The sequence below is a fragment of the Sinohyriopsis cumingii genome, chromosome 7, assembly GCF_028554795.1.
Source record: "Sinohyriopsis cumingii isolate HCF-2022 chromosome 7, ASM2855479v2, whole genome shotgun sequence".
Classification (NCBI taxonomy): Eukaryota; Metazoa; Mollusca; class Bivalvia; order Unionida; family Unionidae; genus Sinohyriopsis; species Sinohyriopsis cumingii.
Window position 1 is genome coordinate 51,390,553 of NC_142967.1, and position 144,179 is coordinate 51,534,731.

Here is a 144,179-nt window from a genome sequence, read left to right on the forward strand (position 1 = left end):
AATTAAAGTACATTTAATTAGAGCCAAACATTTTGATATGTGCATGTATGGTCTTTTAATTTACAGAAAATAACACTCCCACTACTCTAAATAAGAGCACACAGTCTCATTTGTCAAACTAAAACTAAGCTGAAGTCCACTACATAAACCATGTGACATAAGCAAATTTGTCACGTTTATTGCTCGTCCTTCAATGAGTTCCCATTGGATTTATAAGTGCCACAAAACGTGACATCAAAATTGGAGCATATTAATGTTTTCATGAAGACCACATTCCGCGAGGCCGGACGTGTATAAATGTATTCAATAACAATTTTTATTTTGTTTTGTGCGGTTCTAAATGATCATTACAGAAAATGTTCTTGGAATAATTCGCATACATAGAAATAGCTTCTTACTCGGAATCTGATATTGGCGTGTATTAGATACACGAAATTTCCAACAAATTATAGTTATTTGTAGAAAACAAATCTAATAATAAAAACATTCTGAACGTAGATACAAATTATTTTGATAATATGATGTGGAAATAATAATAATAATAATAATAATAATAATAATAATAATAATAATAATGAGGACTTTGTATAGCGCCTACTCTTTAGAAGCTCTAAGCGCTTTTACAACATACGCAACATCTATAAATAAAAAGAACATATATAATGATATTATTACAACAACAGAAGAAGAAAAAAACACCATAACATTAAAAAACCTACAAAACATGCTGAAAATATTTAAGGTTGGGAACATTATTAGGTCTTTATATTTGTTCTTGCAGTCGAAATAAGTGCGTTTTAAGAGCACTCTTGAATGGGATCACTGTGTCTTTGTGTCTAAGTTCAGTGGGAAATTCATTCCACGTTGCTGAGTCCTGGTATGCAAAAGAACGTTGTTCATATGACTTCGTTTTCGCAGTGGGAATAATGAATATACGATTGTTAGTAGACGAGCGTAAGTATCTTGCTGGTGTGTGCACATGGGTCAGGTCGGATAGGTATGTTGGACTGGAGTTCGTCAGTCAAACGTAGCACAGAGAACAAATTTTGTGTTTGATTCTGGATCGAATAGATAGCCAGTGTAGGATACAGAGCAGCGGGGAGGTGTGCTCTGATTGTGGTAGTCTAAGTATGATCCGAGCAGCTGTGTTTTGAACTTTTTGAAGTTTCTGAAGTAGATGTTGATGTGAACAAGAGATAATTGAGTTACAATCGTCCAGTTTTGAAAGTACTAATGAACATACAAGTGTTTAAGTGGCATCAACTGAAAGATATTTGCGAATTGAGCTGATGCGTCTCAGCTCAAGATATCCAGCTTACATATGTTCATGACATGTTGGTGCAGTCTGAGAGTACTGTCCAGAGTGACACCTAGGTTTCGTACTGACTATGTGAATTTAATGTTTGTGTTGCAGATATGTATTGTTTGAGGTAAAGGATTGAATGAGAAAGTCTTTGTGTTGTAATCAGAATGGCCTCAGTTTTATAATCATTCATCTACAGCTTGTTACATGTCATCCATGATTTCACATCAGAAATGCACCTCTCTACACCTTCAGTGGTAGAATCAACTTCAGATGGGTGGCTAGATTTGTATATGTGGTTGTCGTCAGCGTACAACTGGTGAGACACTGGATGATGATCTATGACACTTGAGAGCGGCTGAGTGAATAGAATGAAGAGAACAGGTCCAAGAACAGGCTGCTGTGGAACGCCACAACATAGATTAACTGGGCTGGAGTGTATTCCATTTGCAGACACAAGATGTGTACTGTTGACCAAGTAGGACTTGAACCACAGTAGGGCTGTATCATGAATGCCAAATACATGCTGGAGACGGTGAAGTAGTGTATCATGGTCTATTGTGTCAAATGCTGCAGACAAATCAAGGAGGGTGAGGACTGTAATCTTTCCGCTATCCAATGCAGAGAGAATGTCATTAACTACTTTTAGAAGAATAGTTTCAGGATTGTGGCAAGGGCGATATGCAGATTGTACATTGCTAAAAGACTTGGAATTCAGATGAGATACAAGCTGGGGTATAAGAACCTTTTCTAAGATTTTGATATGAATGGGAGATTATAAACTGGGCGGTAGTTCTTTAAATGATTATGGTCTAGTGTTGGTTTCTTCAGCAGAGGTTTTACAATTGCGGGTTTGAAAAATGATGGGAATTCCCCAGATGAGAGAGAGTTATTAATAACATCAGTTAGTGAAGGCAATACTTGATCTAAACACTCAAGCAGCAGTGATGTTGGAATTGGATCAAGTTCGCATGGCTTTAGTGCACTCTTCATCAGGATTAAATGCTGCTAATGGATGCCGCTCAAATTCCGTATACCAACTGTATGGTGACGACGAGTCAGTTGAAATTGTGGTGTCAAACTTATCTCTAATGGTTTGTACTTTGTCACGGAAGATATTTGCAAACATGTCTGGAAGGTCGACTGGAGAGAAGGTTGTTGGAAGTGGTGTTGATTTGTTCCTTGACATTAGCTTGTTAGTAATCTCGAAGAGCTCTTTGCTGCCGGAACTTTCCATGATCTTAGTAGTGTATGTATATTGCAGGTAAATTGAACTCTTTCACACGTATTTGTGCTTGCATTCCTAACAAAATAAGTTCATTATTAAAATGATTTGCTCAAAATAAATTTAGTACGTATGACATTGGCTTGTTAGTCTTCAGACCATGTAGAAAATAAAACAGTTTGGCTCTCATCAAGGAACAACACGGTTGCATTATACTGGAATAACAAATATCCAACAATCTGTATGTTCGAACAATGCAGATATATTGACACTCCGAAAGGATAACATGTCATTTTGTCTATTGTCCTGTTTTTCTCAGAAATAAATTGAGTTCAATGTAAGTGCGATCCATGTATACTTTGAAGAGAACTGGAAGTGTGCTACAGAACTGGAATTGGCGCACTCTAATTATTCATCATTGTTACAACTCACTGGTATAAAACGAAGTAACAGAAAAGAGCACAAAAATCTACAATTTTTTCATATGCAGCAAATAATGTTTTTTTCCTAGACGTAAAAATGACAATTAAAAACTACTTTCAGAAATGTGAATATGAAATCACATAACTGTCCAAAAGGTTTTATTACCAGTCCTGATGAATAAAATTCTAATTAAACTACATTGGTATTCCAAATAAAATCCAGCACTAACTGTGTTGATGTATCTGTAGTCTCGAATGTACTAATGAATGAATGGCCTGAAGTGTGATGATGTACCAATACTATTTTGATGAATCATAAAATATAATCAAAATTATTTTGTTTGAATTCACTAAAATTCGAAGTTAAGCGTCACTGTCGAAGAATATTTCTGATGGGCACGTTGTATGTCCAGTTAATAAATAATTGAAATATATAAATTCCAGCCCCAGACAAATTATTGGATAGAATATAAAGACGTATTTTTGTTTAGAAGTCATTGCAGAAATGAGTAAAGTCTCAGGCAAACAAGATTAGAAAGCCCTGTATTTGACCTAGGTCACAATTTGCATTTTCTCCAAATACAAGGATTTAATAAAACGTTCCATTTTAGAAGATTTTGAGGTTTGCATCAAGATAACATCTGTTACTATATTTAAAATAAGGATGCGGTAAACACCAGTTAGATTATATATATATATATATATATATATATATATATATATATATATATATATATATATATATATATATATATATATATGGAGGATTCCAATAACCATACCTCTGATAATTATGACCTAACTATTAAATGAACACTCCTATAAATATATATTTGCTATGTATTATTTCTTTACAACATAAGAACAACATCAGAGTATATAATTAGGGATGACATGAACTTAATTTTGCACAAGGCGAACTTCGAAATACAATTGTTCAAAGCATATAATGAATTAAAAATTACACCTCACAAAAGAAACGTTAGTTAAATACACATAAAAATAATCAGCAGGATAATATGTCATATGCAAATCAGTCTGGCTTGGAGCAAATAAGTTTCATAAACATAAATGGATCTACCAAAGAGACCAATATTGGAACTTCATTGTACCTGACAGGTAAAAGTGATCACGAAAAGATTAGAATTTTATACTTTTGGTGTTCAATCAACATGTGGTTTAAATTCCCTTAACGAGTACTAGTCTACGAATAGCTGGGAGTCAAATACACACTACATACCTTTAATTTTGATCATTAAAATATGGGGATTAACATGTAAATATCACAGTTTATGCATAATATAATAATTTTATAGACAAGAAAACAGTACATCCGCTCAATTAACCAACGGACACCACTTTCTCCAGCTGATTATGCAAATTTTAAATGCCACTTTTATCCTAGTTTTGGTAATTGTTCCCACTGAATAAGTGTGTTTCAAACGGCTTGATAGTTTTTAAATCGTTGGTCCCTCAGTTTAATGTTTGGTAACGAATTCAGCCGGGCGCCACCTAGAGGTAAATAAGTGGTGCAGGACAACACGTTTATGCGCAGGTTCGTTGTCATGGTGTAGATGATTAGCTCGGACACCGGTTGTCAGACATGTCGTTCAGCAATGTTCCATAACTTCTGGAAATCTCCATATTCGAATCGCGTCTACAAGCAGAATAGAGAACGATACCCTGAAGATTTCATTCAACACTAAGGACTTCATGAGTAGACTGTTTTTATCTCTACGGACTGTTGATATCACTCGATGGAATGGAGAATGATATTAACAGATTGTCCCAGAATGTGCGGCAGGTTGTAATGGTTCCCGTCCCTGCTCAGCGTTGCTTTGTCGTCCCTGATGTAGATCGATTCTTTAACTCCACGCTTAATCCAGGCTTCTTCTCAATCTAATATTTTTTCAAAGGTTCCAAGTTACAGTATGACCTGCCGCTTGAACTGATTAATAATAATATTAAAGGCAATTGACGAATCAGTGACCTTTGAAATATAACTTTCCTCCACTGAGCATCGATCATCTTCAATTGTCCATTTTGAAACAGCTGATTCCTGCTCACATCTCACAGACAATGATCTAAGAAAAACCACGATCATTTTCCATGGATTCGCATTAGTCTCTTAAAAGATTTAATAGCCACACAATTGTATGTCAGAGATTTGCACCCGTACACTTTATCCCAATCGGCCTCCCATATCAATCAGACTCTTCTAAGAGACCGTGATGTTACAGTTTCCTGTTTGCTCTTTAGAAAACTAAAAACCGTCTCAACAGCATAATTGATGGACCGCGAGCAAAAGATATTGCGGAAATATAAATTAGTACATTTACGATAAATGAATCTACAGATCCAGGATAAACAAAGTGGTGTCTGATAAACCTGTGCTGAAACAGATGTCGATGAAGCAATTCTAAATTATCCAGGAGAGTTTTATAATTGTTGGAAGCAAGTAATGTTCACTTAGATCATGAATTAAAACGACTAGGAAAATCTTTGAAAAGGGAATATGTTAATAACTGTCAGTCCACGTTAAAGAAAAGATACTATTATGTGAAATGTTAAAGCAAATATTTAAAGATAAAGTTTATAGCAATTTATATTATTTTCACCACTATTGATATGATAAAAACAAAATTTATTTGAAAATTAGAACCCTTTGAAAAGTATTCAATAAGGCTTGCTATAGGTGCTAAAGGTAGTGCAGTGGGAGGTAATTGTTTCAATAAAGAAACAGGAAGAAGCAGTTTTATATGGTATGATTCGTGGTGTATGCATGTTAATTAATCTAACAATTAGTTACTTCTTTCCAATTGTATTACAATATTTTACTTTTTGTGACGTAAGAATAGAAACGGCATAATCTTAAATGAAAAGAACGAACAAACTAATGGCTTACTTAGAAAAGTAATTTCAGTCAGATCCTGAAACCATAAACTTAATTAAAATAGTGTCGGTTTAAATGGTTCATAGACTGTCTTTTATATCATGATGAATATTAGCAAATTTAAGAGACAATTAAAATATTGTGAATTAAATTCAAATAATCCTAAAGGCTTTTCACAAGTTCAAAAGTATGCAACTTTATGAATGAATTCAAATAGTTTTCATTTATCTGACGTACCACCATGCTGTAATCCAGAATGGTTTGAAGGTGGTGAGGATAATAAAAATTGATGTGTTAATCAAACGTCCATGAGCATCTAGAAATTCCAATGTATATTCAAATAAATAATTAATCTATGTTTATCTTAACTGTTAACTAATGACAAATAAATTCAAGTCATTGATCTAACATATAAATAAATTATTTGTCGAAGATTCAGAGCTTGACTCCAAAGTTGAAGCCTTTTATACAGATGGTTTCTTCTGAACATGTTTCATGGGGACTGGATCACATTGAAGGTAGTCAAAGGGCAAAAGCATATTACGATGCAATATGCGCGTGGATTTCGAACCCTCGACCCTTCATACCTTGAACACGGGTATATGTAAATTGGGGATTGATATTACCAGATATACATCCCTGGACCACTTGTTGGTTAATTTCTTTCTCTCTTTCAATCCAACGTTGCGCACTAAGACTCTGTCCCCTACTTCATGGTTGGACTCTCGGACCTTTTTATCTTACTGTGCCTTGTTCTTAGCACGGTTATTGCTCGACTTCCCCGTAGCGGCAGCGTAATCAAATTGGAGCCGGTCTTTCAGTTTTTCAGCGTACGCGTCAGGCTCTGCAGCAGCCTCGCCACGATCTGGTGTAGTGCCCAGATAGGAGTCGACAGAAAGCCGAGAGTGCCACCGAAACATAAGAAAATGGTGGAATCATTTTTAGTAGCATTATATGCATGGACAATTTGAGTAATGCAAGATTTCCAATCTTGATTTTACGCTTCCTACAATGCTCCTAGCATTTGTAAGAGCGTTCCATTGAAGCGTTCGCAGGCAACATTCACCTGTGGGTGAAACGGGGAGGAGCGAGACTTATGTATGTTTTCTAATTTGCGTAGCTCCTTTATAACTCAACTCTCGAAATTACGTCCTTGATCGCTGTGAAGTCTTTCTGGGAAACTAATATCGAAAGAAGTGCTCATAAAGGGCTTTAGTGGTAGTCCGAGCCGTCTGGTTGCGTAATGGAACGGCCTGAGCATACCTGGTGAAATGACCAGTTATCACCAAGATATTCTCAAACCCTCCCTTAGATCGCGCAAGAGACAAAAAGTCTATGCAGACGTGCCCCATGGGGCGGGTGGTGTGACTTGGGGTTAATTTGGCCATTGCCCTAACTAAGAGTCTTTCTGCGTATGCACCGTTCGCAAGACTCCATCTTCACGTCCTTGTCCAGACCCAGCCAATAAAACCTTTGCCTAGCTAACCAGAGTGTCTTCTTTATGCCTTGATGGCCCATTTCAAAGCTCCGGTATGACTCTGGGATCAAGAGCTGTCTGACCGATTGGCCATAAAGAGAAGTGGTCCTGAAGAAGATGCCGTTTTCAATTACAAGGTGGTTCCATTCACGGAGAAATTTCTACACAGACACATTTTCTCTCCGGAAATCCTCATCCTTGGGCCGAAAACCCTTACTCTTGAGGTCAATAATTTTCGTTTGCGTCCCTGTCCCACTTGATGTTATTATAATGTTTAGACGGACACAGCTTCTCATAGACCGAATTAGCAGCTGCATCATCCGAAATACTCTTAATCAGAGTTCAGAAACGGTGGCTGCATGGCGAAATGTTTCCACCACGTCTGGGAACATTTGTGATAAACACGAAAGACCGAAGTGGTTGGGGTGGGGTAGCTTTGGCTGCGGACGAAGTACCCTGGGAACCACCAAATAGTGCTGAAGCACCTACTTGAATTTGGGCTTACTGTCCACACTCAGTATACCAAACCGCATGAGCGAGCTCCCAATTCCTGCAATTGGAGTGCTTTGCGACAAACGGGTAGACGGGGGTATATCAGATTTTGGCTGAGGTTACACTGGGTTTAAGTGGGGCTCCCGCAGACATCACCACGTACCTACTGGCATTTCATGCCTGTGTCATTTCCTTATCTGTTATAGGGTTCTTACTTGTAGCCATCATGAAGAGATCCCTAAAAAATTCACGCGTATATCTAAGCACTCCAAATAAATCGTACAACTGCGATCGGTTGTAAAAACACGCTTCAGGAATATATATATATATATATATATATATATATATATATATATATATATATATATATATATATATATATATATATATATATATATATATATATATATGTATATATATATATATATATGTATATATATATATATGTATATATATATATGTATATATATATGTATATGTATATATATATGTATATATATATACATATATATATATATATATATGTATATGTATATATATATATATGTATATATATATATCTATATATATATATGTATATATATATCTATATATATATATATATATATATATATATATATATATATATATATATATATATATATATATATATATATATATATATATATATATATACGACTATCAACTGCTACGACATAGATATGACACCACTAATCACGATTAACTCCTGCATTTACATGAATTTCGCCTGACCGTTAAAGTTACATCTTGAAAGCAAATATTTTAGATAACTGAAAACTCCCAAACCAATTCATTTTTAAAAAAATAATAAATGAAGTTGGTTCTAAAACAATTATTAACGAGATTTAATTTAATAATGTGACATACAATTCTAGTCCCAATAATTTAAATCGTTTCAAAACATTCTGTATCTCGAACAACAAAGCGGGCTTCTTAACTAGTAACAACATTTTTCATTTTACCTAATCAGATCACAATGCAGACATTGTGTCAATAATGGGCAACTCTTAATAATCACATGGTATTGATTACTGGAATTGTACTAACTTACATTTAAACTATACGATCTTATAAATTCTGATAACAGATCTTATCAATAGAGAATAAAAAGACCATGATTAGTCCTTAGAAGTTTGCGATATTTTAAAATGTAAACTTATAGATCAATATATTAATTAAACTAGGCAACTTTACAAACTTTTATTTTCGGACATCAGATTTGAGATATATATATATATATATATATATATATATATATATATATATATATATATATATATATATATATATATATATATATTTATATATATATATATATATATATATATATATATATATATATATATATATATATATATATATATATATATATCTGCACCCATGAGAGATGTCTCGGTTGGTGGTTGTGCAGCGTCTGCTGTGGCTATGTAGTCCAATGCGGGAGTGGCAGTCCCTGCTGCACTTGCTGCACTTGAAGGTTGCGTTTGGTGTTGGTTGGAGCTGCTTCTTCTTCCTCTGCGATCTTCTTTAATCAGCTAACAAGCGTAGCTTGTCCTGTCCGGCTTTCAGACCAGTGATCAGAGCATGTCGCTAGCTTGATCTGTCTAGAGCGAGCTCTTCCCAGGTGTTGACGCCGATATCAAGGGCTTTCATGTCGTGCTTGCAGACATCCTTGAAGCGGAGATGTGGCCGTCCGATCGACCTTTAGCCAGAGGCGAGTTCCGAATATAGAATGTCTTTGGGGATCCGTCCGTCATCCATCCGACATACATGGCCCAGCCATCTGTGGCGACGTTGGCGGAGGAGTGTGATCATGCTGAGAATCTTGGCACGCTCGAGCACCTCGTTGTTTGTTACTCGATCGCTCCATGTGATCCCGAGTATGCGTCGGAGGCATCGCATGTGAAAGGTGCTCAGTCTTTTCTCTTGTGAGGCGTACAGAGTCCAGGTTTCGCTGGAATACATGACAGTGCTTAGCACGCATGCACTGTACACGGTGATCTTAGTGTTCATGGTCAGCATGCTGTTGTTCCACACTCTCTGCGACAACCTGGAGAGCGTTGTTGATGCCTTTCCGATCCGCTTGTCGAGCAAGAGGTTGTTGGTGATGGTAGAGCCGAGATACATGAACTGACTCACCACTTCAAGTTCATAGATGTTGATGATGATGCTTATGGGGTCCGCGTCCTGAACCATCACGTTTGTTTTCGTTAGGCTTATGGTTAACCCAAACTCATCGCATGCTTTAGCAAAGCCGGCCATCAGGCGCTGATGTTCAGCTTCTGTGTTGGTGGCTAGAGTAGCATCGTCTGCGAAGAGCATGTCCCTGATGTTTACTTCACGCACTTTGCTCTTTCTTTTCAGTCGTGCCAGGTTTTACAGTCTGCCGTCTGATCGAGTGTGCAGGTAAATCCCTTCTGTGGACGTCCCAAAGGCGTGCTTGAGCAGGACTGCGAAGAAGATGCCGAAGAGCGTGGGGGCAAGGACGCAGCCCTGTTTAACTCCACTGCGGATTCAAAGGGGTCGGATGTTGAGCCATCGTACTGCACTGTGCTTTTCATGTCAACTTGGAAGGACTGGATCATGCTTAGCAGCTTTGGAGGGCAACCAATTTTCGCCAGGATTGTGAAGAGTCCGTCTCTGTTGACCAGATCGAATGCCTTGGTGAGGTCTATAAAGGCCAGGAATAGGGGTCTGTGTTGTTCTCTGCATTTTTCCTGCAGTTGCCTGACAGAGAAGATCATGTCGATTGTGGACCTCTCTGCGCGGAACCCGCACTGCGACTCTGGGTAAACTCTGTCAGCAAACGTCTGCAGTCTGTTCAGGATGACGCGTGCGAAAACTTTACCCACGATGCTGAGAAGTGATATGCCCCTGTACTTGTTGCAGTCGCTTCTGTCGCCCTTGTTCTTGTACAGGGTTATGATGTTAGCGTCTCTCGTGTCCTGAGGCACTGCACCCTCGCCGCAGCACTGGCAGAGGAGGTCGTGCAGGTGTGTGATCAGCACGCTACATCCGTACTTGATGAGTTCAGCTGTGATGCCATCCTTCCCTGGGGCTTTACCTAGGGACAGTTTCTCTAAGGCCTTCTTTAGTTCGTCTAAAGTAGGTTTCTCGTCCAGTTCGGCCATGAGAGGGAGGTTTTCAATGGCGTTGAGGGCATCATTGGTCACGTGGTTCTCTTTGGAGTACAGTTCGGAGTAGTATTCCACCCAACGCTACATCTGCTTGCCCTTGTTGTGGATGGTATCGCCTGTGGCAGACTTCAGTGGTGCTGTCAATTTCTTCGTGGGACCCATTGCTTTCTTTATGCCTTTGTACATGCCTCTGATATTTCCAATATCTGCTGCTGAGTGGATGATCTGACAGAGCTGAAGCCAATATTCATTGGCACCCTGCCGTGCTAATCTCTGCACTTTGCTTCTGGTAGACCTGTATACATGTAGTGTCTTCTGGCAGGGCGATCGCTTGTATTGCAGGTGAGCACTGCGACTCTTTTCTATGAGTGGCATGAGTGTGGCAGAGTTAGCATCAAACCAGTCATTGTTCTTTGATTGCTTCTTACCAAAGATCCGTGTGGCTGTGCTGTACACAGTCTCTCTGATGTGATCCCATCTTTCGTTGGTACTGCCGTTGGGGTGTTCTGAATCAAACGTCTTTGAAAGAGCATAGGTGAATTCCCCAGCCTTTGTCTGGATATGATGTTTTGCTCACATCAATGCATGGTTTACCCTCTTGCCTAGAGCGGTGGATCTTCTTCAGCTGAAGCTTCATTTTGCAGTATACCAGCGAGTGGTGGGTGTCGCAGTCAGCACTGTGGAAGGTACGGGTATGAAGCACACCCTTCATGGCTGACCGTCTTGTAATGATCAAGTCCAGCTGGTGCCAGTGTTTAGACCGGGGATATCTCCAAGACACTTTGTGCTGTGGCTTTGTCTGAAAGAATGAGTTGGTGATGCTGAGGTCGTGGTACGAGCACATCTCTAGAAGGCGCTGCCCATTCTCATTCATCTTCCCAACGCCAAACTTGCCAAGACAGGAGGGCCAAGAGTCATGGTCGGCACCCACCCTAGCATTGAAGTCGCCCAGCAAAATCAAGTTCTCTTCCTTGGGAATTTTGTCGATGAGCGAGTTTAACTCATTGTAAAACTCATCCTTGGTATCTGTGGAGGATCTTAGTGTGGGAGCGTAAACGCTATTCAGGTTGACAGGCCCGTTTGTGGTGTGGAGGCGGAGGGATAGCAGTCTTCCATTTCATTGTTGGCAGGGTTGTATCATCCCCAGCAGAGTGTTTCTGACAGCGAATCCAACACCAAACTCTCCGGCTTCGTCGGCGCTCTTTCCTTGGCAGAATAATGTGTAGTTCTTTTCTCTGAGGGACCCGGGATCTGGTAGTCGTGTCTCCTGTAGTGAGGCGATGTCGACCTGGAGCCTTGCAAGTTCGTCGTTGATGACTGAAGTCTTTCGAACATCACTGATTGTCTGGAGATCATCTGAACGCCCAGTCAGAATGGTCCGGACATTCCAGGTACTTAGCTTGAGGACTGAAGTCTTCTTTTTATATGATATTTTGGATGGGGAGTCGTAGGACTTTCGTGTAACCTGCCAGCAGCCATCTTTTGATTAGTTCCAGACAGGAACAATATTATTTCCATATCAGATATTTAACTCCTTGCGCATTATTTTGTTAAATTGATTCATTGTATTCGCAAGAGTTTAGTGTCATATTAATTAAATTTTAACCATATTATAAGTAGCCATCGCAATCACAATTGTTTTCTGTGTCGCTATTATCTAATTCCTACTTGAATCATCATCTAAAAGACGTGATAGTATAGAATAATCAAACGTTTCAATCTGACTCATATTCCTCTTCGCCTAAAAATTAATTCTTAAAAAATCTCGTTTACGGTGTCATCGACAGCATTATAGAACCGCTCCTGTCACCTAGTGGTTAGAGTGTCCGCCTCGGAAGCGGGATGTCGTGGGTTCGATCCCCTGCCGAGTCATACCAAAGACGTACAAAAATGGTACTAACAGTTTTGCCTCGCTAGGCGCTCAGCATTAAGAGGTATGTGTTAGGACAGGTCGGCTTGGTGTCAGGATAATGTGACTCGGTGGAACATCATGCTACATGTCTGTGGCATGATGCCCCAGTGCTAGACATCACTATAAACTGCCACATTGCAGACATGTTAGCGATATGACTGAAAAATTGTTAAAGTTGCGGTAAAAATCCTAATCACACATAGCATTATAGTTTTCTATTCTATTGTATTTTCCTTTAAGCTCCTTCAATACAGATGGATTGCAATCTTGCCAGAGAAAATCCAATTCGACCATATAAATCCTTCTAATCAATTTGCCTCATTTATGTGGCAAGTTGGCGATACAGCAAAATAATTGTCTGAGATAATAATGCCTTCGTACCTGAAAAAGATCACAAAAACTTAAAAAATGAAACGTTATCCTCTGATGGTTACATTTTTCGGACTCTTATGTACGCTGAGTATACACATTTACCATGTAGTGAATAGGACAGTTATGAAACGCTAGGAATTATGCAGCTTAAACAGTGTGGCAATATGGACTGCCTAGAGATAAGAAACTGGTCTACTTCGATAAAACAGTGTGTGGTGTTGGCATCGAAGGACATTTTTTTAAAGACAACATAAAACTATAATTGAAACAAACGAACGGCAATATTAACTCCAGTTGAGCTTTTGGAATGTGTATGTGTGTTAAGTATACAATGTCTTTGTTAATATAGCTATATGCTTAATTCCTGTTTGGAAGGATTGTTGCTTATGTAATTTAGTTTCGTTATTGAGGGACAGAAATTTGTTCCGATACCTTATTGTCCATGCTGTCATTACACGCACCGATGAAAAAAGCATTTGTTCCCTGTTACTGTTTGGCACAGCACACTCGAGTATTTGTATATTTTCACTTTTTTAAAGACCAAAAATTGCTCTTTCATAAACAAAATCGCGGGTTACATTCTACAAACTGTTATGTATAGCGATATTTTCTGTAACTTATAGCATATCATTTAATTTAATTTTAGTAGCTTGTATTCATGGTAATAATCAGTATAGAATATTGGTTGTTATAAATGCGTAATATGGCTCTGTTGAAAACACATCTTACATAGGATCTACAAATAGTTCTTACCTACGTGTTGACAATTAGTCATAATAATCGTAATAATAAAAGTTACAATGGCGCCTATGGTGTGGTTTCACAGTGATTGATGAGATATGGAGGTTTCGGGAGGAATTATGTGGCTTTCCATTTATATTTACTAGTAGGAAAAATAGGGACAGCGAAATATGTATTAGCAAAAGTGATGTTGATGGTAACTTTGTATGGATATAAAACAATTAAAGTATTGACTGTACAAGTGTAAGCTTAGCTTTCGTCCGTAAGTGTGACTGGATGAATTCCTCTTAATTATTTCAAAAATGTATAAGTCATAGAAAATGTGAAAATTATGTAATGCATTTATTGTGCATTTATTTCCATTGATTAGGTCAAGGATTGAGAAGAAAAAGGGAGTTTCCCAGGTAATAAAATCGTCATAACTCTCCAAGTAATGAAAATGCATTGATTTATGTACTGAGTTGTTTAGGCAGAAGCAATACGATTTCGTGAGGAGGGAATATGGCGCTCTGCTTCATAAAACGTTACATTATAATTAACGATCTCTGACTGTTACTTTTATGAGGTAAAATAAATCAAATATGCTCATCTTAATACAATATATGTTGAAAAAATAACGTATCAGCATATAAAGCAGATGCAAACATAAGATTCATTCCATTCAAACTTTGAATATATATATATATATATATATATATATATATATATATATATATATATATATATATATATATATATATATATATATATATATATATATAGATTAGATAGATAGATAGATAGGTGAGAGAGACAGACATAAAGCATAAAGACAGAGACGGAGAGAGACGGAGAGAGATTAAATTAAAATGAGATCAGTATCTATGGAGGCAAATATGTTTATTGCAATCTGCGTCTAGATCATCAGCTCTTAACTTGGAAATTACATTAGACATCTGTTACCAGCATTTAATGTTTTATAATGTAAACTACCCTTAATCCTTGCTCTAATATTGTGTCATCTCCTTTAGATAATGTTGCTTACTAGAAACATTAACCATTCTTGTTTTAACATCAGAAAGGGAATCATTATTTTGCAAAAATTAGTTTTTAATATTGGCGGATTAATTTATTCAAATACTTATTGACTTGACTTATAAAGTGCTCACTATTATCATTGGACTTAGGAGGAAATTTAGTGAATTCAGCCAAGTACATTTTGGATTATGCACTGATGAAAACTCAAAAGACTGTTAGCATATCACCACACTCCAGGCCATTGACACTTTAGCATGTTGGAGCCCACATGCATATCAATACAGTGAATATTGAAATTATTTGTAATAAATCTAGAATTCAATTGTAACTTCATACAATTGGAATTGTGATAAAACTTTTAGAACCATTTAGAATTTAATTAATACTACTTTATCTCCTTTCTAAGTCTTCATCTGGTAATGTAGCTAAATCAATTATATGTTGTACATTAGAAAAGTTGATGTATTTCGCCCTTTTCTATTTACTTACCTTAAGACCTCACAGTCGTAGCAATACATCTGATGTTACCAATAACTGCAGAGTTGAATTTGTCAAACGAAATGGTTTACTATCTTCTCTGATTCCAAGCCGATGAGTGATCTGTCAGAATTGTTAAATATCACCTTTACGTCTGTAATATTGTAAACATTTTATACGTATTTTTTATCGTATATAGATCTAACACAATTTACAAACGCCCATATGTGAATTGTTAGAATTCATAGTCTAATGTCAATTATTCCTTAGTGTCACCTGTTAAGTTTTTAGAAACAAAAGAGCTTCACGTTATTTTGATATGAATACTATCTCAGGAGGTGTTAATTTTACGAACCAAAGAGCTTCACGTTTTTTTTATATGAATACTGTCTCAGGAGGCGAAAATTTTACAAACCCAAGAGCTTCACGTTATTTTGATATGAATACTATCTCAGGAGGCATTTTAAATATATGAGGTATAATGCTCATTTTAGAAAGCGTTCTAAAAATAGAGAGTGAGGGAACTATCCTAAGCATACTTTGTGAGTAAAACATTTATTTTATGCATTTAATTTACGTTTTGTACACTTTATGTGTTATATGTTATTTCCATGCAACATTGTTCAAATATAGTCAGAATGGGCCACATTTTATATAACCTTTGTATATCAAGCCATGTTGAATATTGACCTTTATATATAACGTGGGATTTTATATTACTGCAAAAGAAATTGATCAAATTTGTGAGATCATATCCTATTTTGTATCATCATAAAGCCCACTAATAAAGATTCATGAAATATCGACAACGTTTACAATATTTATTAGAAGAACGGGTTACATAAACTTCTTTGTAGAGAACACAAGTTAGTAAATATTATTAATATTTCCACCTTTAGATCTCTTGATAAAACCTAATTGGCAAATCTTGAGCGTGTATGACCGGTATATATTGTTTCAGATTTTAAAGTTGTCAAGCATTGCATGGTAAAACATAATATATATAGAATGACATATAGCATGGAGTCACAATGGGCAAAAGATAACCCAACTGAACCCCTAGACAACCTGACATATGCATATGAATTACGTATATTATACGTCCCTCAATATAAATAAAACATTGGTATCACAAAGGCATGGTATTAAACATGAAAAGATTAACGTTGGTCACTTGAACAGGTGCAAATAAAAACAAGAGAAAATTATAAACATTAGATGAATAGCACTGAAATATTATCTGAAAATGGTAAACCTTAAAAGCATATAAACTATATTAAAAATCAACTAATGTTGTATTTGAGCACGTGTATTAACGTCAGACATTATAAGAAAGTCAATATGCCGTTTTGTAGATCACTTTCTGTCAGGCCGCAAGATCCTAAATGCATTCAATAACATGAAAACGGTTATTCTGGTGTAGAGCTGTTTTAAACGCACCAGTACCAAAGTTTCATGTGAAATACTACATATATATATAAATAGCTTTTACTCAGAATTTGATTACTTTTTACTGGATAAACGAATTTTCGTATTAATTGCAGTTATTCTATGAGATTAAATCTAATTAAATATGCACAATTTGGGGAGAAATTCTTTAGATAAAAGTATGTGGAAGGCAAGCAGCACCATTTTAGTCCGTAATATTCCTCTCAAGTAATTACGAACTATCTTTTGAAGAAGCAGTTTTTCGTCTTATCTTCCATAACGGCTACACGGAGAATATTGATTTCTTTGTATTTGTTAAGTAAATTAATATACATAAATGACTGCAAATCATTCAGGACTATATACTATTTGCAAAACTGACAAGAATGGGTTTCAAAAAGAAAACAACATATTAAAGCCAATCTTAGTAAAACAGTATTCCTTATTTGCACAGCTCCTTTTGAGAGAGGTCATACGTATTGAACGTCTTTCTGTCTATCTCTGAAAGATATTCATATTCTAAAAAGGTCTTTAGAAGCAGTGCAGGCCAGTGTGAAACTAGCTGGTTTGGTTCTAATGTTTGCATACACTCGTGGTGCTAGCCTCGTATTTATTTCGACAATTACGGTAATGTGGTATGGATGTTCGAGTCAGAGCATAGCAACACGTAGCAGTGCTTAAATTCCACTTATTCTACAAAAGTCTCGTTTTCTTGTAAACAATGACATCACATGTTTTGATCAATGTTATGATAAAAATCCTGTTTAGTGAGATCCTCAACCACCAAATAACAACTACCAGCTGAATAGCATGTATATGCAACAATCAGCCATGCTTCTCATATTAGACAAGAAAAGGCAGGAATGTTTATGCGTCCCGAATCCACCCTACTGACTTTGAAAATCCCACACTTAACATGGTCACAATGGCATAAACACGTTGTCGAAGTCTTATTTTCAGCTTTGCTCTTCCAGACGACACTGTTGAAAGCGAAGTAGCGAAATGTATTTAGCTAGATAGATCGATATATATACATATATATATATATATATATATATATATATATATATATAGAGAGAGAGAGAGAGAGAGAGAGAGAGAGAGAGAGAGAAAGAGAGAGAGAGAGAGATAGATAAGAATGGTGAGAAAGTGATGGATAGATACTGAGTGTACGAAACGTGTTAGCGTAGGTAAATGGCAGAGCTGTAAAAATGTCATAGAAGTAATTCTGCAGCTGTGCAAACATCATATTTTAAAAAATCCGTTTCTCTTAGCGCACTCAGTGTCTGATATGAAAGGAAAATGTTTGCGGTTCTCTGCCGCATCCCTCAAGTTTGATTTGGTTTCATCGTTTTACCAAGGTCGCAAATACAAGGAAAATGACCATTGTTCTGAAAGACGTTGAATTTCATTGATGAGCGTCACGTGACTGAGGCAATTTGACGAATATGATCGATGTCCGGTGCATGACAAAGCTAGGTTGAAAGAATTGAATGGGAACAATATATTTACAAACAATTACAATATTTATATTAGCTGCGAAAGAATGTGCATTATTATAACACTTATTTGTATAACTGGATCAGAAAAATGCATGCGTTTCTAATGAAAACTAAATCAGTTAAATCACAATATAGAGACAATCAATCACGCAGACACCTATATATTTATATTTTATTTATGTGTATATAATTTACCAATACCTTACATTAGACGTTATTCATATTTATATTATATCTTAATGGTATGGACATCGTGACACAAAGTATCTAACCGATGAATCCATTAACTTTCTTTCATCAGTCCATTCATCTGTCCATCCACAATGTAGAATGACATTAAAGAACCATCACCTTACCAATAATTATTTGTACTTAAATGTATTGAAATATTACAGAGCTGAATATATATGCACTTTTTTAAATGAAAAATATGATTATTAATTATCCCATAAACTTCTAGAAGTGTGTGTCCAAATTATTGCGTGTTACTGTTTTAACAGGATATCAAATAAATTGCATCAGTTTATATGCCGCCAGTTTTATAACGTAGAGAAAGTAATCATTGTGTATTGACACCACTAAAATAGTTACATTCTGTAACGCTTGGTCACTGATGTCTGTCACATTTGTACCTTGATAATCGTCTTTGTATATTTTATGATATTTAGTTCTGATCAAAAGATCTCGAAAAGTCATAAGTAATGAATCATTATATTGTATTATGAAACAAAATTCCTCTTTCGTACATTCTACTGTGTTTTTAAAGAATCCTTCTGAGTAAGAATGCTGTCTTGATTGAAAGAAGGATTAAATACATTCACATGATAATTCCTCTCTTTGGAAAAATGTTTTTGATTCAACAGCTGAAATGATATGTCGGTACATTTTCAACTGGTTTTATGTTATCCCCGCATCTACATGCCCTGAGATGCAAGAAAAACATTCCGAATACTGGTGGATATGACATATAGAGATGTTAAAACATTCCGAATACTGGTGGATATGATATATAGAGATGTTAAAACATTCCGAATACTGGTGGATATGACATATAGAGATGTTAAAACATTCCGAATACTAGTGGATATGACATATAGAGATATTAAAACATTCCGAATACTGGTGGATATGACATATAGAGATGTTAAAACATTCCGAATACTGGTGGATATGACATATAGAGATGTTAAAACATTCCGAATACTGGTGGATATGATATATAGAGATGTTAAAACATTCAGAATACTGGTGGATATGATATAGAGAGATGTTAAAACATTCCGAATACTGGTGGATATGACATATAGAGATGTTAAAATCAGAATGTTTCATGATCTATTTACATTTAAATGAGACGAATTCATGTTGGATGCATTATACATAAATTGCATTGTGGAGTCAAAATTATTTAGTCGATCAATCAAGTCTTGTAATTCTTCTTTAGAATTGTTCCAGATCATGAATAAATCCTTTAAATATCTTAAGCACAACTTGTGAATAAAAATCTGATTTTCAAGGAACTTAATTGTTCCATGAAGAGAGAAACGTATGAAGGGTATAGATAGCAATCACTAAAGTGAAAGTAATGTGCATGTTACGACATGAGAAAATGTAAACATTTCAATGCTTCCGCATGCAGCGTCGTATTCGATTTTCTTTAGAACATATGGGAAAATAGGCATACACAACACACAATATCAAGAATAGGAAGCATATTTCTATATGACACATATTTTACTTCCTTTCTAATCAGTCTCTGCACATGCAGACATTTATGGATCAAGCCTATTTATCATGCCCAACGTATCAAAGATATATTATTTGGCTCTCCATACAGTAAGCGTTCCGCGGACATGAGATATCTTTCAAAGCCAAGGGTTGAATATAGAACACAATTTCTTGCAATCGTTAAGATCACGACATTTCTCTGACGAAATTGGTACCCTATGATTCATTATCGTGTCATTGGCTTGAGAATGTACATGTACCTATTTGGATATCCGAAACATTTACACATATATACCGCTAATCTACTGCATGAAAATGAATATTATAGAATACTTCAAATCACGGCAGATGATTGAAGTCAAACCCGTATAACAAGAATCTCGTATGAGAGATCATAGTCATCTACAAGACCAGTAAACCTCCACACAACTGGTGCTATGGGTATATTTAGCACATACATTTTAGTTCATATTACTTTCGTTCCAACTATGAGATACACAGAGATAATCGAAATTAGAAACAAAACAAATCCGTAAAACGCGTTTCACATTCACTGTATGCTTCTACTGGAACAGATTATATTGAAAGCATTTGTTCGGGACAATATATTTACAAACAATTGCAATGTTAATATCAGCTGCGAAACAATGTGCACTACCATAATATTCATTTGTCTAACTGTATCAGAAAGATGCATGCGTCTTGAATGAATATTAAATCAGTTAAATCACAATACAGAGACAATCAATCTCTTAGAGGGAGAGAGATATGAGGAGAGAGTGAAGGATAGAGAGTGAGTGTACGAGATGTGTTAGCGTATATAAATGGCAGAGCTGTAAAAATGTCACAGAAGGCGAAACAGTTATGCTACTGGCCAAACTGCATATTTTAAAATCCCGTTCTCATAGCGCACTCTGTGCCTGATATAAAATGATAATGTTTGCAGATGCAGTACATGCGCATCCCCCATTTTTGATTTGGTTTCATCGTTTCAACAAGCTCGCAAATGCATGAAAAATGACCATTGTTTTGAAAGACGTTGTCAGTGATTGGTGAACGTCAAGTGACTGTTGTGACTGAGGCAATTTGAAGAAGATGGTCGATGTAGCGTGCATGACAAATCAATCTTAGCAGGAAAGAGGATTTGACAAAGCTTTTTCATGAATTGCTTCAAGATGTATAGCTCTACAGCGGGATCAAGCACCTGTTGGATGTCACGGACTAGATAAATAGCTCGAGTACCGGTACGTGGAGGAATGGTTATAGTATTCCATAACACCTGACAACACCGTGAGGCTTAACAATAGCCGCTCAGACCTGAATCAGGCACATATACCTGGATTATCGGGCATTCTGCATTGAAACTTCAAATGAAAAAAACTCTTTATAGAATCCGAATCTGTCTAGCGATGTTTGGTCTATGCTTGTTTTTTCGAATCGAGACTGTTTTTTTTTTAAGATTCAGGTTAAAATAGATATTCCAAGCTTATCGAATATGCAAATTCGTTTAAACGTTTCTGGTGACTTTCTGGCGACGAATTTCTGTTTTAAATCAGCCGACAAGAAAGGAAGCATCAATTAAGCATAACTCTTTCTGCTACAATTGATATAATAATACATTAAAAAGAGCTAACAAAGTAATTATCGCTAAGATAAATTTGTCATGCACCGTGCGTCGATCATCTTAGTCAAAATGTCTCAGCCAAAACAGTATTTGAGGCCCCGATGGGCGGGGTGGTTTAAAGCGCTCACCATTACGGCTCACTGCCATCTGACCTCTGTATGCGTGTTTTCGATTCTCGGGTTCAGCCTATGTGGTTATGTGAGAAAGCTTGCCAGTAGCTTCTCGTGGGTCGGCGGTTCTTTCTGGTGTTTTTCCCGAGTTCTTCCTCCACCATTAATACTGGCCACCATGTAGAGCCTCTCTTGTGCTTAACAATGGCGTTAAGCTACAAAACAACAATCACAATGTCTTACAGAACAATTGTCATTTTCCATGAATCAGTGGCCTTGTCAAAACGATGAAACCACATAAAAATTGTAAATAAGGCAGAGAACTTCATCTGCAAAACTTTGCCCTTTCATGTGCTAAAAGAGCGGGATTTTACAATACGCTGTTTGTTCAGTAGCAGAATTGTTTCTTCCTGTGTCATGTTTATAGCTCTGCGATTTACCTATGTTAGGTCTAGTCGCACAAATATCTAAGTGTTATATATATATATATATATATATATATATATATATATATATATATATATATATATATATATATATATATATATTTACAGACAGACATAGACAGTAAATCTCCCTTTGTAAGCACCCAAGTATAAACCTCTTCTAAATATACCATTCACGTTTGAGTTTCTTTTTTGATTGTCAAGTTTCACTTTTCTCAATAATTTTGATTGGGAGTTTGATTCCACCTTCTCTTCTAATACAGTATTCAAGTTTCATGATTGCTATCATCCTTTTGCATAAAAGCTCTTTGGAGCTGTTATAAATCGCTGTGCTTATTTCCATGTTTTGTAGAGGTGTGGCAGAATATTTTTGTTACTGAGACGAATGAAACATACTTCAAATGCTATTACAGAAAGCATCCATCACTGTTTTGAGACAATACTTTTACTTTGCAATTAATGTACCCTTGAAGTCTCTGAAATAGATGACTTGGAAAGGAGACATGGTTTCTAGAAGAAGAAAAAAATCAAATATTGATGAGACAAATTGTAGCAATATCTTTTAAGTTTTTGTTTCTTTGATGTGATTAATTTATCCCCTTTGTTTGTGATTATTCAAACGTGTTTTTCTTGTCTTGGTTTGGTGCGCTTTGTGATTGTTTAGACGATTTGCGGAGAAAACAGATGTTCAAGCAGACATAACATTTTATGACCTAACATCAAGGATCACGACGTAGCACATAACGGAACACGTGTCATGGAAACGACGATCATTTAATTAATCATTTTCTTAAACATGCACTGAGTGATAGCTTTGCATATAAACCGATTACGGCACATTTGCCTTTCATACAGAATCACTATCCATGCACTAACTACTAAGTAAATGCGTTCGTATAGATGGTAGAACTTGCCTAACCCATGAATCTGCTTTTAAGCACACACATATATATCCACTGACCAATCCATCCAGCCCTCAACTCATCTATCTGTACTTATAAGCTGGCATTTGTTATTGTTCAGACTGGTGTTGTGTAATTAAATCTGTTTTTACAACAAATAGCTAACATTTATATAAAGCCAAAGGACTCTATTATCACCGACATTTTAAGGGCACAAACGACATTTTATTTCGACTTGACTGATGGCAGCATTGCCATTGTTGAAGCAGTAATATGAACAGAAATAAATAGTTCGAGTATTTCTTAGGAAATAATGTCGAGGTATGTATCTTTTACTCCAACCCTATTGAAATCACTTGTGAAGTAAAGTTACCAAATATTAAGACACTTAAAGTGTAATGCAGATTATTTTTTGAAATCTTTCACTTATGTGCGCTCGAAAGTATATTAAAAAGTCATGCTGATGGATAAGAATCATTACTATAGTCTGAATATACCTCCCCATTTTGTTTGTACCTTCAATCAATTTAAAAAACGAAAAGCACAAGTGAGATAAAAGATGTTTAGAACTTAATCAGTTTTCAGTGTAAACGACCACCATGCTCGCTGTTAATTTCCAGTTCCAGGACAAGTCCTTTTTTAGCAAAGGGGTGTAAGTAGGACTTCACATGATAGAAATTAGAAATCGATAAATGAATTGACTATGTTTTGTGCACTTTGTCAGACCCTAAACCGTTCCATTATTGAAATCGGTAGAGAGCTACAAATAAACAGGGAGGTATATTCAGACTATAAGTTTACACACGGACATAAATGTTTTCTATTATTTCTTCTTTCATGCAGGTAGTTGAAAATAAAATAATGCGTACTTATACAGGTCTCAAAAATTCACCTCTTCTGTCGTAAAGTGCGCCGGCAGATCTAGTTCTGTGGAGTTTAGAAGGTAAATTCAATAACAACACATATTTGTTTCATCATTACATGTGTATGCATCTTCATATATTTACATTTTAATGTTATTTGACTAGGTTAAGACTTAAAAAGGATAACAACTACATAATCATGCATTTCATTATACGCTTTCTTTCATAGATTGTCTGACTGTGAAGTTTTTTGAGCTTTCATTTAATAGAAATGATGAGTATTCTCCACTAATGCAATGATTGTAGCTTTATTTTACTTTCTCTTAGAGATGCTTTTGTTAACTAAAGAATGTATTGAGAACACTCTAACAGCGAAATGGTTTACATTCTACAGATAAAAATACATAGAGTTATGACATTATTTAAAATGACAAGAAAATGAAAGAGCAGTGGAAAGATGATTCAGTTAAAAGTAACACAGTGTTGTGTATGCATTTTGTTCGCTACCTAAGTACAGACATTACTGGTTATAGTATACACGCTTCGATAATATACAGATGGATTTGCCAATAATCTGTAAGCATTCTGTCAACACAATTGACGAGGGATGTCAACATATATGTTTTTGTCATCATCTGTTTTGTCAGGGAAACCACACCTAATAGTTTGAGAATGTTATATCTAGAGTAAATCTATTATCTAGTCTAGACTGGTAATATTCATAATTAGAAAGGTCCAGTACTTGTGAACTTTGTGCCTTTTTAGTTACGAACATTTCGAATATTCGTGACTGCATGACAATTATAGTTTTGAACTGCTCTGGTGATGATTTATTAATTAATGATACAATGAAATTGCAAGCACATAGAGAATAGACATATTGAAAAATGTATGCTTTGAAATATTGAGTAATAGAAGAATTCGTAAGTTATGTGTTATTGTATGGTATACAACATTTGAAAACATTTGTGTTACTCACCCTTTAGTCGACCGCTCCGGTGGCCTAGTGGTTAAACGTTCGCCTCGGATTCCGGCGGTCGTGGGTTCGATGCCCGGCCGAGTCGTACCAAAGATTTACAAAAATGGTTCTAACAGCTGCCTCGCTAGGCGCTCAGCATTAGGTCTAGTCGTGTTTAATAGTATAGAAGGCCCCAATAAAGCATGGCTCTCCGTAATGTGTGGAATCACTATTCTCGATCCACTCCATGACAATGAATTGTGATATCCCCATTCAGTCTTGAAGAGGTCAGTATCATGCGGAACAGCAAGTATCAGAGTCAACAACATTTCAGCAACGTAACCAAATACATAGTTCATCAGTTTTAATTATAATGCAGCTTTAACACGCCACACTGTACAAGGAATATTTAATTATTACACGATGGCGATTGTATCGCTATTTGTTGGCATTTCTATGTTTTCCACTCGTTTATCACGTACTCACTTTATTTGTTTCGCTGTCAGGAAAAAAGAGTAGATCAATATTTTCTTCAGTTTGAGAAAATCGCTGAAATTTTGAAGTGGCTAAGACAGCAATGGACTATTTTATTACAATATGTACTTACTGGCCAAGCTCGTAATATTTACATTTCACTGTCACGACTGTAGAGTGCTGATTATGATTTGGTCAAGAAATATATCATGAAGGGTTATAAGATGATACCCGAGGTTCATCTACAAGGTTTTAGGAATTCTAGAACATCAACTGGTGAGACCTGTGTTGAATTGGAATGTGAGAAAATGTGAATTTGATAGGTGGTGCTCTTCTAAAAAGGTTAATAAAGACTACGAAAGTCTCAGATAATTCATATTAGTTGAAGACTTCAAGAACAGTGTCAATAATGAGATTAAAATTATCTTGATGAGAGTACGGTCGAAACTTTGGAAAATGATGCTTGTAGTATTCCTTGGCTCATAAACTTCTTTTTGTCTGTAAGTTTTCTACTCAGCTGTCGTCTGGTGAAAAAGACTTTCAGCCTAATACAGGCCCTTCTAAATCACAATCTGGCGCCATTTTTAAAAGTCATGTGTTTGATAAGGTTGATCAGAGGTCCTTATCTCTTGCTACGTGTACCGATTGCAAGCGAAAATGACGAATTATTGGTGATTGCTACAAATTGAAAACTAACCATCAGAATAAAAATAGGCGTATTCCAAATGTTATAATATACATGACGCCAATCTGAACGATCTCATCATACCAGCTTCTATCTACAGAGGGACAAACGAGTTGATTGTTGAATGGAATGGTATGTGGATTCTGTAAAACAGACACCAAATTAGGTCATGGCCAGTCCTAGAAAAATCTGAACAAAATTATTGACAACGGGGATATAAACAATTTTGTACTGATTTGATGAATTGATGCACAAAGTATATATGGCAGGTCTAGTACTACTGCCATTTGTGAATACGCCTAAATAGATCGTATAGCCACTTTCTATGCATGAGAGGTAACTATAAAACATGAATATCTGCAGGGGTTACCTCCCTTCAGCAATACCCCAATATTTTATTATAGAGATTGGATAATATTTGCTTGTTGAATCTTTTCATGTACTGATTGTGGTATTTACAGTCCTTATAGATAATTTTTAAGGTTCCCCATTTTTAATGATGTAATGTGTTCATAAGGATAGGTCAAACACATCTCGTACACTCTGTATCTATCCCTCACTCTTTCACCATCTCTCTATCTCTATAAATCAATCAATCAATTAATCAATCAGTCAGTCGATCTATCTATCTAAACCTATCTATCTATCTAGCGAACTACAGATTGCTAATTCGCTTTCAGCAGTATCTTTTGAAAGTGCAAAACTAGCAAAAATAAAATCGACAACGTGTTAATGTCATTCTAAATATTTTAAGTGTGGAGTTATGATGAATCTTATACGTCATTTGAATAATTCTGACTCGGCTATTATATTAAAAATAACAAATCTGATTACCGTGGAGAAGACAAGGAGTGCTAAATTTCTCGTCTACAGAAATCAATCAAGTTTTATTGTTTATTGCCTCCACTAACAGGACAACATCAACATAGAAGAGCAATTTTCTAACATTATTGGACGGGTTTTGGTGCATGAGGTTAGTGGAATAAAAAGTTATGACGAAAATGCGTACACATGAAAGTTTATAAATACATACATCACATTTATTGGATACCAGAACCCGGCCAGTGAATTGTGGCTTTGTCCATATATAACGTACGTTAGATCGAACATATTTCCCGGATCGGAAATAATTCAACTGAACATTAGGAAAGAAGAGTAAGACTCAATACACGAACTTGCAGTGAGACTTGAAAGCTGTGGATACGTTAGAGAGAAATGAACGTTTTGAAGAATTAATCAAATGTGAAATCTGACCGCGTACCACACGTTGGACACATTTCTGCAGTACTGCCAAATTTACATGACCTAAAAGAACATCTAAACTCTCTCGACCACTCAAAAAAGTTAAACACACACAAGAAGGCACACGTAGACACACATTATCTCTCTCCAAACGAATACAATTCTCAATGGGGGATATCCAGATATTTTCTGAATGAAGTTTGTATTCTCGAACCCTTGTATTAAAATACGCAAGTTTATAGTGCAATGAATGCCAGACTGACAATGATAACATTTTTCTTCTTGTAAGCATGAAACAAAATTAAAACGTTAAAATAAGCAGAAAGAGGCAATATTGCTGGATTTAAAAATATCCAAAATGCTTTATATATGCATTACGTGGAGTTCTAGTCCAAAATGTATATTAACGCTTCCCATTACATTTGACATAGTTTAGTCAACACACCCCAACATAAATATCCAGCTTTCAATAATTGTGTTGGAAGGGTGACAGGAAACTCCGACTATATTAAATTCATGCATAACTGTTATATACATTAAAGCGTACATGCACACACGTTCGAACAGACAATGAATTCAGATGTATGGATACGTTGTCAACGAGCTGCTTACTCATGAATAAGGAAAACATTAAACCAGTCGATTCACTAGCAATTGCTTCTCTCTCTCTCTCTCTCTCTCTCTCTGAGATTGATTGTTTCTCTATTGTGATTTAACTGATTTAATTGTCATTCAAAACGCATTCATCTTTCTGTTACAGTTAGACAAATGAATATTATGGTAGTGCACATTGTTTCTCAGCTGATATTAATATTGCAATTGTTTGTAAATATATTGATCCGAACAAATGCTTTCAATATAATCTGTTCCAGTAGAATTATACAGTGAATGTGAAACGATTTTTACGGATTTGTCGGCGTCTGTTTTGTTTCTAATTTCGATTATCTCTCTCTCTCTCTCTCTCTCTCTCTCTCTCTCTCTCTCTCTCTCTCTATATATATATATATATATATATATATATATATATATATATATATATATATATATATATATATATATATATATATACATACATGGTGGTAGATCTATACAAACCATTAATGCCCACGATCAGTTTTCACATTCTATTAATTCTTCAAAACGTTCATTTCTCTCTAACGTATCTACAGCTTTCAAGTCTCACTCCAGAGTTAGTGTATTGAGTCTTACTCTTCTTTCCTAATGTTCAGTTGGATTGTTTCCGATCCGGGAAATATGCTAGATCTAACGTATGTTATACATGGAAAAAAACCACAATTCAATGGCCAGCTTCTGGTGTCCAATAATTGGGATTTTTGTATTTATAAACGTTCATGGTCCATATGTACTCATTTTCGTCATAACATTATTCTCTTAACTAATGCACCAAAACAGTTCAATAATGTTAGAAAATTCCTCTTCTATGTTGACTTATTCCTGATAGTGGATATCGTAGACGAGAAATTGAACACTACCTCTCTTCTCAACGGCTGTCAGATTTGTTATTTCATATGTAGCAGCAGAGTCAGATGGCGTATATGATTCAAATAATGTATAAGATTCAAACGACATATAATATTCCTAATAATCCCACACTTGACATAGAATGACATTGCTGAAGCGAATCATCTAAATGTGTTTACCTATATCGATAGATCGATATACGGATATATATATATATATATATATATATATATATATATATATATAGAGAGAGAGAGAGAGAGAGAGAGAGAGAGAGAGAGAGAGACAGAGAGAGAGAGAGGGAAAGAGAGAGATGGTGAGACAGTGAAGGACAGATAGTGAGTGTAAGAGATGTGTTAGCGTAGATAAATGGCAGTGCTGTAAAAATGTTACAGAAGGCGGAACAATTCTGCTACTGGCCAAACTCCGAATTTTAAAATCCCGTTCTCTTAGCGCATTCAGTGCCTGATATAAATTAATAATGTTTGCAGATGCAGTACTCTGCCTCATCCCACACTTTTGATTTGGTTTCATCGTTTCAACAAGCTCGCAAATGCATGGAAAATGATCATTGTTTTCAAAGACGTCTGTGATTGGTGAACGTCAAGTGACTGTTGTGACTGGGGCAATTTGACGAAGATGATCGATGTAGCGTGCATGACAAATCAATCTTAACAGGAAAGAGGATTTGACAATGCTTTTTCATGAATTGCTTCAAGATGTATATCTCTACAGCGGGTTCACGCGCCTGTTAGACCTGGAGTATCGGGCATTCTGCATTGAAACTTTAAATGAATAAAACCCTTTATAGAATCCGAATGTGTCTAGCGATTTTTGGTTTATGCTCGTTTTTTCGATTCCAAACATAGTTTTTATATCTTCAGGTTAAATAGATAATCTATGCTTATCGAATATGTAAATTCGTTTAAACGTTTCTGGTGATTCCTGACGACTAATTTTTGTTTTAAATCAGCCGACAAGAAACGAATCATCAACTGAGCATAACTCATTCTCTTTAGATTTGTCATGCAGCGTGCGTCCATCAGTTTAGTCAAATTATCTCAGCCAAAACAGTCATTTGGGGCCCCGAGTGGCCGAGTAGTTTAAAGCGCTCACCGTTACGTCTCACTGCCATGTGACATCTGTCTGCGTGTTTTCAGTTCTCGGGTTCGGCCTATGTGGTTATTTGAGAAAGTTTGCCAGTAGCTTCTCGTGGGTCGTCGGTTCTTTCTCGGGTTTTCCCGAGTTCTTCTTCCACCATTTATACTGGCTGCCATGTAGAGCCTCTCTTGTGCTGAACAATGGCGTTAAACCCCAAAACAACAATCACAAAGTTTTTATAGGACAATTGTCATTGTCCATGTATCTGTGACCTTGTCACAACAATGAAACCAAATAAAAATTGTGAATAAGGCAGAGAACTGCATTTGCAAAACTTTACCCTCTCATATCGGACACTGATTGTGCTAAAAGAGCGGGATTTTACAATACGCTGTTTGTTCAGTAGGATAATTACTTCTCCGTGTCATATTTACAGATCTGCGATTTATCTATGTTAGGTCTAGTCGCACAAACATGTCCGTATATATATATATATATATATATATATATATATATATATATATATATATATATATATATATATATATATATATATATATATATATATATATAGACAGACATAGGAGTACATCTCCCTATGTAAGCACCCAAGTATAAACAACTTCTAAATATGCCATTCACATTTGAGTTTCTTTTTTGATTGTCAAGTTTCACTTTTCTCAATATTTTTGATTGGGAGTTTGATTCCACCTTCTCTTCTAATACAGTATTCAAGTTTCATGATTGTTTTCATTCTTTTGTATAAAAACTCTATGCGGCTAATATAAATCGCTATGCTTGTTTCCACGTTTTGTAGAGGTGTGGCAGAATATTTTTGTCACTGAGACGAATGAAACATACTTCAAATGCTATTACAGAAAGCATCCATCACTGTTTTGAGACAATACTTTTACTTCGCAATTAATGTACCTTTGAATTTTCTGAAATAGATGACTTGGAAAGGAGACATGGTTTCTAGAAGAAAAAAATAACAAATATTGATGAGACAAATTGTAGCAATATCTTTTAAGTTTTTGTGTTTCTTTGATGTGATTAATTTATCCCCTTTTGTTGTGATTATTCAAACGTGGCTTTCTTGTCTTGGTTTGGTGCGCTTTGTGATTGTTTAGATGATTTGCGGAGACAAGATATGTTCAAGCAGACATAACATTTTATGACCTAACATCAAGTATCACGAGGTACCACATAACGGAACACGTGTCAAGGAAACGACGATCATTTATTTGCTGAATGCGTCTTAAACATGCATTTAGTGATCGCTTTGCATATAAAACGATTACGGCACATTTGCCTTTTATACAGAATCACTATCCATGCACTAACAACTATGTAAATGCGTTCGTATAGATGGTAGAACTTGCCTAACCCATGAATCTGCTTCTAAGTACACAAATATATATCCACTGACCAATCCATCCAGCCCTCAACTCATCTATCTGTACTTATAAGCTGGCATTTGTTATTGTTCAGACTGGTGTTGTGTAAGTAAATCCGTTTTTGCAACAAATAGCTAACATTTATATAAAGCCAGAGGACTCTATTATCACCGACATTTTAAGGGCACACACGACATTTTATTTCGACTCGATTGATGGCAGCATTGCCATTGTTGAAGCAGTAATATGAACAGAAATAAATAGTTCGAGTATTCCTTAAGAAATAATGTCGAGGTATGTATCCTATACTCCAACCCTATTGAAATCACTTGTGAAGTAAAGTTACTAAATATTAAGACACTTAAAGTGTCATGAAGTTTATTTTTTGAAATCTTTCACTTATGTGAGCTCGAAAGTATATAGAAAGTCATGCTGATGGATAAGAATCATTACTATAGTCTGAATATACCTCCCCATTTTTCCGTATAAAAAAAAGATTTAAAAAACGGAAAGCACAAGTCAGATAAAAGATGTTAAGTACTTAATCAGTTTTCAGTGTAAAAGACGAAAATCTTTCTTTCATAGATTGTCTGACTGTGAAGTTTTTTGAGCTTTCATTTAATAGAAATGATGAGTATTCTCCACTAATGCAATGATTGTAGCTTTATTTTACCTTCTCTTAGAGATGCTTTTGTTAACTAAGGAATGTATTGAGGACACTCTAACAGCGAAATGGTTTACATTCTACAGATAAAAATACATACTGTGTTAGTATTACCGTAAGTCTAGAGTTATGACATTATTTAAAATGACAAGAAAATGAAAGAGCAGTGGAAAGATGATTCAGTTAAAAGTAACACAGTGTGGTTTATGCATTTTGCTTGCTACCTCAGTACAGACATTACTGGTTATAGTATACACGCTTCGATAATATACAGATAGATTTGCCAATAACCTGTCAGCATTCTGTCAACACAATTGACGAGGGATGTCAACATATATGTTTTTGTCATCATCTGTTTTGTCAGGGAAACCACACCTAATAGTTTGAGAATGTTATATCTAGAGTAAATCTATTATCTAGACAGGTAACATTCATAATTAGAAAGGTCCAGTACTTGTGAACTTTGTGCCTTTTTAGTTACGAACATTTCTAATATTCGTGACTGCATGACAATTATAATTTTGAACTGCTCTGGTGATGATTTATTAATTAATGATACAACGAAATTGCAAGCACATAGAGAATAGACATATTGAAAAATGTATGCTTTGAAATATTGAGTAATAGAAGAATTCGTAAGTTATGTGTTATTGTATGGTATACATCATTTGAAAACATTTGCGTTACTCACCCTTTAGTCGACCGCTTGGTGGCCTCGGATTCCAGAAGTCGTGGGTTCGATCCCCGCCCGAGTCATACCAAAGACTTACAAGATTGGTACTAACATTTGCCTCGCTAGGCGATCAGCATTAGGTCTAGTCGTATTTAAAAGTATGAAAGCCCCAGTAAAGCATGGCTCTCCGTAATGAGTTGAATCACTATTCTCGATCCACTCCATGACAATGAATTGTGATATCCCCATTTAGTCTTGAAGAGGTCAGTATCCTGCAGAACAACAAGTATCAGAGTCAACAAGATTTCAGCAACGTAACCAAATGCATAGTTCATCAGTTTTAATGATACTGCAACTTTAACACACCACACTAAACAAGGAATATTCCATTATAACACGATGCCGATTGTATCGCTATTTGGTGACATCTCTTATGTTTTCCATTGGCGTATCACGTAATTGTTTTATTTGTTTCACTCTCAGGAAAAATGAATAGATCAATATTTTCTTTAGTTTGAGAGTTTGAGAAAATTGCTGAAAGTTTGAAGTGGCCAAGTCAGCAATGGACTATTATATTACAATATGTACGTATTGGCCAAGCTCGTAGTATTTACATTTCACTGTCACTACTGCAGAGTGCTGATTATGATTTGGGTAAGGAATATATCATGAAGGGTTATGATTTGGTACCCGAGGTTTATCTACAAGGTTTTAGGAATTCTAGAAAATCAACTGACCAGACTAATGTTGAATTTGAATGGGATAAATCGTGTTAATTTCATAGGTGGTGCTCTTCTAAAAAGCTTAATAAAGACTACGAAACTCTCTGATCATTCATACTAGTTGAAGACTTCAAGAACAGTGTCAATAATAAGATTCAAATTTATCTTGATCAGAATACGGTCGAAACTTTAGAAAATGATGTTCGTAGTGTTCACGAGTATTCCTTAGCTCATAAACTTCTTTTTGTCTGCAAGTTTTCCACTCAGCTGTCGTCTGGTGAAAAAGACTTTGAGCCTAATACATGCCCTTCTAAATCTCAATCTGGCGCCACCTTTAGAAATCATGTGTCTGATAAGATTGATCAGAGGTCCTTATCTCTTGCTACGTGTACCGATTGCAAGGGAAAATGACGAGTTATTGGTGATTGCTACAAACTGAAAACTAACCATCAGAATAAAAATAGGCGTATTCCAAATGTTATAATGTACATGACGCCAATCTGAAAGATCCTATCATACCAGCTTTCATTTACAAATGGACAAATGAGTTGATTGTTGGATGGAATAGTATGTGGATTCTGCAAAACAACCACCAAATAGCGTCATGGCCAGGCCTAGAAAACAAATTTATTGCCAACGGGGATATAAAGATAAGCAATTTTATAGTGATTTGATGAATTGATGCACAAAGCATATATAGCAAGCCTAGTATTGCTGCCATTTGTGAATACGCCTAAATAGATCGTATAACCATTTCTTATTAATGAGAGATAACTGGAAAATATAAACATCTGCAGGCGTTACCTCCCTTCAGCAATACCACAATAATTTATTATAGATATTGGATACAGTTTGCTCGTTGAAGCTTTCCATGTACTGATTTTTATGTTGACAGACTTTGTAGAGAATTGTTTAATGTTCCCCATTATTAGTAATATAATGTATTTATAAGGATACGTTAAACGCATCTCGTACATTCGTTATCTATCCCTCACTCTCCCACCGTCTCTCTATCTCAATCAATCAATCAATCAATCAATCTATCTATATCTATCTATCTATCTATATCTATCTATCTAGCGAAATACAGACTGCTAATTCGCATTCAGCAGTGTCTTCTGAAAGTGCAAAACTATAACAAATGATATCGACAACGCGTTAATGTCATTATAACTATTTTAAGTGTGGAGCTATGATGAATCTTATACGTCATTTGAATGATTCTGACTACTATTATTTTAAAAATAACAAATCTGACAACCACGGAGAAGTCAGGGAGTGTTAAAGTTCACGTATACAATATCGTTTACAAATCAAACATGTGTTTTATGAAGATGTTTATTATCTCCACTAACAGGACAATATCAGCATAGAAGAGCAATTTTCTAACATTATTGAACGGGTTTGGTGCATGAGGTTAGGGGAATAATGTTATGCCGAAAATGCGTACACATGGAGCATGACAGTTTATAAATATATAAATCACAATTATTGTAGACAAGAAGCCGGTCAGTGATTTGTGGTTTTGTCTACACATAACGTACGTTAGATCGAACATATTTCCCGGATCGGAATTAATTCAACTGCACATTAGGAAAGAAGAGTGAGACTCAAGACACGAACTCTGCAGTGAGACTTGAAATGAACGTTTTGAAGAATTAATCAAATGTGAAATCCGACCGTGTGCCACACGTTGGAAACATTTCTCCAGCACCTCCAAATTTACATGACTTAAATGAACACTTAAACTGTCTCAACCACTCAGAGAGGTTAAACACACACACGTACGCACGCGTAAACACACATTCTCCCTCTCCAAACGAATACAATTATCAATGTGGGATATCCAGATATGCACCATTGCAATTATTCTGAATGAAGTTAGTATTCTCGAACCCTTGTACTTCAAATAAACAAGTTTATATGGCATTAAATGCCAGACTAGACAATGGTAAGATTTGTCGTCTTGTAAGCATGCAAATGAAACTTAAACGTGAAAATAAACAGAAAATTAGGCAATGGTTCCTGTGTTCAAAATGTCCAAAATGTTTTATATATTCATTAGGTTGAGTTCTAGTCCGAATTTATATTTTCCCTTCCCATCCCATTTGACATAGTTTAGTCAACACACCCCAACATAAATATCCATCTATCGAAAATAGGGTTGGAAGGATTGGAAGGGCGACAGGAAACTCCGACTATATTTAATTCATGCATAACAAGAGTTGATATACATAAACGCGTACATACACACACGTTTGAAAAGACAAAGAATCCAGATATATGTATACATTGTCAACGAGCTGTTTACTTATGGATAAGAAAACATTCTTCCAATGGATTGGCCAGCAACTGCTCATTTATTATTTGAATATAAGAATACTGGAGCAACTATAGTAGATCCTCTCAACGGTGTTTGATGACCCACAAGCACACATTCATCTCGCATATACCTTTATCTTCATACAATTAAGGACGACATTTATATAACATCTAAATCCAGCAAAGGAACGCAGGCAATAATGCGAAAGATTAAGTCGAAAAAGATCCACCTTGCCATGTAATTGGATACGGCCATTTTTATTGATTTTCTCTCTCTCTCGCACACACACACATCAACAATATATACTAATCAACATCATGTAACAGTGGATTGATATAAATACTGATCTTGATAATAGAAAATGTAAGCTACCATTCGAAATAGGAGTATTTAAAACTAACATGCTTTCATTGGTTATTTTAAGCTAATTCACAATTTTTGCATAGTTTGTACACGAATGAATGAAACAAAATAAGTATTTCAAACAAACAGAAATCACTGAAGGACAAACTTGTTTAAAAATAAACTGATATATATATATATATATATATATATATATATATATATATATATATATATATATATCGAGCTACCGTAGTATACTCGAGCTCCTGCTTTGCGATTTAGCTGCAGTTGGCAATAGTCATGATAGTTACTTATGCACCGAGTCCTTTATAGTGAAATTCTAATGACAGCTTGTTGCAGTGTTAGCTTATTTCGGGTAAATAAAATTACCCTTTCTAAACAAAAATCACTGTACAGGCATATTTGCATTACATGCACATTAAAAGTCATAACACCGCAATATAATCCCTTTCTTCAATAAATAAGTATTCAATAATTAGTACATGCATGCATGTTTCCGTTTTGTCGTCAGTTGATGGGCAAGCTCTTGTATTCAACAAAAGAAATTGTGAAGATGTTTACTAAAGTAATTCATCTAATGGCAAACAATGACCAATAATAGTAACGCAAATCGGATTTAAAATATTGAAATAATGATGTTAGTAATTTCATTGCTTGGATGTCTATGAATGCGTTCATTTCATACTCTAAAGACGTTTGTCAGAGTCAAGATTTTGAATTTATACAAGGGTGGAATAAAGTCTACAAAATGAATTAAAACAAAAAATGTTATTAAAATGATCGTTGTCAGCAACAAAAATATAATGTATTATTATTTATGTCTTCATCCATTATCTTTCAGACCCCGTTAGTAAAACAATACTTGAATCTGCTTTGTTGCTATTGTGGGTCGAATTCCTTCACGTGCTTCTTCTATACTTTTATAACTTTATCCAATATTTAGAATGTCCGTAAACGCGCACATAAAAAGGCAAATTGTATTTAAATGCATGGCGACATCGAATGTCAATTATGTTTCTTTTTGTCTTTTAAAAAGGAGAAAAACGCAATATTTATTTCAGTTGTGTTGTCCGTTTGACGAGTAACATAATGAGTAAACTAAAAGTTAACTACGAATACGATTGCCTTATTTGGCTTTTCGTTAAGGAGGAACGCAAAAGGGAACACATTTGAAATGTGCGTATGTGTTAGATGGTTCTAAAAACTTGTTTTGTTTCAAAAGGTTAACTCATTCTCCACAGCGCTGGTAGTTTGCAAGGTCTGTTGAATGTGCATAAATATAAGGTGAAAATTTCCGTTTTTTTATGGACATGCGCATATTTACTTATAACATTAAATGTTTATGTCACTGTTTCACTATATATATATATATATATATATATATATATATATATATATATATATATATATATATATATATATATATATATATATATATATATATATATTACAGTGGAGATATAATCACCGTGGCATGAATCAGATTTATTTTATGCGTTCACTGTAGCAGAAACGTCAAATTATATGCACGTTAATTTAGATGTCTGTTTTAATCGTTATAGACATGTAGTGAAGCAAGGAACGTAGAAGGACTGAAATGCTATCGTTTGCTAAATAGTCCATATGCGGAACTCAAAGCGGTTTTCTAATAAATGTTTCTTAAGTATCGACAGAGTTTTCTTGACATGATATTATCAGATCATTCTCATGGTTTTTTTTTTATTTGCAATATTTAGGGCCACAAAGCTTCAGCAAGTACCTATCCCTTTCTAAAGAACGTGACATATTCTTCATATTTATGTGTTGGTGTTATACTGTCCACGTGACGTCAGCTTACTGCTGTTTACATCCAGAATCCACTGAAAAAGACGAAATAGACAAAAGGTGTGAAAATCTGGAACGTTTTGGTATTGTAAATTCAACATACAAGCTCTGTACATCTATCTATCTATCTATCTATCTATCTATCTATCTATCTATCTATATATCTATCCATGCATAGATCTATGCATATATACATATAGATAATTAGTAATAGTATATACAAATTCAAATTTACCTTAATTTATACAAATAAAGAGAGCATACTTATATATATAGATCTGGGTTACTCTACCAAACTCATTGCATGCAGGAGGAATCCTCACCCACTCTCTACTAAGTGCACATCCTGTTCACCAAGATATAACATAAGCATAACCTTTTGCCCGGTTACACCATTTTAATTCGTATTCTACATCAACCTATCAGCACCAAACGATTTCAATAACGCGTTTTGCACTAAAATCTGATGCTGCAATTTGTACACACACACACACACACACACACACACACATATATATATATATATATATATATATATATATATATATATATATATATATATATATATATATATATATATATATATATATATATATATATATATATATATATATATATATACCTTACTTTTTAAAATCTATATATATGTATGTATGTATGTATGTATGGATGTATGTATGTATGTATCTATGTATGTGTACGTGCGTGCGTGCGTGCGTGTGTACGTATATATGTATGTATGTAGGTATGTATGTAGTTTACACATAATAAAAGGAAATTTTGAGTGCTAAAATTTTATTATGATCTCGTTATTATGATTTGCAATTATTGTCTTTCAATATTAGTTTTGACATAAATGTTTTGCATGCATTTGTCATGAACTTTGAGCTACTGAGCTACTGAGTTTGCGTTTTATATCAGGCTTGAAATGTTAAGACAAAATTTGAAGCTCATACTGAGTTAGAGCTTTATTGTGTTTGGTTTTACCCCTTTCAATTTCATAATCGTATGACCTTCAGTGCTTAGCCATTTTTTATTTAAAGCAGCCAAGATGTGCGTCTTTTAAAATAAAAAAAATAGTAAATAATATGTCGTATTTACGTTTGCACGTGTTCAATTATATGAAACATCATACTCCTTCATCATCGATCTTAATAACTTATGTCTTTAGGAACAACATTTGTCTCCGTACATTACCTTAAAGATCTTTCAAGCGAACATGAGACGGTCACGCTTGTACAATCACAGCGGGGAATAAATTATTCACAGCAAAGGAAATGTAAAATGCATTACCACAATTTTTCTTATCAATATTTGTTGGTTTCTTCTTGAATCTGTGCCCTCTCTCCACGTCATGCAGTTCATGAAAACTATAGTGTACATTAATCGCATGGTCAAAGAAAACTATGATGGATGTATTCTCACACCGGTTTTGATGTACCCTTCTTTAAGATCAATAACAAAGCGCGCCTATCTAACCTCTGCCAATATTAAATTATTAGTTTTTATTTCTTGTGAGGTCGGAAATGAAAGCAAATGCTTAAATGAAAATATCCATAATTTAATTTTATAAAGAAAATTAGTAACTTGCTTTAAAGTGTTCTTCTACAAAGACAACATGTTTTTGATTGTACATTTAGCGTTCGCAAGATATATATATATATAGTTGGAGAGAGAAAGAGAGTTTATCGAAATGAGAAATAAAGCTAACGCCGACAAAACTGTGCAACAAGATTCATATTCACTGTATACCTACCTCTACAAGAACAAACTATTTTGAAAGATTCCGATGGGTTCAGTATATTTAGAACAAATGACAACAATAATATCAGCTGAGAAATAATGTGCATTATCATAATATTCATTTCTATAAATGGATCAGACAGATGCAAACTTTTCGAATGAAAACTAAATCAGTTAAATTACAACATAAACACAATCAGTCTCAGAGAGAGAGAGAGAGAGAGAGAGAGAGAGAGAGAGAGAGAGAGAGAAAAGCAATAAAAATGGTCGTTTCTTTGCGTTCCTTTGCTGATTTAGATGTTATATACATGTCGTCCTTAATCGTATGAAATAAAAGGTATATGCGAGTTGAATATGTGCCTGCGGATCATCACACATCGTTGATACGATCTACTATAGCTGCTCCAGTATTCTTATATTCAAATTATGAACGAGCAGGTGCTGGTTAATCGACTTGTAGAATGTTTATCCTTATCCATAAGTAAACAGCTCGTTGACAATGTATCCATATCTCTGGATTCTTTGTCTGTTTAAACGTGTGTGTATGTAGGCGATACTGTGCGTTAAGTCTTGACATATATGATTTTAATATAGTCGGATTTTCCTATCAGTCTTATACTATTTTTGAGAGTTAGATATTTATGTTGACTAAACAATGTCAAATGGGATGGTAAGCGTCAAAATAAAGTCGGACTAGATCTCCCTGTAATGAATATATAAAACATATTGGACATTTTGAACACCAAAAATACTGTTCTGCTTATTTTAACGTTTTAGTTCTTTTATGCTTGCAAGACGTCAAATGTTACCATTGCCAGTCTGAGTCTGACATTCATTGCCCTATAAACGCATGTAGTTGAGGTTCAAGGGTTCGGGAATACAAACATCATTCAGAAAAATTACAATGGTACATATGTGGATATTTAACATTGATAATTTCATTCTTTTGGAGAGAGGCTGTGTGTTTATGCATACGTATTTGTGTGTTTAACTTTTTGTGAGGTCGAGACAGTTTAAGTGTTCCTTTACGTCATGTGAATTTGGCAGTCCTGGAGAAACGTTTCCAATATATGGGACAGGGTCAGTTTTCACATTGGAATAGTTCTTCAAAACGTTCATTTTTCTCTATAGTATCCGTACTTTTCCGATCTCACTGAATAGATTGTACTTTGAGTCTTACTCTTCTTTCCTAATGTTCAGTTGCATTGTTGCGTATCTGGAAAATATGCTCGATCTAACGTTCGCTATATATGGAGAAAACCACTATTCACTGGCCGGGTTCTGGTCTACAATAATTGTGATTTATCGATTTATAAACTTTCATGCACCATGTGTACACATTTTCGTCATAACATTATTCACTTAACCTCATTCACCAAACCAGTTCAATAACGTTAGAAAATTACTCTTCTATATTGATATTTTCCTGTTAGTGGAGACAATAAACATCTTCATAAAAAACTTGTTTGATTCTAAACGATATCGTATACGGGAAATTGAACACTTTCGTGCTTCTCCACGGTTGTCAGATTTGTTATTTCTTATATTCTAGCAGAGTCATAACCATTCAAATGATGTATAACGTTCCTAAACGTCCTACACTTAACATAGTCAGAATGACATAAACACGTTGTCGAAGTCTTCTATTCAGTTTTAAATTTTCAGAAGACACTGCTGAAAGGGAATTAGCGAAATGTACTTCTCTAGATCGATTTTTGGTTTCATCATTTGAACAAGATTGCAAATGCATGGGAAATGACCATTGTTCTGAGAAAGGTTGTCTGTTGTCTGTTTCTGGTGAGCGTCAAGCGACTGTTGTGATTGAGGAAAATGGAAAACAATGATCGATGTACGTATATGATAAATCTATCTTAGCGGAAAAGAGGATCTGGCAAAGCTTTTACATGATTTCCTTCAAGAATGTTATCTATCTTCAAAAACTGCATTTGCGAAGTTTTATCCGTTCATGTCAGACACTGAGTGTACTAAAAGAACGAGATTTTACACAACGCCGTTGAGTCAGTAGCAGAATAGCGTCGCAATCTGTGACATATTTACAGCTCTGCGATTTAACTATGTTAGGTCTAGTCGCACAAACATCTCCGTGTTATATATATATATATATATATATATATATATATATATATATATATATATATATATATATATATATATATATACATACATACATAAACCGTAATAAAGAGTAAACCTCCCTTTGTAATCACCCAAGTATAAACCACTTCTAAATATACCATTCACGTTTGAGTTTCTTATCTGGTTTGTCAAGTTTCACTGCTCTCAACATTTTTGATTGGGAGTTGGCAATTGGTTCAACCTTCTCCTCTAGTTAGGTTTTCAAGTTTCATGATTTTATCTTGCTTCTGTATAACAAAACTATGCAGCTGCTATAAATCTTTATGCATGTTTCCACGTTTTGTAGTGGTGTGGCAGAATGCTTGTGTTACTGAGACGAATGCAGCATACTTCAAATGCCATAACAGAAAGCATCCTTCACTGTTTTGAGACAATATTTTTACTTTGCAATTATTGTACCCTCTGAACTCTCTGAAATAGATGACGCGGCAAGGAGACTTGTTTTATAGAGGAAAAAATGTTGATGATATAATTGTGGTAAAACCTTTTACTTTTTTCTTTTCCTTTGCTTTGATTAATTTATCCAACTTTGTGATTATTCAAACGTGGTTTTCGTATCCTAGTTGTGAGCGCTTTGTGGTTTTTGGACATTTTGTGGAAATACATTTGTTCAAGCAGACATAAAATTTAACACCTAGCATCAAGGATCATGAGGTACCATGTAACGGAACACGTCTCAAGGAAACGACGATGATTTATTTACTGAATGGGTCTTAAACATGCACTGAGTGATCGGTTTGCATATAAAACGATTACAACACATTTGCTTTGTATGCAGGATTACCCTCCATGCCCTCTCTACTAAGTAAATGACTTCATAACCTGTGAACTCAACGGAGAATATCAACAGGTGGTGAACTGACAAAATCTGCTTCGTACACACACACACACACACACACACACACACACACACACATATATATATATATATATATATATATATATATATATATATATATATATATATATATATATATATATATATATATATATATATATATATATTACCATATAGGTTAGAAAGGTCTAATTCAGACTCTGCTGAGATTGAAACTCGTGTCTGCGTGTTGCCCCACCCATCGTGCAGCTTGTAAGCACACACACATATATCCACTCAAAAATCCGTCCAGCCATCAACTCATCTATCCGTATTTATATGCTGGTAAGCGTTATTGTACAGCGTGGTGTCGTGTACATAAAGATGTTTTTTTTAAACAAATATCTAGCATTTTATAAAGACAGAGGAATCAAATCACTGACATTTTACGTGCACGCACGACATTTTATTTCGACTTGATTGATGGTAGCATTGCCATTGTTGAAGCAGTAACATGAACAGAAAGAAATAGTTCGAGTATTTCTTAAGAGCTAATGTCGAAATATTTATCTTTTACGCCAACCCTATTGAGATCACTTGTAAGTTAAACTTCACACATTGAAGACACTTAAAATGTAATTCGGTTCAATTTTTGTAAAAGTCTTTCATTTATATGAGCTTAAATGATGGATAAGAGTCATGAATACAGTCTGAATATACCCCCACCCCAGTTGTTTTAAAAAACGAAAACCACACACGAGATTAAACATGCTCAGAAATTAAGCGGTTTTCGGTATAAAAGACGACCATGCTTGCCAGTCATTTCCAGTTCCTGGACAAGTCCGTTATCATTGAATGGGTGTACGAAGGACTGCACATGAATGTACAAGGAAAATTCTGTGTCGTCTGCTTCTTATATTTACAATGCCCAAATGAAGCAACTACAACTACAAATTTGCCTTTCCCGTGGATTTAACAAACGGTGTAATGTCTTTGCTCATGCTTTGCAAAGTGATATAATTCTAAACTCTCACTATTAAGGTAATTTACGGAATTATCCGGTGGTCAGCGAATAGGATGAATTACGTCACAATGTTGTGTGAGGAAAAGAGACTCGCCCATAGTGTACGCATCATAGCGACGTATCGGAATGGAAAGTTCGTTAAGCATGAAAGATGCGGAAGATGCTAGTTTTAGGACTAATCAGGTCACATTCGGTTTAAAAATTGTAAATCAATGAATGAATTGACTAAATCTTGTGCACTTGGTATCACCATAAGTTTTCCATTTTTGAAATCGGTAGAGGGCTACAAAAAACCGGGGAGGTATAGTCTATAGTCAGCCTATAATTTTACACACGGAAACAAAAGATTCGTCTTACCTGCAGAGAGTTGATACATAAAATATTGCATATTTATATAGGTCAGAAAAAACTGAACTCATCTTATGGTTAGAAAGTGAGTCCTAGATATGCTCGCGCATAAATCAGATCTACTGAAAACTACATATACCCAGACTTTCTCTCGTAAAGTCCGCCGGATGTTCTGGTGTTGTGGAGTTTAGAAAGTGAAATCAGTAACAACGCAGATTTGTTTCATTGTGACGTTTATGTATCTAAAATGTTTACATTTTTGTGTTATTGGTCAAAGTTAAGACTTAATCAAAGACTTAATCAAGGAGCACAACTACATTACCAACCGTTGCATTATACACTTTCTTTCATGGTTTGCCAGACTAAGAAGTTTGCGTGAATTTTTAATTTAGTAGAAATGATGAGTATTATCCACTAAAGCAATTATTGTAGTTTTACTTTACCTTCTCTTATATAAGCTTTCCTTTACTAAATCATGTTTTCAGAACAAACAAACAAGTAAATGGTATGCATTAAACAGATTAAAAATATATACTGAGTAACTTTTACCGTAAGTCTAAAGATCTGATATCATTTAAAACGACAAGAATATAAAACGGCGGGGAGACGATTTATCAATTTAAAGTAACACGGTGTGGATTATGCCTTTTCCTTTCTACTTGACTAGAGACATTACTGATTATAGTTAACACGCTTCGATAATATACAGATTGATGCGCCAATAACCTGTCAGCATTCTGTCACTACAAATGTTGATAGATGTAGATTTATATGTTTTAGTCATTAGTCATTGTCACGGAAACCAGATTTAATAGTTTGATATTATATCTAGAGAAATCTCTTATCTAAACTGGTGACATTCGTAGTTAAAAAGGTCAAGTTGCCCTTTTAGCTACAAACATTTCGAATATTCGTGTTTGCTTGAAAATTGTAAATTCAAACTGATCTGATGATGATTAACGAGTTAATGATTTAATGCAATTGCAAGTACATAGATGAAAACCATCTTAAAATATGTTTTGAAACATTGTGTAAAAGGTGAGGATGATTGCTTGTGATAAATTCGATAGTTATGCGCTATTGTACGAAATAAAATATTTGAAGACATTTGCGTCATTCACCCTTTAATCACAAAATGAAATCATGTAATTCGCATAATATATTCATGCGCATAATTAATTAAATTAAAAATTGAAATGTGAAAAAAATAGCATATATTTCTTTGAAACATTACCAATTTCTTTTTCCTTACGCTTTTTATTAAGAGGTCTGATTACTGACAGTAATTTAAACTCAAATTAATTACAAAATAATTTGATTTTAATGCGACCTGTCTTAATTCTAGCGTGGATGCACTGTTTCTGGCATTCTGGCAGGGTTTCGACGCCCAACGACTACATACCGAATCAATTCAGTTCACTCGATATATCAGACGTCGTTAAGAAAATAACTCATAATTGCCTAAACATTAGCGATTAGATTTCTAGTCATCATCTTCGGATATAATGCAAGTTCATTAGCATTTTTATAGAATGACTTACACGTGTACCAAAGCCATATTTGCAATTATTTTACATTTTCCACGCTGAATTTCAATAGTTGTTAATGTCCTTGTGCAAACTATGAATTATAACATATTATCAAATACATTTTATCATCGATTCTATTGCAATTGTGTTAAATAACTATATATCAATATAAACGTCTTTTAACCGAAAGAAATGATAAAATTCATATGCCAAGCAAACAAAATGATGAAGAAGACATTGTTTTGTATTTGTGTTCACGTGGTATTTGTATTCTGAGTATTTTACTGTATGTGGTTTAATTGTACAATCAATCTTACTGTAATGTAACACTTAACTACGTCAAATAGCAAAGTTCGTAATGTCATGTGACTCAAAGAATGTTTTGATTGGTTTTGTTTTTAATTAAGAGGTGCAGAGCGGCTACCGCTCATTCAGCTATGCTATCTTTAAACAACGCTGACAAAGAGAATGCTGATGGTTCTTGTGTCAGTATAGAATGGGTACATCCAAGTCAGGCATTCTAGTTTCCACTCAAACAGCGGAAGTGAGTTTTTTTTTATTTTGTTTTACATTTTTTCTAATATTTGTAAATTGCTGTCTGTCTTTCACAAGTATAGCGTACTACAAATTGTTAACGTGACATCACTAATATCATTTTTTATCCAATACATTTCCTTGAAAGTCAAGGTTTTAATTGCTTTGAATCGGTCTTTCCTTAAGTTTGAATCACTGTCAAATCATTACGGACCAGTTTCCACATATAAATGAAGTCATACGTGAAATATTCGTTGTGTGATTCATACAGTTGGACACATTAGCTTATTATTCATGTGATATATTGTCTCAATTTATGATTTTTACCATCTTGTGCATAATGTGCCTATAATTGACGCTCTACTGATTCACTTTCAGATGTGACGCTCAATTTACAGAGACCTTTGCTTTTGTTTGTTTTTTCTTTAAAACTCTTTCTTTAATGGAGATATATCGTCTGTACTGTTGTTTTTAAAGTGTGATCGTTATATTGTGCACATTATTTCTATGGGATATAACTAGTTATGGATGGTGTGTGTTATGATTGAGAATATATCATAATGTTCTGTATATGGCATCTTTGTGACACATAGATAAAACCAGGTTTGGGATCCAGCCTCTATACATATTAAATAATTTAAATAATGATACATTATTTTAATCTGTTTCGCCCTGACTTCGTATTCAAACCTACATCTGAATTTTACACAGGGATGTACGTTATTGTCTTTTTTATTCCTAGCGGTCAGGCTTAATGCATGTAAACCAAATAGCTGTCACTTTAGCTAGAATATATAATTATTACATCACCGCGGGTTTTCCTTATCTGAAAGAAGTACCAATCCGCATAACGCTTTATATTATTAATTTTCTGCCTCGTCACCTTCCTCCGCCGCATTGGTTTCCTGCGACAATTGTAACTGATGCTGCTACTACGTGCACTACAATAACATTTACTCAGTCCGTCAACACCATGTTATACTACTATCAATTACGTCAACCCTATTTCTACTCCTATTGTAACTCTTTTTTAAAGGGAACACATGATCAGTTTTGAAATGCTTGAAATTACAATTAATTTGCAAAGCCATATTCATTGATGCGTTTTTGTTTTAAGAACAGTGATCATATATAACAGTATCAAGACCCGAATGCTGAATATTTGGAAGAAAACATATGAAAGGGACAATATATGTATTACCACATTATATTTATTAAACGCAAGACCATACAACATATATTTCATTTTGCAATGCTTGCCATCTTGCAATCTAAACGACTATGCAATTATCATACATCGCTTACGACCCCAATCTCAACCATTAAACAAGTTTAGTTTCAACAACGGACTTGACGAAAATAGCAATACTGCGTAATTGTATTCTACACAAAGAAATTTAAGTAGCATGGCCTTCTACTTTCGACAAGTTTGATTGATGAAAATCCTCTTCACTATCTCACTGCAAAATTATGGCTCAAGTCATTCCTGGATAGGATATAAAAAATAACATGGCAATTGTTTGAATATATTTCTAATACTTTTATTTCCATTAATGAGGACAATACATGAGTGGAACATGATTTGTCGATGGTGATCAAATCTTCATGAATTGCCCAGATAATGAAACTTTTCAAGACAGGAACACAGGAAAAAGGAAAAATAGGTCATATTCTCCCTGAAACGTTACAGTATGTACGCTAGTTTAATCAGGCATACTGAATTAAAAATGTTTACTTACACACACACACACACACACACACACACACACATATATATATATTCAACAAAACTCATCGGTATATAAAACAGAAATAAGCATGTTTGTAGTTTTATCCAAATTTTTTATATACATATTTTAGCAGCAGTGAAACACAGAAAGACAAAGGTTGGTGTTTAGATGTAGGATTGTACTATTATTGCAAATACTCTTAACATTTCACGTTTTACAAAGATTAAAAAGAACAGACAGATTCAAAGACTGAGACAAAACAGAAGGAATAGCATGTCCTACCTGCTTCGTTGTTAAAATCGTATTTGTATATACTTCCCAATATAAAATGTTTGTGTGAAGAATATAAAAATGGATTTCGAGTGATGTTTTTATTCGTTTAATTCTCTATCTTTTTTTGTTTCTGTCTCCATAGTCATTATTTTAATTTCGACCTCGATTGTACGTTTCCCTGCTATGTATGCTTGATGAAAATTATGCAAAACAATTATAATTTAAACTGATTGTTTCTGGAAGCATATAATGATTTGAATATTGCTAGATACGTTTTATTCAATAATAACAACCAGTGAAAGTTATAAAATCTTATAATCTGCTATTGAGATGCAAGAAACAAATTTTCCTTATCCTTGTCATGATTCAATTCGTACGAAATTTATAGGTTACTTGACTTTTTCCGTATATACACGTATAAAGAGAGCCCATCAACAAGAAAAATAATGTGTTACATCTTGGAAATATAGATTCCACAAATATCATTTCCAGTAACATCATGTAAACCGCATGTATGCGCATGCAAGGCCAGGGAAAGTTTGATTGTTTACTTCTATGGAGAATGGCTAAACAGAACGTTTAAAACTTGATCCTACCGTTGTTCAACATATGTCACGCCTGTTTCAAATTAAGCTCATTTTGCATCAGTTTTGAATGATTCATTGGTTCATTATTCCATGTTGACCTACGAGCCACTTCCATTCAATGCTCATTTAAATTAATCATTCATCAGCCATGTAAAACGTTTGCCATAATATTATTACACAGCTTATTATAATACAATGAACATGGGCTTCATGTTGACCATTTCAACGAAAGAATATATCCCATTTATAATTGGATAAGCATTATAGTCTCAAATCTAAACAAAATACTGAATCAGTTTTTGTATATTGCATAGGGTACTATATTGATATACCCGCGAGAACTTGCATGTATGCATAACTGTACCGGGGTTTTGGAACCTTAAAGGAGCTTGACCACTGGACCAATTAATTCCTTCAAACGCTTTCTCAAAATACCGATTTTTATTATGTTGTCCCACTTTGCATAATGCGTTGCATCTTTTCAACTTGTTCACGACTAACATATTCTTGATTATTAATATTATGATATATTTGTATTAATGACTTCAAAACGCAGCGTGCAAAGTCTAAATAGATTTAACCCGTATTTTATACAAAATATAATAAGAATAATAGTTTCATAATACTAATTTTGTAGACACTTTAGAAACCGAGATGTAAGGTCGCGGTTTATCTTGAAATTAAGAAGCCGCAATGGGACATTGTCAGTCAATAAACATTGTCAGTCGACATAATAAGTTAGTAGCTTTTAATAAACTAGCGACATCAATTGACAAATACAGATTTAGTGTAGCGTGCAAGGTGAATGATGATAGTCCGATTCGTTGTTTTGCAGATATATATGTTTAAACAGGTATGCAAGTATTGTACGGAAGACCCATACAAATGCATTTCGTTTATCAGTCATTTTACAGCTTTGCTCCACTGTATAAGAAAAAGGAAATTACCACCTTTGTTTTAAATTATGTAATACAGAATCTTTAAGTTAGGTAATTTAAAAACTGTCAAGCGTCGTGTTTAAAATATGTTCTTTATTAGCATATAATGACTGCATATGCCATAATTGCAGCACAGTGAACTACCAGTCCGTTGTCGAAATTTCTTGTCTTTCTTGTAGATTTTGTTGACATAATATCAATCAGGTAAATGAAATGAATGGACGTGTTCATGAACGTTCACAGTTTACCTATTTAATACACGGCTTATTTAATTTGGACATATCTGGCAATTTCATACGATATGGAGAGAAGAATTCATAAATCAATGAATTATTTCCCACTTTTCAATTATGTTCCAACTCTGATGCTCTTGAATTAAAGTAAATACAAAATTAAGTACTTAAATACACATGTCTCTCATAACACTTCCGTCTCTTTTTGTCCGCCTTACAACATTGGCACTAAAGTCTGGTCAATAGTAATTTTATCTACGATCGAATTTCGAAAACAATGTTATATAAGAAGAACCATACCTTCGGTGAACTAGCGCTATATCATTAAGTTACCTTTAAAAGCTATAAATGTGCATATATGACAAACAATCCCTGCTCTTCTATATTATATTACAATCACGTTTTTTAAGAAATAAACAACAATCAGTACTTTACTCAAGTGATCAATAAAACATAATTACAAATCAAATACCAATGCATTCTTAATGTTTAATGCTCTATTTAGTCGTTTTGATTTTTTGTGTGCTTTGCATTGTATTTAAAAATACTATCATTATCTGTGTAAGTAGTTCATCTTGATTACTATCTTTCTAACACAATTGCAACAGAGTGAACGATAAGACGTATTTGATCAATAACTTCCAAATCACACTTTGCATTACAATATTAAAGACTAATGAAATTCAGCGTATACAATATCAAATAAAGGTCTTAAGGCAATTTTATATGAGTTGCACCTGAATAAAATTCGCAATACACATATAGTTTATTTACTGAATTTTAGAAACAAACGAACATTTTTTCCTATCAGTGATAATGCGTGTATGACATAAATAAAGGAGACGTATTTAAACGTTACATATGTAAAATTGAATGTGTCATTTTGTCGTTTTGATTACGTTGGAATGTTTCAAAGCAGACATACTAGTGCAATGAACACTACACTACTAGTTACACACTAGCGAGAATTAAGGAGTACTGTTTGAGAAAGAGGGATCCGAAAGTTTCATTCACTATTAATTGTATTTTCTATTTGGAGCTACTGTATCACACTGAAGTAATACTTCAGCATTCCAGAGGAAATTCACAGTTTATTTACTAATCGACGGTCATCATTCAAAAACAAATGTAGGTTACATACTACAATCATCAAGCATAAAACTGCATGTATCATTTTTAGTTACCATTTGATCTGTTTGCACACACACACACACACACACACACACACACACACACACACACACACACATATATATATATATATATATATATATATATATATATATATATATATATATATATATATATATATATATATATATATATATATACACACACATATATCTTTCATTCAGCTAATCAGAAAATGTAATAGCATTATGAACGTCGCTCACTAGCACACGACCACTTTTAGCTGCACAGTAGTTGGTGCCGTTGCTACCTACTTACTGAGTGGCTACTATGGTTACATTGGTTATGGTGGCTATGTTGGATACGGTGTCTATGGAGGGTATGGTGGATATTTTGGATAAAGAGGTGGAAGTGGCTTGGGCTTTGGTGGATTAGGAGGATTCGACGGTGTATATGAGGACACCATCTGGGACGCCATAAACATCACTTACCTAATGCAGGATATAGTTACAGTAGATGTCCTAGACATTTCTAAACCATTGTATAGCATAACCACATTGAGCAAGTTACACACTAGCAAGATCCTTTCAATTTGTGCTGCCTATTTACATTTATGTGTACTTACAGTTCAGAGTAACAACACAAATCGCTTTTCAAAATACGCAACATTATTATAGCAATATTATATTAGTTTAGCAAGTCAACTGGCGCAAATACTCTTAATTCATTTCCTTTTTAAAGGTATATAAAGAACAGATAATCCAAAAACTGGGACGACACAGAAAGGAAAATCACGCCCTACCTGAATCGTAGTCTTAGTTGTCGACACTACCCGAATAAATGTTTGATGGAAGAAAATGAAAGGTCTTTTTAGTCATTATTGTACACTATTCTCTCTCTCTCTCTCCCTGTTTCCATATTCATCTTTATACTCACAACCTTTAGTCTCTACATGGACTATATATTATACATGATGACAATCATACTAAACAAACATCGTTTAAATTGAACGATTCCTGAATCACACTCTGATGTAATTAATGCTAGAAGGGATTATATAAAGCGTATCAACAAACGAAAAGGATTCAAAAAGTTGTAATCACCTACTGAAATGTCATTAGTACATTTGTTCTTATGATATATATGGTATTCGTATGCTATTTTGAATTTTTACTTGACTTTTCCCTTATATGCACGTATAAAGAGCACGATACAACGGAGAAGTGAATGGTTTGCTTCTAACGAAATTAGATACCCAACTATCATTTCAAACACCATCAGATGATGAAGGAGACATTAACCATACGTTGTAGTATTCCCAATGAAGGCCAGTATACAATCGTTGAGAACACGGTCAAAATATTGCATTTGAAACTGATCTCTATAGCTGTTCAATATCAATTACAACTGTTACAAATTGACAAGATATATAAATTTGAATTATTCATCTAGTTCATTCTTCAATGTATAGATACGAACCACTTCCATTCATTGCTAATTTAAATTTATCATTCATCGGACATGTCGGCCAATTACCTTGATTTATCGCATAAATTAATAAAATATAATGAGCATGGATTTCAGATTCAACTCTTCAACGGATACATATACTATAAGATAATTAGAAAAGCATTATGACATAAAACTTAACACTTTTGTTTATTTTATCGCCTGGGTACGCTCATGGGACAATTTTGGCATCATTTACTTCTTTCAAATACCCGGGTGAACTTGCATGCATGCATATGTACTCTCAACATATATAGACATTTACCAGGGTTTTAAAACCGAATCTGGAATCTAAACATAAGCAGCGTACAATGTCTAACGAGATTTTTAAAACGTATTCATGACTTCATTTGTTGATACTTACTCGCACTCTCTGAAACCATACATTAAAACCAGGCCGGAATAAAAATAATGTGCTATTAGAACACGTTTTACCATAGTCAAATATTTTGATCTTCATTTGTATGTTCTTTTAGTTCACTTTACATACAACTGCACTATTGTAAAAGCTGAACAAATCTTTAATTACCAAAGGGAGAGGAACTTACAGTATTTTGATATGAATCCAGAATAAACCTGATAAAGTTCTATCACAACCCTAAATGAATGAAGGGCTCTGTATTACTTTCAAAACCGGAAATGTGCTGGTCGACCAAGAATGGTTACGTTCTCAAGGGTCGTCCAGAACTCATTCGAGTATCTCACAGTGGTTCCAAATTATTATTAGTTCAAATAATGAATACCTTCTATTGTTATTGAACATGCCAAACAAATGTTTTTCCTCTCGAATAATGTCTAGGTACGTCATACAAAGTCTGCATACTTAACGACAGGAACACAAGAAACGAGGATGACTACATAATCGGAATGAATCTGGTTGGTCAGTTCTTTCCTTATATGCACCTGCTATTGGGAATGAGTTTCATAATATAGCGTACGTGCCGGATCATACTACTCATTTTGCCTGGAATTTGTACATTCATGTAACACAGCCCAACCAATGTAAAGTTACTGAATTCTTCTAGAAACGTCGAAACGGCATCGGCCAATGAGAAATGAATCCAAAGGAGCCATTAATTCTTATTATCAAGTTGTTTATTAATAATTATCAAAATATACTTTAACATCTACTTATCTATCACATGAAAATTTCGCTCTTGACAGACTCGGGTCACGTAGACAATATCTAATTAAAAATATTTTTTACAATTTACAGCCCTGAATAAATATTGCAAACAATAAATACAATCATGAACCAGAAGGTATCGAACATACGAATTTACATAACACTGTACATGCGTGATTGGTCGAGTACTAACCTTCAGAGTTATAGTAAATCTTATCCATGAAGATGAAAGCTGCGAAACATCCTGTTTTGGTTAAGCAAATATTGTTTGCATTTGGATTTTATTGCTTTAGTCATCCGTCAATGCGCATCTTCCACTCATCTTGCATAAAATGCAAGTTTGGTTTCTAAATAATCACGTTAAGAGTTTTGAGCAGCTTTATAATAACAAGTCTGCTCTGGGAGAGCCATTACAATCAAAGACCATCGACATATTACCCTGTATCTCGAACACAAGATATATTATCATTCTGGCAGACTCCACCCAAGTCATTGTAAAAGACCTTAGCCTGGTTATTGCTGCTGCTCAACAACGATAACTTGAGCGAAGGAGTGTAACAAGAAGACGCTGGCATAGCAATTCATTCTTCAGACCGAGAGCCCGATGAACTGAAATTGTCATCATAACTTCATGCGAGGCTGTTTAGTATGCTGCATCGGAGTAATCGAAGGATTCTTCTTTCGGTCAGGCAAAGCATTTGCTGAGTTTAGCGAGGTCTGCCCATCGACAGTGTCACCAACAAGCCAGATGACGAAAAGAGCTGGACTAATAAAATGTACATCAATGTATTGGTTGGATCAATAAGTTATCGAGAAATGTGACACCACTGGGTGCGATCTCACACTATAGCCAATACATACTTGCATTATTTGGCCATTAGCACTGAGGCTTATATTCGCAGATCTTATTTACACAGACTAACAGTGAATAGTGGGAATGAATACAGCTCGTATGCTTGCTCATATTTGTTCGTTTGTGGTCTACTTTAGTTTCTCTTACATTTCGTAACTCCTTTCATTTCTATCTTAAAGTGGTGAAACGATGCATTTGAATATATGCGCTTTTGTGTTATTGCTGAAATATTGCCCAAATATATATGCATTACACGTATGTATCTTCCATCGTTACAACGATACAACATTAAAAATATTCAAGGAATAAATAAAGGCTATCGCAGCCGAGGTTTCAGGTGGGATATGGTACCACCAAGGGCTGGCCAGCTTCTAGTTGTACGAGCCTTTCCTGGAGCAGGCAAAAAACAGTATTGTCCCTGCGGAACACGAGGCTACTTCCAATTGCCACATTGCAATTACCTTTATAACGATCCTGGCAGAAAATAATATACTGCAGCTAATATAATATGGCGGCATTCTCATAGGCTGGCCACAAAGCGATATTCCCGTGTACAATATTAGGGGCCAATTCGCTTTGACAAGATATATTATTACACAACTCGTGGCTTGGCTGGCACTACAGGTTCAGACCTTTTGCAAATATTTATGTAACCAATATACAGTCAATCCTTTGGCTTTCACTACAATCATTTGCTGCTGAACCATGTATATGATGTGGGTCGCCCAACGCTATCCCATGCGCCTCTCCCACCGGATCAAACCAAATAATATCCGATGACGGCTGTATGACGGTGTTTTATCAGAATAAAATCGAAACTTGCGGAAGAACAAATCAATACATCGTCCCCTGGACATGGTAGAGGATGATTGCATGGATAACGCTAGCTCGCACACACAGTAAATTTTCCAGATTACCTTCAGTTGACATCATATCACGGCAGAAAGGCACAGTCAAAACAAATTAAAAGATTATGCCCATTGTAGAATTATGTCCATTTAACAAGCTGAGCCGCTTCAACTTCATTGTCAAGTTCATCTCCCAAAGACAACAGCGTCACAACTGCGGCGGTGGCCCGATTTCTGTATAAACTAGTGCAATTAGACACGTTCCACAATGTATGAACAAACCAAGAGACAGCCTTCACGTCACACGTTATAAAGATGTTATCTTTTTTAAAGTATATATACGTTCTTTACTAATATACCAAACATGGAAATCCGGTTTATTTTTCTGCAATGCGACAAATCTATATTTAACGCGTAAGTGCGATATACAGCGTTTATTATAATGAATGCCATGTGTACAGGACTGATCTGCAATGCCATTACAGTACTGAGCTGCAATGTCGTTACAGGACCGAACTGCAATGTCGTTACAGTCTACAAAATTAGCATTCACATGGAATAAGGAAAGAATATAAAAAGCATGTAATGTTATTATTATGAGTTTATTTCCACTGGTCAGTTAATAGCGCAAATTTTGAGTTAAATATACATTTTTTGCTGTAGGCCAAATATTAATAACTCTGACCAGACAATGGCAATGCATTACTCTGTATTACAAGACAGGAAAATATGATAGCAGCAATGCTTTTCTCCAGAGTACGTGACATGATGTGTGCCAGTGGCTGATGCTGTTACTTGTATGAGGTATAATGAATTAAATGTGTTTATTTTGAATAAATGTCAATGCTAAATATGATGCAGAAGAAGGCATTATAAGTAATTCATAATAATGTGAGACCAATTCAAACATATATTGAAAATTGTAAATACAGATTTAGCGTCCACCAATTCATAGTTCGATTTGGCAGCAGTAAGTGTTTTGCTATCTTCTTATATTCCAAACTGATCAGTGATCGTTGTGTCGATTATTTCTCGGACAAACACACGTTGCATAAATATGTATATAGTACACCTGAAAAAGTCATAGATATGGTATGTAAAATTTAATACACAATTTTAAAATGAACAGTAAAGTGGACCAGTCTCTGTTAAAGAAATAACTTCAAAACAAAGGACTTGAACAAATGATCCACGTAAGCTCGAATATCCTCCACTGTTTGTATTACTTTATATATTAACCCTACAATGAAAACTAAAGCAAAGATCTGTCCAAAACAATCTAAATAAACTTTCAAGAAAAAATATTTTATGAAACCTCTAGAGTTCCAATTTTCAAGCTCAAATAGAAAATTGTCACACTTCGAAAATAAACGCAAATAAACTATTGAAACATTAATGTATACATTTTCCTTGCCGACTATAATTTATATGTTTTCCTTCCTGTTATATATTTGAAGTTTTTGTTATTTTTTATTGTTATCTTTGTGTTCTTGATTTTTTTTAATTACTTTTTTCCTATACATTTCGACACTGGCCTGCTTTCAAAAGTTTGGAAGAAAACAATAATGTGCACGGTGAGGGTTTAAAAGGAGAGTGTTAGATTCGAAGACGTTTCTTCAACACCAAGGTACGAGCCATCGGTATACACGCTGTTATCATTGTTTAATGATAACATGGCTGCTGAAACTGTAGTATCTGCTAACTTCCTATACAAATATCCTAAATGGGTGTACATGTAACATTGGTCTACAATTACTAGAAGTCGTCAGCTTTATAGATAAAATGTACTATTTCGTATGGATTGTGATGTGCTGAACTCAAATACGACAATTAAAACAACTGATTGGCTACTGTTTACAAGATATTTAAGGTTTTAGATTGTACGTCTATGTATTTGTGCATATATTAAAGGTTTAATCTTAAATGCTAAATCTAGGTGTGATTATCATTGTTTTACATGATAATATTTCACCCGTCCTGTTCATGTAATACTTTAGAAAACAGCAAAAGGCATATATCAATACAATTTGTTATGAAACAAATGGCAAAAAACTATTATGTATATAGAAATACACAGTTTAGCCGTTATTCAGTGTCTACCCGGCGCTTCTTGGATTGTCTCTTGTATTAATTAAATGGATCATCTATTGTCACTGACCAGCAATAGTCTTCACGCACTGATGGGCTCCATTTGCCCTGACAGCATTTCTCCATTGTTGCAATGTCCTGTTGAAATAGCTCGCCCTGAGTTGCAGTCACTGCTCCACAGTTCGATGGAAACAAATCTAGATGACAGTGCAAAAAAATGTATCTTTAGTGACATGTGCCAACCAAGGCTTTTGTATGCCTTGAGTAGGTTTTCCACCAACTCACTGTAGTTGTCTGCTTTGTTGTTTCTGAGTAAATCTGTTCCAGCTAACATGAAGGCCTTCCGTGCTGTCTTTTCCTTGCCACGCAGTGCACGGTCAAATGCATCATGGCCTAGAGGTTTACGAATCTGAGGACGAATAAAGACACTTTTGTTTACCTTAGTTTCATTTAACCTGGGAAATTATCCACATATGTACTTGAAAGCTGTTTATGTTGCATCAGGAACCGGCAGTCAACATCCGTGGGGTACTGGGCGCATAGCAGATGGAATGTTTGAATAATGCAAAGTCCACATTTCTTCTAAGGCACACATTTCCAAATCAGAGGCATCATGCAGAAGTAATAATTGCTGATATGATCTATGGCTCACTCTAAATCATGGGCACTGCAAGGGATATATATTTCCTTTTCCTGTTAAACCACTGGCGAATATGTGTTGCACATTGTTGCAGCACATGTGTGGGGCCCACCTCTTGTCCTGATCTCCAAGTTTTCAGCTAACATAACGTTGATATGTTTCTTAACCCTAATGGTTATACTGCGCTTTTGTTATGCAAAAGTCACTTCAGCACAAACATAGCTGAAGTTATCTGCATTGCTCACGCAAGTACTAAGCATCTCTGATCACTTTGGCTAAACTAAAATGGGTCCGTTTGCAACAGCAAACACGGACAAATAAGAGAGGACGACACTGTATGATTTCTGAAGCTGATGTTGGGCAATTTATTTAGCAGATTGATGTAAACTTAGTTATGATTGCATCATCCTTGACCTGATGTGACACTGATAGTTCAGATTGAACCATTAATTGTTTTACCTAAAAAGCAAGAAACCCAGTCATAGATGGGTTCATAGATTCAAAGATATATTTTCGTCATTTCTGGTTTACAGTAAAATCCCTTCCCTTTGTAACTCACTTATCCTCCGCCATTCCCAAGTCAAGGGTTGTATATAATGATGCAGTATTATATCTATAAAACTCGAGCCAATAAAAAATTTTAAGTATCATTTTCGTTCCCAGTGACCCAAAATTAATAAAGTTTGACTACATTTATTTCGGAAGCATTTTGGCTGTAGACCAGTGTAAATTAGGAAATGAAATGAATATGGTATGTCACAATCACCTCGCATCAAGTGTTTCGATGCATCAAGGTGCCGATAAAGGTTAGCGTTATTTAATTATATGCCTCAGAAAATTCTATGGCTGTAATAAGAAATAAATCCAAATTTGTATTAATTTTTGTTACCATCCTTATACTTTATAAGCCGAGTGTACGTTAGTCACAATACATAACTGGTCACATCAAAATGATTGAACCATTAATTGTTTTACCTAAAAACAAAATGATACAGGTTCTGCGATTCAGACATTGAACTACAAAGTATCTTCTAGTCTGCTTAGTAAGTGCTGCTGTCGCTGCCTATCCGTTAGGTGGCTACAGCGGATATGGCGGTTATGGTGAATACGGAGGCTATGGAGGGAATCTAGGATATGGTGTATATGGACGTTATCTTCAACGTTGTCAATTATATCCCATGTTACAGCATGGCCACATTATACTAGTTACAAATTAGTTTGTCCATTTCAGTTTCTACTGAGTCATTACATCTAGTTGCGCTTACAGTTCGGAATATTCACATACATATTTTCTTCAAGATAAATATAAATATATTATCGATATTGTATTGTCTGGCTAGTAGTCTTGTGCAAATGCTCTTAATTTGTTTCCTTTGGGCAGATATTAAGACCAAATATATCCATTAATTGAGAAGACTGTCAGCGGAATATGATGCGTATCTGAAGTTTTGTTAGCTTAGTATTTGTACATACTGGAATAATACACACTTTGGATCGAAGAAAACAGAGGCTTTTTATTTTTTCAAAAATTCGATTATCTCACTCCCTCTTCTCTCTCTCTCTCTCTCTCTCTCTCTCTCTCTCTCTCTCTCTCTCTCTCTCTCTCTCCGGGAAATGCCAATAATCCAATAATCCAACACTGGAGTATGCTCATCGTGGGCCGATGTAAGATTTAATTTTCATTAAGTTAAAAACATGGCCAAATCAAAACTCAACGTATAAAATTTGAGTCTACAACTGTTTGATATCAGTCAAAGTTCTTCAAAATAAATCTGTTTTTGAATCACTTAAAGTGCAGATTTTGAGTCATTACGATCCACGTCCTTTCATCGCTCATTTAAATGTACCATTGGTCGCCCATGTCGGTTTTGTACAATAATTTGTTCACACTGTTTTATGATTTATAGTGAAAACGGACTTCAGATTTATAATTTCAACGGATGAACATCTCATAATGTAATTTTAAACATAATCGAATAATGTATCACATTTGTGTATGTTTCTGTCTTCTTACTCTAATGGGTTCGATCAGGAATCGAATACTACTTTGATATACCCGGAAAAATCATGTTTGCATGCATATATATACTTAACAGATACAGACAGGTAACTGTCACAAAAAGGGCAAGACGTAACTTGGTTTTGCCTTAGAACGAGTTAATTGTTTTTGTCGTACATGCGTACAAAGTTATCTTGTGTGGATAGTGTTTTTCTAGTTTCGTGAGTTTATAGCTTGAAAGATAAACATTGCATATTTTGTAGAGAATAAACATATATTTATTAATTCATTTCATAAACGTCCAATTATTCATTATAATTTCCAGGCATCCATTCAAGTCAAATTATGTTACAGTAACCCGATTTAAAAATTGACATATACCATAGTATTAATTTACAATGAATTTCAAAGACTTAGTTTAGTTACTCTTATCAAATTCAGGTAATGTATTACACCATTAGAGCTGGCACATTACTAATATTATGTTAATTATTAATATATTACCTATTTATCAATTTCTCCAAAAATGAAAAAAAAAAATTAGAAGTACGAAATCGAACGAGATTGCGGCATTTATTGCATATATGTGAACTTACATTAAAGTCCTTCATTAAGAGCAGTCCAGTAATAAGGCCACTTCGCTATTTGAACACTGTTTCTCGTAACTAAATATAGTGATCGTTATTTGCATGGTCTTTTAATTCACTAAAAAGACCACCATACTATTCTAAATAAGTTCATAGTCACAATTGAGAAAATATATATATTCTGAATCCCACTGATAAGACCCACTGACATGGGCATGTCTGTTACTGAATTTATACGTATCTCAATAAAGAACTATTAGGGTAGTTGGTCTCAGGAAGCGTATTTTCAAAACGTTTAGAAGATACAATCTGACCTCTTCAAATGGTGCAATTTTAAAATGAGACAATGATGCATATTTGCTTCTTATTTTAAATTTCAATGATAACAAAGTAATGGAAAAGTGGAATTGAAGTTTGAATAAGACTTGTTGACACAATAACAAGTATAGTACTCTTACCAAAATTTTAGAAGTACATTTTGAATAATTATCTGAAGATGATGAACCATATCCACTAATTTCACATCTTAAAGCATGTCGATTAACACAATACATCATTAGAAACTAGTTATTTAAACCGTCCCTTTTTAAGACCACTTTCAATATATTGCGCTCGTATCGTTTATCCACGACTGTAGATGTAGAGAAGCCTGTAAACAACATATTACATAGACAACTTTTATCTTTAGTTGTAAAGTATACTCTTAGGTTAAAAATTATTTGATTAATAGCATGTTTACATGGATTTGAGTTCCGGACCTTGATTGTTTTCTTTGCAGTTATATTGTCAATCTAATATTTGTCTTGTTTATAACGTACACATAATGATTTTCTTTTATTGATATCTGAGCTCAAGCTTTAGCATTATTTGCATGCTCTATAATGTTCCAAAATCAAACCAATAAAATAACCAACGCAAATATAGAAACTAACTTTAGAATAAAAGTAATAATAACCTTTCTATAACATAACATTGCCAACAAATATACATTTGGGATGTAAGCACTGTTTTGTGAGTAATGTGAATTCATTCAAGGACATTCTGGAATTTAACAATGTTATATCACAAGACTACTCTTACATAGGCACATTCATTACTGTATTGTATTCAGTATTGGACTTCAGGGGAAACGGTCTATACTTTTGATATTCAGGTATATAAATTTAGGATTTTTTGGGGGTTAATTTCACAATGTTTGTTCCTTCATGTGTATAGCACAAAATTAAGGTCATACTGTGGTAACGAGGCCTTTTTTAAAAGACGCGTTCCTTGAGCTTGGCAGACATTTTGCTATATCTATATCTATCTATCTATCTATCTATCTATCTATCTATCTATCTATCTATCTATATATATATATATATATATATATATATATATATATATATATATATATATATGTTTCTGATTACGTTGAAAATCGCATGGCTTGGAAACAATATTTTCAGGTGCATCTAAATGCAAATGTTTCTTAAAGTGTTCCGTATCGGACATTGATCATTTATTTTTTATATTGTTTTTGATTTTAATAGAATTTCTCAAGTTACTGGCGAGGATTTTCAAAACAGCCTAGTTAGATGTCATTGAATTATATTTTGATCTATGTAGATTATTAAAAAAAGCCACAGCTGAAGGTTTCTTGCACTATCTTTATCTCTAGATGGCAAAACTGTGCTTCACAAAACATTCTTTCTCATAGCATTAGATTAGTGAATTTCTTTATTAATGATGATGGTTTCTAGATCCGCTCCTTAGTTTAAAAAACAGATTCTCGATTAATATTAGTTTTAATTATAAAATCCTGCACAAATAAGTTGTATATCAATTACGGTTGAAATCTGCAATATCCTTATTAAATATTGATGTGTATACCAAAACAAGAAATACAGCGGTTTGTATTGTTATATGTGAAAAATGGATGGGAAACAATGAGGTACCCACTTCGAAAAATGAAATGGAATTTTCACCTTGGAAATTTAGCAGATGGGGACTGGTTAGGGTTTTCTTGTCAACATGTAAAACTTCAAAATGTCAAAATCTGATACAATTAAATTGATAAATCTAGATGTAAAACATGCATTGATAAATGTACATTTGATTGAGATGTGCCAAATGTATCTCAGTTCAAAATGTTTGTTGCTTTTAGCTTTCGAAAAGAAAATATGAGCACATTTGGTGTACTGGCTGGCCCGCACCTAACCATACGAGCCTTTCATGGAATAAGCAACTACAGTAATGCCTCAGAGTTTTTGCAGTTACGATTCATATACTAATATATTGGCATTCCGCTGTTGCAGACGACAACGCAACCTTTCATCCCTGCGATAATAGTCGTCCCAAAGCCATTTTGTTTTGAGGTCAATCTTTATACCACTCACAATATCGATGGCTATCTGACAGTGTAGGGTCGTACAGTCTGCATACAGCTCAAAACCCATGATGCCAACATTTCTTGGGTCCCTTATGCTGAGCTGCCACAAGAACGGTTACAGGTTCATCTAAATTACTCCAGCAGCTGTTACGCATATCTCGAGCCTCTGACTGGCAATTGCGATACGACTACAGCGATGACCTGAATTATGTTGAAACAAAGGCAACCAGACTCGGTCCAAAATCTAAAGGCGAACAAAGGGACAGCGTTCACTTAACCTACTGTAAGACGTTTGTGCTTAATAAATTTCATACAAAAATGTCTCCACTGATATGCCAAACTGGTAAATTCGGTTTCTTTCTTTCAATGAGACAATTGTATTTTTCGCTAGTATGTACGATAGCCAGCGTCTATTTTAAACAACACCATCTAACCAGGATTGCGCTGATATGCCGTTTCATTCCCTTGCATTCACATATACATGTATTTTAGCAGAGGAAGCCGACATCATGTATATGACGTATATCTTTGTTGGTAGCTTGTATGTATATATCACTAAAATAGATTTTAAGTTTATTTTTGATCAACATCGTTTTACATATCGCACCGTTAGCATATATAATGGAATACCATAGCTCCACATACTAGTTAAATATTTTGTCCACTTCTAGGTTTAACCTTCGAAGTGATACCTCGAGCGTATTGCGCATGCTTATATATTGGCCTAGTCAGCTTTCGCAATAGCCATCTCTATATTTTCAAAAAAAATCGCGGGTTTGCAGTTGCCTACAGAAAGCTCAATGCAATTACTGCAAATGTAATGCAGAGATTTGTAGACGTAACAGGGATCTAGCAGTGTAGCCAGTAGGACGAATATTCTAAAGTATGGAAGAGGTTGGTTGATCATGCAGTTTGACTGAATGTGCCTGTTGCTTGTTTATTCCGTCAATAACTCCTGTTGCAAACTGGGCCAAAATACCTCGCAGTGACTTGCATCATTCTTATATCTAGTGCATACTGTAGAATACAGATTGGCTTTTGATTTAATCTACATGCAGTTTAGGTGCTGGAGATACTACACAATGCCACACCATTATAGAGGTGTGGTGTGTCTCGTATCGTTGCTTAGAGTAGTTTACCAATAAATGACTGACTATTTGGAGTAACATCGTTTTCTCCCGTCAGGACATGCACGACCATTACCAATAAAGAATATCGGGTACAGATAAAATAACCCCAGGACAACACCCACCTCCCACCTCTTACAAATAAAAGACAAGACATAATTCCCTCCCCCAGTAATATCCTCTTTTCAACTTTTTTAAAAACCAATATAAATCCTTTTGTGTCGCAATGGACCATTTGATTCTGAAAATTAGTGTGGTCTTCCTTTGAGTAGATAAATGAAATTTGTGCCTATTAGATGTTAGATCATACTGTAATAGATAATGAGATTAAGATTCCTACTGATATAAGGACCTATTGCTCGCACTTTTGTTTTTCACCTCACTTTTAAAAGCATCATTACACACTTTTAATCCATTGCATTAAATCCTTCAGCTGTTCTTTAACACTTGCATTTTTAAAGTATACCATATCCATTGGAAACAGAGCATTCCAGCATAGAGATAGACTAAGATTTGAGTGTACTGTATCTATTATTTTGTCAATTACATAAAATCTGAAAAATAATAGTATTTTATTATCATTAAATTCCTTAATTAAATTAAATATTAACATTTCTGATTTCTTTTTTCCCCCATCCCATTTTAAAATTGGCTAGTATATTTTTGACGGTTTGAAAAGTTAAAACTTGTTCTGGCAAAGGGGATTATGTCCTATCCTTCATTTCATTGTGTGGATGTTATCCTACACCCAATATCATATGGGTTATTAAATATAATTTGTATGTATATCGTAAGCAACGAATATGTGTCTGTGGTGCCAGGAATGATACGGTTTTTCACATGTCAGAAAAATGGCAGTACAATTTTAGTTGTAAGGAGTGGGAATTTTTTACACTTAATCCCAGTAATACAATGTAAGGTGTACACTCTGATATTGTTGTTGTATGGGTCTTTCTTACAAAATAAGCAGTGTTGAGTAGCATGTTCCCTGATTGATAGATAATGAAATACCATAGCCCCACATATTAGCTAGATATTTTCCCCACTTCTAGGTTTAACCTCCAAAGTGATACCTTTGAGCGTTATGCACATGCTTATATATTGGCCTAATCAGCTTCCGGAAAAGCCGTCTCGTTATTTTCAAAACTAATCGCGGGTTTGGAATTACCTTACCGAAAGCACATTGTAATTATTGCAAATGTAATGCAGGGATTTGTAGACGTAACAGGGATACAGCAGTGTAGCCAGTCGGAAGAATATTCCAAAGTAGGGAAGAGGTTGGTTGATCATGCAGTTTGACCAATGTGACCGTTGCTTGTTTATTCTGTCAATAACAAAAATACAGTCGTATCTACCTGAGATACCCATTTCACAACTAAGCTTGCATAATAGTAGGCATTTCAGTTTAAATGCAAAATTGATGATATCACGTATGATGGATATCCAGGAGGAATTACAAGTATCTGCAGTTACAATATGAATTTTTTTATATAAAAATGCCCACTATATGCACATATTGACTGGCCCCAACCTTTTTTCTAGGTTGTTTACATGCATATCTTCAGGCTTTTAACCTTTGATTATTACTGATTTTAATTGAACTTTTACATTACAAAGTAATGATCACATTAGTTATAAAATGTTGGTCCACAACTTCAGTTCCTTACATAAAAATGGTATGGTTTGGCTGTTGAATATTTGTGACCATCTTCGAAGTCCAGCAAGGAACCATCTAGTAGTGGGGGTGGGTGTTTTCACTAGGATATTTTGTTGTCTTTTAAATTTGTTTTTAAAATAATAGATACATGTATTATGTTGTTGTTTTCTTTAGCTCTGCTGGTCATATACCAGAAATGATTTTGGATGGTCTGTTGACTGTCTTCAGTAGTCTATTTTTTGTGTGTTAACACAAGATTGTTGTTGCTACTTCTCCTAAGCTACTTATAGGATTGACCTGAAACTTTACAAACACATTCATCGCAGGGTCTAAAAAATGGTGCTTCTCTGACATCCAATATGGCGACCACAATGGCCATCTTAAAAAATATTGTTATCACTATTTCTAAATAGATGGTCTTATCACCATTCTGTTTTCACATGACGTCTAGCTGGTCCCTAATGAAAATGTCACGACCAGTATGGCTGCCACTGACCATCTTGAAATTCTTGTTACAATTACTTCTCCTGAATGAATGGTCATATCAACATTTGGTTTTTACGAAACGAATTCTGCTGCTGGCAAGTTGGTTCTTGATAAAACGGTGCCAGTCTGACTTCCGGTATAGCCTAAACGACAGCTATCATATAAATCTTGTTATTGCTACTTCTTCTGATTGTATGTCCATATCAACATGGGGATTTCACTGAGAGACTTTGTATAATGTCTACTTGGTCCTAACTAAAATGGTGCTGATCTGATATCCAATATGGCCACTACATTAGGCATCTTGAAAGTCTTGTCATTGCTACTTTTGAATGGATTGTCATATCATCATGGAGCTTTAACTAAAAGACATCTTGGGCTTAAATGACAGTGGTACCGATAATAAGTTTAGTATGGCCACTACAGTGGCCATTTTTAAAACATTGTTATTTCTAAGTATCCATTATGGGTGGTTGTGTCAACATGGGGTATTCACCAAAAGACTACTTAAGATGTCAAGCTGGTCTTAAATAAAAATGGTTCCGATCTGACATCCAATATGGCTACCATAACTTTTGTTATCGCATATATACTTAAAGAGAACGTAATAATGAATTGGAATTTTCACCATATGCCTTTGTATGATGTCCAGTTGGTTTTACATGAAAGCTGTGCTAATCTGATGACCAAATTGTCCATCACAGCAGGGCTTATCATTGGAAAAGTACAGTAAATTTATTTGCTTGATATATTTAACAGCTGAAAATATTGTGTATCTCATTGTGCCCAAAATTATGGTAGCTTTCCTATTGTCCTATCATTTTAGCCATGTGACACTTTAAAACCCACCGTTATACTTTATTTTTCCTGACATCCATTAAAACGTACTCAGTTAATTAAACACCCTATCACCAAATACTAAAAACCCATCTTTCAAATAACACCAGTTCTTTTCATTTCTTATAGGGGCCAGAAGTGGCAGAGTGGTCTAAATCGCACTCCGTTACGGATCACTGCCATCTCACCTCTATCTGCGTAGGTTCGAGTCTCGGATTCGGCCAATGTGGGTATGTGAGAAAGCTTGCCAGTAGCTTCTCGAGGGTAGGTGGTTCTTTCCCGGGTTCTTCCTCCACCATTAATACTGGCCGCCATGTATAGCCTATCGTGTGCTGAGAAATGGCACTAAACCCTACAACAACAACAACTTGTATGTGTGTTTATTAATATAATCCAGGATAATTAATGGCTCACTTGGCGACTACATGTATCTGTTGTACCTGACTTGACCATGCTTCTGGTGCATGACCTTTGTGTTTGGATTTGCACTGACATAGCCACAAGATTGGCCTGATGTGATGGAGTCCACTGGTATCGTGTATTATATATTTCAGTGATTTCCATTATCAACTCGTAACGAGTGGCACATATTTTCAAATTAAACAAATGATGAATGATCTTTCTGAAAAATGAACACTGCACCTTCAGAACAAGCATGAAATTACCCAGCTAGCCCCATCTAGATCTGTCATTGATGATCAAACATTGGTGATTCCAAATCAGATAGTGGAAATTACCTGAAGAAAGATCATAAGAAAGAAAAAACAGTTTTCAGTATTGAATGGGAGATTTAATTTACTTCAGTGAAAATCAGTGGATCACGTGGTACATTTTCTATACTGCTGATCTTTTGTTTAGATCTGCTTAGTTACATATGGGTGATAGGGGGTGGATTAGTATGGTTTACACTACTTTAGGCACTATTTATGCTTGTTATTAGCTTTACTTGGCATAGAACAAAAGAGGTTATATGATTGTCTATCATGCATCATTTGTTATCCATCCATTTGTCTGTTACTGCTAATTTGTTATCAAATCTCCTAAACTATATTGAGGATTAACCTTTTCTTATAAGCGCATTCATCTCCTGGTCTAGTTGGTCCTAAATGAAGAAACTGCTGCTCAGACATCCAAAATAAAAACAGAGTTTTCATCAGAAGTCTTAACATACAGGTATCGTCTAGTTCAGGGTCTAGTTGAAAATCTTGTCATTACTTCTCAATGGATGGTGATATAATGTTTTAACTAAAAGACTTATCATGATGTCTAGTTGGTCTTAGATGAAAAGGGCGCTGATCTGAGTTCCATTATAGCTGTCGCAGCCTTGATCGATCTTAAAAGCCTTTTATCATTACTCCTCCATAGCAAATAGTTTTGTGACAATGATGCTGTTCACAAATCCAATATGGCTATCATAGTGGCCATTTTGAGAACTTTGTCATCAATTCTTGTGCTAAATAGATTTCTTATTAACATGTGGATTTTACTAAAATCTTATGGTGTCTAATGAAAATGGTGGCACTCAAGCCACCACAGTGACCAATTTAATGGTCATATCAGCATGGTGTTTTAACTGAAAGACTTGTTGTGATGTCTAGTTGGTCATACTTGACAATGATGCTAAACTGATGACCCTAGTGGTCATTTGGAAGTTCTTGCTCTACTCGTCAATGGAAAGTCATTTTGAGATGGGTATTCGTCACAGTATGACCACCATGCTGGCCATGTTGAAAGTGTCTTTATCTCTGCTCCTCCTAAATGTATGCCTATATCAACATAGGGTTTTCACCAACATACTTCTTATGATACCTAGCTGTTTTTAAGTGCAAATGTTGCCATTGGTAGATTCAATATTGATGTTACATTTTCTGTCTTGAAAAGTTACTGTCACTACCCCCCTCCAGCATGGATGGTTATATTGTCATCAGGAATTCACTAAAAGACGTTTAATGTTGTCTTATTACAACTCCATGGTCTTCAACTACTAAGTAAAAGAAAAGATAAAAATTCAACAGATAATTTATTTCCTTTTAATAAAAGAAACTTAACAGTATTGTGAATTAAATCCCAAATAGTCCTATAAATTCTATCACATTTCCAAAAGTGTAATGATCCACATGAATGCCAGTGGTGTTCCGAATAAATTGCAATATTGCATGTTCTGATATGTGAATGGTCTTGAATTTGCAAATGGTCTTGCTGTTTCAAATTGATGTAACCTTGAATATGTCCTTGAATAAATTGACAATAATCCTTAAAGAGTGATTTTATCCTAAAGTCAATGAAAACTTTGTAATTCCAATGAATACTGGTAACTAAAGTAAATAAGTCTCCTCAGATAATAATTGAACACTTCTAAAAGACCAATTCCACTACAAATGTTAAGATAGGAATAGTAATTCTGATTTAAACAACATTACATGTATGATGTACATACCGTCTTTCTTGACCTATATTGCAATAAACCATTTTTGGGAAATAGTCTCTCATCTTAGTAGAATTTCCATCAAATTTGTACATAACAAAAGAAAAAAATTTCCATGTCTGTTTACATAAATGGTAGCAAGCTGTTAAGAAAAGGACAGGTAGATCACGTTTTTCTAAGGGGAATACCAATGTCCTGAATTCATATCCAAGTTAACATGTTTACAAACAAAATTACATTATCTTAAAGTAAAAGCCCACAATAACGGACAAAATTACTATTTAATATTTTCTTTACAAAATGACCCCGGGCCCCGAGTGGCCAAGTGGTTTAAAGCTATCTCCGTTACGGATCACTGCCATCTCACCTCTGTCTGCGCCGGTTCGAGTCTCGGATTCAGCCAATGTAGGTATGTGAGAAAGCTTGACAGTAGCTTCTCGTGGGTCGCTGGTTCTTTCTGGGATTTTCCCGGGTTCTTCATCCACCATGAATACTGGCCGCCATGTATAGCATATCGTGTGCTAAAAAAAGGCTTTATACCACACAACAACAACAACAACAAAATGACCCATAACAGTGTATAATCATTAAAAAATTAATATAGTATACATAACAGTCTACTTCGTCTTTACCAAAAAACAAATGGTATTTTATTAAATTCCTGGAAATTATTTGCACTCAGAAAAGCATCAATCCATTCTAGTGACTCTTGTTATTTTTATTGTAGTAAAAGTAGTGTTTGTTGTTATAGTTGGGAGGTTGTTGCTGTTGTTATTTTCTGGAATATGACAATAAATTTTGTGCATGAAAATTAGATGTTACTCAGGAGTTGCTCTTATTTTTGCATAGTATACTCCCAGCAAGAGAAACAAATACTTCGATTTAAAAAAAAATAACTGAAATGCGTGATGCACAATAAATTTTTCTTTTGTATATCCAAGTAGGAAAAGGTGCAATTTGGATCTTCAAATTCACCTGTTTTGAAAACACAAATAAAATGTGAGGGATTGTTCCTTAATTTATATTGAAATATTTTTACAGTGATAAACTAGTTGCAACTGGAATTTTTTACATGATAATTAAATGTTGGTATTTTAATCAGTATATTGCTGCATTAATTGGCATCATCCTTTCATTTGTTAGACTCAACATTGTGAGCCCGAAAATCTCAGCCAGTTAGCAGACTTTACAATTTTAATTTTATAATTGCCATATTTGAACTTAAAACTACATTATGTCAGACGTTTGGAATAAATATAACTTGGATAGTTTCAACATTTAAATTCAAATATTAATGAGTTTTGAAATTTATTGAAATTCAAAGATTAATAACTTTTGACATGTCAAAAGTGGTTCTTATAAAAAAATGGTAGCTAGTTGAAATGTTGGAAAGAAGAAGTAATTGACGTAACAATCATATTTGTATCAAACTGGCTGACTGTAAAAAAATTGCATTATTAATTATTTTACAAATTCCTCCGGGCGCAAAGTGGCAGATTGTTCTAAGTCGCTCACTGTTATGCATCACTGCCATCTCACCTCTGTCTGTGTGGGTTTGAGTCTCAGGTTTGGCCAGTGTGGGTATGTGAGAAAGCTTGCTGGTAGCTTCTCGTGGGTTGTTGGTTCTTTCTGGGGTTTTCCCAGGTTCTTCCTCCACCATTTATACTGGCTTCGATGTACAGTCTATCTTGCTTTGAAAATGGCATTAAACCCTATAACAACAGCAACAAATTCCATTATGTCGTTGCGGGCTGCAGGAAATAATTCCATGGGCCATCAGTTTGAGATCTCTGTACTAGATTCATGTAAGCTGTACCTTCTAGTAATGCATGGTAACCTTAATGTTTCTTCTTACAGTTTTTATACAACAACCATTTAATAATATTATATGTGCACCTGTTTTCCAGATGTCAGTCTGCTTGTTCTTTATTTTGTTATGAATAAGTTAGGCTCCCTACAGTCTGTGGTTACGAAACTATTTGATCAGCATGTCTTTGGGAAGAGTCTGATTAATTTTAGGTATCAAAAGTCAGGGTGATTTTGACTGAAAAACTGAAGGTGGTTATCTACATGTATACTCACTGTTTTGACCAAACCATGTAAATGGCCCACATAGGAGATGAAAAGACCCTAATTGTTTGAGAGAATGCCCCACTTGTTACATGGCGCTTTTGTTGGTTATTGGTATCTAGGAGATGATTGACTGTGGTGTTATTGCCCAGATTGAGTAAATAACAATGTCAAATATGAAATTAGTCGATGAAATAACAGAGATCTGAGCAGTGATATAGAATAGAACAACACAAGCCCCCCCCCCGTATTTAAAAAATAACAATTTAATCAATTACATAAACAGGATGAAATTGAACATGACATTGGAATGATATACTTTCTCTTAGAAATAGAATTTCAAAATTTATAAGAAATGTATTTATCCATTCAAAACAAATTTGATCATAGAGTCGAGTGAAAAATAAAATTCATTGCTCAGCATGCCGGCATAACCTGTTTGTGTCTCCTTCCAAATTCAGTGTTTGTGAAAGGTCAGAGTCGCTGTATTCCTTTTCCTCTTTTCTCTCTCTCCAGCCTCATTTGGGTCTTCCGCCATAACCTGGTTGTCTGTTCTCTTTCCCCACTGGTTTACATATAGAGCTCTTTTCCCCTTATGCTTTCCAAGACACGCTGTCTTTTCTATGACTGAGCCTACTATAATGTGACTGGGTGGGACATCATGCTACATGTCTGCGGCATGATACCCAAGTGCTCGACATCACTATAAACTTCCATACTGCAGAATTGTAGCGATAAGACTGTAAAATTGTGAAAGCTACATTAAATTCCAGATCACATGCACATAATCCACATGGCACAGAGTTTTATCTGGTTTGTCTCTACATTGCGTTTCCCGCCGCTTAACCACACGCTAATATCGCCTCTTCTATATATCTAACCATTATTCCAGCCGGTCCTAATTAAAAATCAATCATGCCCTATCCCATCCGGCAGAGCATCCCATCTTTCACAGGCAGTTATTTATTGCAGGCCAAGCCTATACGCTAAAGTTAATTGTTACATGTCACCTTGACTGCAAGAAGATTCCACTTAGTTATGGTACAATAATCGTCTTCCAAAATTCATAATGTTACATTGATTTTGTAGTCAGGGTCACTGACCATTTAGGGAAATATAGTTTACTGACAATATCTATCTTCTTTGTTACATACTATAAACCAGAGATTGGGGATGTCATGCATTTGAGACTAAGATCCCCAAATACAGTTTCAACAAATTACTTAAAGTACTCTATAACCAAATTTGACCAAATTTTGTGAATGTCTCATATTTTAGACATGGAATACATTTATTGATTTTGTGGATTTGAGCTCAAACTCCAAGGTTACATTGACGTAAAGAATATATATTACCCGTCTTGACACAATTGAACTTGAGATCTGCATCTCATGCTCTGGTCAGAATTTTTTGTTGGCTTGCGTTTCATGCTTTAAACAAAGAACTGTTTTGATATTGGAGTCAAATGGGCACAGTTACTCCATGAGGAAAATCAGATTGACTGTGTAAAAAAGGAAAAATTCAATTATTTTCATGACCAAAATTGTCATTTGATTGCATTTGAGTTGAGAAAGATGAGGTATTTCATAATATAGTTGGTAACGACTTTTGAGGTGCCACCCACCATATTGGAGGTACGAGGGCTGCTACTGATTCTTGGGGAATGCTCTGAATGATGCTCATAATTTTGGGAATGTTTGGTGTGCCATTCATGTTACTCATTTATTGATAGCGAAACAAAACTTAAAGCATGTATCTCAGAGCATGATCAAGTGAATTATTCCTACCCACCATGCTTTATTATTGTCAGAAGCAAGATATTGCCTTTTAAGGAGTTAAGAATGGTTTTGCATTTCTAATGAAAAAGTAAAGTGTCGTATAATTTCAGCCATATTTAGAGATGTTTCCATGAAAAGTTCTACAAAATATAGCATGGGACATTTCTCACATTGCCATATAAAACATACTTTGCATAATATCAGAATCATATGGAATTGAAACCAAGGCATGCAAAATATCTTGCCTACCCAGGATGTTGGAATAATGGCCTAGCGTGATGTCTAGTGCAGGAAAATGGGGCTTCTTGCTGCAAGTAAAATGGCTTGGCAGACTTTGGGTGATGCAGTAACTACTGACAGTTTTCAAATTTGGCCAGAAATGTTTGTTGTGTTTTTGTTGTTGTAAACATCATATTATATTACCAAGTCTTGTTTGTGATTTTAGTTTATATATTAAGATAATTATCACTTAGAGATAAATATGTTTACAGATGTTGAGTTAAGGATCTGTTTCCTTTTTAAATGAAGAATGTTCTGGAATCAACCTTGCAAACTAATGCATGACATACAAGCAAACCTAACAACTTGCTTACCTCCTACAGCAGAAGAACTCGATAACTGCCTGCGTTCAATGCTCGACAAACATGACTCAGCTACCAAGTGCAGAGTATCAATTCAAAAGTATTCTCCATGGTATAGCAGTGTTAGGGACCAGCTTTGCACTGCTAAAAGACACCGCCGTAAAGGTGAAAGGCTTTGACTTTCAACCAGACTCACTATTCATAAGCAGATATATGAAGCCGCTAAGAAGAATGTCACAAATATAGTCCATGCAGCGAAATCAGCCCACTACACTACTAGGATGATGGAAAGTTGCAGCTGCAAAGAGCTCTTCGAGATTACTAACAAGATAATGTCAAGGAACAAATCTACACCACTTCCAACTACCTTCTCTCCTGTCAAACTTCCGGAGATATTTGCAAATTTCTTCCGTGACAAAGTACAAACCATTAGAGACAAGCTTGACACCACAGTTTCAATTGATCCGTCGTCACCATACAGTTGGGGTACATAATTTGAGCGGCAACCATTAGCAGCATTTGAACCTGTCTCTATGGATTTCTTACGTACAATCCTAATGAAGAGTGCACCAAAGTCATGTGAACTTGATCCAATTCCAACATCACTGCTGCTTGAGTGCTTAGATCCAGTATTTCCTTCACTAACTGATGTTATTAATATCTCTCTCTCATCCATGGAATTCCCATCATTTTTCAAAACTGCCAATGTAAAGCCTCTGCTGAAGACACGAATACTAGACCATAACGATTTAAAGAACTACCGTCCAGTTTCTAATCTCCCATTCATATAAAAGATCTTATAAAAGGTTGTTCTGTTCCAGCTTGTATATCCTCTGGATTCAAACAGTCTTTTCAGTAATGTGCAATCTGCATATCGCCCTTGCCACAGTACTGAAACTACTCTTCTAAAAGTAGTTAATGACATTCTCTCTGCTTTGGATAGCAGAAAGATTACAGTCCTCACCATCTTGATTTGTCTGCAGCATTTGACACAGTGACGATGATATAATACTTCACCGTCTCCAGCATGCATTTGGCATTCATGATACAGCCTTACTGTGGTTGAAGTCCTACTTGTTCAATAGGACACAAATTGTGTCTGCAAATGGAATACATTCCAGACCAGTTGATCTATGTTGTGGTGGTCCACAGGGGTCTGTTCGTGGACCTGTTCTTTTCATTCTATTCACTGGGCCTCTCTCAAGTGTCATAGATCATCATCCAGTGTCTCACCAATTGTACGCTGATGACACCCAAATATACAAATCTAGGCACCCAACTGAAGTTGATGCTACCATCCAAGGTGTAGAGAGATGAATTCCGGATGTGAAATCAAAGATGACGTGTAACAAGTTGCATATGAATGATGATAAAACTGAGGCCATTCTGATTACAACACAAAGACTTTCTCATTCACATCCTTTACCTCAAAAAATAAATGTCAATAACACCAACATTAAATTCACACAATCAGTACGAAACCTAGGTGTTACTCTGGACAGTACTCTCACATTTCACCAACATGTCATCAACATATGCAAAGCTGCATATCTTGAGCTAAGACGCATCAGGTCCATTCGCAGAGATCTTTCAGTTGATGCCACTAAACCACTTGTGTGTTCATTAGTTCTTTCAAGACTGGACTATTTGAACTCAATTCTGCCTGGTTCATCTCAATATCTACTCGAAAAACTTCAAAGAGTTCAACATACAGCTTCTCTGATCATACTTAGAGTACCAAATTCAGAGCACACCTCCTCGCTGCTCTTTACCCTACACTGGCTATCCATTCGATCCAGAATCAAACACAAAATTTGTTCTCTGTGCCACGTTTCATTGACGGACTCTAACCCAACATACCTATCCGACCTCACCCATGTGTACATACCAGCAAGATACTTAATCTCCTCTTCTGACAATCGTATACTCATTATTTCCACTATGAAAACAAAGTCATATGGACAGCGTTCTTTTGCATACCAGGGCCCAGAAACGTGGAATGAATTGCCCACTGAACTTAGACACAAAGACACAGTGATCACATTGAAGAGTGCTCTCAAAACTCACTTATTTCAACTGCAAGAACAAACTTAAAGACCTAATATTGTTTCCAACCTTAAATATTCTCAGCATGTTTTTTATGTTTTCTAATTTCATGGTGTTTGTGTTTCTAATCATATCACTATATATGTTTTTCTTTATCTTATTGGTGTTGTCTAATGTTGTAAAGCGCGTGGAGCTTCTAAAGATTAGGCGCTATACAAAGTCCTCATTAATATTATTAATATTGTGAATTTAATGTGAAAATGAACTTTTGACCCTCATCCAGGTTATGTTATTGTGTCTTGGCTTTTGTTGTGTATATATTTTGTTTACTTCAGAATGATTCATTCCATATCTTAACATCTGTCTAGTGGAGTCAGTTGTGTTCAATTATATTGTGATGATTTAATTTATTTATTTCAATTATTGATTGCAATTATAAAGTGGTCTTTGATTCTAAGACTAGATCACTATCCTGGAATTATTGTGAATTTATTCAAAGCTTTTTGGACTATATTGTTGTGTTACATCGAGACTGTCAGCACATCCACACTATTCCAGACTTCTGGCACATCAGTGCAACATCGAATTTCTTTTGGAATACTACTGGAATTCAATTGAAATACTTAATACCCATTGGAGGTAAGTTAGAATTTTTTGGGACTATTTGGGATGTAATTCACTGTAGTGTAAGTTCCTGTTAAACTTTCACTTTGTGTTCTTGGGAAATAAATTATCTGTTGAATTTTTTTAAAAAGTTGTTAGTTTTCACTATATTCTGATACTTAGTTTAAGACCATAGAGTCATAACACCAGTCAGTACTGTATTTGAGGGTTTGGGGTGTAAAAGATATGTGCAATACTGGTATAATGTAGTGCCGTTTTTCTTTGCATAGCACTTGTATACTTTTTATAATTATGAATTTATATTTTAAAAATGCATCTAGATTGCACTAGTTGCAAATTGTCATATTGGTTCTTTGATTAAATTGGAAATAAATTAACATATTGTTGCCAGTGGGAGGAGGGTCAGATCCCTTGTAAAGTTGTGATCATATGGCCATGAAATTAATTCTGAGTTGTTTTTGCATGATTTTGTAACTGGCAATATTCTGTGCTCAAAGTTTAAGCATGTCAGTGCAGATTAACGATACATGCATACAAGTTTTGTTGTTATCTATCTGTTTATAACAACTTGAATTCACTAGACAACACTGTAAGTTTTGCCAGGCTAGCAAATTCTTTCCCCACTCCAACTGAAAGTCCCCCCACCCCCGGGAAAGAGTTGGCTAGGTGATTATCCCTTCTGCCAATTACAGCATTAGAACATTTAAATAGCAAAACTAGACTTATTAAAACAGATACTAACTTAGTTAAATTTTTTTATGAAAACAAATCTCTGCCCCCCCCCCATGAATATATTAGTTTTTAAGACCTATCATATTATACTAATTATTTATGTCACAACCTTCCATATGAATAAAAAAATATATATGTCCATTTTTCATTACGGGGGATATATGTTTTTCTTATTTTGTTTGGATTTTATATATAATTAGAATAAAAGATGAGGAAATATACTTTTGTAAGGTCTCACTTGGAAGAGATATGATTGTCCCAATTTGTCAGCTTGTATTAGCATGTATAAAATAAGTTTGTATTTTATTGAAATTGCAAATTAAAAAGATAACAATAGGAAGTTTGCAACCAGTGTTGTAAGTATTATAGGTGTACCGTACTGTATGTATATTAAATGGAAGTGTCACAGGTGTGATGATTACAGGTGAATGTCATTGTTTTAACTGAAATTTTAGGGGTTCGGTGGGGGTTCAGTGGATCAGAAAAGGGTGGTCAGATTTTGAAAACAAATAAAGCCACAAAACTTGTCTATTGCAAAACCCACCAGAATGTCTTATGTTCTATACATTGTAATTATCACAGGTAATTCCAGGTGTTCCCTACAGGAAATTGGTCTATAATCCCATTTAAAGAGCATCTGGTGGCATAAAATCTTGGTATGAATAAAGTTGAATATCCTGAATATTACTTATTGACTCACAATCATGGATGACAATTTATACATTGATATAGCATCGGATGCTATAGGGTTAGGGTTAAGGTTAGGTTATTATTTATTTATGTGTTTATAATAGAGTAATCGGCATTACTCTGTGCACTGGCCTAAGGAGAATTACTCTTGAGAGATAATATTTGGAGGTCATAATAAATATGAATATATATATATTATATAAATAATTAACAAATAGAGATGCTTGAAAGAAAGTTTGAAGACAAAAATACAAAAAAGTAATAATTTCTTTTTAGATGAAACTCGCAACCTCTTGTTCGACAGCGGGGACACACATACACAATTTTGCTCTTGTTGTACAGTAATCAACTGACAAAGTTTGTCACAAAGACCTGGTCTCATCCACCCATGACTACATATATCGCTATGCCTTTAGTTAATATTTCCTTACAATTTTTGTTATACAGTCATGAAATTTGATTATTTATTTTAAGAGTTTGTTTTACCCATTTGCAACGAAATGTAGAACCGTGACCTACATTTCAAGTTTGGTTAATTATGTTCTTTGTTTACATTAAACTGACTTTCTGAGATCTTGGATACTGTTGCCTGTTGAAATATGAAACTTTTTAATTGTTTTTAATTTATTAACTGAACCAATTATTAGCAAGAGTTGGGCAAAGCAACATATTATTGAACATTATAGCATATTTATCTGTATTTAAAGAAATCATGACACTAATCATCACATGTATATATATTTTCATTCATTACATTAATCATCAAGATTTGGTCAAAGCAACTAAAAAGCGTGTTTATTTTGTTTATGGTGCTGATCTGGCATCAAATGTGCCTGTTATGGCAGCCATCATATAAATATTGTTACTGTCATCTCATGAATGGAAAGTCATATTGACATGTGGTTTTGCACCAGATGATTTATTATCAAGCCTATATGAAAGTAAATGACAATAGTTCCAATCTTCCAATCAGCATGGCTACCATTGTAGCCATCTTGAATTTTTTGCATTCTTCTGAATGGATAGTTATATAGACATTTGGTTTTCACCAAAAGGCTTTTAATGGTCATAAATGAAAACATTGTGGAGGTGACATCCACAATGGTCACTATGGCAGCCATCATAAAGTTTTAAGTTATTTTTCATTCTCTCACATTGTTTGATTTTATATTTTATCTAAGTAAGTTTATATTTGGAAGACTTTAATGCTTGTTTGGTTTTACCTGGTCTTGTTACCTAAGTTCAAGCCCTATGACTTAACGTTGGTTTTTAATGATGCCAATCTGCACAGACAGTATGATTACTACAATGACTATCTTGATAAACATTGTTTCTCTACTCTTCCTAAATGAATGGCCATTTGTACATAGAGTTTTCACCAGAAAACTTCACATAAAAGAAATGGCCCGAATCTTGCATCCATTATGCTTTTCATGGTGGCCATTTTGAAAATTGTCTTTTTTCTCCAGAATATCGGAGATAGTTTCCTCACCATCAGTTAACAGAAAGAAACAGTCGTTGGTTCCTGGAAATTCATTTCAGCCAGCGGAGTATCATTGTTTGAAGGAGCTTGTGTTTTACTTAACTTGGCTGTAAATCCAAGTGAGCTTTTGCTATTAACGCCTTTTTGTGCTTTGGATTGTCTTTCGTCCATCGTGCATCATTTTGTATCCCTCGGCAACTGCTATATTAATCTTTACATACTAATTTCAACCAGACTTGTCAACCTTGTAAACATGTTCAGGTTTAAAACATTGCAAGATAATGTTTGTTTTATGTTTTTGAGTTAGCGAAGCTTATTTTTACTATTAAATATGGTGATTTTTGAAAAAAGAAAAGGCCTTTTTATTTATTGAAAACAAATTGACATGCTCTTTCACATTTCATTCTTTCAGTCCTGGTTATGATTTCTTTCTCATCAATCCATTCGGAAGGTTGTATGCATTTACATCTGTGCTTTTCCCATGTAAATTGGTGGTTTCATTAGTCTTACCACCAGTCATTGACTCATGACCCAAACAAAATAAGTAGATCAGTTGAGCCCAGGTACACATGCAAAGGGTCTGACAAGGTCTTATTCAGAAGAAGATGGACAAACAGACTTTCATGACTTACTTGTATAAGCAATTTGCATTATGACCCTGATCTGCATTAATGCATGTGTGGTAAAGAAAGTGACCCTTCTGCATTACACAAAGAGCGGAAGTTTTCAATCAGGCCTATATTATTGATCGTGGCTACACCACTAATTCTTGTGAAACTGCAGCAATAGGAATATTGATTTTATTTTCTGTGGCAGAGGTAGTTTGAAATTATTTTATACAAACTGCAGCAGAGGGTATTTTTATATTAGACATTTACCGCACTACATGTAAATGGCAAAAAGTCACAGATTGATATTATAGTATTTTGAAAGAATGTATTGACATATCAAATTGTGTTTACATTTTACCAGATCAGTAAATTATGCACAATTCTACAGGTAAAGATTATATTTGACATTTATCCTTGGTTGATGCAGACTGGTGTAAAAATATTTGTGAAATGCACTAACACAGGTTTGCAAAATAATTTCACAGCGGTGTATTTTACAGCAAATGGCCGTACAATCAAATACTGTACACTGGAAGTATTTTGAAGACCATATGTATATGCTTAGGGCCTGATAATACGTACACCATCATTCAAAAAAAAATTGGAGGGCCCTGGGGGTGACTAACTGGTCTAAAGGGGTCACCTTTGCTGATCACTGCCATGTCACATTTGCTTGGGTTCAAGTCACAGGCTTGGCCAATGTGGGTATGTGAGAAAGCTTGCCAGCATATATACATGGTCTTCAAAATACTCCAACAATTAGAAACATAAATTATGATTTTTATGAAAACACAGACGATTATTTCTGTTGGGATACAATTTATAAATATATAAAGTTCAGTGTCATTGGTATATAATGACTCTAGATGTGTTGGCATTGGAAAATGTTAACTATTAAGCACAACTCGCTATTTTGTATACTGTAAATTACATTTGCTCGCATGACATGTTGGTATAGGTCTCTTAAATGCGGCATCCGCGTTAAATCACGTAACCAGCTTTGCCGACCTTGTGGATCTGTTCGTACGTATTATTGTGCACTCCGACAATGATTCGCTAAGATATATGTCAATAAAAACACTATTGAGGAAACACATATGTTGATGAAGTTACATCCAGGGTTGAAGCGATTGCAGTTTATGATCCTGATGGAGTAAAGAAACTAAAAGAAAATTATTGATGGAATTTGTAATTAGAGAAAGATTTTCCTTTATATACCAGTACCTGTAAATGCAAAAGTTCATTGGGATATTTCCAATCGTCGCAGAGATTTCACTGCTGTTAGCAGTGGTTAAATCAAATATTTTTAGGTGTCTTTATGAGGGGGAACACGCGTCGAGGATTCCACAAATAATACAAAATGGCATTGTTAACCTAGGTTTGACAACGGGACCTAGAATGCATTGGGTAACATTCATAATAAGACCCAACATTTTTTCTATTTTGACTTGTATTGGCTTGTGTCACCGCCTATAATTGTTAATTATTTAACCGTGGCGATAGCCCAGACTGATAGCCATCATTGTCAGATGGACCAATATATGGTAATGTTGTTTTTAAAGAATTGCATGCACTTGAGCATTCACCATCCCAGCAAATGTGTATTGAAATTACGTTTAAGTTTGTTTAACATAATTCAAAATGTATGTTAATATTTACTCAGATGTATTGATGAAAATCTGAGCAGATTTTCCACCAAGGCATATTTGGCTGAGATTTGGCTTAGTTTACCAGCCACATTGTTGCTGACATTGACCCAGGTGAAATTGTGAATTTTGAAGATCGAACTGTTAAACATAAAATGTGTAACATGATATTTGTGGAATCGACATGGCAACATCCTTTGGTCTGAGAGTGGTATGAATCGCAACCACATTGACTATTATAGCTACACCCAGTGGAATTGTTGGAACCAGTGTCATAGATGGTGCTGGTAAAACTATTTCGTTATGGCTGCATTCTGGAATACGTGTCTATTTAAAACTTTTCATGGCAGCACAAAACAGTTTCAGAATAATTAATAACTCGATGGCTCTTGAGGATCAAAGAATTAGAATAGCCGAGCTTGAGTTAGTGTTGGTGGAAATGGAAAACCAATGGCAACTCGGTGCACATGTACGAAACCAGGGGTTTGTAGATTGACAGGGAGTACAGGTCGAGTAATTTCCTTTCAAAATAAAAAGTTTATAAATACCAAAAAGAAGCGCAGTTCATTGTATTTATCATGTCACAATCACGAAGAAGTGGTTTTCAAGTAGAGTGGTAAGAGCGGTATTTTGTTGGTTTCCAATTTAATTCACAATCTTTTACTCTAGATGACTATCCTCTTGCATGGATGCCTGTTGATAACTTTCATGGATTATAATCCACAGTTCACATGCATACATGTGTGATTTCATAAGATATGAAGACTAAGTCATGTTGGATAGAGGGTTGTCACCTGTATCAGGAACTGTTACAAGTCTATAAGCATAACCTAAGTCATAGAAAGAAAAAAAACTGACAAGGTTTGTAAAACTTAACAAAGAATTTAATGATCAATGTTTTTTAAAGAAAATCTAAAAGTAACATATAATTATGAACTGAATAAAAAATAATCATATTAAGGTCCAAAAGAATGAAATGTTCCTAAAAATTTTCAGATCCAAGAATATACTTGTTTGCCAACAAGCCTGATGTGTCCAAATGGTGTCATCCAGAACTTGTTTGAATATTTCACACTAGTTCCAAAATCAAATTATATTCCAATGAGCACTTTCTATTTCCACTGAATAATCCAAACATTTCCAAATCAGTTTCTTTTTAACTTTATAAGGACAGTTAATATCTAACCTAAATAGGATTTTGAAGTATTGGCAAGAGAGACAGAACTTTATCACATGGTTGAAAAAGTCTTGCCTTTGTACTTTTGACCTGCCTTAATTGTAATTTTGAGTGAGTAGACAGAAGATTTTATCTTGCTACTTCACAATCAGAGATATAATTTAAAAAGATTTGTATCAGATTCCTCTGTATAAAAAAGCATTTTCTTTTAACAAGTCCATGGATAATATATGTCCATAAACTAGTTCAAAAGAACTGAAACCAGCCATTGACAAATTAAACAAGATCTACATTATTTGGAACATGATGTAAGAAGATGTAAAAATGATGCAAGAACTTCTGATAGGTTTCATTGACTCCGAAATGACCAGCGAAGATAGTTACATGAGCTAAACTATGAATTTCCTGTCTATATGACATAAGAGCAACAGTCTGATAGCTCACTGACCACTCTTCACCAGCTGGTGCCTCATGTGGTCTCGATGTTATCATAACGACCCCATTTTCCAAAACTATCAAGTTGTTACATCTGCAGAACCAGCTTCACAAATAACCCTCTGAAACAAACAGGAGATATAAGGATCTTCTTAATTTTCGACGACAAGTGAATTTCATTTGCCAGCCTGATTAGAAATAAGAGAATGAGGAGTTAAAATATGATCACAACGATCAATACCTTTTCATTGATCAGTAACAGGAGCAAAGGTGTCCTCATCAAAAGTCTGACCAACGCATGTGTCAGGCAAAGGAATAATTTCCTGAAAAACATCTTTCCCAAGAGAGTTTTTTTGCCATAATTTTAGTAACTGCACAAACAGGGTATAAATAAGGGATTTCGTTTTCAATATGATCAGATTTTTTACCCAAACTAGGATTGACAGTCTCCAGTTAGGTCGTTGCCTATCAATAAATGAACATCCTCAATGGGCAAGGAGCTCGCAGCGCTGATAGTCGTTGGTCCTGAAATTAGGTGTGAGGACAAATTAAAGTTATGGAGTGGAATTCGAAGAAAAACGCACTCTACTCCCTAAACAAGAACACTTTCATCAGAAGAAGACTTCTCAGACAAAGACAGAGTACCCGATAATAATATATTGCGAGAAGTTCCTGCTTCCCTTAAAATTTTTATTGGGATAGGATTGATCCAATCACCAATAAGTGATATAGAACCTTTTGGCATAAATGGCTTATAATTGCCATATTCTCTGACCGGGGTTTATTTGACTCAGCAAATTTATTTTTCCAATACATGACAATGACCTTCACCTCAAAGAAATAAACTTTCTCAATAGCTGTCTTTATTCTTGAGCAATAATAAATGATGTACTCGTTCTATTCCACTGAATAATCAAAACAAGTGTTTTTCTTCTTGAATAAAAGCTAAATACAACATAGAATTCGTTTGCAAACTCATTTTAACATATGAAATTATAATCCAAAATAGGAATGAATCTGATTGCTCAATCCTCTTATATGAACCTTCAAGAGTCTTAATACGACTGTTTGTCCCAATATACCCCATGGTACAGATCTAACTACTTAATCTAACATTTCGAAATACCTGTTCACGTGATCTAATCTATAAAATAGGAAATAGCATTTCTTCTAAGAATCCACCTAAACGACCTGTCCAGTCGGAAACAACCCAAAACGTGTCAATAAACTTACTAATTTTGTTATTAGTAACAGCAAACACCCGCGTCAGTATCTATTTATAGATACTATGCAATTTTACGTTCATAATATCTTAATATAGAACCTATGAACGTGCGAATTTTCAACTAAAGATAATCACTGCCATTTCCAGTCATGAATTAAAAAAATTAATTTTTTTAGAGCTACATCAATCAAAAACCTCTATTATTAATCTACTGTTTGTGTGTATGTAAGTATAGCACGTATGCATAAACATTCAGACACTTTTCGCAGGATAGCAGGATTTTGTGCTTGAACAGTCATCCAAAAGCAGTTGCTGGATTGATTAAAATCAGATCTCTACTGTTGTACGTGAAGATCTGACAGTGACAACTTAGGGATCGTGTTCTGGTAACATGTTATTACCATAATCACTAATTTTATCAGCCAGTTAGATGAAGCCTTATCTCTTTGCGTTTCGAGACTGAGCAGTGAAACGACTTGATTCACTGTCAGATTTTTTGAAGCTGCGTTTCTATTGGCTAGATTGTAAATGTGGCGTATTAGATTTTAATTTTTAAAAAATAACATTATCATTCCCAAAATTCCCGTTTGGCTCCGAGAGCACACAATGTTAAATTCCTGTTTGGCTCTAGAGTGCTTCTTATGTAAACCTACAGTATGGCATACTTTTTAAAACAAACTTCTCATCTGACTCTAGGGTGACCCAAATATGATCTCGCCGGCAATGAAAAATTTAGAACAAAATGGAAACCGGTAAGAGCTGAAAGATTGTGTGTGTGTGTGTGTGTGTGTGTGTGTGTGTGTGTGTGTGTTTAAATTTTAATTATTACACAACTACATCAACAACATGAGTGGAATCCTAACATTCGATTCTAAATCATGCCGGAAATACATGGAGAAAAACAAGACGCACATGACATTCATTCACCAAAGACAGACACAAGACTAGTAGAAACCGATACAATGAACACACAATTCTGCATTGTTTTAACTACTATAATGATATGGCTTCGCCTTGTATATTCCCAAAGGTAGCAAAACGATTAATACAGTAATGACATATTTAGGACTTAAAAAGTTGCTATATAGTTTAAACCTATCAATCAATTCAGGAGCGGATGTTAAAATCAAAAAGTACTTAAGGCAGTATCTTCTGAGTTGACACAAGTACTTACACACTTTTTAACAATCACTGGACATTTACATCATCCCAGGGATTGGTATCTAGAAAATAAATGGCATGGCCACCACTGAAAAAAAAGTAATCACTCAGTGGCCAATAATTACCGCCCGTTGTTACTCACCAGTGTTCTTTGTAAAGAGCTTGAACATATTATCTGTTCTAACATAATGAAGCATTTGGTTAACTATATGATAAACATGATGCATTACGGAAATTTCAGAGTTCGAAGCACACCTTGCTAAGTTATTAATGATCGGGCTAAATATGTGGATAGACGTGACCAAGTAGACAATTTGTATTTCTGACTTTGAAACAACTTTTGACAGGTCCCCCATGAATTGTAGAATTGCAAGCAATGCTCAACGCTGGATAGGCACTTTTTATGTCTCCGAGAAAAATATGTAGTGACAAATGGTCCCGAATCTGGCTGGTGTTACAAGTCTTTGCTCTTAAAACAAGGAACAAAAAAAGCGAAAATCAACAAGCTTTGTAAAATTCAACAAATAATTTCCTTGCCTTAAATACAAAGTGAAAATTAAAAAAGAACTTACGGTATTACAAATTAAATACAAAATAAGCATATAATTATAGACACAAGTCCTAATAATTTAAAATTCTGAATAAATTTAGTAGAAATCCAAATTAAGTTCAATACTGAAGGAGTTGCTGTGTCTGTGATGACCTGGATCATGCTGATGTTCCAACAGTCTTTTATTGAAACACTAATAAAATTCCAGGTTTTAATTCACTGCAAATCCTAATGAATGTCTTTATCTAAGAATATTATTTTTTGTGAGCACTCTGTATTTCCAGATAAATGAATCATTGAATTAAATAATTTGAAGAAATAAATTCCAAATTATTAATAGACACAACAATAATACAAATTAATTATTTGGCACAAATAAATAATCTTTCCAGTGACAAGATTGTATAGTCCCCTACTTGACCTCAGTTCACAATCAAACGGAAAAAACAGAAGGAACAAAACGTTTCCTAATGCAATATAACCTTTAAGAAAGTTCTGAATGATTACAAAATAAAATGTTGTTTATTATTACAAAGTCTGTTACTAAAATTATAATATATAACATGGACAATATCAGGTAAATTGTAGGGGAATGGGAATAACATAGACCCATACCCAAATAAACACATTTGCTTCTATTAATATTGATGCTGATAATAACCCATGCATATTAAGAATATTTTACTACGTATTAGTTGTTTACAGAACAAAATAAAAACATAAAACAATTCAAATCAAGAAGAAAATAAAATTGATTTTAGACAAGGTTATGTCCAATATGCAATGTTACTTTACAATAGCATATAATGAAATATAAAAAATAAAAACTAACAAACAATGCAAAGTAAATATACATAGTACTAGTACAACGTAGGTTCTAGAGTACCGCAAGGAACAATACTTTGACCAGCACTCTTCTTCTAGCAACAGCAGTGACATCCTAATTGAAATTGACTAAGAACGTCGACTTTTCGCAGATGACTATATGCTACTGATTAATCATAACCGAGCCTGATACTAAGATATTGCAAATTACATTAAAAAAGCTAGGACGATGGGTTCGAAAATGTGGCATGCGATTCCAACTTAACAATGCAGCATATGTTTATTGACGAGAAAGAAATGACATAAAACCAATATGTCGTATTTACTAGAAGATACTATGTTAGAAAACCTCAATCAAACAAAATATTTAAAACTCACAGTTACATGTGATCTGAAATGGGACCTTCAAATTTAACTCGAACTTTAAGCCAATAAAGACGTATCGTATCTTGTCATCTTGCCCATAAAATGCGACAAAATTGGCTAACAAAGGTTTAGTAAGACCTGTTTTAGAACACGCTTGTACAGTACGGGACCCCAATTCCCAGGGTTTAGAAGATGAAATTGAAAAGAATACGGAAAACGAGCAGCCAGGTTTGTTACATCCAATTATGACTATATGCCAGGAAGTATGACCTCAATATTGGATAAGTTGTCTTGGAAACCATTATAAATACGTAGACTGAAATATAGATTACCATTTTTCTACAAAGGTCTAAAAGCAAAGCAAATATACCCTCAATTTAATGAAGCCTAAAAGAACCAGAGAATAAATCAAGACAATATAACTATATGACATCATACGTTACAAATTCAGCTTTATCCCCCCTCCCCTTATTAACCACAACTGTCGAATCCTCAGAAAACCCAATTAAGAAAGCTAGTGGGGACACGTATTTTTTTTAAAAGTAAGTTCTTTTTGTTGTTGTTGTTGTAGGGTTTAGCGCCATTTTTCAGCACACGACAGGCTATATATGGCGGCCAGTATTAATGGTGGAGGAAGAACCCGGGAAAACCCCGGATAGAACCACCGACCCACGAGAAGCTACTGGCAAGCGTTCTCACATACCCACATTGGCTGAATCCGAGACTCGAACCTACGTAGACAGAGGTGAGATAGCAGTGATCAGTAACGGAGAGCGCTTTGGACAACTCGGCCATTCGGGGTCAACAGTTCTTTTTGTAATGAAGCAAACCCAACATTATGATGTAGCATCGAACGTATCATGATACACGAAGAACGAGCTTATAAGAGTCATATTACAGACATAAAAATGGATCGCTATACGATCAGCAATACGAGGTTTGTGTTAGGACTGGTCGGCCTAGTGTCAGGATAATGTGACTGGGTGGGACATCATGCTACATGTCTGCCTTATGATTCCTCAGTGCTAGACATCACTTTAAACCACCACACATTGTAGCAATATGACTGAATAATTGTTAAAGCTACGTTATAAATCCAAATCACACACACACACACACACACAAACACACATCCTAATCTGCGAACCTATCACTTTTCACTACAAGAGACATGAAATGATTGTTTAAATAAAATTAATTGTAAAGTCATAAAGCTGCTTTTAGATACTGCAAAGACGTTTTCATGTTCATGTAAAACCTAATTAGATCCAAACTGAATCTATACTTTACAGTCACTATCAAACTTAAATTCAATTTCTACCAATTTACATTATGTCGATTAGACGGTATACATGTATATTGGATTCGAGGTACAAATTATATGCACAACTATGGACCAATCTAGAAATGGGTGACCATAGCATAGAGCATATTAGTTTTAATGGCCCATAATTAATACTGAAATGTAAAGTTTTTGCGAAAGAAAGTGACAATATACTTTTGATGTAAATTTTGTATTTGTATAAACTTGATTTAGGTGCTAACACCTGATTTGTTGGGCATGGTATATATAAAGCATTTCATGGGCATGAAGATGACAAAAATATCGTTGCAGCCGGACATTTCGTTTTCACCACAGGGGCTCGTATTGTTCCTTACAATTGACCTGTCATACATGTACTATATAATAACTACAATGGAGGACACTTGTCTCCTTGCTCGCGCGACCTATTTAAGAATACACGCTGATATTTATATTGCATAGCTTAATCAAGTTGGTACCCATATTTATCAAACGTTTAACTTAATATCATACCATTAACGAATGTCAAATCATTTTCCCACGCTACTGCTCGACATGGCCGTGATCGCACCCGCTTAACGTGTGAGATCCCGCTGAATGGAATACTGTCCTCTCATTGGCTAAAATAAAATGATGTCTTGTATTTATTTATAACTGATTTTCAGTTGGCCAATGAGAAGGTAGTATTTCATTCAGCGCGTTGTTCTTGTGTTGGTTTTGCTTCTTTCTGTTAATTTTTTTAATACCAACGAGTCCTAACAAGAAAGAGAACTTTGAAAATACGACTCTTAATATTGACCTGAGCAGCAATAACAAGAACAACAATATGTTGTTGCTATACATATATAATATATTCAATCTTAAATGATACTCATAATTTCAGCTGAATGTTCAATGATTAATGAGCGAAGAAATATTCTATACATAAGTATTGTTAATGTCAGCCGTGTTAGAAAGAAACATGTTGATACGACTAGTTTCTTCGGATGGTAGAGACAATATAACTTCCAAAATATCTTCCCTAGTGACCATATCCAATGGATATTATTTCTGTACAGAAGTACCTAGACATCAAGACAAACATTGCATATAATTTCATTACGTTTTACCCAGATATATTTGATACTGGTGAAATGTCTGCTCCGGTTTGGTTGGGGTGTAGTGAAATGTGATTTGGTACGAGTAGGGATTGAGTTTAGGTATAATCGAATTTTATAATCACGTTCCCCCACCCCAACACAAAACCTTCCAACCCCATCACCTTCTATCCGAGTTTGAGTTGAATCTCTTTTGACGGGAGTCCATCAAGTTTACCCACTGGATTGTTTTATAGCAAAGTTTACATAGAACACCCTCCTCTCCACCCCCGACCTCCCCATTATATTTTGGTCATAGATTTAACATTGGTGTAGTGTATAACATGAGAAACACGTTGGCCAAGTGTGTTAATCAACAACATTCGTAACTTCCGAATGATTGATTATTAGAACTTTACACACAATGAGGTTACCTCCACTGATGTCTAAACTCTGCTGATAACCCTTCATACCATTTCTATGTTTCTTCAAAGTTACAAATCGGAGATCACGTTTGAGTGGTATGGCATTTTGACGTAACAAAAGTTTTTATCATACATAATGCAAGAGTCAATTAAGAAAGGAACCCCGAACATTAACGCATGTTAAAGCACTTTGTTTCTTTGTTTGTGCTGTTGTTGTTATTATTGTTTATCTGATTCGACGCGTTGGTGGACTTAACGATGGATATGTTTTCTTAAATTCGAGCCCGAAATTCGAGTCACCCGAATCGAGCGAGATGATAATATTTTGTAATTTTAAAGGCGAGCATCTTAGACCACTCGGGTACCTGAGCCCATGATTTTCCTTTTCTATTTGTTAAATTGTTATTCAGAATGTTTCTTTCCTCCCATTCTTGGCGGGGAAGCCGCGCAGTTCCTATCTTAGGGTCCCTTTCTTCTACTGCAAGAAGTATGTCTGACTGACCTTTCTGGAAATGCACCAATCCCTACCATCATTCCCCCCTTCTGTGTTTCGGCGAACAGGGCCACTCGGTTTTAATTTACTAGGTCAATTGCCCGTCTTTGGACGGGAATAAAAAGAAAAGTAAAATATTTTGGGATCAGCGACTTTAAAAGAAAGTTTAAACATACAAATACAAATAAAGTTTTAAAAGAATTGTGATGCCGCGCTCGTTTCGAACTCGCGACCTCTTGTTTGGCAGCCTGCATTTAACAGAAAGACAAATGTGGGCCTTTTTATGTGGCTAGGTTGATTGCCCGTCCTAGGACGGGAATTAAAAATATAAAATAAAAAAAAATAATAAACTGGGGGAGAGAGTTTAAAAGAAGTTTGAAGATAAATATAAAAAGTAATTAAAAAAAATATTTTGCGAATGCCTCTACAAGTTTCAAACTAGTGACCTCTTGTTTGGCAGCCGGAACATATAGAAAGACAAGTATGTTTTTTATGTATAAAATATACCAGGGTTTCTACAAGGCCGTGTTGTTGTTGTTTTTGTTCTTTCTTTCAAGTCGGAAAAGATGTTCTACCACATCTGATCAAGACATCAGTAATGCAATTTATCTTTCTTTGTATAGATCTTTGCTATTTTTATCTGTTGTGTATAGTAAGCTTTCTACCTGAGCGACCTGCATGCGATCCATTATATTCAAATTTAAATGTGCCTACATTTGTAAGTTAGTTCGTAGTTTTTCTCAATTGTGTTGAATTTGTATACTCTTAGATTCCCCCATCCCCACGCACACACACACACACACACACACACACACGTCACTCCTAAACCTATTACACGTGTCGTTACAAGTTCTGGTTGTTCCCCCGCCAGTTACTTATTATCAGTCCATAAATTCCTTTTCTAAATGTTTGAAGGTGTACGCATCGGACGTAAAATTTGTATTAGTCACGAACATGCTGTACCATTTTTAGTTCCTTTTTGAGGTTTGGGAGTTAAATTCCCTTTATATTTTTATTGTTATGTATTTTTATTCGGAGGGCTTCTATTGCTATTGCATTTAATATCATCGATAAGGAATAATCCTGTCTTGCGGAACGTTTTATATTAAGTTTCATCGTGCATATATAAGAAACTATATGTATGTAACTATACTCTATTCTGTCAAAAGCCTTTTCTTGATATATAAGATCAAGGCCCCCTCCTCCCCTTTAGTTTCCAAAAAATCAACCGCTGTTTTTAAGGTTAGAATTTTGTTATGAATATAATGCTAATTATGTTTCCGACACATGTTTTAATTCTGTTAGAAAGGATCTTACTACGTATTTTATAGTCTGTATTTAAAAACAATAGCGATATCCAACTCGTTATGTCTTTTACATCTCCTTTCCCCTTATACATAAGTGTTTCTACCCCTTCTTTAATCGTGGACGTCATTTCATTATTTAATAGAATATTAACATATCATATCATTAATATTGGAATTAAGAGATATTTTAAGGTAATATATAAATCTGTCGTTAAGCCACTAGAGCCAATTGATTTTCCTTTATGGAGTTGCTTGAATGCTGCAATTATTTCATATGATATTATAAGTTTTTCGCATTGAGAGCGAGAGTCATATGAGATTTGCGACAATTCTATATTCCCAGCGTATTCTTCTATCCCCCCCCCCCGTGATATAATTGTGTAATGTTTAGTTCTTTTTAAAAGCTGTATATTTCTTCCATTATGTGTGTTGGTTTAGTTATGGCAACGTTATCTGCTATTTCCTTTTCTTATTTCTTCCATGATTTGCATCCTTCCTTCTTGCCTTATTATATAAATTGGAGAATTCTCCTGTCCTTAGTTTGTGCCATTTAATTTGTAATCTCATAAAGCTTCGTACTTTCATCACTTTTATTTTATCCTCTTCTTTTTGTTTTTAAATATTTATTATTGTATTGCTTTCTCTTTGCCTTCCCTGTCATATGTTTTGTTTGACTTGACAATATGTTTTGGTTATTAATTTAATTTTCTTCTTAATTCCTCTCCCCAACTCTTCCATTAGGTTGTAATATTCCCTATTTAAAAAGGTTTCTAACAGTACTTCAAGCATGGCTTTGTATTCTTCGTCTTCTACAACTGAGTTGTTTAATTGCCATAGGTTCTGACCCAATCTTGCCCAGCTTCACTTGGTAACAGGTAAATTGTAGCTAAATTAACGGTCGAATAATTCAGTTTTCTTGTATTTCTTTACAGTTTTGACTGCATTATACAAATATGTATTTCAGGATGCCTGAAACGGCTGCGATCAGTACACGTACTGATGAAAATAAAATTAAAATTTTCGCTTGCTATTATGGTGCATTTTTGTAACAGCTAGCAAAACTGTGTATGAATTGGACGGTGACGACTACATTTGCAACTATGGAAGTCAGCCAAGTCTAAAACTTTCATCAAACGTTTAAAAGAAATCATTTATTTATCAATAAATTGTTTAAAGATAGTATATATCCTTTGGTTGTCCCTTTGCCACACAACTTTGGAAATAGTTCAGAGAGCTTCTACATTTACCATCATGGATATAAAATAAAGGTATGCTGTTTATCGATAGAGGGTATTTGCTTCTATCGAGTGAATAATGGATATATTTCATTTATTTCATTTTTTTGCGGATGGAAGATATCCGTTATTTCACTCAATACAAGCGGTTTTACTTTATGTTCCGCTCGAACGTATTGGCTAGCAAAATGTGTAATAAACTGAAGTAGAAGCTCTCTTACTGGATAATGTCAGATGATTACCATTTATTTTCTGCTGTGTTTTTCTTGATATTTATATAGAAAATAGTAGTAGTAACAGAGCCTGCTTTTTGGCCGATTGGACATATGTGGCCCAATTAGGCCCCGCATTCAAGGTGCCCCGAGCGTTAGTAAATTTTAAAAATATATCTATAGAGAGAAAGTAACTTTAATTCGATGGAAAAAATGTTAAGTTCGATATTGTATAAAACTTGTTTAAAAATTTATTTCCAAATGCAGTGCTCACAGGAGGCCCCCCCCCTGCGTAAATCCAGGGGTCCCGCCAAAATAATCCAAATCCAGCCCCGCGTTTGCTAAGGCCACTGCTTAGCAATAACATAGTTCTCTTTCATAACTCAACGTTGAATACACATAATCAAAAAGAAAAATGAAAAGTAGGTTGCTGGATTCCAACCTGGTACATCTGCGTGATATGTGGATATGTTTACCATTAAACTAAGAATATTATTAAAATACTCTTCGATGTTCTTGGTCATAATGTTATCAACTTCTATCGATTACATTAGGACAAAAACCAGTTTAATTTGATTGGTTGTTTTTTTTGGTTGGTATGTGTACGTGTATAACACCAATTTATGTGGCTCTACATGGCGGCCAGTATTAGTGGTGAATAAGATCGTGGGAAGAACCACTGACCCACATGAAGCTACTGGCAAGCTTTCTCGCATGCCCACGTAGGTAGAGTCGAGACTCGAACCCCTGCGGACGGAGGGTAGTGACAGTGATAAAATAAAGGTGAGCGCATTAGACGACTTGGCCACCCGTGACCCCATTCATCATTGACTCCAGTGAATTATGAAAAAATATTTTAAATGGAAAATCCACTGATTGGCAGACTAGCATATAATAAAAATGCGTATAATCATCTGAAATTCATGTACATAAGGATTGCTATATGCAGTAAAAAGAAATTAAAAAAAAAATAAACAACAATTTCTCCGCAAAATATTTGCAGAATCGATCTATATCTAAAAAACCACGCCTATCTTTAAGATTAAAAATTTATACAGTCCGAATTAAAACCATTACGCTATTCCGGATTAAGGCCATTTATTCCAGTCCCGTTTAATAAGTATACTAAAACAGTCGCCTTATTACAAGAAGTGATCACATAAGCCAATATTTTATGGATGCCGACAGCAGAACCCCGACATTCAGACCGTCCAACACATGCGATCACTTTATTTCCGTCTCGATGGCAATAATAATAGCGAAATACACTGTATATAATACTGTTACGTGACACATATAAATTATACCTGAGCGAGATATATACTAAACCTTTGGGCGAAACATGAACCATTCGGCGACCGGTCACCCAAAGGTTGGTTTTATGCATGAGCGTACATAGTTTTACCTTTCGGCGACAGTAAATGGGCGGCAAAAAAATGTATGTTTGTCATTTATTTTATTTTACCACTTTTTCGTGTATTTTCATATTCCTTTCAGTATTCTATACAGTATTCACTATATAGGCACAATCATGACCCACACATATTCATTATACAACGATGCAGCCGAAAAGTTGCAATTGAGACGCTGTCGCCTAAAGGTCGGATTTGTGCATATATATATATATATATATATATATATATATATATATATATATATATATATATATATATTTCGAACCGACAACACGTGAATTCTTAAAATTCGTTGTCTAGTTTATGCATACATAGGAGCAACTTACTATATGTACAAATGAAACAGCTTTAAGCTATTTGGATAATATGTCGTAATATTAATACTTGAGATCCAATGCAGACGTGCAGTCAATCCTGACAAAATATAAGTGCTTGAACTATCATCGTCATACTTTTTCTGGGTGATAAACGAATTTAATTTATTTAAGTTTTGTAATTTTTATGGATTACTTTTATTACAATCGTTTCTTATAACAACCCATGAAATTCGACCTTAAATGCTAGACGGGATTTTAAATTATTTCAAAAGAAATGTATCTACTTCATTCGATCATACCTTAATCTGTGGCATCGTTTACTTCAACATTCTTTGCAATAGTAACTGAGTTAGGATTGAAGTAATAGCGATAGTTGCATAAGTGTTTGCGCTGTAAGCAGAACGCGTGGCCGTACTTAATCTCGAATGACGAACTAATCAAGGCAGGAGGGGATTACCGAGCATAAGATTGATACTATAAAACATTTGTTAACTAGTTGGTATTACTTGCTTAGGACTAACGATCATAAAATTCTCTCTCTCTCTCTCTCTCTCTGTGGTATGTTTGACTTTAAAACTCTCCGTCTGTCTGTCTCTGTCTCTCTCTTTCTGTATCTCTCGAACTCTTTCTCTCTCTCCCTCTTATCCTATATATAGAATACAATACAATAAATGCTGAGTTACCAATCACTGAACTGGATGCTAAAACCATGTTTACTATTTTCGAAATATGTGTGAATCAGTGACACGATTATTAAAACGCGTCATCCTATCTACTTCTTCATCTATTGAATTATTTAGTACTGACCTTTATTTCATTTAAAATAAACATTTAATTCAAAGAAGTAACAGTATTAGAGACTGACGCGCATTCTTTCAGGTATCTTCTGCGCAGTTTTGAGACGGGAGGGTGGAACAGAAAGCAGAAAGGATTGCGCTGAAACTGTAAAGCATATTAAATTTGTTTAGAAAAGGGGATTATTCATACATTGTATCGTTATTTTCGTACCTCAATAAAGATGAATGTTTGGAAATTCATTATTGATTTAGGAAGAACAGCACACGGTTGAGAGTGTGTTTATATATGTGTTTTATTGCGCCATGGGCGAATCTCATTTTGAAATACCAATAATATTGGTATATTAAATTGATTTATTCCAGCACTTTAAAAACGTTATTTTTAACGTATAAATATATCTATATATCTATCTATCTATACATACATACATATAAGCATACATGCATACATATTTACATACATACACATTCGAATTTGGAATGACTATGTAAATATGTGGGAATTAATTGCTTCGTCGTCATGCAGGTGTGTCTGGTGCACGTGAGTGTGTAAAACACCGATTATGTGGTATCATTTTTGGTGCTGGGTTCTTAGTCGTGATGAAATTCGGGCTGGTGTATGCAGGCAAGGCAATTGGCGCCGTTGATACGCATACCTGGGTTGGAATCTCCAATGCGAAAACATCGATGTGATCGTATTATTTGTATTAAATATTAATTACGCCAACAATTTTCAAGCACTCTCATATATAATCCATAGATATCACTTTCTGGTCTCTCTGATAGATATATGGAGGTAACACTGGACATATCTTTGATACAAATAGCTTGTGGTAAATCATAATCAACTCATTTCGTAAAAACATATCACATGTACACTCATCTAGAATACGCTTTATACAAAATGCGAACAGACTATTACTCCTGATGCCATGCTATCACTAAACAATGGTAACACAGTGTATACCGATGGTACCTATCTTAGTGTTGGAGAGACACCTCCTAATCTGGCACTCTTCATTTCAAATTCACACAGTGAATGATATTTTATTCTTCCAAACTTTTAAAAGCAAACATGTGTCGAAATGTGAGTAAAGAAAGATAAACTAAAACAAAACAATAAAACAACGAAAAGGAATCGAAACATATATAATTTATAAAGAAGCATAGATAGTAATATAAAAAAATAAATAACAGCATTGCTTTATTTGCATGTATGTTCTGAGTGTTCAAATATTCCATGCAAGCTTGACAATTTGCATTGCCGAGAGACCATACTTCTTTTATCGAAATTAAAGAGATCTCTTAGTATCTCATTTATGAGCGTAGTGAATGTAAAGTTGGATTTGCGTGTTTTTCACCATTTCACATATAAATATATTTTCAAATTCCTGACTCTCCCAACTGTGGTGTACAATTTTTTTTAACATGGAATCACAAAAAGTTTGTCAAATCCAAAGTATTAAAAGTTTGTTTTGTCTTGGGTAGGTCTTCGAATAATTCAGCTTCGTAAATCAATATTTTTAGTGAACAAGGATGAACTCTGAGCCCATTGCTTTGGAGTTCACTTTTTAATTAACACGTATCACGTGTACTTTTTGTAATACAAAAATGGGTACCTTATACTGTACCTATCACTCCTATGACCTTTCATGAATATTATACTTATTTGTGAAAGGTGTGTTTATGATCAATAATTAACCACGCTCTTCTTGAAACGGCACATTTTTGTCTCATAGTTAATTCCCCGTTGGTGGTTCTCCTGCTCCGCCCACTTTATTGTTTTAATAACTATATGCTATTGTAATGTCTTTCACTGTAGTCTTGTATTCAAACCTTCCTCTTGAACATTTAAACGCGGATATTAATTGATGTGTTGCTTCTTGAATTCTGACGTTGAGGCTACATGCGTGCAAACAATGAACCTGTGTCACTATAGAATTATTATGTAACCACATATCTTCGTTATCTGCAATGAATACCAACTAGTTAACAAATCTTTTAGAGTATCAATCTTATGCTCGGTAAACCCCCTCCTGCCTTGATTTGGTCGTCATTCGAGATTCAGTACGGCTGTATTTCAGCGGCCACGTGTTCTACTTATAGCGCGAACACTAATGCAACTATCGCTATTATTTCAACCCTAACTCAGCTACTACTGGAAAGAATGTATAAGCTACTTAACATATTACATAGTCATGGGCGATTCCCATTTTGTAATGCCAATAAAATTCGTATAGCACCTTGATTTATTCCAACACTTTAAAAAACATGTTATTTTTAAAGCATAAATATATATGTATATCTATTTATCTATCAAACTAATACATACAAACATACATACATACATACATACATACATACATACATACATACATACATACAGGCATGCAACCATGAACGCACACACACATGAAGGTATGATCGCATAACGTAGATAAATTTCTTTAGAAATGATATAAAATCCCGTCTAGCATTTAAGGTCGAATTTCATGGGTTGTTATAAGAAGCGATTGTAATAAAAGTAATCCATAAATATTACAAATCTCAAATAAATTGAATTCGTTTATCACCCAGAACATGTATGATGATGAAAGTTCAAGCACTAATATTTTGTCAGGATTGAAATATGTGTGAATCAGTGACATGATCATTAAAACGCGTCATCCTATCTACTTCTTCATCTATTGAATTATTTAGTACTGAGCTTTATTTCATTTAAAATAAACATTTAATTCAAAGAAGTAACAGTATTAGAGACTGACGCGCATTGTTTCAGGATCTTGAGGAAAAGCAATGTTTCTATCACGCGATTTTCCCATTCGCTATCGTGTTTTCCTGGCTTGTATTATTGAGTAAGGTATATAGTATGTTGTCCTTGCCTGTGCGGGGTCATGCAAATTTATTCTTCTGCGAGAAGTCATGTTCCACTCAAGATTCGATCTTATCATCTGATTAATAGAACTAAATGCATAATACTTGCATCTAGTGTTATTGGACATTATTTCATGATTCCTGTCTAGCACTGACCAATGCATTAGTTTGCCTGGGAAATAATTAAGAGGATTTCTTCAGTAACACTGATCGATGAATCCTTAGCTCATGTTTCTAAAGTTCAATCTTGTTTATAAATATTGATTCAAACTGAAAATTGGATCATGGTCACGTTTGCTAATTTGATGAAACATATAGTTACGAAGAGACCAAATTTGAAAGCACAGTAAGGTCCTTATGCTGTCTTATATTTTGAAACGAATATTTTTTAAAACGAAAATATCAATACCTTAATTAAAAACACTAGAGTTGTATTTTAGGAGATAAATGAATTTAGTTTAATGACGTGGTCTTTTTGGAAAAATGGAGCAGAAGTTTAAATACACATCATTTCCATATTTACAAGTCTTTATGGATAGTTCTTTTCAATCTAATATGGTTATTAGGTTACAAATCACAAGTAGTCTCTTCATTGATATCAGGCGCGAGCTACTTAACATATTACATAGTCACGTGTCAACTTTTCACACTGTGCTGTAATGCAATGTACCCACAATTTCTTGAGATAATGGCTAAATTCTTCACAGGAAAATACTTTCTGTCTTGGCCTTCCTCTGCTAAAATCCATGCATATGTGAATGCAAGGGAATGAAACGGCATAGCAGCGCAATCCTGGTTAGATGGTGTTGTTTAAAATAGAAGCTGGCTATCGTACATTCCAGTGAAAAATACAATTGTCTCATCGAAAGAAAGAAACCGGATTTACAGTTTGGTATATCAGTGGAGACATATTTGTATGACATTTATCAAACACAAACTCTTTACACTAGATAAGTCAACGCTGTCCCTTGGTTCGCCTTTAGATTTTGGACCTAGTTTGGTTGCCTTTCTTTCGACATAATTCAGGTCATCGCTGTAGTCGTATCGCAATTGCCGATCAGAGGCTCGAGATATGCATAACTGCTGCTGGAGTAATTTAGATGAACCTGTAACCGTTCTTGAGGCAGCTCAGCCTAAGGGACCCAAGAAATGTTGGCATCATGGGTTTTGAGCTGTATTCCCTTTTTGTAGGCAGATTGTACGACCCTGCACTGTCAGATAGACATTGAGATTTTGAGTGGTGTAAAGATTGATCTCAAAAGAGAATGTTTTGGGGACGAATATTATCGCAGGGATGAAATGTTGCGTTGTCGTCTGCAACAGCGGAATGCCAATATATTAGTGTATGCATATATATATATATATATATAGCAAAATATCTGGCAACCTCAAGGAACGCGTCTTTTAGAAAAGACTTTGTTACCACCGTATGACCTAAATTTTTGTTAATCATGTATTAACGATGCGAGCACAATATATAGAAAGTGGTCTTAAAAAGGGACGGTTTAAATAACTAGTTTCTTTTCATGTGTGATGTTAAACGACATGCGTTAAGATATGAAATTAGTGGATATGATAATATTGCTAACACACTTAGCTGGTTCACCTTCTTGCTAGTTTATGTTTAAAAATTACTTTATGAGATGTTCATCCATTGAAATGGTAAAACTGAAGTCCATTTTCATCATAATTCACAAAACAGTGTGAACAAATTATTGTCGAAAACTGACATGGGTGACTAATGGTACATTTAAATGAGCGATGAATGGAAGTGGATCGTAATGACTCAAAATCTGCTCTTTTAGTGGTTCAAAACCAGATTTATTTACAAGAACTGTGACTCATATTAAACAGTTATAGACTCCAAATTTAAACGTTGAGTTTTGATTTGGCCATGTTTTTAACTTAAGGAAAATTCAATCAAACATCGGCCCTCGATGACTGTAGTCCAGAGAAAGAGAGAGAGAGAGAGAGAGAGAGAGAGAGAGAGAGAGAGAGAGAGAGAAAGGGTGGGGGTAGAGGAGTGGGATAATCGACATAAAATAATTATATAAAGCCCCTTTGTTTTCTTTGATCTATTATGTTTATTTTTGAAGTATGTACAAATACTAACATAACAAAAATTCTGATACGGCATCATTTTCCGCTGACAGTCCTCTCATGTTATGGATATATTTGTTCCTAATATATGTCAAAAGGGAACACATTAAAAGCATTTGCACCAGACGACTGGCCAAAACAATACAATATCGATGATATATTTATATATATATCTTGAAGAGACTATGTGTGTGAATACTTCGAACTGTAAGCGCAACTAGATGTAATGACTCAGTAGAAATTGAAATAGACAAGCTAATGTGTAACTAGTAGAATGAGGCCGTGCTGTAACATGCTTTAGAATTGTTAACGTTGAAGATTAAATACCCTTACTTTATAGGATATCCACCATATCCACCATAACGTCCATATCCACCTTATCAACCATATCCTAGATTACCACCATAGCCACCATAACCTCCGTATACTCCATAAGCCCCATATCCGCCGTAGAAATGTTAAAAAAAATTGTACACCACAGTTGGGAGAGTCAGGAATTTGAAAATATATTTATATGTGAAATGGTGAAAAACACGCAAATCGAACTTTACATTCACTACGCTCATAAATGAGATACTAAGAGATCTCTTTAATTTCGATAAAAGAAGTATGGTCTCTCGGCAATGCAAATTGTCAAGCTTGCATGGAATATTTGAACACTCAGAAGATACATGCAAATAAAGCAATGCTGTTATTTTTTTTTTATATTACTATCTATGCTTCTTTATATATTATATATGTTTCGATTCCTTTTCGTTGTTTTATTGTTTTGTTTTAGTTTAGCTTTCTTTACTCACATTTCGACACATGTTTGCTTTTGAAAGTTTGGAAGAATAAAATACCATTCACTGTGTGAATTTGAAATGAAGAGTGCCAGATTCGGAGGTGTCTCTCCAACACTAAGATAGGTACCATCGGTACACACTGTGTTACCATTGTTTAGTGATATCATGGCATCAGGAGTAATAGTCTATTCGCATTTTGTATAAAGCGTATTCTAGATGAGTGTACATGTGATATGTTTTTACGAAATGAGTTGATTATGATTTACCACAAGCTATTTGTATCAAGTATTACGATGAACTAATCCGCCAATAAAGGTTTATGTTATTTAAATAAAGTGTTGCATCGGAGCCAAACTCCAAGGACAATAATCGATCCATAATCATGGAATAAATACAACACTTTGATAGAAATTATTATTACATCATGTAATATCGTGATGATCAAAACTAGATCACATGCTTTCTAAGTAGAGTATACTTTGAGTCATAATAAACAACTGGTCAGAGCAAAATCATGCAGGTTCTACGCTTCCTACATCTACTTGCAATATATCAAACGTATGATTACAATTTATGAATAATTGTATTATATACATAAATGATTTAATATCTGGTTTATTCTGATCGGTTCTAATCATTCATAGGACACAGATCTGTAATAGGCTGCGATGATTCATCAATCGACCAGTAGGATTGGTTTTCTCTCGGCCCTAAGAACAGTATTTTTTCACTATTAACACAATCAATCAATAGGAAAAGAACAGTATATTTTCACTATTAACACAATCAATCAATAGGAAAAGAACAGTATATTTTCACTATTAACACCATCAATGTTCATGTATCCACACAATAAAAAAAAACAATCCGCTTACAAATGGAATCATATCGTACGTGTAGAATTATTCAGACAAAATTGAATGCCTTACCTGGTACTTTGAAATAAGATTTTGAAAATTCTTTTCAAGAAGCGTGTGCATGATCTTTACACCTCTAAACGAACATTTTTCTCTCATTGGTGTTTACTTTACTAAGTTTGCTTGGAATGTGACCGCTGAAAGAAAATAATATTACCAATTTAAGAAACGTTTTACATATATGGAAGAGAGGTACCAACATTAACATGCCCCAACGTAACACTGTTAGGCGACACGACAATTTAATAGACAGTGCTTAACAGGTACAATCTACTGACAAATGTAATTTTAAATAAAGTATATAGAATTCAAATATATTCCATTTTGGAAATTCTTCATGATAGATCGAGACATTGTATGAATTAAATTTGTCAAAATGTTGCTTGAAAATATTAAGTGGAAAATGCATAAAAAATGATTTATCAAATCCATCACATGGATTATATTTTCATAATTGTAAACACAAACATGTCTGCATTGCAAACGGAAATTTACATCAATACAATTAAACAACATAAACAAAATACGTTTTCTGGTATTTCTTAGTCATCAATTATTTAATTTGCTGAATGTATTAACTATCAATCATCGTGTTTACTTAAGTTAACATGCATGCAAAATAAGGTCCTCACGGATATAAAAGGACTGCATATTCGACGATTCAGCACAGGCATTTGCCAGACTGGTGTCACAATTTCTGATCCTACTTCAAAATTTGCTTGACATTGTTGTCATCCAGGTAAATGATTGTATGCGACATACAAATTATCGTTCGTTAATAACCTATACACCACGCATGGTTCTTTTAACTTATGCCATGCTTACAATTTCCGAATGTGGAGACATGAGCTTGTATACATTTGAATTATCATTTCTGGACGCAAGATACGTTTCAGTTATATTAATGCTCTCCTATTTTTGTTTTTTCTCTATTAGCAGCATTCAAGTCTTTTTGGGGGATCATACAAAGGGTCTCTAATTTTGGTAGTATATCAATTTTACATACCAGCTAACTGCGAAACAGTTTAATTTTGTAACGAAAACAATATGTTCTACAAGAAGAACCACATTATCGGTAATATATGTATAACCATATTGTCTTTAAGAGATATACATGCGTATATATGACAACCAATCTTTACAATTAATTAATTTGTTTTAATTTCATGTATAGACAAATAGATGATATAAAATATATTACTCATAGAACCGAACCGAAAAAAGTGATCCTAAATCCAAATCATGTTTTATTTAAATATCCGGTTTGAAAATTATTTTATTGTCCACTTGGGTATCATTCTTCATACTGCCTAACATCACGAAACGTTGTGGCAATCATTCACATAGTGGACCTTTCCATGGTTTGATCTAAGTTATTACACTGCGTCACACAAAATAACAATTCACTGTCAGGTGAATCTACTCTCTTTTACGCCATGTTTAGAGTTTATGTATCGTAAGATAGAACATAGAATAAAACTGAATCATTGTTGTCAGTGTAAGTCACTTTTGAAAACGCCATTAAGTTTCCATATAAAGGTCATACGGCCTTTCGCAACCATCGCCTTTATTCCTTTTTCAAGATAATGTATACGAACAGCTCACACAATTACTTTCAAGCATCACAGTATTACAAATCTGGATATGAATGTGTGTTTCCATAAGACGTTGCACAGTCAATCGCCCTAAAGCGCCACTCCTAAACTTGGAACGTATATATTTTGCAATCTGGAGACGGTATAGGATGTACTTTGTTTACAAATCAAAGGTTGCCAGTGAAATCCCGTATGAGCGAGAGCCTAATCTTCAAAATTAAAACTGTATTTATTTTCTCGTTTCTAGTGTACAATTGAAACTTTTGTCACCACCGTACAATTCAAATAATATGCATTCACGCCCGGTCTTTATTCATTGAAAATGTCAGAAAATGTAACATCAACTTGCTTTCTGTTTACCGTCTAAACTACGCTCCCATACAAAACATTAAACGCTAACTGTTATTTTGTGAACTTACATTTCATTTTGCAGAGGAAAATGAAGGCCGTAATTGTTCTTGTAGCCTGCTTAGTAGGTGTTGCCATTGCTACCTATCCGTTTGGTGGCGGATATGGCAGTTATGGTGGATATGGAGGTTATGTTGGCAACGGCGGATATGGTGGCTATGGATGGCATCCTGGATATGGTGGATATGGAGGGTATCATGGACATGGTGGATATGGAGGGTATCATGGACATGGTGGACATGGTGGACGTGGTGGATATGGAGGTTATGGTGGATTAGGTGGAAACGGCTTTGGATTAGCTGGTGGATATGGTGGATTCGGATCGTACTTAGGTGGTGTACTCAGGGGATAGAACTGGGGATTTGGACACCACTTTCCTAAGTTTGATTACTGTTACAGTAGACACCATAAAAAGTAAGAATAAATATTAGTCATCCTTGATGAGTCTGTTACATGTTACGGTATGACGACATTTTTACAATTTAACCATTAGCTTATCCACTTCATTTCTACTGACTCATTACATGTCTTTGTGCTTACAATTCGAAGTAGCCATAACGTCGTTTCGTCAAGATGAATATCAATATTTTATCAATATTGTATTGTTTGGGCAAGTGAGCTTGCGAAAATGCTCTAAATTTGTTCCTTTTTACAGATATTAAGACAAACAAAATGATCCAAGGACTGACAAGAGAGCGAAAGGAATATGACTCCATATCTCGATTACTAGATTAGCAGTATTTGTGCATACTACATCAATAAACATATTTGATCGAAGACACTAAATTGGCTTTATCACTATTTTATTTCGATTATCTCACTTCCTCTGTCTATCAGTCAGTATGTCTGTCTGTCTCTGTCTCTCTCTGACACACACAATTATAATATTGCCACGAGTTTATATTCTACTTTGACTGCAATTGTGATGAAAGTACTGCCAAATGTTTTAAAGTGAACGATTCTTGACGTAAAATGGGACTGAATCAATGAGTGAAATATTTAAGTAAATGTAGGCAACACATGCACTTGGGAAAGAATGTTATACTCCGCTCTTGAGATGCTACGAATAAATATCTTTATCCTGATATAACTGAAAATTATAAGCATGATTTAAAACACTTTAAATTTCACGTATATCCATGCATAAAGCACTCGAATTAATGGAACTTTGAAAATCTAGTGAGCTTTTTTGCAAAAAACGCCATCGCCAGGACCAGATTTTAATGTGACTTAAACGACACTTGCAGTGTTGACACATCGATGGCCAATGTAAGACTGAATTTTCCCTATGTAGGAAACATTGTCAAATGAAAACTAAACGAATTAGACTGGGTTCAGCAGTTGTTTAATATCAGTCACAACTGTTACAAATAGATCTGATTTCGAATCACATGGGTTCACTTAAATGCAGTACTCATTTAAATGTACTATTGGTCCGCCATGTCAGTTATTACAATATTAGTGTACATTGATTTATAAATTACAACGATTCTGATATTAAGTTTTACGAGTTTAACAGAAGAAAATCCCATAACGTAAGATTTAAACCAAAACAAATACTTTATCACACATCGGCATCTTTTTGTCTTGTTATTTTTGTATATATTACGTATGTTGCGTTAATGATATAAAACCAGATGTATACATTTTTCATTAAAAGTAAGCGAGGCACGCCGAGTTTCCTTTTAATGAAAATGTTATACAACGAATAGTATATCATTAATACAGCATACATAGTATACTTATATTTTATTTATATCACATAGAAATGGATATATTTTTCCAATGAATATAGTTCAGATTTACTAAATTCAAACGTGTATTGACCGAGTGAATGAACTCCGTACATCCTTGCCTAGTGTGGGTTGCTACAAAATGCAGTTGTATGCCTTTTGTGGCTATTCACGATTACCTTGCATATTTCTTACTTGATTCTTTTCTCATTTGAGTTTCTAATTTTCTTCACATTGATTAACTCAACATAATATAAACTTATGATTTAAACTTGAAAGATTGATTCAGTGAAGTTAGTAGAACACTACAAGCATATGGTTGTCTGCGCAGTTCACATCAACGTTAGTCATTCACGTACCTTACGCATGGAAATTAGCGTGGAATAAGAAACTAAGCAAAATTACTAACCAAAAAGAGGTAATTCAAATATTTTAATATATGTACAATTGATCTAATGTATTATTCTGCTTTGAGAACAGGACTAACGATCATAAAATTCTCTCTCTCTCTCTCTGTGGTAAGTTTGACTTTAAAACTCTCCGTCTGTTTGTCTCTGTCTCTCTCTTTCTGTATCTCTCGAACTCTTTCTCTCTCTCCCTCTTATCCTGTGGTCGGTTTGACGTAAGGTTTACTATCATTAGTAAGTCCAGATACATCGTGGGATGACACAAACAAAAATCCTCTACGCTCGTCTTAAATAGATTTTCACCTCTATCTTGTTCCACACAGAGAAAGAGAGAGAGAGAGAGAGAGAGAGAGAGAGAGAGAGAGAAGAAGGGGGTGGTTTCCTTTGGACATTTTCATATTTAACTTATGACTCCCTTTTTGTAATGCCAATAAAATTCGTATATCAACTTGATTTATTCCAACACTTTAAAAAACATATTATTGTTAAAGTATAATTATATATGTCTATCTATCTATCTATCTATCAAACTTATGCATACATACATACATGCATACATACATACATACATACATACATACATGCATACATACATACATACATACATACATGCATACATACATACATACATACATACATACATGCAAACAGTCATGCAACCATGCACGCACACACACACGCACACACGCACGAATGAACACACACATACATCAATTCATACATCAATACATACATACATACATGCATACATACATACATACATACATGTATACAACATACATACTTACATACATACATTTATACATACATACATACATGCATACATATATACATACATGCATACATGCATGCATGCATACATATGCATACATACATACATAGATACATACATACATTAATTACTTCGTCGTCTTGCCGGTGTGTCTGCTGCATGCGAGTATGTATAACACAGATGATGTCGTATCATTTGTGGTGCTTTGGTGCTGGGTGCTTACTCGTGATTGAATATGGGCAGGCAAGGCAATTGGTGCCGTTGATATCGCGGACCTGGTTTCGAATCATCACAGAGTGCAAAACATTGACATGATATTATTATTTGTAATGAATAGTAATTACGCCAACAATTATCAAGCACTCTCATATATAATCCACTGATATCACTTTCTGATCTGTCTGATATTTATATATGTTGGTGTGTGTTTGTGTGTGTATGTGTTTGTGTGTGTGGTTTTGATTTTTAACGTATCTTTAAGAATTTTTCAGTCATTTCGCTACGATGTCTGCAGTGTGGCAGTTTATAGTGATGCCTAGCACTAAGGGCATCATGTCTCACGCATGTAGCAAGATGTGACACCCAGTCAGATTTTTCTGACACCAGGTTGACCAGTCCTAACAATAACCTTTAGTACTGAGCGCCAAGCGAGGCAGCTGTTAGTACCATTTTTGTAAGTCTTTGGTACGACTAGGGGGATCGAACCCAACACCTCCAGCATCCAAGGCGGACACTCTAACCACTAGGCCACACGAGCGGTCTATATACGGTGGTCACAAACGACATAGCTTTCCTTTTTCTCTTCAAGCAATGGCGAAGATATGTTGCCCTTTGTTGCAGCACATGTGTGGGGCCCACCTCTTGTCCTGATCTCCAAGGTTTCAGCCAAAATAAAGGTGATATGTGTCTTAACCATAGTGGTTATACTGCGCTTTTGTTATGCAAAAGTCACTTCACCACAAACATAACAAAAGTTATCTGCATTGTTTACGCAAGTACTAGGCATCTCTGCTCACTTTGGCAAAATGCAAATAGGTCTCTTTGCAACATCAAACACTGACAAATAAGAGAGCACGACACTGTATGATTTCTGAAGCTGATGTGGGGCAATTTGTTCAGCAGATTGATGTAAGCTTATTTTTGATTGCATCATCCATGACTTCTAAGACCTATGTGATGCAATTCATATCATGTATGACACAATGCCAGCTTCAAATTGAACCATTCATTGTTTTACGTAAAAAGCAAGAAACCCTGTCATAGATGTATTCATAGATCCAAATATATATTTTCGTCATTTCTGGTTTACAGTAAAATTCCTTCCCTTTGTAACTCACTTATTCTCCGCCATTCCCAAGTCAAGGGTCGTATACAATGATCTATAAATCTCGAGCCAATCAAACAATTTAGGTATCGTTTTCATTCCCAGTGACCCACAATTAGTAACGTTTGACTACATTTATTTCGGAAGCATTTGGCTGTATATCATTGTAAATTAGGGAATGAAAAGAATATCGTATGTCACAAGCGCCTCACATCAAGTGCTAATCAAGGTACCGATAAAGGGTAGCGTTATTTAATTACTTGCCTCAGAGACAAAATGCTAGGCCTGTAATTGATGAATGTTCAAGAAATAAATCCAAATTTGTTTTAGTTTGTTTTAACTGTCCTTTCAGATCTCGATGATCAAAAATGTTATATATGCTTTGTAAGCGGAGTTTACGTTAGTCACAATACATAACTGGTCGCAACAAATTGATACAGGTTCTGCGATTCAGACATTCAACTACAAATTATCTTCTAGTCTGCTTAGTAGGTGCTACTGTCGCTTCCTATTCGTTAGGTGGCTACGGCGGATATGGGGCTTATGGAGTATACGGAAGTTATGGTGGCTATGGTGGTAATCTAGGATATGGTTGATAAGGTGGATATGGACGTTATGGTGGATATGGTGGATATCCTATAAAGTAAGGGTATTTAATCTTCAACGTTAACAATTCTAAAGCATGTTACAGCACGGCCTCATTCTACTAGTTACACATTAACTTGTCTATTTCAATTTCTACTGAGTCATTACATCTAGTTGCGCTTACAGTTCGAAGTATTCACACACATAGTCTCTTCAAGATATATATATAAATATATCATCGATATTGGATTGTTTTGGCCAGTCGTCTGGTGCAAATGCTTTTAATGTGTTCCCTTTTGACATATATTAGGAACAAATATATCCATAACATGAGAGGACTGTCAGCGGAAAATGATGCCGTATCAGAATTTTTGTTTTGTTAGTATTTGTACATACTTCAAAAATAAACATAATAGATCAAAGAAAACAAAGGGGCTTTATATAATTATTTTATGTCGATTATCCCACTCCTCTACCCCCACCCTTTCTCTCTCTCTCTCTCTCTCTCTCTCTCTCTCTCTCTCTCTCTCTCTCTCTCTGGACTACAGTCATCGAGGGCCGATGTTTGATTGAATTTTCCTTAAGTTAAAAACATGGCCAAATCAAAAGTCAACGTTTAAAATTGGAGTCTACAACTGTTTAATATGAGTCACAGTTCTTGTAAATAAATCTGGTTTTGAACCACTAAAAGAGCAGATTTTGAGTCATTACGATCCACTTCCATTCATCGCTCATTTAAATGTACCATTAGTCACCCATGTCAGTTTTCGACAATAATTTGTTCACACTGTTTTATGAATTATGATGAAAATGGACTTCAGTTTTACCATTTCAATGGATGAACATCTCATAAAGTAATTTTTAAACATAAACTAGCAAGAAGGTGAACCAGCTAAGTGTGTTAGCAATATTATCATATCCACTAATTTCATATCTTAACGCATGTCGTTTAACATCACACATGAAAAGAAACTAGTTATTTAAACGGTCCCTTTTTAAGACCACTTTCCATATATTGTGCTCGCATCGTTAATACATGATTAACAAAAATTTAGGTCATTCGGTGGTAACAAAGTCTTTTCTAAAAGACGCGTTCCTTGAGGTTGCCAGATATTTTGCTATATATATATTTATATATATATATATATATATATATATATATATATATATATATATATATATATATATATATATATATATATATATATATATATATATATATATACGTTTCTGATTTCGTTGAAAATTACACGCTTAAAAACAAAATTGTCAGATTATTCTAATTACAAATGTTTCTTACAATTTTCATTATCAAATTTCTTTCTTTTCATTTCTTTGTTTTTTAATCAGAATTTCTCAAAACACTGGAGAGGATTTTCAAAACAGCTTAGCTAGATGTCATTGAATTATATTTTGATCTATGTAGATCATTAAAAAAATGCCACAGCTGAAAGTCTTTTTGCACTATTTATATCGCTAGAGGGCAAAACTGTGTTTCACAAACCATTCTTTCTCATAGCATTAGATTAGTGAATTTCTTTATTAATGTTGATGGTTTCTGGATACGTTTCTTAGTTTAGAAAACAGATTCTCGACTAATATTAGTTGTGATGATAAAATCCTGCACAAATAAGTTGTATATTATTACGATTGATTTCTGCAATATCCTTATTAAAGATTGACGTGTATACCATTACAAGAAATAAAACGGTCTGCATTGTTATATGTGAAAAATGGACGGGAATCAATGAGGTATCCACTTCGAAAAATGCAATGAAATTTTCACTTTGGAAATTTAGCAGATCGGGACTGGCTAAGGTTTTCTTGTTGACATATAAAACTTAAAAATGTCAAAATCTGATACAATTAAAGTGATAAATCTACATGTAAAAACATACATTGATAAATGTACATTTCATAGAGACGGGCCAAATTTATCTCAGTCCAAAATGTTTGTTGCTTTTAGCTTTCAAATAGGAAAATATGAGCTCATTTGGTGTACTGGCTGGCCCGTACCTAGCCACATGAGTGTTTCATGGAATATATAACTACAGTATTGTCTCAGAAGGATTTTTCGCAGTTACAATGCATACACTAATATATTGGCATTCCGCTGTTGCAGACGACAACGCAACATTTCATCCCTGCGATAATAGTCGTCCCCAAAACATTCTCTTTTGAGATCAATCTTTACACCACTCAAAATCTCAATGTCTATCTGACAGTGCAGGGTCGTACAAACTGCCTACAGCTCAAAACCCATGATGCCAACATTTCTTGGGTCCCTTAGGCTGAGCTGCCTCAAGAACGGTTACAGGTTCGTTTAAATTACTCCAGCAGCAGTTATGCATATCTCGAGCCTCTGATCGGCAATTGCGATACGACTACAGCGATGACCTGAATTATGTCGAAAGAAAGGCAACCAAACTAGGTCCAAAATCTAAAGGCGAACCAAGGGACAGCGTTGACTTAGCCTAGTGTAAAGAGTTTGTGTTTGATAAATGTCATACAAATATGTCTCCACTGATATACCAAACTGTAAATCCGGTTTCTTTCTTTCGATGAGACAATTGTATTTTTCACTGGAATGTACGATAGCCAGCTTCTATTTTAAACAACACCATCTAACCAGGATTGCGCTGCTATGCCGTTTCATTCCCTTGCATTCACATATGCATGGATTTTAGCAGAGGAAGGCCAAGACAGAAAGTATTTTCCTGTGAAGAATTTAGCCATTATCTCAAGAAATTGTGGATACATTGCATTACAGCACAGTGTGAAAAGTTGACACGTGACTATGTAATATGTTAAGTAGCTCGCGCCTGATATCAATGAAGAGACTACTTGTGCTTTGTAACCTAATAACCATATTAGATTGAAAAGAACTACCCATAAAGACTTGTAAATATGGAAATGATGTGTATTGAAACTTCTGCTCCATTTTTCCAAAAAGACCACGTCATTAAACTGAATTCATTTATCTCCTAAAATACAACTCTAGTGTTTTTAATTAAGGTATTGATATTTTCGTTTTAAAAAATATTCGTTTCAAAATATAAGACAGCATAAGGACCTTACTGTGCTTTCAAATTTGGTCTCTTCGTAACTATATGTTTCATCAAATTAGCAAACGTGACCATGATCCAATTTTCAGTTTGAAGCAATATTTATAAACAAGATTGAACTTTAGAAACATGAGCTAAGGATTCATCGATCAGTGTTACTGAAGAAATCCTCTTAATTATTTCCCAGGCAAACTAATGCATTGGTCAGTGCTAGACAGGAATCATGAAATAATGTCCACTAACACTAGATGCAAGTATTATGCATTTAGTTCTATTAATCAGATGATAAGATCGAATCTTGAGTGGAACATGACTTCTCGCAGAAGAATAAATTTGCATGACCCCGCACAGGCAAGGACAACATACTATATACCTTACTCAATAATACAAGCCAGGAAAACACGATAGCGTATGGGAAAATCGCGTGATAGAAACATTGCTTTTCCTCAAGATACCTGAAACAATGCGCGTCAGTCTCTAATACTGTTACTTCTTTGAATTAAATGTTTATTTTAAATGAAATAAAGGTCAGTACTAAATAATTCAATAGATGAAGAAGTAGATAGGATGACGCGTTTTAATGATCATGTCACTGATTCACACATATTTCGAAAATAGTAAACATGGTTTTAGCATCCAGTTCAGTGATTGGTAACTCAGCATTTATTGTATTGTATTATATATATATATATATATATATATATATATATATATATATATATATATATATATATATATATATATATATAAAGTTTTCAAACCGATAACATGTGAATTCTTAAAATTCGTTGTCTTATTTATGTATTCATATGAATCACTTTCTAGTTATACAAATCCAAAAGCATTAGGATATTTGGATCTTATCATAGGTCGTAATATTAATATTTGAGATGAAATTCAGAGGTGAAAGTCAATCCTGACAAAATATTAGTGCTTGAACTTTCATCATCATACATGTTCTGGGTGATAAACGAATTCAGTTTATTTGAGATTTGTAATATTTATGGATTACTTTTATTACAATCGCTTCTTATAACAACCCATGAAATTCGACCTTAAATGCTAGACGGGATTTTATATCATTTCTAAAGAAATTTATCTACGTTATGCGATCATACCTTCATGTGTGTGTGCGTTCATGGTTGCATGCCTGTATGCATGGATGTATGTATGTATGTATGTATGTATGTATGTATGTATGTATGTATGTATTAGTTTGATAGATAGATAGACATATATATTTATGCTTTAAAAATAACATGTTTTTTAAAGTGTTGGAATAAATCAAGGTGATATACGAATTTTATTGGCATTACAAAATGGGAATCGCCCATGGCGCAGTAAAACGCATTAATAACACACTCTCAACCGTGTGCTGTTCTTCCTAAATCAATGATGAATTTCTAAACATTCATCTTTATTGACGTACGAAAATAACGATACAATGTATGAATAATCCCTTTTCTAAATAAATGTAATATGGTTTACAATTTCAACGCATTCCTTTCTGCTTTCTGTTCCACCCTCCCGTCTCATAACTGAGCAGAAATTTGGAGTGAGAGAGAAAAAGAAATAGGGATGGATGAAAACCTTAAACTTGAACTCACACGAGGCAAAATACAAAAATATTTGCTTCATCGTAACGATATGTGTTGACTTTCCTTGGGATTAATCTACACTGTTTATATAATCCATTAATACAAATGTGGCAACCCTGTCGACATTATACGAGCTTCTCGGTTACGAGGTACACATGCTGTGATGTATTTAATATTTTCATGCTGTTATTGTGTCAAAAAAAATATTATAATGTTCTAACAATTGCGTATTATAAGTTAAATATGAAAATGTCCAAAGGCAACCACCTCCTTCTTCTTCTTCTCTCTCTCTCTCTCTCTCTCTCTCTGTGGAACAAGATAGAGGTGAAAATCTATTTAAGACGAGCGTAGAGGATTTTTGTTTGTGTCATCCCACGATGTATCTGGACTTACTAATGATAGTAAACCTTACGTCAAACCGACCACAGGATAAGAGGGAGAGAGAGAAAGAGTTCGAGAGATACAGAAAGAGAGAGACAGAGACAGACAGACGGAGAGTTTTAAAGTCAAACATACCACAGAGAGAGAGAGAGAGAGAGAGAGAGAGAGAGAGAGAGAGAGAATTTTATGATCGTTAGTCCTGTTCTCAAAGCAGAATAATACATTAGATCAACTGTACATATATTAAAATATTTGAATTACCTCTTTTTGGTTAGTAATTTTGCTTAGTTTCTTATTTCACGCTAATTTCCATGCGCAAGGTACGTGAATGACTAACGTTGATGTGAACTGCGCAGACAACCATATGCTTGTAGTGTTCTACTAACTTCACTGAATCAATCTTTCAAGTTTAAATCATAAGTTTATATTATGTTGAGTTAATCAATGTGAAGAAAATTAGAGACTCAAATGAGAAAAGAATCAAGTAAGAAATATGCAAGGTGATCGTGAATATCCACAAAAGGCATACAACTGCATTTTGTAGCAACCCACACTAGGCAAGGATGTACGGAGTTCATTCACTCGGTCAATACACGTTTGAATTTAGTAAATCTGAACTATATTCATTGGAAAAATATATCCATTTCTATGTGATATAAATAAAATATAAGTATACTATGTATGCTGTATTAATGATATACTATTCGTTGTATAGCATTTTCATTGAAAGGAAACTCGGCGTGCCTCGCTTACTTTTAATGAAAAATGTATACATCTGGTTTTATATCATTAACGCAACATACGTAATATATACAAAAATAACAAGACAAAAAGATGCCGATGTGTGATAAAGTATTTGTTTTGGTTTAAATCTTACGTTATGGGATTTTCTTCTGTTGAACTCGTAAAACTTAATATCAGAATCGTCGTAATTTATAAATCAATGTACACTAATATTGTAATAACTGACATGGCGGACCAATAGTACATTTAAATGAGCACTGCATTTAAGTGAACCCATGTGATTCGAAATCAAATCTATTTGTAACAGTTATGATTGATATTAAACAACTGCTGAACCCAGTTTAATTCGTTTAGTTTTCATTTGACAATGTTTCCTACTTAGGGAAAATTCAGCCTTACATTGGCCATCGATGTGTCAACACTGCAAGTGTCGTTTAAGTCTCATTAAAATCTGGTCCTTGCGATGGCGTTTTTTGCTAAAAAGCTCACTAGATTTTCAAAGTTCCAGTAATTGGAGTGCTTTTATGCATGGATATACGTGAAATTTAAAGTGTTTTAAAACATGTTTATAATTTTCAGCTATATCAGGATAAAGATATTTATTCGTAGCATCACAAGAGCGGAGTATAACATTTTTCCCAAGTGCATGTGTTGCCTACATTTACTTATACATTCTTTGCAGTAGTAGCTGAGTTAGGGTTGAAGTAATAGCGATAGTTGCATTAGTGTTCGCGCTATAAGTAGAACACGTGGCCGCTGAAATATAGCCGTACTGAATCTCGAATGACGACCAAATCAAGGCAGGAGGGGGTTTACCGAGCATAAGATTGATACTCTAAAAGATTTGTTAACTAGTTGGTATTCATTGCAGATAACGAAGATATGTGGTTACATAATAATACTATAGTGACACAGGTTCATTGTTTGCACGAATATGGCCTCAACGTCAGAATTCAAAAAGCAACACATCAATTAATATCCGCGTTTAAATGTTCAAGAGGAAGGTTTGAATACAAGACTACAGTGAAAGACATTACAATAGCATATAGTTATTAAAACAATAAAGTGGGCGGAGCAGGAGAACCACCAACGGGGAATTAACTATGAGACAAAAATGTGCCGTTTCAAGAAGAGCGTGGTTAATTATTGATCATAAACACACCTTTCACAAATAAGTATAATATTCATGAAAGGTCATAGGAGTGATAGGTACAGTATAAGGTACCCATTTTTGTATTACAAAAAGTACACGTGATACGTGTTAATTAAAAAGTGAACTCCAAAACAATGGGCTCAGAGTTCATCTTTGTTCACTAAAAATATTGATTTACGAAGCTGAATTATTCGAAGACCTACCCAAGACAAAACAAACTTTTAATGCTTTGGATTTGACAAGCTTTTTGTGATTCCATGTTAAAAAAAATTGTACACCACAGTTGGGAGAGTTGTTTTATTGTTTTGTTTTAGTTTAGCTTTCTTTACTCACATTTCGACACATGTTTGCTTTTAAAAGTTTGGAAGAATAAAATACCATTCACTGTGTGAATTTGAAATGAAGAGTGCCAGATTCGGAGGTGTCTCTCCAACACTAAGATAGGTACCATCGGTACACACTGTGTTACCATTGTTTAGTGATAGCATGGCATCAGGAGTGATAGTCTATTCGCATTTTGTATAAAGCGTATTCTAGATGAGTGTACATGTGATATGTTTTTACGAAATGAGTTGATTATGATTTACCACAAGCTATTTGTATCAAGTATTACGATGAACTAATCCGCCAATAAAGGTTTACGTTATTTAAATAAAGTGTTGCATCGGAGCCAAACTACAAGGACAATAATCGATCCATAATCATGGAATAAATACAACACTTTGATAGAAATTATTATTACATCATGTAATATCGTGATGATCAAAACTAGATCACATGCTTTCTAAGTAGAGTATACTTTGAGTCATAATAAACAACTGGTCAGAGCAAAATCATGCAGGTTCTACGCTTCCTACATCTACTTGCAATATATCAAACGTATGATCACAATTTATGCAATAATTGTATTATATACATAAATGATTTAATATCTGGTTTATTCTGATTGGTTCTAATCATTCATAGGACACAGATCTGTAATATGCTGCGATGATTCATCAATCGACCAATAGGACTGGTTTTCTCTCGGCCCTAAGAACAGTATTTTTTCACTATTAACACAATCAATCAATAGGAAAAGAACAGTATATTTTCACTATTAACACAATCAATCAATAGGAAAAGAACAGTATATTTTCACTATTAACACAATCAATGTTCATGTATCCACACAATAAAAAAACAATCCGCTTACAAATGGAATCATATCGTACGTGTAGAATTATTCAGACAAAATTGAATGCCTTACCTGGTACTTTGAAATAAGATTTTGAAAATTCTTTTCAAGAAGCGTGTGCATGATCTTTACACCTCTAAACGAACATTTTTCTCTCATTGGTGTTTACTTTACTAAGTTTGCTTGGAATGTGACCGCTGAAAGAAAATAATATTACCAATTTAAGAAACGTTTTACATATATGGAAGAGAGGTACCAACATTAACATGCCCCAACGTAACACTGTTAGGCGACACGACAATTTAATAGACAGTGCTTAACAGGTACAATCTACTGACAAATGTAATTTTAAATAAAGTATATAGAATTCAAATATATTCCATTTTGGAAATTCTTCATGATAGATCAAAATGTTGCTTGAAAATATTAAGTGGAAAATGCATAAAAAATGATTTATCAAATCCATCACATGGATTATTTTTTCATAATTGTAAAAACAAACATGTCTGCATTGCAAACGGAAATTTACATCAATACAATTAAACAACATAAACAAAATACGTTTTCTGGTATTTCTTAGTCATCAATTATTTAATTTGCTGAATGTATTAACTATCAATCATCGTGTTTACTTAAGTTAACATGCATGCAAAATAAGGTCCTCACGGATATAAAAGGACTGCATATTCGACGATTCAGCACAGGCATTTGCCAGACTGGTGTCACAATTTCTGATCCTACTTCAAAATTTGCTTGACATTGTTGTCATCCAGGTAAGTGATTGTATGCGACATAGAAATTATCGTTCGTTAATAACCTATACATCACGCATGGTTCTTTTAACTTATGCCATGCTTACAATTTCCGAATGTGGAGACATGAGCTTGTATACATTTGAATTATCATTTCTGGACGCAAGATACGTTTCAGTTATATTCATGCTCTCCTATTTTTGTTTTTTCTCTATTAGCAGCATTCAAGTCTTTTTGGGGGATCATACAAAGGGTCTCTAATTTTGGTAGTATATCAATTTTACATACCAGCTAACTGCGAAACAGTTTAATTTTGTAACGAAAACAATATGTTCTACAAGAAGAACCACATTATCGGTAATATATGTATAACCATATTGTCTTTAAGAGATATACATGCGTATATATGACAACCAATCTTTACAATTAATTAATTTGTTTTAATTTCATGTATAGACAAATAGATGATCTAAAATATATTACTCATAGAACCGAACCGAAAAAAGTGATCCTAAATCCAAATCATGTTTTATTTAAATATCCGGTTTGAAAATTATTTTATTGTCCACTTGGGTATCATTCTTCATACTGCCTAACATCACGAAACGTTGTGGCAATCATTCACATAGTGGACCTTTCCATGGTTTGATCTAAGTTATTACACTGCGTCACACAAAATAACAATTCACTGTCAGGTGAATCTACTCTCTTTTACGCCATGTTTAGAGTTTATGTATCGTAAGATAGAACATAGAATAAAACTGAATCATTGTTGTCAGTGTAAGTCACTTTTGAAAACGCCATTAAGTTTCCATATAAAGGTCATACGGCCTTTCGCAACCATCGCCTTTATTCGTTTTTCAAGATAATGTATACGAACAGCTCACACAATTACTTTCAAGCATCACAGTATTACAAATCTGGATATGAATGTGTGTTTCCATAAGACGTTGCACAGTCAATCGCCCTAAAGCGCCACTCCTAAACTTGGAACGTATATATTTTGCAATCTGGAGACGGTATAGGATGTACTTTGTTTACAAATCAAAGGTTGCCAGTGAAATCCCGTATGAGCGAGAGCCTAATCTTCAAAATTAAAACTGTATTTATTTTCTCGTTTCTAGTGTACAATTGAAACATTTGTCACCACCGTACAATTCAAATAATATGCATTCACGCCCGGTCTTTATTCATTGAAAATGTCAGAAAATGTAACATCAACTTGCTTTCTGTTTACCGTCTAAACTACGCTCCCATACAAAACATTAAACGCTAACTGTTATTTTGTGAACTTACATTTCATTTTGCAGAGGAAAATGAAGGCCGTAATTGTTCTTGTAGCCTGCTTAGTAGGTGCTGCCATTGCTACCTATCCGTTTGGTGGCGGATATGGCAGTTATGGTGGATATGGAGGTTATGGTGGCAACGGCGGATATGGTGGCTATGGATGGCATCCTGGATATGGTGGATATGGATGGTATCCTGGACATGGTGGATATGGAGGATATGGATTATATGGTGGATTAGGTGGATACGGCTTTGGATTAGCTGGTGGATATGGTGGATACGGATCGTACTTAGGTGGTGTACTCAGGGGATACAACTGGGGATTTGGACACCACTTTCCTAAGTTTGATTACGGTTACAGTAGACACCATAAAAAGTAAGAATAAATATTAGTCATCCTTGATAAGTCTGTTACATGTTACGGTATGACGACCTTTTTACAATTTAACCATTAGCTTATCCACTTCATTTCTACTGACTCATTACATGTCTTTGTGCTTACAATTCGAAGTAGCCATAACGTCGTTTCGTCAAGATGAATATCAATATTTTATCAATATTGTATTGTTTGGGCAAGTGAGCTTGCGAAAATGCTCTAAATTTGTTCCTTTTTACAGATATTAAGACAAACAAAATGATCCAAGGACTGACAAGAGAGCGAAAGGAATATGACTCCATATCTCGATTACTAGATTAGCAGTATTTGTACATACTACATCAATAAACATATTTGATCGAAGACACTAAATTGGCTTTATCACTATTTTATTTCTATTATCTCACTTCCTCTGTCTGTCAGTCAGTATGTCTGTCTGTCTCTGTCTCTCTCTGACACACACAATTATAATATTGCCACGAGTTTATATTCTACTTTGACTGCAATTGTGATGAAAGTACTGCCAAATGTTTTAAAGTGAACGATTCTTGACGTAAAATGGGACTGAATCAATGAGTGAAATATTTAAGTAAATGTAGGCAAACATTCACTTGGGAAAGAATGTTATACTCCGCTCTTGAGATGCTACGAATAAATATCTTTATCCTGATATAACTGAAAATTATAAGCATGATTTAAAACACTTTAAATTTCACGTATATCCATGCATAAAGCACTCGAATTAATGGAACTTTGACAATCTAGTGAGCTTTTTTGCAAAAAACGCCATCGCCAGGACCAGATTTTAATGAGACTTAAACGACACTTGCAGTGTGGACACATCGATGGCCAATGTAAGGCTGAATTTTCCCTATGTAGAAAACATTGTCAAATGAAAACTAAACGAATTAGACTGGGTTCAGCAGTTGTTTAATATCAGTCACAACTGTTACAAATAGATCTGATTTCGAATCACATTGGTTCACTTAAATGCAGTGCTCATTTAAATGTACTATTGGTCCGCCATGTCAGTTATTACAATATTAGTGTACATTGATTTATAAATTACAACGATTCTGATATTAAGTTTTACGAGTTCAACAGAAGAAAATCCCATAACGTAAGATTTAAACCAAAACAAATACTTTATCACACATCGGCATCTTTTTGTCTTGTTATTTTTGTATATATTACGTATGTTGCGTTAATGATATAAAACCAGATGTATACATTTTTCATTAAAAGTAAGCGAGGCACGCCGAGTTTCCTTTTAATGAAAATGTTATACAACGAATAGTATATCATTAATACAGCATACATAGTATACTTATATTTTATTTATATCACATAGAAATGGATATATTTTCCCAATGAATATAGTTCAGATTTACTAAATTCAAACGTGTATTGACCGAGTGAATGAACTCCGTACATCCTTGCCTAGTGTGGGTTGCTACAAAATGCAGTTGTATGCCTTTTGTGGTTATTCACGATTACCTTGCATATTTCTTAGTTGATTCTTTTCTCATTTGAGTTTCTAATTTTCTTCACATTGATTAACTCAACATAATATAAACTTGTGATTTAAACTTGAAAGATTGATTCAGTGAAGTTAGTAGAACACTACAAGCATATGGTTGTCTGCGCAGTTCACATCAACGTTAGTCATTCACGTACCTTACGCATGGAAATTAGCGTGGAATAAGAAACTAAGCAAAATTACTAACCAAAAAGAGGTAATTCAAATATTTTAATATATGTACAATTGATCTAATGTATTATTCTGCTTTGAGAACAGGACTAACGATCATAAAATTCTCTCTCTCTCTCTGTGGTAAGTTTGACTTTAAAACTCTCCGTCTGTTTGTCTCTGTCTCTCTCTTTCTGTATCTCTCGAACTCTTTCTCTCTCTCCCTCTTATCCTGTGGTCGGTTTGACGTAAGGTTTACTATCATTAGTAAGTCCAGATACATCGTGGGATGACACAAACAAAAATCCTCTACGCTCGTCTTAAATAGATTTTCACCTCTATCTTGTTCCAGAGAGAGAGAGAGAGAGAGAGAGAGAGAGAGAGATAGAGAGAGAGAGAGAAGAAGGGGGTGGTTTCCTTTGGACATTTTCATATTTAACTTATGATACGCAATTGTTGGAACATTATAATATGTTTTTTGACACAATAACAGCATGAAAATATTAAATACATCACAGCATGTGTACCTCGTAACCGAGAAACTCACCGGATAATGTCGACAGGGTTACCACATTTATATTAATGGATTATATAAACAGTGTAGATTAATCCCAAGGAAAGTCAACACATATCGTTACGATGAAGCAAATATTTTTGTATTTTGCCTCGTGTGAGTTCAAGTTTAAGGTTTTCATCCATCCCTATTTCTTTTTCTCTCTCACTCCAACTTTCTGCTCAGTTTTGAGACGGGAGGGTGGAACAGAAAGCAGAAAGGATTGCGTTGAAATTGTAAACCATATTAAATTTATTTAGTAAAGGGGATTATTCATACATTGTATCGTTATTTTCGTACGTCAATAAAGATGAATGTTTAGAAATTCATCATTGATTTAGGAAGAACAGCACACGGTTGAGAGTGTGTTTATAAATGCGTTTTATTGCGCCATGGGCGATTCCCATTTTGTAATGCCAATAAAATTCGTATATCAACTTGATTTATTCCAACACTTTAAAAAACATATTATTGTTAAAGCATAATTATATATGTCTATCTATCTATCTATCTATCTATCTATCTATCTATCTAACAAACTTATACATACATACATACATGCGTACATACATACATACATACATACATACATACATACATACATACATACATACATGCATACATACATACATACATACATACATACATACATACATACATACATGCAAACAGTCATGCAACCATGCACGCACACACACACGCACACACGCACGAATGAACACACACATACATCAATTCATACATCAATACATACATACATACATACATACATACATACATACATACATACATACATACATACATACAACATACATACTTACATACATACATTTATACATACATACATACATACATACATACATACATATATACATACATGCATACATACATGCATGCATGCATACATATGCATACATACATACATAGATACATACATACGTTAATTACTTCGTCGTCTTGCCGGTGTGTCTGCTGCATGCGAGTATGTATAACACAGATGATGTCGTATCATTTGTGGTGCTTTGGTGCTGGGTGCTTACTCGTGATTGAATATGGGCAGGCAAGGCAATTGGTGCCGTTGATATCGCGGACCTGTTTTCGAATCATCACAGAGTGCAAAACATTGACATGATATTATTATTTGTAATGAATAGTAATTACGCCAACAATTATCAAGCACTCTCATATATAATCCACTGATATCACTTTCTGATCTGTCTGATATTTATATATGTTGGTGTGTGTTTGTGTGTGCATGTGTTTGTGTGTGTGGTTTTGATTTTTAACGTATCTTTAAGAATTTTTCAGTCATTTCGCTACGATGTCTGCAGTGTGGCAGTTTATAGTGATGCCTAGCACTAAGGGCATCATGTCTCACGCATGTAGCAAGATGTGACACCCAGTCAGATTTTTCTGACACCAGGTTGACCAGTCCTAACAATAACCTTTAGTACTGAGCGCCAAGCGAGGCAGCTGTTAGTACCATTTTTGTAAGTCTTTGGTACGACTAGGGGGATCGAACCCAACACCTCCAGCATCCAAGGCGGACACTCTAACCACTAGGCCACACGAGCGGTCTATATACGGTGGTCACAAACGACATAGCTTTCCTTTTTCTCTTCAAGCAATGGCGAAGATATGTTGCCCTTTGTTGCAGCACATGTGTGGGGCCCACCTCTTGTCCTGATCTCCAAGGTTTCAGCCAAAATAAAGGTGATATGTGTCTTAACCATAGTGGTTACACTGCGCTTTTGTTATGCAAAAGTCACTTCACCACAAACATAACAAAAGTTATCTGCATTGTTTACGCAAGTACTAGGCATCTCTGCTCACTTTGGCAAAATGCAAATAGGTCTCTTTGCAACATCAAACACTGACAAATAAGAGAGCACGACACTGTATGATTTCTGAAGCTGATGTGGGGCAATTTGTTCAGCAGATTGATGTAAGCTTATTTTTGATTGCATCATCCATGACTTCTAAGACCTATGTGATGCAATTCATATCATGTATGACACAATGCCAGCTTTAAATTGAACCATTCATTGTTTTACGTAAAAAGCAAGAAACCCTGTCATAGATGTATTCATAGATCAAAATATATATTTTCGTCATTTCTGGTTTACAGTAAAATTCCTTCCCTTTGTAACTCACTTATTCTCCGCCATTCCCAAGTCAAGGGTTGTATACAATGATCTATAAATCTCGAGCCAATCAAACAATTTAGGTATCGTTTTCATTCCCAGTGACCCACAATTAGTAACGTTTGACTACATTTATTTCGGAAGCATTTGGCTGTATATCATTGTAAATTAGGGAATGAAAAGAATATCGTATGTCACAAGCGCCTCACATCAAGTGCTAATCAAGGTACCGATAAAGGGTAGCGTTATTTAATTACTTGCCTCAGAGACAAAATGCTAGGCCTGTAATTGATGAATGTTCAAGAAATAAATCCAAATTTGTTTTAGTTTGTTTTAACTGTCCTTTCAGATCTCGATGATCAAAAATGTTATATATGCTTTGTAAGCGGAGTTTACGTTAGTCACAATACATAACTGGTCGCAACAAATTGATACAGGTTCTGCGATTCAGACATTCAACTACAAATTATCTTCTAGTCTGCTTAGTAGGTGCTACTGTCGCTGCCCATTCGTTAGGTGGCTACGGCGGATATGGGGCTTATGGAGTATACGGAGGTTATGGTGGCTATGGTGGGAATCTAGGATATGGTTGATAAGGTGGATATGGACGTTATGGTGGATATGGTGGATATCCTATAAAGTAAGGGTATTTAATCTTCAACGTTAACAATTCTAAAGCATGTTACAGCACGGCCTCATTCTACTAGTTACACATTAACTTGTCTCTTTCAATTTCTACTGAGTCATTACATCTAGTTGCGCTTACAGTTCGAAGTATTCACACACGTAGTCTCTTCAAGATATATATATAAATATATCATCGATATTGTATTGTTTTGGCCAGTCGTCTGGTGCAAATGCTTTTAATGTGTTCCCTTTTGACATATATTAGGAACAAATATATCCATAACATGAGAGGACTGTCAGCGGAAAATGATGCCGTATCAGAATTTTTGTTATGTTAGTATTTGTACATACTTCAAAAATAAACATAATAGATCAAAGAAAACAAAGGGGCTTTATATAATTATTTTATGACGATTATCCCACTCCTCTACCCCCATCCTCTCTCTCTCTCTCTCTCTCTCTCTCTCTCTCTCTCTCTGTCTCTCTCTCTCTCTCTCTCTGGACTACAGTCATCGAGGGCCGATGTTTGATTGAATTTTCCTTAAGTTAAAAACATGGCCAAATCAAAACTCAACGTTTAAAATTGGAGTCTACAACTGTTTAATATGAGTCACAGTTCTTGTAAATAAATCTGGTTTTGAACCACTAAAAGAGCAGATTTTGAATCATTACGATCCACTTCCATTCATCGCTCATTTAAATGTACCATTAGTCACCCATGTCAGTTTTCGACAATAATTTGTTCACACTGTTTTGTGAATTATGATGAAAATGGACTTCAGTTTTACCATTTCAATGGATGAACATCTCATAAAGTAATTTTTAAACATAAACTAGCAAGAAGGTGAACCAGCTAAGTGTGTCAGCAATATTATCATATCCACTAATTTCATATCTTAACGCATGTCGTTTAACATCACACATGAAAAGAAACTAGTTATTTAAATCGTCCCTTTTTAAGACCACTTTCTATATATTGTGCTCGCATCGTTAATACATGATTAACAAAAATTTAGGTCATACGGTGGTAACAAAGTCTTTTCTAAAAGACGCGTTCCTTGAGGTTGCCAGATATTTTGCTATATATATATATATATATATATATATATATATATGCGTTTCTGATTTCGTTGAAAATTACACGCTTTAAAACAAAATTGTCAGATTATTCTAATTACAAATGTTTCTTACAATTTTCAGTATCAAATTTCTTTCTTTTCATTTCTTTGTTTTTTAATCAGAATTTCTCAAAACACTGGAGAGGATTTTCAAAACAGCTTAGTTAGATGTCATTGAATTATATTTTGATATACGTAGATCATTAAAAAAATGCCACAGCTGAAAGTCTTTTTGCACTATTTATATCGCTAGAGGGCAAAACTGTGTTTCACAAACCATTCTTTATCATAGCATTAGCTTAGTGAATTTCTTTATTAATGTTGATGGTTTCTGGATACGTTCCTTAGTTTAGAAAACAGATTCTCGACTAATATTAGTTGTAACGATAAAATCCTGCACAAATAAGTTGTATATTATTACGATTGATTTCTGCAATATCCTTATTAAAGATTGACGTGTATACCATTACAAGAAATAAAACGGTCTGCATTGTTATATGTGAAAAATGGACGGGAATCAATGAGGTATCCACTTCGAAAAATGCAATGAAATTTTCACTTTGGAAATTTAGCAGATCGGGACTGGCTAAGGTTTTCTTGTTGACATATAAAACTTAAAAATGTCAAAATCTGATACAATTAAAGTGATAAATCTACATGTAAAAACATACATTGATAAATGTACATTTCATAGAGACGGGCCAAATTTATCTCAGTTCAAAATGTTTGTTGCTTTTAGCTTTCAAATAGGAAAATATGAGCTCATTTGGTGTACTGGCTGGCCCGTACCTAGCCACATGAGTGTTTCATGGAATATACAACTACAGTATTGTCTCAGAAGGATTTTTCGCAGTTACAATGCATACACTAATATATTGGCATTCCGCTGTTGCAGACGACAACGCAACATTTCATCCCTGCGATAATAGTCGTCCCCAAAACATTCTCTTTTGAGATCAATCTTTACACCACTCAAAATCTCAATGTCTATCTGACAGTGCAGGGTCGTACAAACTGCCTACAGCTCAAAACCCATGATGCCAACATTTCTTGGGTCCCTTAGGCTGAGCTGCCTCAAGAACGGTTACAGGTTCGTTTAAATTACTCCAGCAGCAGTTATGCATATCTCGAGCCTCTGATCGGCAATTGCGATACGACTACAGCGATGACCTGAATTATGTCGAAAGAAAGGCAACCAAACTAGGTCCAAAATCTAAAGGCGAACCAAGGGACAGCGTTGACTTAGCCTAGTGTAAAGAGTTTGTGTTTGATAAATGTCATACAAATATGTCTCCACTGATATACCAAACTGTAAATCCGGTTTCTTTCTTTCGATGAGACAATTGTATTTTTCACTGGAATGTACGATAGCCAGCTTCTATTTTAAACAACACCATCTAACCAGGATTGCGCTGCTATGCCGTTTCATTCCCTTGCATTCACATATGCATGGATTTTAGCAGAGGAAGGCCAAGACAGAAAGTATTTTCCTGTGAAGAATTTAGCCATTATCTCAAGAAATTGTGGATACATTGCATTACAGCACAGTGTGAAAAGTTGACACGTGACTATGTAATATGTTAAGTAGCTCGCGCCTGATATCAATGAAGAGACTACTTGTGATTTGTAACCTAATAACCATATTAGATTGAAAAGAACTACCCATAAAGACTTGTAAATATGGAAATGATGTGTATTGAAACTTCTGCTCCATTTTTCCAAAAAGACCACGTCATTAAACTGAATTCATTTATCTCCTAAAATACAACTCTAGTGTTTTTAATTAAGGTATTGATATTTTCGTTTTAAAAAATATTCGTTTCAAAATATAAGACAGCATAAGGACCTTACTGTGCTTTCAAATTTGGTCTCTTCGTAACTATATGTTTCATCAAATTAGCAAACGTGACCATGATCCAATTTTCAGTTTGAATCAATATTTATAAACAAGGTTGAACTTTAGAAACATGAGCTAAGGATTCATCGATCAGTGTTACTGAAGAAATCCTCTTAATTATTTCCCAGGCAAACTAATGCATTGGTCAGTGCTAGACAGGAATCATGAAATAATGTCCAATAACACTAGATGCAAGTATTATGCATTTAGTTCTATTAATCAGATGATAAGATCGAATCTTGAGTGGAACATGACTTCTCGCAGAAGAATAAATTTGCATGACCCCGCACAGCCAAGGACAACATACTATATACCTTACTCAATAATACAAGCCAGGAAAACACGATAGCGAATGGGAAAATCGCGTGATAGAAACATTGCTTTTCCTCAAGATCCTGAAACAATGCGCGTCAGTCTCTAATACTGTTACTTCTTTGAATTAAATGTTTATTTTAAATGAAATAAAGGTCAGTACTAAATAATTCAATAGATGAAGAAGTAGATAGGATGACGCGTTTTAATGATCATGTCACTGATTCACACATATTTCGAAAATAGTAAACATGGTTTTAGCATCCAGTTCAGTGATTGGTAACTCACCATTTATTGTATTGTATTAAATATATATATATATATATATATATATATATATATATATATATATATATATATATATATATATATATATATATATATATATATATATATATAAAGTTTTCAAACCGATAACATGTGAATTCTTAAAATCCGTTGTCTTATTTATGTATTCATATGAATCACTTTCTAGTTATACAAATCCAAAAGCATGAGGGTATTTGGATCTTATCATAGGTCGTAATATTAATATTTGAGATGAAATTCAGAGGTGAAAGTCAATCCTGACAAAATATTAGTGCTTGAACTTTCATCATCATACATGTTCTGGGTGATAAACGAATTCAGTTTATTTGAGATTTGTAATATTTATGGATTACTTTTATTACAATCGCTTCTTATAACAACCCATGAAATTCGACCTTAAATGCTAGACGGGATTTTATATCATTTCTAAAGAAATTTATCTACGTTATGCGATCATACCTTCATGTGTGTGTGCGTTCATGGTTGCATGCCTGTATGCATGGATGTATGTATGTATGTATGTATGTATGTATGTATGTATGTATGTATTAGTTTGATAGATAGATAGACATATATATTTATGCTTTAAAAATAACATGTTTTTTAAAGTGTTGGAATAAATCAAGGTGATATACGAATTTTATTGGCATTACAAAATGGGAATCGCCCATGGCGCAGTAAAACGCATTAATAACACACTCTCAACCGTGTGCTGTTCTTCCTAAATCAATGATGAATTTCTAAACATTCATCTTTATTGACGTACGAAAATAACGATACAATGTATGAATAATCCCTTTTCTAAATAAATGTAATATGGTTTACAATTTCAACGCATTCCTTTCTGCTTTCTGTTCCACCCTCCCGTCTCAAAACTGAGCAGAAATTTGGAGTGAGAGAGAAAAAGAAATAGGGATGGATGAAAACCTTAAACTTGAACTCACACGAGGCAAAATACAAAAGTATTTGCTTCATCGTAACGATATGTGTTGACTTTCCTTGGGATTAATCTACACTGTTTATATAATCCATTAATACAAATGTGGCAACCCTGTCGACATTATATGAGCTTCTCGGTTACGAGGTACACATGCTGTGATGTATTTAATATTTTCATGCTGTTATTGTGTCAAAAAAAATATTATAATGTTCTAACAATTGCGTATTATAAGTTAAATATGAAAATGTCCAAAGGCAACCACCCCCTTCTTCTTCTCTCTCTCTCTCTCTCTCTCTCTCTCTCTCTCTCTCTCTCTCTCTGTGGAACAAGATAGAGGTGAAAATCTATTTAAGACGAGCGTAGAGGATTTTTGTTTGTGTCATCCCACGATGTATCTGGACTTACTAATGATAGTAAACCTTACGTCAAACCGACCACAGGATAAGAGGGAGAGAGAGAAAGAGTTCGAGAGATACAGAAAGAGAGAGACAGAGACAGACAGACGGAGAGTTTTAAAGTCAAACATACCACAGAGAGAGAGATAGAGAGAGAGAGAGAGAGAGAGAGAGAGAGAGAATTTTATGATCGTTAGTCCTGTTCTCAAAGCAGAATAATACATTAGATCAACTGTACATATATTAAAATATTTGAATTACCTCTTTTTGGTTAGTAATTTTGCTTAGTTTCTTATTTCACGCTAATTTCCATGCGCAAGGTACGTGAATGACTAACGTTGATGTGAACTGCGCAGACAACCATATGCTTGTAGTGTTCTACTAACTTCACTGAATCAATCTTTCAAGTTTAAATCATAAGTTTATATTATGTTGAGTTAATCAATGTGAAGAAAATTAGAGACTCAAATGAGAAAAGAATCAAGTAAGAAATATGCAAGGTGATCGTGAATAGCCACAAAAGGCATACAACTGCATTTTGTAGCAACCCACACTAGGCAAGGATGTACGGAGTTCATTCACTCGGTCAATACACGTTTGAATTTAGTAAATCTGAACTATATTCATTGGAAAAATATATCCATTTCTATGTGATATAAATAAAATATAAGTATACTATGTATGCTGTATTAATGATATACTATTCGTTGTATAGCATTTTCATTAAAAGGAAACTCGGCGTGCCTCGCTTACTTTTAATGAAAAATGTATACATCTGGTTTTATATCATTAACGCAACATACGTAATATATACAAAAATAACAAGACAAAAAGATGCCGATGTGTGATAAAGTATTTGTTTTGGTTTAAATCTTACGTTATGGGATTTTCTTCTGTTGAACTCGTAAAACTTAATATCAGAATCGTTGTAATTTATAAATCAATGTACACTAATATTGTAATAACTGACATGGCGGACCAATAGTACATTTAAATGAGCACTGCATTTAAGTGAACCCATGTGATTCGAAATCAGATCTATTTGTAACAGTTATGATTGATATTAAACAACTGCTGAACCCAGTTTAATTCGTTTAGTTTTCATTTGACAATGTTTCCTACTTAGGGAAAATTCAGCCTTACATTGGCCATCGATGTGTCAACACTGCAAGTGTCGTTTAAGTCTCATTAAAATCTGGTCCTTGCGATGGCGTTTTTTGCTAAAAAGCTCACTAGATTTTCAAAGTTCCATTAATTGGAGTGCTTTTATGCATGGATATACGTGAAATTTAAAGTGTTTTAAAACATGTTTATAATTTTCAGCTATATCAGGATAAAGATATTTATTCGTAGCATCACAAGAGCGGAGTATAACATTTTTCCCAAGTGCATGTGTTGCCTACATTTACTTATACATTCTTTGCAGTAGTAGCTGAGTTAGGGTTGAAGTAATAGCGATAGTTGCATTAGCGTTCGCGCTATAAGTAGAACACGTGGCCGCTGAAATATAGCCGTACTGAATCTCGAATGACGACCAAATCAAGGCAGGAGGGGGTTTACCGAGCATAAGATTGATACTCTAAAAGATTTGTTAACTAGTTGGTATTCATTGCAGATAACGAAGATATGTGGTTACATAATAATACTATAGTGACACAGGTTCATTGTTTGCACGAATATGGCCTCAACGTCAGAATTCAAAAAGCAACACATCAATTAATATCCGCGTTTAAATGTTCAAGAGGAAGGTTTGAATACAAGACTACAGTGAAAGACATTACAATAGCATATAGTTATTAAAACAATAAAGTGGGCGGAGCAGGAGAACCACCAACGGGGAATTAACTATGAGACAAAAATGTGCCGTTTCAAGAAGAGCGTGGTTAATTATTGATCATAAACACACCTTTCACAAATAAGTATAATATTCATGAAAGGTCATAGGAGTGATAGGTACAGTATAAGGTACCCATTTTTGTATTACAAAAAGTACACGTGATACGTGTTAATTAAAAAGTGAACTCCAAAACAATGGGCTCAGAGTTCATCCTTGTTCACTAAAAATATTGATTTACGAAGCTGAATTATTCGAAGACCTACCCAAGACAAAACAAACTTTTAATACTTTGGATTTGACAAGCTTTTTGTGATTCCATGTTAAAAAAAATTGTACACCACAGTTGGGAGAGTTGTTTTATTGTTTTGTTTTAGTTTAGCTTTCTTTACTCACATTTCGACACATGTTTGCTTTTAAAAGTTTGGAAGAATAAAATACCATTCACTGTGTGAATTTGAAATGAAGAGTGCCAGATTCGGAGGTGTCTCTCCAACACTAAGATAGGTACCATCGGTACACACTGTGTTACCATTGTTTAGTGATAGCATGGCATCAGGAGTAATAGTCTATTCGCATTTTGTATAAAGCGTATTCTAGATGAGTGTACATGTGATATGTTTTTACGAAATGAGTTGATTATGATTTACCACAAGCTATTTGTATCAAGTATTACGATGAACTAATCCGCCAATAAAGGTTTACGTTATTTAAATAAAGTGTTGCATCGGAGCCAAACTACAAGGACAATAATCGATCCATAATCATGGAATAAATACAACACTTTGATAGAAATTATTATTACATCATGTAATATCGTGATGATCAAAACTAGATCACATGCTTTCTAAGTAGAGTATACTTTGAGTCATAATAAACAACTGGTCAGAGCAAAATCATGCAGGTTCTACGCTTCCTACATCTACTTGCAATATATCAAACGTATGATCACAATTTATGCAATAATTGTATTATATACATAAATGATTTAATATCTGGTTTATTCTGATTGGTTCTAATCATTCATAGGACACAGATCTGTAATATGCTGCGATGATTCATCAATCGACCAATAGGACTGGTTTTCTCTCGGCCCTAAGAACAGTATTTTTTCACTATTAACACAATCAATCAATAGGAAAAGAACAGTATATTTTCACTATTAACACAATCAATCAATAGGAAAAGAACAGTATATTTTCACTATTAACACAATCAATGTTCATGTATCCACACAATAAAAAAACAATCCGCTTACAAATGGAATCATATCGTACGTGTAGAATTATTCAGACAAAATTGAATGCCTTACCTGGTACTTTGAAATAAGATTTTGAAAATTATTTTCAAGAAGCGTGTGCATGATCTTTACACCTCTAAACGAACATTTTTCTCTCATTGGTGTTTACTTTACTAAGTTTGCTTGGAATGTGACCGCTGAAAGAAAATAATATTACCAATTTAAGAAACGTTTTACATATATGGAAGAGAGGTACCAACATTAACATGCCCCAACGTAACACTGTTAGGCGACACGACAATTTAATAGACAGTGCTTAACAGGTACAATCTACTGACAAATGTAATTTTAAATAAAGTATATAGAATTCAAATATATTATATTTTGGAAATTCTTCATGATAGATCGAGACATTGTATGAATTAAATTTGTCAAAATGTTGCTTGAAAATATTAAGTGGAAAATGCATAAAAAATGATTTATCAAATCCATCACATGGATTATTTTTTCATAATTGTAAAAACAAACATGTCTGCATTGCAAACGGAAATTTACATCCATACAATTAAACAACATAAACAAAATACGTTTCTGGTATTTCTTAGTCATCAATTATTTAATTTGCTGAATGTATTAACTATCAATCATCGTGTTTACTTAAGTTAACATGCATGCAAAATAAGGTCCTCACGGATATAAAAGGACTGGATATTCGACGATTCAGCACAGGCATTTGCCAGACTGGTGTCACAATTTCTGATCCTACTTCAAAATTTGCTTGACATTGTTGTCATCCAGGTAAGTGATTGTATGCGACATAGAAATTATCGTTCGTTAATAACCTATACATCACGCATGGTTCTTTTAACTTATGCCATGCTTACAATTTCCGAATGTGGAGACATGAGCTTGTATACATTTGAATTATCATTTCTGGACGCAAGATACGTTTCAGTTATATTCATGCTCTCCTATTTTTGTTTTTTCTCTATTAGCAGCATTCAAGTCTTTTTGGGGAATCATACAAAGGGTCTCTAATTTTGGTAGTATATCAATTTTACATACCAGCTAACTGCGAAACAGTTTAATTTTGTAACGAAAACAATATGTTCTACAAGAAGAACCACATTATCGGTAATATATGTATAACCATATTGTCTTTAAGAGATATACATGCGTATATATGACAACCAATCTTTACAATTAATTAATTTGTTTTAATTTCATGTATAGACAAATAGATGATATAAAATATATTACTCATAGAACCGAACCGAAAAAAGTGATCCTAAATCCAAATCATGTTTTATTTAAATATCCGGTTTGAAAATTATTTTATTGTCCACTTGGGTATCATTCTTCATACTGCCTAACATCACGAAACGTTGTGGCAATCATTCACATAGTGGACCTTTCCATGGTTTGATCTAAGTTATTACACTGCGTCACACAAAATAACAATTCACTGTCAGGTGAATCTACTCTCTTTTACGCCATGTTTAGAGTTTATGTATCGTAAGATAGAACATAGAATAAAACTGAATCATAGTTGTCAGTGTAAGTCACTTTTGAAAACGCCATTAAGTTTCCATATAAAGGTCATACGGCCTTTCGCAACCATCGCCTTTATTCGTTTTTCAAGATAATGTATACGAACAGCTCACACAATTACTTTCAAGCATCACAGTATTACAAATCTGGATATGAATGTGTGTTTCCATAAGACGTTGCACAGTCAATCGCCCTAAAGCGCCACTCCTAAACTTGGAACGTATATATTTTGCAATCTGGAGACGGTATAGGATGTACTTTGTTTACAAATCAAAGGTTGCCAGTGAAATCCCGTATGAGCGAGAGCCTAATCTTCAAAATTAAAACTGTATTTATTTTCTCGTTTCTAGTGTACAATTGAAACATTTGTCACCACCGTACAATTCAAATAATATGCATTCACGCCCGGTCTTTATTCATTGAAAATGTCAGAAAATGTAACATCAACTTGCTTTCTGTTTACCGTCTAAACTACGCTCCCATACAAAACATTAAACGCTAACTGTTATTTTGTGAACTTACATTTCATTTTGCAGAGGAAAATGAAGGCCGTAATTGTTCTTGTAGCCTGCTTAGTAGGTGCTGCCATTGCTACCTATCCGTTTGGTGGCGGATATGGCAGTTATGGTGGATATGGAGGTTATGGTGGCAACGGCGGATATGGTGGCTATGGATGGCATCCTGGATATGGTGGATATGGATGGTATCCTGGACATGGTGGATATGGAGGATATGGATTATATGGTGGATTAGGTGGATACGGCTTTGGATTAGCTGGTGGATATGGTGGATACGGATCGTACTTAGGTGGTGTACTCAGGGGATACAACTGGGGATTTGGACACCACTTTCCTAAGTTTGATTACGGTTACAGTAGACACCATAAAAAGTAAGAATAAATATTAGTCATCCTTGATAAGTCTGTTACATGTTACGGTATGACGACCTTTTTACAATTTAACCATTAGCTTATCCACTTCATTTCTACTGACTCATTACATGTCTTTGTGCTTACAATTCGAAGTAGCCATAACGTCGTTTCGTCAAGATGAATATCAATATTTTATCAATATTGTATTGTTTGGGCAAGTGAGCTTGCGAAAATGCTCTAAATTTGTTCCTTTTTACAGATATTAAGACAAACAAAATGATCCAAGGACTGACAAGAGAGCGAAAGGAATATGACTCCATATCTCGATTACTAGATTAGCAGTATTTGTACATACTACATCAATAAACATATTTGATCGAAGACACTAAATTGGCTTTATCACTATTTTATTTCTATTATCTCACTTCCTCTGTCTGTCAGTCAGTATGTCTGTCTGTCTCTGTCTCTCTCTGACACACACAATTATAATATTGCCACGAGTTTATATTCTACTTTGACTGCAATTGTGATGAAAGTACTGCCAAATGTTTTAAAGTGAACGATTCTTGACGTAAAATGGGACTGAATCAATGAGTGAAATATTTAAGTAAATGTAGGCACACATTCACTTGGGAAAGAATGTTATACTCCGCTCTTGAGATGCTACGAATAAATATCTTTATCCTGATATAACTGAAAATTATAAGCATGTTTTAAAACACTTTAAATTTCACGTATATCCATGCATAAAGCACTCGAATTAATGGAACTTTGACAATCTAGTGAGCTTTTTTGCAAAAAACGCCATCGCCAGGACCAGATTTTAATGAGACTTAAACGACACTTGCAGTGTTGACACATCGATGGCCAATGTAAGGCTGAATTTTCCCTATGTAGAAAACATTGTCAAATGAAAACTAAACGAATTAGACTGGGTTCAGCAGTTGTTTAATATCAGTCACAACTGTTACAAATAGATCTGATTTCGAATCACATGGGTTCACTTAAATGCAGTGCTCATTTAAATGTACTATTGGTCCGCCATGTCAGTTATTACAATATTAGTGTACATTGATTTATAAATTACAACGATTCTGATATTAAGTTTTACGAGTTCAACAGAAGAAAATCCCATAACGTAAGATTTAAACTAAAACAAATACTTTATCACACATCGGCATCTTTTTGTCTTGTTATTTTTGTATATATTACGTATGTTGCGTTAATGATATAAAACCAGATGTATACATTTTTCATTAAAAGTAAGCGAGGCACGCCGAGTTTCCTTTTAATGAAAATGTTATACAACGAATAGTATATCATTAATACAGCATACATAGTATACTTATATTTTATTTATATCACATAGAAATGGATATATTTTCCCAATGAATATAGTTCAGATTTACTAAATTCAAACGTGTATTGACCGAGTGAATGAACTCCGTACATCCTTGCCTAGTGTGGGTTGCTACAAAATGCAGTTGTATGCCTTTTGTGGCTATTCACGATTACCTTGCATATTTCTTAGTTGATTCTTTTCTCATTTGAGTTTCTAATTTTCTTCACATTGATTAACTCAACATAATATAAACTTATGATTTAAACTTGAAAGATTGATTCAGTGAAGTTAGTAGAACACTACAAGCATATGGTTGTCTGCGCAGTTCACATCAACGTTAGTCATTCACGTACCTTACGCATGGAAATTAGCGTGGAATAAGAAACTAAGCAAAATTACTAACCAAAAAGAGGTAATTCAAATATTTTAATATATGTACAATTGATCTAATGTATTATTCTGCTTTGAGAACAGGACTAACGATCATAAAATTCTCTCTCTCTCTCTGTGGTAAGTTTGACTTTAAAACTCTCCGTCTGTTTGTCTCTGTCTCTCTCTTTCTGTATCTCTCGAACTCTTTCTCTCTCTCCCTCTTATCCTGTGGTCGGTTTGACGTAAGGTTTACTATCATTAGTAAGTCCAGATACATCGTGGGATGACACAAACAAAAATCCTCTACGCTCGTCTTAAATAGATTTTCACCTCTATCTTGTTCCAGAGAGAGAGAGAGAGAGAGAGAGAGAGAGAGAGAGAGAGAGAGAGATAGAGAGAGAGAGAGAAGAAGGGGGTGGTTTCCTTTGGACATTTTCATATTTAACTTATGATACGCAATTGTTGGAACATTATAATATGTTTTTTGACACAATAACAGCATGAAAATATTAAATACATCACAGCATGTGTACCTCGTAACCGAGAAACTCACCGGATAATGTCGACAGGGTTACCACATTTATATTAATGGATTATATAAACAGTGTAGATTAATCCCAAGGAAAGTCAACACATATCGTTACGATGAAGCAAATATTTTTGTATTTTGCCTCGTGTGAGTTTAAGTTTAAGGTTTTCATCCATCCCTATTTCTTTTTCTCTCTCACTCCAACTTTCTGCTCAGTTTTGAGACGGGAGGGTGGAACAGAAAGCAGAAAGGATTGCGTTGAAATTGTAAACCATATTAAATTTATTTAGTAAAGGGGATTATTCATACATTGTATCGTTATTTTCGTACGTCAATAAAGATGAATGTTTAGAAATTCATCATTGATTTAGGAAGAACAGCACACGGTTGAGAGTGTGTTTATAAATGCGTTTTATTGCGCCATGGGCGATTCCCATTTTGTAATGCCAATAAAATTCGTATATCAACTTGATTTATTCCAACACTTTAAAAAACATATTATTGTTAAAGTATAATTATATATGTCTATCTATCTATCTATCTATCTATCTATCTATCTATCTATCTATCTATCTATCTATCTATCAAACTTATACATACATACATACATGCATACATACATACATACATACATACATGCATACATACATACATACATACATACATACATGCAAACAGTCATGCAACCATGCACGCACACACACACGCACACACGCACGAATGAACACACACATACATCAATTCATACATCAATACATACATACATACATACATACATACATACATGCATACAACATACATACTTACATACATACATTTATACATACATACATACATACATATATACATACATGCATACATACATGCATGCATGCATACATATGCATACATACATACATAGATACATACATACGTTAATTACTTCGTCGTCTTGCCGGTGTGTCTGCTGCATGCGAGTATGTATAACACAGATGATGTCGTATCATTTGTGGTGCTTTGGTGCTGGGTGCTTACTCGTGATTGAATATGGGCAGGCAAGGCAATTGGTGCCGTTGATATCGCGGACCTGTTTTCGAATCATCACAGAGTGCAAAACATTGACATGATATTATTATTTGTAATGAATAGTAATTACGCCAACAATTATCAAGCACTCTCATATATAATCCACTGATATCACTTTCTGATCTGTCTGATATTTATATATGTTGGTGTGTGTTTGTGTGTGTATGTGTTTGTGTGTGTGGTTTTGATTTTTAACGTATCTTTAAGAATTTTTCAGTCATTTCGCTACGATGTCTGCAGTGTGGCAGTTTATAGTGATGCCTAGCACTAAGGGCATCATGTCTCACGCATGTAGCAAGATGTGACACCCAGTCACATTTTCTGACACCAGGTTGACCAGTCCTAACAATAACCTTTAGTACTGAGCGCCAAGCGAGGCAGCTGTTAGTACCATTTTTGTAAGTCTTTGGTACGACTAGGGGGATCGAACCCAACACCTCCAGCATCCAAGGCGGACACTCTAACCACTAGGCCACACGAGCGGTCTATATACGGTGGTCACAAACGACATAGCTTTCCTTTTTCTCTTCAAGCAATGGCGAAGATATGTTGCCCTTTGTTGCAGCACATGTGTGGGGCCCACCTCTTGTCCTGATCTCCAAGGTTTCAGCCAAAATAAAGGTGATATGTGTCTTAACCATAGTGGTTACACTGCGCTTTTGTTATGCAAAAGTCACTTCACCACAAACATAACAAAAGTTATCTGCATTGTTTACGCAAGTACTAGGCATCTCTGCTCACTTTGGCAAAATGCAAATAGGTCTCTTTGCAACATCAAACACTGACAAATAAGAGAGCACGACACTGTATGATTTCTGAAGCTGATGTGGGGCAATTTGTTCAGCAGATTGATGTAAGCTTATTTTTGATTGCATCATCCATGACTTCTAAGACCTATGTGATGCAATTCATATCATGTATGACACAATGCCAGCTTCAAATTGAACCATTCATTGTTTTACGTAAAAAGCAAGAAACCCTGTCATAGATGTATTCATAGATCCAAATATATATTTTCGTCATTTCTGGTTTACAGTAAAATTCCTTCCCTTTGTAACTCACTTATTCTCCGCCATTCCCAAGTCAAGGGTCGTATACAATGATCTATAAATCTCGAGCCAATCAAACAATTTAGGTATCGTTTTCATTCCCAGTGACCCACAATTAGTAACGTTTGACTACATTTATTTCGGAAGCATTTGGCTGTATATCATTGTAAATTAGGGAATGAAAAGAATATCGTATGTCACAAGCGCCTCACATCAAGTGCTAATCAAGGTACCGATAAAGGGTAGCGTTATTTAATTACTTGCCTCAGAGACAAAATGCTAGGCCTGTAATTGATGAATGTTCAAGAAATAAATCCAAATTTGTTTTAGTTTGTTTTAACTGTCCTTTCAGATCTCGATGATCAAAAATGTTATATATGCTTTGTAAGCGGAGTTTACGTTAGTCACAATACATAACTGGTCGCAACAAATTGATACAGGTTCTGCGATTCAGACATTCAACTACAAATTATCTTCTAGTCTGCTTAGTAGGTGCTACTGTCGCTGCCCATTCGTTAGGTGGCTACGGCGGATATGGGGCTTATGGAGTATACGGAGGTTATGGTGGCTATGGTGGGAATCTAGGATATGGTTGATAAGGTGGATATGGACGTTATGGTGGATATGGTGGATATCCTATAAAGTAAGGGTATTTAATCTTCAACGTTAACAATTCTAAAGCATGTTACAGCACGGCCTCATTCTACTAGTTACACATTAGCTTGTCTATTTCAATTTCTACTGAGTCATTACATCTAGTTGCGCTTACAGTTCGAAGTATTCACACACATAGTCTCTTCAAGATATATATATAAATATATCATCGATATTGTATTGTTTTGGCCAGTCGTCTGGTGCAAATGCTTTTAATGTGCTCCCTTTTGACATATATTAGGAACAAATATATCCATAACATGAGAGGACTGTCAGCGGAAAATGATGCCGTATCAGAATTTTTGTTATGTTAGTATTTGTACATACTTCAAAAATAAACATAATAGATCAAAGAAAACAAAGGGGCTTTATATAATTATTTTATGTCGATTATCCCACTCCTCTACCCCCACCCTTTCTCTCTCTCTCTCTCTCTCTCTCTCTCTCTCTCTCTCTCTCTCTCTGGACTACAGTCATCGAGGGCCGATGTTTGATTGAATTTTCCTTAAGTTAAAAACATGGCCAAATCAAAACTCAACGTTTAAAATTGGAGTCTACAACTGTTTAATATGAGTCACAGTTCTTGTAAATAAATCTGGTTTTGAACCACTAAAAGAGCAGATTTTGAATCATTACGATCCACTTCCATTCATCGCTCATTTAAATGTACCATTAGTCACCCATGTCAGTTTTCGACAATAATTTGTTCACACTGTTTTGTGAATTATGATGAAAATGGACTTCAGTTTTACCATTTCAATGGATGAACATCTCATAAAGTAATTTTTAAACATAAACTAGCAAGAAGGTGAACCAGCTAAGTGTGTCAGCAATATTATCATATCCACTAATTTCATATCTTAACGCATGTCGTTTAACATCACACATGAAAAGAAACTAGTTATTTAAACCGTCCCTTTTTAAGACCACTTTCTATATATTGTGCTCGCATCGTTAATACATGATTAACAAAAATTTAGGTCATACGGTGGTAACAAAGTCTTTTCTAAAAGACGCGTTCCTTGAGGTTGCCAGATATTTTGCTATATATATATATATATATATATATATATATATATATATATATATATATATTTATATATATATATATGCGTTTCTGATTTCGTTGAAAATTACACGCTTTAAAACAAAATTGTCAGATTATTCTAATTACAAATGTTTCTTTCAATTTTCAGTATCAAATTTCTTTCTTTTCATTTCTTTGTTTTTTAATCAGAATTTCTCAAAACACTGGAGAGGATTTTCAAAACAGCTTAGTTAGATGTCATTGAATTATATTTTGATATACGTAGATCATTAAAAAAATGCCACAGCTGAAAGTCTTTTTGCACTATTTATATCGCTAGAGGGCAAAACTGTGTTTCACAAACCATTCTTTCTCATAGCATTAGCTTAGTGAATTTCTTTATTAATGTTGATGGTTTCTGGATACGTTCCTTAGTTTAGAAAACAGATTCTCGACTAATATTAGTTGTAACGATAAAATCCTGCACAAATAAGTTGTATATTATTACGATTGATTTCTGCAATATCCTTATTAAAGATTGACGTGTATACCATTACAAGAAATAAAACGGTCTGCATTGTTATATGTGAAAAATGGACGGGAATCAATGAGGTATCCACTTCGAAAAATGCAATGAAATTTTCACTTTGGAAATTTAGCAGATCGGGACTGGCTAAGGTTTTCTTGTTGACATATAAAACTTAAAAATGTCAAAATCTGATACAATTAAAGTGATAAATCTACATGTAAAAACATACATTGATAAATGTACATTTCATAGAGACGGGCCAAATTTATCTCAATTCAAAATGTTTGTTGCTTTTAGCTTTCAAATAGGAAAATATAAGCTCATTTGGTGTACTGGCTGGCCCGTACCTAGCCACATGAGTGTTTCATGGAATATACAACTACAGTATTGTCTCAGAAGGATTTTTCGCAGTTACAATGCATACACTAATATATTGGCATTCCGCTGTTGCAGACGACAACGCAACATTTCATCCCTGCGATAATAGTCGTCCCCAAAACATTCTCTTTTGAGATCAATCTTTACACCACTCAAAATCTCAATGTCTATCTGACAGTGCAGGGTCGTACAAACTGCCTACAGCTCAAAACCCATGATGCCAACATTTCTTGGGTCCCTTAGGCTGAGCTGCCTCAAGAACGGTTACAGGTTCGTTTAAATTACTCCAGCAGCAGTTATGCATATCTCGAGCCTCTGATCGGCAATTGCGATACGACTACAGCGATGACCTGAATTATGTCGAAAGAAAGGCAACCAAACTAGGTCCAAAATCTAAAGGCGAACCAAGGGACAGCGTTGACTTAGCCTAGTGTAAAGAGTTTGTGTTTGATAAATGTCATACAAATATGTCTCCACTGATATACCAAACTGTAAATCCGGTTTCTTTCTTTCGATGAGACAATTGTATTTTTCACTGGAATGTACGATAGCCAGCTTCTATTTTAAACAACACCATCTAACCAGGATTGCGCTGCTATGCCGTTTCATTCCCTTGCATTCACATATGCATGGATTTTAGCAGAGGAAGGCCAAGACAGAAAGTATTTTCCTGTGAAGAATTTAGCCATTATCTCAAGAAATTGTGGATACATTGCATTACAGCACAGTGTGAAAAGTTGACACGTGACTATGTAATATGTTAAGTAGCTCGCGCCTGATATCAATGAAGAGACTACTTGTGATTTGTAACCTAATAACCATATTAGATTGAAAAGAACTACCCATAAAGACTTGTAAATATGGAAATGATGTGTATTGAAACTTCTGCTCCATTTTTCCAAAAAGACCACGTCATTAAACTGAATTCATTTATCTCCTAAAATACAACTCTAGTGTTTTTAATTAAGGTATTGATATTTTCGTTTTAAAAAATATTCGTTTCAAAATATAAGACAGCATAAGGACCTTACTGTGCTTTCAAATTTGGTCTCTTCGTAACTATATGTTTCATCAAATTAGCAAACGTGACCATGATCCAATTTTCAGTTTGAATCAATATTTATAAACAAGGTTGAACTTTAGAAACATGAGCTAAGGATTCATCGATCAGTGTTACTGAAGAAATCCTCTTAATTATTTCCCAGGCAAACTAATGCATTGGTCAGTGCTAGACAGGAATCATGAAATAATGTCCAATAACACTAGATGCAAGTATTATGCATTTAGTTCTATTAATCAGATGATAAGATCGAATCTTGAGTGGAACATGACTTCTCGCAGAAGAATAAATTTGCATGACCCCGCACAGCCAAGGACAACATACTATATACCTTACTCAATAATACAAGCCAGGAAAACACGATAGCGAATGGGAAAATCGCGTGATAGAAACATTGCTTTTCCTCAAGATCCTGAAACAATGCGCGTCAGTCTCTAATACTGTTACTTCTTTGAATTAAATGTTTATTTTAAATGAAAT

General features: G+C 34.7%; 2 protein-coding genes across 2 annotated transcripts; both read left to right on the top strand.

The window, feature by feature from the left end:
• The first annotated feature begins 46,055 nt into the window (after positions 1-46,055).
• LOC149795222 (uncharacterized) lies at positions 46,056-120,585 on the top strand. The gene is made up of 5 exons (XM_089963767.1): positions 46,056-46,165; positions 104,885-105,196; positions 118,476-118,571; positions 119,861-120,213; positions 120,455-120,585. Exons 1-5 carry the CDS (start codon positions 46,118-46,120, stop codon positions 120,459-120,461), a joined length of 816 nt encoding a protein of 271 aa, XP_089819893.1. The 5' UTR covers positions 46,056-46,117; the 3' UTR covers positions 120,462-120,585.
• A 13,391-nt stretch (positions 120,586-133,976) lies between these two features.
• LOC149795223 (uncharacterized) lies at positions 133,977-136,084 on the top strand. The gene is made up of 3 exons (XM_089964056.1): positions 133,977-134,070; positions 135,360-135,712; positions 135,954-136,084. Exons 2-3 carry the CDS (start codon positions 135,366-135,368, stop codon positions 135,958-135,960), a joined length of 354 nt encoding a protein of 117 aa, XP_089820182.1. The 5' UTR covers positions 133,977-134,070; positions 135,360-135,365; the 3' UTR covers positions 135,961-136,084.
• Positions 136,085-144,179: the final 8,095 nt, after the last annotated feature.

Coding starts and splice junctions, on each gene's coding strand:
- LOC149795223 (XM_089964056.1), top strand. CDS start 135,366: ATGAAGGCCGTAATTGTTCTTGTAGCCTGCTTAGTAGGTGCTGCCATT.
- LOC149795222 (XM_089963767.1), top strand. CDS start 46,118: ATGGGTACATCCAAGTCAGGCATTCTAGTTTCCACTCAAACAGCGGAA. Junction 46,166..104,884: donor TTTCCACTCAAACAGCGGAA/GTGAGTTTTTTT, acceptor TTCATTTTGCAG/AGGAAAATGAAGGCCGTAAT. Junction 105,197..118,475: donor TCGGATCGTACTTAGGTGGT/GTACTCAGGGGA, acceptor CGGATATAAAAG/GACTGCATATTCGACGATTC.